This window comes from Mytilus trossulus, chromosome 12 (assembly GCF_036588685.1).
Source record: "Mytilus trossulus isolate FHL-02 chromosome 12, PNRI_Mtr1.1.1.hap1, whole genome shotgun sequence".
Classification (NCBI taxonomy): Eukaryota; Metazoa; Mollusca; class Bivalvia; order Mytilida; family Mytilidae; genus Mytilus; species Mytilus trossulus.
In genome coordinates this window covers 7,077,270-7,221,448 of record NC_086384.1, presented here as the reverse complement: position 1 = coordinate 7,221,448, position 144,179 = coordinate 7,077,270, and the positions used below count along the sequence as shown (strand labels likewise).

At 32.4% G+C, this 144,179-nt stretch overlaps 5 protein-coding genes across 5 annotated transcripts in view; 2 read left to right on the top strand and 3 right to left on the bottom strand.

Moving 5' to 3' along the window:
* Positions 1–49,447: 49,447 nt before the first annotated feature.
* On the bottom strand, positions 49,448–52,954 carry LOC134692660 (pantetheinase-like). Its single transcript, XM_063553125.1, has 2 exons — positions 52,562–52,954; positions 49,448–52,114 (listed from the first exon to the last, which is right to left on the bottom strand). The coding sequence occupies exons 1-2, from the start codon at positions 52,772–52,774 to the stop codon at positions 50,738–50,740; spliced, it is 1,590 nt and encodes a 529-aa protein (XP_063409195.1). The 5' UTR covers positions 52,775–52,954; the 3' UTR covers positions 49,448–50,737.
* Positions 52,955–57,951: 4,997 nt separating this feature from the next.
* Positions 57,952–95,231, bottom strand: LOC134693760 (uncharacterized). The gene is made up of 22 exons (XM_063554668.1): positions 95,091–95,231; positions 92,149–92,220; positions 90,896–91,005; positions 87,319–87,414; positions 85,388–85,486; positions 83,689–83,988; positions 82,518–82,638; positions 81,518–81,713; positions 79,489–80,354; positions 78,426–78,540; positions 72,321–72,515; positions 71,481–71,517; positions 70,158–70,448; positions 69,312–69,353; positions 67,939–68,087; positions 66,939–67,137; positions 66,000–66,116; positions 65,074–65,228; positions 63,581–63,691; positions 61,314–61,434; positions 60,354–60,447; positions 57,952–59,731 (listed from the first exon to the last, which is right to left on the bottom strand). Exons 1-22 carry the CDS (start codon positions 95,165–95,167, stop codon positions 59,593–59,595), a joined length of 3,702 nt encoding a protein of 1,233 aa, XP_063410738.1. The 5' UTR covers positions 95,168–95,231; the 3' UTR covers positions 57,952–59,592.
* Positions 95,232–104,553: 9,322 nt separating this feature from the next.
* On the bottom strand, positions 104,554–107,638 carry LOC134692653 (uncharacterized). Its single transcript, XM_063553112.1, has 2 exons — positions 107,450–107,638; positions 104,554–106,143 (listed from the first exon to the last, which is right to left on the bottom strand). The coding sequence occupies exons 1-2, from the start codon at positions 107,461–107,463 to the stop codon at positions 104,778–104,780; spliced, it is 1,380 nt and encodes a 459-aa protein (XP_063409182.1). The 5' UTR covers positions 107,464–107,638; the 3' UTR covers positions 104,554–104,777.
* Positions 107,639–113,933: 6,295 nt separating this feature from the next.
* LOC134692953 (protein SCO1 homolog, mitochondrial-like) lies at positions 113,934–134,115 on the top strand. Its single transcript, XM_063553606.1, has 7 exons — positions 113,934–114,102; positions 122,333–122,599; positions 122,806–122,896; positions 124,852–125,049; positions 125,727–125,819; positions 129,202–129,317; positions 133,940–134,115. Exons 1-7 carry the CDS (start codon positions 114,040–114,042, stop codon positions 134,066–134,068), a joined length of 957 nt encoding a protein of 318 aa, XP_063409676.1. The 5' UTR covers positions 113,934–114,039; the 3' UTR covers positions 134,069–134,115.
* A 5,519-nt stretch (positions 134,116–139,634) lies between these two features.
* LOC134692003 (uncharacterized) overlaps positions 139,635–144,179 on the top strand; it is an 8,830-nt gene continuing 4,285 nt past the window's right edge. Inside the window, exons 1-4 of the mRNA XM_063552341.1 lie at positions 139,635–139,836; positions 141,280–141,507; positions 142,338–142,445; positions 142,705–144,179. The exon at positions 142,705–144,179 is cut by the window's right edge and continues 951 nt beyond it. Coding sequence (XP_063408411.1) covers positions 139,770–139,836; positions 141,280–141,507; positions 142,338–142,445; positions 142,705–144,179 — 1,878 coding nt within the window. The 5' untranslated portion in view covers positions 139,635–139,769. The remainder of the gene's footprint in view (positions 139,837–141,279; positions 141,508–142,337; positions 142,446–142,704) is intronic.

The following is a 144,179-nucleotide window of genomic DNA, read 5'->3' as shown; positions in this document are numbered from 1 at the left end:
AATAGCCATACTACTGTGTATCATCGCCATTGGACATTGGGTCCAAAGAGACTTAGAAAATAAACAAATTTAGATGTTCTTTAAACCATTTCTATATATTTACGATGAGTTTAGTACTTATCAGGGAAATGATTTAATATATGCTGATTTTTAGTTTTCTCTGGCAACAAGTGCCAAACAGTACACAAATATGTGTGATCGTCTTTGTTTTGTTTTTTAATTGCTTTCGGGGCATCGTTTTGTTTTTATAAAGTTATGTTTGCTTCCCGATTCGTTTTATCACTTAATGATCAAGAGCACACACTGTCACGTAGGAACATTGCGCTATAATTCTTATTACTTTTAATGCTTTTATTCAGCATTGTTCAGCTTTCGGTCAACAATTGGTAAACATTTTTACAGGGGTTCTGATCAAAATGGTGTTCAATATCAAATGTTTTGTATTTTTTTTACATTTCTCTTTTTTATATAAGCGGTCTTATGATTTTTTTCAATGTGTTCATTTCTTATCGAATTGTTATATCTTTATAATATTATGCTTGTATTTGTTGATGTTGTGACAAACTCATTTTGTTTATATGATATATGTCTAATTTTCATCATGTCCTTTTTTTAAATTTGTATCCTTGACAGATAGATTCAGCTTTGAGAAAGTGTATCATAAACTTTGTAAACTGATCTTGGAAATAAAAAAAAATCATGTAATATACTAGCCGTACAGTCTGAGTGAGGACGGTTTCCACTTCACTCCATTATAAACACTCAAGTTTCATTATATTTTTGTAGAATTAACTGCCATGAAATAAACCTTCTTGTTGAAGAAGCCTTTAAAGTAAATAAGTCTCTGTCTGAAGATGGAAAATATACTTAGTACACTTTTGTCAAGCACTTTTTTTAAAAGAATTTGATATAGATGTTGATTTTGATAACTTTTAAAACTTATTAAAAATTTAATTAAAAAATTTCAAAACATATTATTAAAAAAAAGTATTATACCATCACTCGTAAAACTTCTTTCTCATATTGATTCAAACTGTCAACACTCTTATATCATTACATTTAAACGATTTCACATTGTGCAATGACATAAACAGGAAACTTACATTAATCATTTTTTTGTTTGGTAGATTGAATGAATCATCTATGAATATATTAATAATATTTTAAAAACAACACTTTATTATGCAAATAATGTTTGAGCACTTTACTGTTCGTGTTGTTTATTCTTTAGTTTTCTATGTTGTGTCATGTGTACTATTGTTTTTCTGTTAGTCTTTTTCATTTTTAGACATGGCGTTGTCAGTTTCTTTTAGATTTACGAGTTTGACTGTCCCTTTGGTATCTTTCGACCCTCTTCTTTAACTACTAAGGTCTTTCATTTTTTGCTTGTGTGGTCGATTTAAAGTAATATTTAACAGTTTAACATTTCTATAAAGAATTGACTTTGACAGTATTTGTCGTTTGTTAATGTAATTTATTCGTGTTTCTCGTTTTCTTAAAATATAAATTAGTCCGTTGGTTTTCCCGTTTAAATGGTTTAACACTAATAATTTTGGGGCCCTTTATAGCTTGTTGCTCGGTGTGAGCCAAGGATTCGTGTTGAAGGCCGTCCCTTGGCCTTTAATGGTTTAATTTTATGAATTGTTATTTGGATGGAGAGTTGTCTCACTGTCACTCATACCACATCTTCCTATATATATTTGAAAACATTTTGTTTCAGGTCAAATCTTTAATTTTTTTTTATTAAATGTCGTTAACTTCAATTTGTAAACTATATTTTTCAACCTACAGTTTTTTAAGTGAATTTAAGTGAAGTCAGTTTACTTGAAATCAAGTCCAAACTACTTAAACACCTTATGTTAATATGAATTCACACCGCCCTGACCTCTTATTTCGTTGAATGGCCTCCATAATCGTTTTAAAGAGCAACGAAATAAACAGTACTGGAAGTTTTTACCTGGTGTATAACTCATTGTTGTCTAAATCAAAAACCAACATTTGAAAAATATTTGTTCAACCTACCAGTGTGTCAACAATCAAATTATAACAGGTTCTATTCTATTGTTATAACTTACAGAGAAAATACAATTTTAATACACTTAACGTTTGTAGAAATTGCTAGCATCTACACACTAATTATGTTATAGCACCTAATTAAATTTTTACATATTTTTTTTCTATACATTTTTACACCTTAAATTTCAAATGTTTGAGTAGATTCAAATAACCATATAACAAACTTTGATGTGTTTGAGCTTTTGTTTTTGCCATTTGATTAAGGAATTTTTCTATTTGAATTTTCCTCGGAGTTCATTTTTTTTGTGATTTATTTTTTTCTCTACTTCTTCATCCGAAATATGTACAGTTGATTGACAGTAACAATATAAAATTAAATCCGAATTATAAGTTACAGATGCAAGCTGCACAGTCTATATGGATATATATGAATTGGTTTTAAATAAGTACTGTGTTTCCATCGAATGTCAAATCTGAAATTGTTATCGTTTTAAAGAAAATATTCTATTTGAGGAAGCCAGAAAGAATAGACGCACAATTGGAATAATATTCTTTAGACTATTGATGACTGTCCTATTAATCTGAATATATTCAGAGCCTCAATGTAACTGTGCATATAGTTTTTGAACATTTTACCACTGCGACCAACATTTTATGCTCGTACAGTCTATGTTAAGTTAATATATCACCGTTTTTCAATTTCTTTAAAGAACTAACTTAGTACACCATGCATGAAAGGTCAATCCTATTATTATTCTGTTTATACAGATTTGAAGATATTTTCAATGTTTTAAAAATAATATTTACCTACGGTTTATTTAAACGCATTTTCATAAGACTGTTTACATGCAAATGTTGTAAAACTACGTTAACACCCATTGCTAATAAGGATTCATGCCGCCATTCAATCTTATGTCGTTGGATTTGCTACATAAATGATTTAACAGTGCAACAACACCACCCCTTCTGGAAGTTTACCTAAATTGAGACACGTTTGATTAGATTGAATGAACTATCTCAACTCAGTGAGACAAACGAGACTGGATTTAGATTTAATATGCATCATAGCAACGCGTTTCTTAATTCGAAATATGTACAGTTGATTGACTGCAAAGTTATAAGATTTAATCCTAAATTACAAGTTACAGATGCAATCTGCACAGTATATACGAATATGTATGAAATAATTTACATAAGTACTGTGTTTTGATTGAATTTCAAATCTGAAATTGACATCATTATAAAGAAAATATTCTATTTAAGGAAGCCAGCAAGAATTGACGCACCTATGGAATAATATTCTTAAGACTATTGACGTCCTTCCTATTAATTTGAATATATTTAATGTCTTAACTGAAACATCAAACGCTAAAAATGTCGCCTTTGAAATTTTACAAAAATATAATATATTCCTCATATATCCTGCCGAAGATCATGCAATTATCTTACTTAAATTTTATATTACAAAAGTTTACAGACATATAATATTTCTTTCCTATGTATAATCTGTTTATGCAACATTCGGAAAATAAACATTTCAGTGTATGTAAAGTGCATCTAAATTTGAAGAAAATTCTATTTCTGAATACTAAATGTAGGCTATTTATTAATTTGACAATATTGCAAAGACACATTAAACGATCAATCCTAAAGGAGTCAACAGTACGCGAATATGTAGCCGTAATAGTGAATGGCGTGAATTGCAAAGTTTGAATATATTATAGTTTAAAGTCGTCCTTCTGTGGTAAGAAGAAGATAAAGATAGAATGCAGACCATCTAAGTGACTTTGGTAATATCGGATGTTCTCATGTTTACTGGGGTTACTGAGTTACAATTTTCACTGTAATGCTGTTTCATGAGTGACATCAGCAATGTACATTGAAGATTTTGGCAGGATGCTATTGTTTTACTTAAGATTTTGTATGAAGTCAGTAAGAAAAACAAACCGATACGCACACTAACTGCCTATTGGAATACCGATTGTTTGTTAAATTATTTATCTACCAATAGTAACAAATATATAGTTGCTTTAGACCAAAAAGTGTCCGATGTATAAGCCGGTGTTACTTTTTACGAAAATTTTTTCCATGACCAATGTCATTATTTTGACGAAACACACTGGTAAATGAGCACAAATCTTTAAAAAAAAAGTTACAAATGCCATAGAAAAGCCAAACTTCAACTTCAACTTTGTACTTTATTTGGCCTTTATAACTTTTTGTGATTTGAGCGTCACTGATATATATATACGTTATAGACGAAACGCGTGTCTGGCGTAAATACTAAGATTCATCCTGGTATCTATAATGAGTTAATTTGATAGTAACGCAAAATTGATTGTTATTGATTTGAGTAGACCTGTAGTACATTGTATATTGAAAACCTGTTTGACAACGCTGATTGGCCATAATTTATAATGATACACATTGAAATTAATTATTTGACTAACATAACATAGTTTAAGATCAATTTTATTAATATCAAACAAATACTTTATAGTATAGTATGAAATATATAGTATAAAATAATGTAATATGAGTGGCCTGTTTTAATTTTTAGTACATGACCTAATTTGAATAATTTGCAAAATACTTTCTGACAATTTAGTCTAGATTTTTCCCATATCATTTTTTGGGCCCTTTCTGGCTGCTGTTTAGTGTGAGCCAATTCTCCGTATTGAAGACCTATTTGACCTATAATGCTTTACTTTAACAAATTATGACTTGGATGAGACAGTTGTCATTGGCACCTACACCATATCTTCTTATATCTGTATATCATTCACGTAGTGGTTTCAGAGAAGGTGATCAAATGATATTGTCAATAGAGTTTCAATTGGAAATATGTCCAATTGAACGACGCCAGTGTTCTCCTTTTTTCACTCAGGTAAGGTGGGTGTTTTGTCACGCAATACTCTTCACCCGAAAAACATCACATGCGGATTGTTTGTAGAAAATCTTGTAATCTTTATTTATAAAAACCGAACCAATAGAAGAGCCAAATGACCAAGCCGAACCTAAGAATAGACATATTCATCTAAAGCCAACTGTGCCTGAAGGAGTTAAAACCTTAGTTTCTTTATAGTTTCAAAATTTATAAATGGACGAAGAGATTGTAATGAATCATGACAGTACCGATCTTTGACCGTTTCATATTACCAATGTGATATCAACTGATCGGGCGGAGCTAACGTTTTTATTTGCATAAGGACAGTCTATTTGAAGATGTGTTTGATAAGGATGATTGCCGTTATGCCTATTACTGATTTCTAATCACCTATCACTGCTATCAGTGTCATCAAAGGAATTTACAAACGAATGACTGGACACTTTCTTGATGAGTTTATCCTAAAACACCTATCTATAGATGGACTGGGTTATTGTGAGCGAATCGGTTAAACTCCGCCCAGTCAAGTGAAATAAATGAAGTAATAAATGCCTAGGAGCAACGGGAAGTGAGAAGTGGATAAGTTTGACTTAAATTGGAAAACAAGCACATGTATAGTTTAATATCTTCCATATACTATGCAAAATGATTGACAGATTGCCAGCATCTCTCTTTGAATACACATGTAACGTCTTAACTTGGTTGCTCACTTAATAATCTCGAAAAGTCAAACCTTTAGTTCATCTCCCAAACCCCTATTTATGATATCACTGCACTATACAAGCATTATGGAAAGTCTTGGAACCCATAGTTATAAATACATTTATTAGCGGCAATCACTATATTTCTCTTAATTTATTTGTTATTGAATAATCTAAGAATTATGCACTTGAAGTTGTCAATTGACATCGCATTATCAAATTAAACCGGATGTTGTTTATACCTTCTTTTTAGCCACAACCCGGAAGTAACGTCAGCATTTAAAGGGTTTGAACCATAATCCGATTCTAAAATGCGTCTTAAGACAAAATACTTTAAGCGTCATTGATTTGCGGTAAACTTTTTAATATTTTAAAATTGTATAAAAATTGAAATAATTGATAATGGAACTGATTTTTATCACAAGATTGTAAAATGCGTCAACGAAAATGACGAGGAATAATGTTACGTGAAAGTACAACTCGGTTCATTGAGTGTGTTTTACAGAAGATTTAACAAGGAAATGCATGATTTTATATTGAAATTGATTAGGTTATATCCGAGATGATAATGGATCGTTTTATTGTATGTGGTTTCTAAATTTAAACTGTTCTAGTAACGAATCTTTGAAGTTATGTTCCCAAATGATTATGTTCATAACTAGTTTTGAAAACAGGTTCAGCGTTTTAATAGGGACATACAATGTGCATGAATAGGCATAATTATATTTAACCATGAAAAATCCTGGAAAAATATTTCTATTTTTCAATTTTTATACATGATCTGCTCACCCTTCCTGAGCACTTGAGATCATCCCCAGTTTTTTGTTGGTATCATGTTGTTAAGTCTTTTGTTTTCTATCTTGTGTCAAATGTACTATTATTTGTCTGTTTGTCTTTTTTTCACTTTTAGCCCTGGTGTTCAGTTTATTTTTGATCTATGAGTTTGACTGTCCCTATGGTATTTTTCGACCCTCTTTTAAAGCATCATTACATTTTGTGTTTAACGTGCCGCGTTCTTAAATCCGGAAAAATCCAAGACCAGAGAAAAGCTTTTACAAAACTGTTTCAATACATGTATTATTTTTTTCGGTAATATCAACTGAGAAATTTTGTGTGTTTGGTATCATTTCGGAGTATAAACAAATCTGCATTACATTTCAAAATCAAGATAAAAACTTCAACGTTATGTGTGCCATGGACACACATTACATTTGCAATGTACTTATAATTTTGAATTATTTAGCACCTGCAAACAGATAGTTCAAAGTGAAGAAAAAATCCTAGACAAAAAATCTGCCATTAATACTGGCACTAAAACCAAAACAAATTAAACAGTCGTTACTGTAACCAACATTAAAAACTCACAAAATATTACATATCTCATGTGAATAAAATCAGTATTTTATGCTTTTGAAACGATATAAGAAGTCAAGTGGGATCAGTATATTTCTTTACTCTGGACGACTTAATTTATATAGACACCTGCCGTTTGTTCAAGGCTGTACATCAATCTCTTATTGTCTTTTGGTTATCGTCACAATATTTGAATGTCTGTCCAACATACAAATACCCTCCATACCATCGCTAGTTGTCATGCTAATTTTTTTTCAACAAAGCAAACATGAAAAACATGAAAAAAATTCTGAATATTTTTTTAATTCATGTTGACCTGCCATCGGTTGCAAAATTCTGTATAGCACGCAAATATGGCTCTTGGTAAATCATCAGTCTAAGGGCTCGTACCTCTGCATTATGTACAGTAGTGAAAATATTTTTCGAACAAATATTTGACCTGCCATCTTTTGTAAAACAAATACCTCCTTTAAATGTTTATAGCACGCAAATAGTGCTCTTTAGAAAATCAGTAAGTAAAGGCATTGTATACATCTTCATATACAAGTCATTTTGTCAATCTCTTGAAGACATTTCTAACTCAATCAAAAAATAGAGTGTGTAGTTTGTGCACGAGTCGTGTTAAAAATGAAAACTTTATTTTAGGTTAAATTTTTATACATGTTATAGTCGTCTTTGCATAAATGACTTTTATTGCAATTTGTTTTTAAATGTTAATATCTTTACATGCAGATAGATATTATGATTAATGCCGTTGTCATGGAAGTTTTTGTGATCTGAAGAATTTCATAAGTTTAGTCTTTTGTGGTTGCTCAACAGTGTATTATTTTTTCGGTTTTTTCCTCTAAGAGTCGATGGGTTTTCCTCGGTAATAGTTTGTAACCTGGATTTGTTTATCGCCATCGATTTATGACTTTTGAACAGTGGTATTCTACAGTTACGTTTATTAAGATAGTTAATATTGTATTTAAATTATAATCCTGGTACCTTTGATAACTACTTATTCTAAAAGACTGAATTCATGGAGCAAGAGGCTAAGCTCATGTAATCCCTGTCTTCATTCTGAAAAAAAATCACAAAAAAAGTCATTGCATATTGGGAAATCTTCTGAATATTTATAAATTTAAACAAAAATCAAAAACATAATTATGATTGTTTGAAATCCTAAGTGTAGTTAATTCGTTTTTTTCGACAGATTTTCTGGTTTTGATAAGCAAGTGTCATTTCAATTTACTCTGCTTTTCCCTGTTTGTTTGAATTCAATTATAACATCAATGCCATACCGTTGTCTTGTTTTAGCAACACAATGTGACAGTCGTTTGCGTGTACTTTTCTCTTCACAGTTTGTCTGAATATTAAATTATGACGTCAATTTGTAATCGTGACAAAATTCTAATGAAATTGGAACTTTGAATGAAGAGTCCGAATGATGAATATATCGCAAATCAAAGCAAATACTACGTCAAATTTAGTCTTTGTATGCTCTTCAAACAATAGGAGAAACAGATTTTTACCACTGCGTATTGTGTCATACCGCTGTAATTTCTCAATTTGTTGCAAGTTTAGGCTCTTTATTGACAGTTATTAGCTGTCTCGAGTGCTATAATATTGTAACTAACTTCATAGTGGGTCTCATTGGGGTCTAAGCGTGACGCGGGATTGTCGATGTTTGGTAAGCGTGACACGGGAAAGGCAATTTATTGTGTCGTGAAAACGGGAAATGAGGTCTTGTGGGACCCGGGAAATGAAAAAAAAGAGAATTGCTAACGTACATAGTGTAAGCCGGATAAGGAAATCTGACAAAACAGAAAGCGGGATCCGGGATCGGAACCCCCAATCAGACCCCCTTCATATAACGGTACAATGAAATGTATTTTACTTAACTTTAGAACATGTAAACATGGTAGCCGATTTGTTAAATCATCGTTTACATCGAGATAGTATTACGTGTTATTGGATATATATACTTCTATTATCATGCTTAGCCATAAGATAAGATATATTTACAGAAAAAATATCTCCTATATATGATTGAAATCTCTATATATCTAGTTACATTATAAACCAAAATATGGTTGAGCAAATTATATAGACACAATCTAGCTAACGCCTGGGTTGCTTTGTCTAATACGCATTATAAACAGTTGGTCATTAAAAGCAATTTAGAGAAGGGCTCAGCTACAAATAAAGTCAACAATAGCATACCGCTGTTCGAAACTCATAAATTGATTTAGATAAAACCAAATCCGGGTCACGAACTAAAACTGATGGAAACACGACAATAATGTTGTGCCTCTCACAAGTCCGCAGACTATAAATCAGTGGTTGTCGTTTCTTTCCGTATATCATAATTTGTTTTGCTAATTGTTTTGTACATAATGTTACGTCAGTCTTCTCTTTTGAATAGTTATAAATTTATCATTTCCCACCATCTAAATTTAATTGTCATTTTGGTCTCATTGTTAAACGTCATACGTTGACCTATAGTTGTTAATGTATGTGTCATTTGGTCTCTTGTGGAGAGTGGTCTCATTGGTAATCATATCACATCTTCTTATTTATATAATATGTAAAATTAAAAAAAAATCGTCTTACTTCTAGTTAATTTTGAAGATTGTATACTTACAAAATCAAATTCCTATGAGGATATGGTTTGGGTTTCCAGAATGGAGAAAAATGAGCCAAGTGTACAGAAAAATGGACAAAAGAAAAGAAAAAAAAGATAAACATATGCAATTTCCGGCGCATAGCTCACATCCGTTCTGTACTTACTTCGTATCACTACACTAAATATGACAACCTCCGGTGTATAGCTCACATCCGTTCCGTACTTACTTCGTATCACTACACTAATATGTCATTGTATTGTAGTGTACTAAGTATACGGAAAGGAAACGAGCGCTGTACGGAGATTGAACCATATGCTGACAGAATATTGGGTTGTTAAGATATTAAGAATAGAGGGAAAATGAATACAGAACCGATAAAATAGCCTTCTCAATTAAAGAATACAGAAATGAGAACACCCCATCCAGATCCTCTGATATGTACAAGTTTTAATTTCCAGAGTCTGAAATATAGAATAATAAAACACAACGGTAAAAATCACATTAACGGTATAAATATACACGTCAACGTTACTTTCTACGTATTTGATGGAATGCATATTACATTATCAATATATGGTATAACAGACTAAAGCTTTCCTTACATCAAACAGATATAATTATAGATAAAAACTAGGTTTATTTTTATTATTGTTATCCTTTAGAGAAATATCAGTATAAAACATAGGTTATAAAAATGATATCATTTAGTTTTGCCTCTATAAATCATATCCGGTTGATATTAAGTGAGCAATTTTGAAACAGTCGTAAAATTGGTGCGACTGTATGTAATTAAACGTGGTATCAAGTTTACGATCATAGTCAATTTACAACCAATATAACCGTTTGTCCATAATAAAAGAAATAGTTGTTTACTTATATGTTCAGGAATATGGGAAGCGTCATTGCAATCAAAAATCAGTCTCGCCGATATTCATGAAAACTGAGGCATTTATGAACATTTGCACTTTGCGTATAAAACACGTATTGTGCCATAAATATTTTATATGGTAGATAGTATAAAGCACAACATTTTTTTAAATCATCGTATATACAACTGGGGTACATTCACGTTGTACGAAGGATTACATAAATTTTTCAGCATGTACTATTTTATTTTGTTAAACATCTTTAGGGATTTTGACTGTTTTCTGCTGTTCAAGATGGCTGAACCCCATTTATTTCCTTAATCCTGGACACTATAGTACAAGGAGTATAGCAATTAGATAATTTCCACAACTCTTAAACAGTGTAAAAAAAGAGGAACGAAAGATACCAGAAAGACAGTCAAACTCATAAATCGAAAATAAACTTAAAACACATGGCGAAAAACGAAAAAGACAAACAGACAAACAATAGAACACATGACACAATATAGAAAACTTAAGAATAAGCAACACGAATATAGTTAACTGTCTCGGTGGTCTCTTGTTAGCGTGTGAACAAGAGTACATAGTACAGAAGAATGTTTTAAGATACCATGATAATTGACACCTCACTGCAAATCAGGTGGCGTTTTGGATACAACAAATAACTAGTCGACTATGTGACAGAATAGTGTAAGCAAGCAAGGAGAGATGTCTTCTTTTGAACTAGTATCTTGTGAACTGGAATGTTAACAGTCCAGCTCAGGGTGTCGGTCTAGTTCAAAGCACGGTTTATTTTCACATCAACTTAACATATTCATGTTGTATGCAAGTAGATTTTTTAACTAGAAGTTGGAGTGAATTTTTTTTATCCTAATCCTAGTGCATTCAAACATTTGCTTCGTTTGCATTTTTCTTAAAAAAAATCATATTCCGACAATAGTAGTTAACTTAACCTTTAGTTTTATTATAAAATCAAGATTTAGTCTACAGCAACGTTATAATTCATTTCGTTCCGTTTAACAAAAATACTATGATCAATATATCATCACTGCAATGACAAGCGATACCTCATAATTAACATGTGATGTTAAAGATTATTTTGATCCATTATGCACATAACTGCCGTTTACCTTTAAATTGAAACGCAAACCTTGTACTTTAACATTTTGAAAACGCGAACGCTTCAGCGTATATGCCGATAGTAATTCTAGACTTCCAATGATTTGAAATACGACACCAACTAATTCAAACATAATCATTGGTTACAAGGTCCTGTTGATTGTTCTGTGTGGAAACGGTAGCGATAAAAAGACTTAAGGTTGTAATTAACATTCAAAGTTTTTGTCACTAACGAATGCTGAAACTGATTGCTGTCGTTGACAGCTTCCGAATGGATTGAAGATTATGTCACAGTATGGATTTCATTACGTCATGCAGAGATAACGTGTGTGCACTAATTTAGGTGTTATAAATTTTAAGGCATTTGAATGTTGCCGAAGGTTAGAAAAAGGTTTAAAAGTCTATGATCTGACTGCTTAAGGTGGTACCCAACACTTTCACTAACAATTAATTTTGCTCGTTTAATTTTCATAAAATTTTGTCAAAGTATTTACTTTGACCCTTTAACAAAACTATAAAAATTTCAAAAATTTTGAACCAACCGTTTTGTCAGAAAAATTACACAGGTTATATAGCAGTTTGACAAACACAAATTTTGATCATTGAGAAGCTTTATATTGCTTTTACAACACAACGTCATTAAAATGTTTAGCTAACTTTACAGGGTTATCTCCCTGTAGTGTTAGGTACCACCTTAAGTGCCTAAACAAAGCGAAGAGATGTACTTCATGCATACCTGTTAATTATAAGAAGAAAAACAACGGATCAACAGAAACACTGAAGTGCAACAAAAAACAAACGACAATGCAACAAAATGGTTTAAATAATAAGAGTTCAGTTCCTACTTTAACTTCAGAAAAAAAAACCAAGAAGATACCAAGGGGGACCGACATTAAAGACTCACAAGGCATGTTAAAATACAAAAACGACGAAAAGACAAACAGGTTCTTAAAAATAAGATAGAGCAACAGGAAATCTACAAAAAAAACCAGAGCGGAACTGATTAAATTCGGAAGGGCAGGAAGATCCGAGTGTACATTCGGTAATATTACCCTTTCGGAGCAACTAATATCAGCCCCAGTTTTTCGTGGGGTTCGTGTTGTTTATTCTTTAGTTTTCTGTTTTGTGTTTTGCGTACTTTTATTTGTATGATTTTCTTTTCTTTTTAAGCCATGGCGTTGTCAGTTTATTTTCGATCTATGAGGTTGGCTGTTTCTCCGGTATCTTTCGCCCCTCTTTTTGAAGTGTCATTATCAAGGAAAAGGAACAAGATTATGAATACATGAGGAACAATTCGAATATATTTTTTTCAGGTCTTAAAATATTTGATTTATTGAAAATTGTTCCGAATTCGGCTGTTTTACTGGCCACTTGTTTGAGTGATTAACAACCGCTTGATCATATATATTGTCATGAATGACAGCAAATAATACCTCGTTCGAATTTTTAGCTAAGCATATTGTGAGCGCAGCTAACTAATAACTCTAAAACCCATTCATCTACGAAACTTTTTCTTCTTCTTTTTTCATCTTGATAACATCGTTACTTCAATGCCATGATGTATCGCTTTTTAAAAAACAGACGGGTCAGTTTATGGGAAGTCAAACGAACAATCATTGCTTATGACATAAAATCAACACCAGAAGACCTGACAATTGATTGAGTTTACATTTTGTAACAACATTGTGTAAGTTTCCGAGTGCTCAATATTTCAAGATTGCTTGATAAATATCTAATGTTTTCAGAAGAATTGATGAGATTTGCATGTTCTAATAAAAGTGAAACCTTTTAAAATCTTCTTTGTATAGTCAACTCAAAAACCATTCTAGTAAAATTAAACTAAAGCGGACATAATCTATTCCTTGTCCAGCACCAAACTGATTAAAAAAGTTTAATTGATAAATCTGTAAATTTGTTTATGATCAAACCAAACAACAGAGACCCATATCCTTTTAGGATCTTGACACCGTTGATCAAAGACATAAACTATGGTTGGCCTGGTGTAATTTTTTATATAACTTCAGGATATTCGTCAACAATTTAAACTTTAGCTGCAAGCCATTATGATACAATCATCCAGAAGTACAAAAGTTTTCAAAAGTGTCAATACAGGGGAAGATCCAGGAATTTGTCATGGTGTGGTCACCTTTTGAAATTTAAAATTAGAATTCATTTTTTATTGATATCATGAAAATAGTTTTAACTATATAATACACAAGTTACTCGTGAACGGAAATCTATCAGTGCTTGAAAATACACAGAATTGAAACTTCTATCCGAAACATGTTTTGCATCATCCCTATGGCTCCTTAATGATTGCCACAAAGTAAAACACATACACATTTAGATTTAAAAAAAAAACAGTCATGTTTGTCTTTAAACGTTCATTCATTGCTTTATCAATAATTTTTTGAATATCAGTGGTCCTTTGCTCAATGTTTTCAAGAAAAGTTGAGCTTATGCTTTAGCTTCAGTATGACTTATTTTAAATGATTTTTTATCGAGGCCGAAATTATCGTTAAGTCTTGTACTTGCATATGCCACATATGAAAGTGGTTTGCATGATAATGTTCCCAAATCCCCATATGTTCAAGGTGCACCATTTTATTGTACATGGTGCACCATTTATGCAAACCCAAGGGGTTGTCACCGGCAAACATAACCTTTCCCTGTTAAGTTATTTCCCTCAAGACATTTGTTTTTATTACAATGTATTTTCAGATTTTTTTCTCTCGTTTTATATCATGTATATCTTACTGTCTTTACTACCTTTAGATTCGTTTCTTAAGTTGTGAGCCATACACGGATTATAATTTTGACAGAGCCCATTCAGAAATTTGCAAATTATGTATTGGTCAATAGCATGCTTGTATTATTTCTTCGAAAAATCCACGAAAAGTAAAACCATGTGAGCAATCGATGAGTACAATGCTGGAAGGCAAAACAAAACAAAAAGGAGAAACAAACAAAGACATTTAAGGTGGTACCCAACACCTTCACTAAAATTAATTTGGCTCGTTTGATTTCTTAAAATTTTGACAAAGTATTTACTTTGACCCTATGACAAAAACATAATAAAAAAAAAAAAAATTTGAACCAACTGTTTTATCAGAAAAATTACAATAGTTGTATCGCAGTTTGATAAATACTTATTTTGATCATTTAAAATCTTAATAGTCTCTTAACAACACAACGTAATTAAAACGTTTTGCTGATTTTACAGAGTTATCTCCCTGTTGTGTTAGGTACCCTCTTAAAAAACAGACATTAAGAACAGCAATAATCATACCCTTTTTTCTGCCGAATTGCTAATTACCAACAAGAATAGGGGGTTTCATTGATGAACTTTCTATAACTCTATATATTATTACGTGTTAGTTCCAATTTACAGAGTAAATCTTTTTAATTTCTCAAGGTAAACAATAATTGTTTTTGTATATTGGTATATTAATTGAAATCAATTATAATTGTATTTTAGATGAAATTAACACACTTGTCGTGTTTTGTTTTGTTTTATCTTTGGTGGAAATGGGATAATATCGTAAATAGAAATTACATTACAAGTTTTAATCGAGGATTAAGTATCGGTACCATTTACGTCATAAAATGTCAGGAATGATCCATTATGTCTTTCAATGTTTACTTCTCAGTTTTTATCTGTTGTAAACATATTTACTCTTTACGAGTCTTATCACGAACTCATCAGTCGGAAAGGTGGAAATTACAGAAATATTAAACATTATAAACGATAAAGACATTCGATAAAAAACGATTGTTATATGTCCACCAAAACTTATCTTCGAAAACAATATTTATAACAAACATGAACTCTTGTTTTTTCTGTATTGGTTTTTACAATACATTCTTTTTTGTTTTGTTTTATTACACATTTCGCACTTATTAAGTCTGAGTGACTTTAACATTTGTAACAAAAGTATGTTTTATCTCGCATGCGCAGTTAGTGAAACAAATATGTCGTCACGCTCTATGCATGCAATCAATGTAACAATGCATAAAGTAAAAAAAAATAACGGACAGCTTGATTTTTCTTGTTATTTTAAAAAATGTTACAACATAAATGTAAATATAATATAAATGAGTCAAATGCTTATTTTTTTGTAATTGTACAGCAGTTTAAAGTAATATTATATATGTACGCACATGTTAAGTATAATGGTCTTTTGCGTTTCATACAACAATATGAGCTTACCCATTAAAATAAAAAGCATTCAAATCTTTAATATATATTTTAAATCTAAGAAAACAACAAGAGGATAGAAAATTGGTTGTATATTTTCATTAGTAAAAAGATATAATTAGATTTGAACGAACTATAATTTAAATTGCGAATTGGAAGAAAAATGTAAAAGATATGCGGCTTTGTATAAGATTACAGGTTGACGCTTGAAAAATTGAAGTCATTTATCATTAGTCATTACAAAGGAATAATTTGTGTTGATTAAATGACGAATCCGTAGCTACGGTTTGTCTATGCCTAATAGCGATCAATGATGGACGTTGTATTTCAACACTGTTTCAAGAAAACAGGAAACCAGTCAGACAAGCTATTCTTTTATTTCTTATATGGTAAAAGGAAGGCCACCAGGCAGAAAATGATACTTCTTTTGTATAATTAGTATACGTGTCGTGTTTCTAAACAAAAAATAATTGGATTTTTAGATCCGAAAAAAAGAAGTACAACACAATGATTAAGATTATAGCTGATTTATTTTTTTCCTGTTTTGGTATATGTAAAGTTATGTGTAGGTTATACTGTTTACTAAATAGAAAAAAATAGGACCATCACATTTATGTCAACAGGTAGAATTTCAAAATAATTGTTTGTTTAGGAAATGAAGTGCTAGAACCAAAATCAATTTGGCAAGAATTTAAGTTGTTTGTTTTTTTTATTTTCGATCTAATTCGAAAGTAAATAGTTGACAGAAGTTGAAACATTAGTCGACTTTAACGTTAATATATAAGCAATAACAATTCCTGATCTACACGAATAAACCGAATTTCCGGTGAGATTTCCATATTTTAAACAATACTGCATAATACTGTGCTATAAATATGACAAATTTGATATTCTAGACTGTCTAATTTAAATAAATCTTGTACTAATTGATGACATTTTAAGAAGATCAATGCAACCAGAAAAGGAACAAGTATAAGAATATAAATCAGTGCAATTTTCTAACACATCGATTTCACAACCGAGCAGAAATAAAATGCAGTATAATTCATATATAATTCAAGATTTAAGAGTATAAATTAGCAAGATTTCTATATATGCCAGATAAGTACTTTAACCTAACACTTAGTAAAAAGCAGCAAAAAAAACCCAACCCCAAGGAAAATTTAAAACGCAAAGTCCTTTATCAAACGGCAAAATCAAAAGTTCAAACACATTAAATGATGCCAGTCGTGCTGTGGGCCGTTTAATTACAAAAGTGGTATTTGCAGGAGGAATGACTCATAAGGTGTACACCAAATTGTATACAGCTATGGTGGAACCGATATTACTATACGGTATTTGTACGTACCTAATACATATATTACCTCTATTTGGAAAAGCTCAGACACATATTTACATGTGAAACAAGAGGCACCATACATAGTCATAATTATAGGTACTACAAAACAATGTTAACATTTAATAATACAAAAATCAATATTTTAACTTATTTCTTAATAAACAGTGATAAGTTCTTAAAAGCTTCATGTGGACCCTTTGGCTAAAATGGCCGTGTTTTCACCTTAAAATTTACTCTGGGTCCAGACACACCTGGCGTCTGGAAAGGTTTTCATGCATAGCATGCCCTAGATAAATAAATTTCAAATATGTTTCATGTTTGGGTAAAGAAATATTCAATTCGAATAGAATTTTCCCACAGCAAGTTATATACGCAGTCTTGTGCGATAGAGAATACAGATTAAAGAAAGAAGACAATTGTATATGTTATTGTTTGTTGTTGTTGCAACTAGAGTATTACAAAACATCAGAATTTATGACTAAATTACAATTTGATTATAATATCAGAAAGGTTTAACATTTAAAGAACACATTTTTTAATTGAGTGAGAAGACATCGTAGAAACTTGAAACAAATTACGGTGTACTTGATTAACAACCACAGACATTTTAAGATGGGTTGTAACACTATTAACAGTTAAGAAACAGAGACAAACATTTCCAGATACTAATAGTCAGTAAATTAAAGGTTGTAAATAGAACAGAATTGATCTCAAGAAGAAAATTGACAAGATTGATTAGTCTATATTCCCCCATTCCTTCAAATTTTACATTTTTCCATTTCACGATAATAAACGTCAATTTGAATAATGTTCTTACCCTTACCACAAAAGAGAAAATATACAGACAGAAGACAAAAATGGCGTTTAAGTGAACTTTTTATCATTAGTCAAGTTTAATTTGCATGATCAAAAACTATCTGATAAAGGAGATATGCATTTCAGATAAATCAAGTTCCAACAATGAAATTATGGTATCTAAGATATAGACGAAAGGAATACAAATCATGGCAGATCTAATTTTATTTCATCCATCAAGAGCACCTATTTAATTGTATTTTTTCACGGGTGAGAAGCCATCAACAATTTATAGTTGGCGTACGCAGAGGTTGACGAGTGTTGAAATGAATACTAAGAAATATCGTTTCGACATGTACATGTAAACAAGTTAATGTATCATCTATTATGTGGAGTGCCAGTTTTATGCAAAAGACATAACATGCATAACGTATTTCTTTTGGTTTGTTTTGATTTTATTTTATCGAAATATGTTCATGTTTTAAAAACTGTAATGTAATGTATCATTTGTACATAAATTATGGAGTTTCAACTTTACACAAGAAGTGTTTTTAGTTCTGTCCTGTTTTTACTTTAAATCTATCAAAACATTTATTTCCATGTAAACTCTGTATGGATTTAAATATATCATCTATATATAAAGTGTCAATTTAATAAAAAGAAAAAAAAACACAATTTTTGTCAAAATATTTTCATGGAAACAATTTGATGTATCATTTACACATGTGGAGTATCAACTTTATAAAAAAAAAACTTGTTTTTAGCTCCGTTAATAGATTTAAGAAGATGTGGTATGAATGGTGTTTTTTTTACTTTATCAGAAAATCTTCATGTAATTAATTAATAAAGACAACAGTAGTATACCGCTGTTCAAAACTCGACAACCGATGGGGGAAAAACACATCAAAATGCTTTCCTTTTAAATATTAGGCAGGACTGGTTTAGACATTTGATGTCTTATTATTGAATTAGGTACTTACAGAGAATGTTAATGTGTGTATGGTGTTAAGAACTATTTGATTCAAAGTATGCCTGGTAAATACAGGAGTGATATGTCTAAATTTCGGTGTGGCATTCCACCTATTAGTTTAGAAACAAGATGATACGAGAATACATGTTTAGAGAAAAAAGGTTGTGTTTTATTTATAATAATATTGAAAATGAAAAACATGTTTTATTGCAATTTCAATTATGTGCAGATTTACGTGATAACTTTTGCAATTATGCTAGGCACTTTGACGATATGTTTATGAATATGCTTGATTATGTTGATGATAAAGAAAAAAGCCTTATATTGATGTTTAATAATGATGATATGCACTGCCAAAATCTGCCATAATATATTATTTAAAAGAAAAGGTGTTTTATATGTTTAATGACTGTATATATATTACTTTAATGTACATGAGTTTGACAATCCCACTGGTATCTTTTGTCCTTCTTTGATAACCACTGGGTCGATATCTCTGCTAGTGGACATTTGTCCCCGAGGACTTATTCCACCCAGTATCAAAATTGCATGAATTTACAAAGATCTAACAGGATACTAGCTCAGACGTCGACCAGTATAAAACGGTGTCGTCTGATACGGCAGGTGCCCCTTTATCACCAGATATGAAAATATCCCTAACATGACTCATTCAGATCATAATACTAGTGACAATAGTAGTATTACACTTACACAGCCATGATCAGTTCTCCTTAAAGACTTTTTGATTTTGATAACTGAACAACACTGTCTCTTCTCGAAATGTGGAACAAATGGCTGCAAAGCTTGTAAAGAAGTAGGTTCAGTAAGGGCCCATTTTGGCCCAAAAATATAGCAGTTTTACAAAATTGTTAAAATGTATACTTTTAGTTACTCCTTGGAAAGTAAAATAATGCTGCTACATAAATATAGGCTGTTTTTGACAATACAATGCACTTATATCGGGTACTAGCATCATTAAGTCGTGCTACATTACTGAAAACTTCCCAATTTTAGCATTTTAGTCAAATTTGAGACGATTTCCGTCTTAAATGAAAGTGCCCGCAGTCGTGTTCATTCTTAATATTGAAATGTAAGTTGTATTTTATGATAAAACATTGCATATATATAGATTGTGGATGAACACGGAACACTTTCATGTTTGACAAATAAAACATCTGAAAAGTGACATTTATGGGCATATTTGATAGATTTTTCATATTTAAGTTAGAAACTGAGTAAAACAGTTCAAATCTTTCACATTAACTTATTGAATCACCTGAAACAGACATTTAAGTGTTTAAAAAATGTCTAAAATCTTTCGTCAGATGAACTTGAAATTTGTGGCCAAAATCCGCCCTTACCGGACCTACTCCTTTTAATTACAGATGCTCAATTCACTATCAATTTAACTAAAGAGTCTTGATCTGAATTTTAAATCTATAAACATGTCGTCTACGGATACGAGTGTAACCTTTGCGGATTGTTTTACGTCTGTGAAACGAACGGAGGGATAAACAAACGTATGTGCGACAATAGATCAGATATCAACCTCAACGCAAACGACATTTTATACCAGCATTTTAATCAGCCTGATCATTCCATCGTTTCTATGACAGATCGTATTATCGTAAAAAAAAAACCCACAAGCCTAACAATTCTCAATTTGCAACGCCTCTCCGGAGACAAAAAGTTGTCTACTGAATTAGACAATAGGGAACTGCGACACCATGTGGTTGAAATGACTAAATTGATGGTATAGGTATACTATTTAGTCCTTCCAATAGCTCGGTGAATGTGATGAATATTTTCAACTCTACTCCTCGACGTAGACGCAGTCATGGTCATCGTCAAGATACATCACCTTCTTTGCATGATGTCTCTATCTATGACTTGCTGCCATTTATACAAAATCCGTAAGGTATTTATCACATTCGCACGAGACTCAAAGTTTAGTCATTACCCCTTCCAAAACTTCATTCTCTGTTTTATTTATGTTAGGAAACCACTGTTACAAACCCTCATTCAAACCAGTACAAACTTACAGCTATCCTTTTGGATATTGCAAGTGACAGACTTTTCAAATCAGTTGGAAAAGATGAAAAAGATGAAAGATCTTTTCTTCAACTTTCCTTTGCCAACAAAGGTCTCGACGGCGTCAACTTAGGTAATATTCTTCATTAACAATTAGTTCAGTCGATAGTTCCTCCTTATTCTTAAGATAAGTCTGTACCAATAATTTCTTATACCTATACCAAACTAATTGCAACTAAAATTTTCAATTAAACACGTTTAACAGGATCTCAACATTGACGACATCCAGTCTTAACCTCCTGATTGCACCTGTACTAGTTCCCTATTCACATATAATCCTGCTGTCCACGTTATTACTGGAGACTTCAACATTGTCAATAACACTTCCCTACGAAATATCGTAAGCCAAAATCTATCAATTTGAAATACAACTTCAAAATACTGATGGATTCAGTCGATGAGTATGCAAGGCAGTGGGCTAAACGCGAGAAAGAAATCGTAGATATTCTTTCCGAATGGTTTATGGCTGTACATGTGAGGTCGTTGATACAAATCTGAATTTAGAAACTAAATTGGTCTATTAATACCCACGCTACGTCAATTGTTAAAGACCCAAATGTTGCAAACACTTATCCTACCTCAATGACAAATATGTTCCTGTCCCCACAGAAAAAGCCCCAAAGAACATCGTTTTTGTGTGAAAATATATTCAATAAACTGTTTGCAAAATGAATTAGGTATTGACAATTTACTTGGAAAGTCAACATATATCCTCATGACACTTGCAAAAGAAGAAAACCTGGATAATCATAGGTCTGTTCTATGTTTCTTTGGAATTGCAACCAAAGATAAAGAACTTGATCTTCCATCATTGTTTTAGATACCTAAACAACATACGTGTCTTTACAAACAAAGGTATATAGCTGGGTCTTTCAAATGCTCCACGAGATCTCTTTCTTAATTATCAACATCTTTTTTATCTGCAATCTAAGCCGGGCTCCAAAGTTATTGTGAATCTGCCTATTCTAGAGGTGGCGTGAATCAGATATGTATACTAAAAAAACATCATTAAAAAGAATGACAGACGTAGAAACAAGTATCTCTTCTTGAGAATGGATAAATCCTACTTTGTAAAGAATCACTTTGATTCAAATAAAAATTTCTCTGAAACTGACATTATTAAGATGCTTGAATTCTTGATTAACAACATACTTCAACAAACTGTCGGAATTCCAATGGGAACGAATTTTACACCTCTTCTTGTCGACTTGTTCTTTATTATTATGGCGCATACAGGAACTTTTGAGGGAAAATGATAAGAAGTTAGCAATATCCTTTAACTTTATGCTCCTCTATAAAGATGATGGTATCTCAGTGAATAATACAAAATTTGGTGACTATGTTGAACGAATCTTTCCCATCAAACTAGAGATAACGGATACTACAGATACAGTTAAGTCTGCCTCATATCTTGACTTATATCTCGAAATTGACAATGAGGGTCGGATGAAAGCAATAGAGATGATTTCAGCTTCCCAATTGTGAACTTTCCATTTCTATGTAGAAACATTCTAGCAGCGCCTGCATACGGATTATATAGCTCCCAATTGATACGTTATTCCCAGGCTTGTATTAACTATCATGATTTCTTGATAGAAGATTGCTGGTCAAAAGGAACCCATTTAACCAAGAGTTCCAAATGGTTACGTTGAAATCATTCCTTTGTTAATTTTACGGACGCCATTACAAGTTGGTTGATCGTTATGGGATAACCGTTTATGGTATCGGATATGTTCCTTATGTCGTAGCTACAATACCTTTCCTTTTTTACGAATGTGACCAACCGAATTAGACTATTTACCAAATTTGTAATAAAATAAGCAACACGACGGGTGCCACATGTGGAGCAGGATATGCTTACCATTCCGATACACCTGAGATCACCCCCAGTTTTGGGTGGGATCGTGTTGCTTAGTCTTTATGTTTCTTTATTGTGTCTTCTGTACTATTATATGTCTGTTTGTCTTTTTATTTTTAGCCATGGCGTTGTCAATTTATTTTAAATCTATGGGTTTGACTATCCCTTGGTATCTTTCGCCCCTTTTTTAACAAGTCTCTCTCTCTTTTTTTAGAGCGGATTATGTATACACTGAACTTTATATACTAGTAAGTATATGTTTTATATGTATGTACATAAGGTGAGACTTTATTCAAGGAGTTGTCTTGTCTTGACTTGTCTTTTATAATTCGTCTAAATAACAGCCCAACAATGTTAGATCTGTAAAATTGTTGGAGCAAATTTGTGTACTTCCCTGGCTGGGATTCAGCCTTGTATCATCATCACTGGTGATCCGATTGATTAAATATGTGGTAGAGTTGTCACTGATTCAGACGTACCTATGAAGTCATCTTAAATAATTTCGACAATAAGAAAATTCTGTAATATCACCCCTGGTAGAACAAAGAAGCTGGAATGTAATGCAAAGGACTTTTGGGGGTTTCTTGTAAAACTATCCCATGCTAATCAGTATCGCTGGGATAATACTGTCATTTTGTTTAACTCCTTCTAATATTTTGAAGAAGGAAATAAATCATCATAACCTTAAATGAGTTAAATAATCAGAAAAATCAAAAATAGGGTAAATTTTGTTTTGAAGGTTTGGGTTTATTACTCCATAATTGAAAGTAACCAGGAAAAACTATGCCAACAGATCATTATATTATTAAGTATATAAGACCGTCCCCTTTAGTTTGGGTCGTATGATATATGCACATGCTCCCTAAATTGTTTTGTGTGTAAGGAGTTACAGCATTTGTTTAGATTTTTTTATAAAAACCTATCTTCTCACAATTTATTTCAAAATCCTATCTCATATAGAATTTTTCACAGAATTTTGTCTCAAAACGTCTATACTTAGGAAATACATTAACAACTCATGCCTACATTACAAATCCATATTTAGAGGCAGAGGAATGGCGTTATTTGTCTATGTATAGCTTTAGTTTGATGAATTTTGTTTTATCTCAGTACATCAATGCTTTGTGTTGTGTATTGTTTAGTTAGCTGTTTGTTCGACTCTATTATTGATCCAAAAGGGTATAAACCCTTTCAAATGATTTTAACAAGTAGTCCTCTACTTATACTCCGCTTTAACAAAAAAAAGTGGGGGTAAACTGTTTTAAATCTGTCTGTCCGTCCGTCCATCCGTCCGTCCGTCCCATGAATATATTTTGTCGCAATTTTCTCAATAACTGCAGTACAAGGACTTCTGTTGTATCGGGATTTATATAAGACAGCAAAGCCATGTGGTGCGTTTTCAGATTTTAAATCACTCAACAACTTCTTGTTTACCGAACATCATTTTACACATGACATAAAAGTTGAAAATGCTCGTCGCATTTTTCTGATTTGAACTACTTTACACGGATTTCTGAAATTTGGTTTCATGGTTTATACCAGTGAGCCATATCGTCTTATGCATTTTCAGATTCATCACTCAACAACTTCCTGTTTACCGTCATTTATTTTGGCGGGGGTATCATCATTGAGCATTTCTTTAGCTCACAGCTACACTTGTTTTTTTTTTCTGTTCTTACGACCGTTGAATTTGTATAGCGAAACATTAATTGTATCGACAAGACCCTTGTCCCCCGACCTTTTTTTTTTTTTATATTCCTAACGTCTTATTTACCCTATTGACATATAATGGTCCGAGACCACCATTGTCGTTGTTGAGCATGTACAATATAGTCCCTAGTGTTGACAGTGGGTTACTTGCCATTAATTTTTATACCCCTTCCAAATTTATTTCTGCATGTTTAATGCCTCAAATTGCAAGTAGGGGGATGAAATTTAACTGTAAAAAAATTTGGGTCCACAATTTTAAAGGAAAGTAGTGATTTGGTCCAGCTAAAAAGGTTGGAAATGAGCACTTCGGAAGCTGTCAGAAGATTTCAAGACGCCCTAAACATAAAATTGTACATATTTTGAGTTAGAGCCGATAAGTTTTCTATAATGTTGATATAGTTTGTCCCAAAAGTAGTACAACACACTGTAAAAGTTTCTTTGAGAAAGCTCAGGTGGGATTTTTTTTAATTTTCATTTATGTTCTGAAAGAATTGCACTACGAAGATGCTTTATTTCCATAAAATGGGCTCACAAGGAGCATAATATAATATCATTGTAATATAATATTCTTTTACAAATATAATAAACAACACAAGTTACAAACACAAATAAGAAACAACAGTTATCACATATTAGTATATATATAAAACCTTTGTCTCAGGCACACCTCTGGAAAGTAACAAAAAAGAATACTGCGAGTAGTCTAAATATATCTAGCTGAACTGCAAGAGGCACCTAGGGACGGTGCTATATGGCATGGAGGGTGCATATTAAAATGTGTTTCGGGACATTAATGATATGGTAAGATATTGTAAGAAGTTGCACATAAATGGTATGTCATCCTCGTGCCTGGTGCAGAGGAGTCAGTACTATTTAAAGTGACACAACTGCAAGAGGCACCAAGGGACAATGCTAATTGACATGCCAAAGTGCACAAATTACAAAAAAGATAAAATATTACCAGTTTAATAAAAAAAATAATAATATCGCAAACAAGAAGGTAATAGAACTTGTACGATGTGTCCTGTACCCCACCATGCCAACCTTGTGCCTAGTGCAGAAAGCCTGATTAAATATTTATCTTTAAAGTTATATTTTATCTTCATCAATTAACTCACAGACAGATATCAAAATATCAAGATTCTCTACATTAAGAAGCCATATCAGTTTTTGACTAGGAATCAAATGCTTAAAGTTTGGGCATAGTAAGTCAATAGTGGAATTCAAATAATTTCTCTTATCTTGTGATGATGTACATGAGAATAAAAAATGTTTTTCATCATCAACTTCATTTGAGGTGCACCTGAGACATATTCTGTCTTGTCGGAGAGTACCCTGATAGCGACCTTGTTCAATTCTTAGTCTGTGAGAAGAAATACGCAATCGAGTGAAATTTCTCCTCTGCTCAGGTGATTGTAATATAGTAAGGTATCTTTCAAGACCAAAATGAGTCTTAAAAGTGCTATAGCTACAAAGCTTCCCATCAGCACAATTGTGCATTTGGTTTCTCCATTGTATTTCATAGTGCTCATACAAAAACTTTTTAATTAAAATTTTGAATCTAAAGTTGCTTGCAAAGGTTAGACTGTCAACCCCATTAATTTTTTTTTGCAAATAGTTTAAAGATCCATACCAAGAGGGAATTTTTGATTCAAATAATAGCTTTGACTCTAAATATGCATCTTTTAGTAAGGGAAAGGATGAACCCAAATTTTCAAGCCGGTGCCAGTATCTGATCATAGATTTGGTGATATCAAAATGTAAAGGAAATCTCCCAAGTTCTGAAAGAGTGGCAAGGTTTGTTGCTCTTTTCCCCACACCTAGTAATAATTTACAAAATTTCATATGTAATCTATCTGAAAAAAGTTTAGGATAAGCTTGATCAACTGTATAAGTCTGAGAATTTAATTTTTTTTTGAAAGGATTAAAAAAGCCCCAAATTTCCGAACTATACAAAAGAATGGGTTTAATTGTATGATCAAATACATGGAGGCTGTTTTTAATATTGGGATTCAGTGATAAAAAGTCCTTTCGTAGCTTGTAGAATGCTTTCAATGCCTTATTGTACAATTCCTTCTGAGCAAAGGAAAAAGATCCTGATGCACTAAATGTTATACCTAAATATTTACAATGTTGAACACAATCTATCAACATGTCATTAAAATAAAAATTATGTTTTATATGCCTGCCTGCTTTGTTAAATACCATCACCTTAGTTTTTTTTGGATTAATTTTCATACACCAATCTTTACAATAATTATTTAATTGATCAAGTTTACACTGAAGCCCCTTTTCCGAGGAAGAAAAAATGACAATATCGTCAGCATATAATAAACAATGAACTGGCTTTGAGTTAACCAAGACTGGATCAGGTGACTTTTCTAGATAATCAGGGAGATCATTTATAAATATTTTAAACAAATTAGGACTCAAATTATCTCCCTGTTTCACTCCCACCTTAGTTGGAAAAAGGTCTGTAACTCTATTCTTTAATCGAATACAGGATTTACTCTGGGCATACATACTCTTAATTATATTATAAAAATTTGTACCCAGCCCAATGTTTAATAACTTGAGTTTTATACCGGATGAATGACCGTGTCAAAGGCCTTTTGGAAATCAACAAAACAGGCAAACACTCTACCTTCTTTAGTATGACAGTACTTATCGATAATGGTCTTAAGTATGAACATATGGTCAGATGGTCGCGCTTTCCTTGTGAAGCCAATTTGGCTATCTTTAATGATCTGATATTTATCTAAAAATTTGCAAAGACGGGTGTCAAGAATTTTATTAAAAAGCTTCCCCAAAGCATCAGTAATAGTTATTCCTCTATAATTATTAGGATCAGATGCATCATTCCCTTTATGAATTGGGAATATGTAGCCAATAGTCCAGGGTTCTGGGTATTTTCCATAAGAGAGGCAATTATTAAAAATTTTTAGTAAACAAGGTAACAAAGAGGTTTGACCATATTTTAGCATACTGTTAGAGATGTTATCCAACCCTGCTGCTTTATTAATTTTTAAAGATGACAAAGCAGTAGATATTTCGGTTTCAGAGATCCTACTATCAAGTTCATTAAAGCACTTTCTTTTTTCAAGAATATTTAGCTTTTCCTCCAAAAATTGCAGTCGTTCTTTAAACTCATCTTTTGGTTCTGTCAAATTTTTAAAATGATTCAACCAATCAAATGGTGCGACTAATGCACTTTTATCATCCTTTTCCTTACCCTGAAGTTCATCAATCAATTGCCAGTACTGCTTAGGGTTTTCCTCGTGCAGTGTTTCTATCTGCTTCAACAAAGACTGCTTGTACTCTCTGTATTTGTGTTTTCGTGCCTTAGTATATAAGCGCTGTAGTTTATAAAAGTGACCTTTAACAGCAGGATCTCTGGGAAATCGAGAATAAATTTTCCCATAACTGCGAATTTACTGTGTTCTCGGACCTTATAATGAACATTTTGAGGTGATTTCGTGATGTATTAGTGTTTCTCTTCAATTCCAATCAATTAATAAGATTAATTATATGATGGGTAATCAGATCTTAAATCTTCTATAATAATCTTGAAAATCCAAGGAAATATAATTTAATAATGCATTGTTTTTGGCATTTCGTCTTTAGTATTCTAAGAAGACTAACTGTGTTGATTTTACACATCAGATCAGAAATAAATTCTAGTTGTCGTTCTTTTACATTAAAGATAAATAAAATTTAATCAGATGCACACATAAACATGATAAACTTGTAATGTGGTACGCATATATTTTTGTTATATCTGTAATGTTTAGAAATAAGAATATTTTGTATGACTGCCAATGAAGCAACCCTTCACCAAACACCAACTGACTCAGAGGGTTAGCAACTTCAGTTTGGTGTACATTATAAACAGCAGCTACTAAATTGTAGGATCTTAACTTTGGACAAGCTGAAGTCTGTACATTGCTCTATAATGGGTTTTTTTAAAATTGTTATTTGGAGGGAGAGTTGTCTCATTGTCACTCACACCACATCTTCCTATATCTATTGTATAATCAGTTTATTATGGTCGGAGTTAATGCAATGTCGATTTCCAAAATATCAAAAACAACGATTTTTAATTGCAAAATTAAACACTTAGGTGCTAGTGTTGATTTGTAGGACAAAAAAAATATATAGCAGAGTGCAAATTTAAAATTAATGAAACAAATTGATAGCAGAGTACATAAATTAATGGAACACATTTGCATTCGCTGCAAAATCGAAAAAAATGTTTTAATTAAGGTCGAACCTTTTTTTTGAATATATTTAAGCCTATTTACGTATATTTATTCAAATGTCCTCTCCTTCGGCATTAAAATCCGTTCACTTTTCTGTGTATGTATATTATACTATACCAAATTTCAATTATGATATTATTTTTTTTCTTTTCTAGATCTATTTAGATTATTGAGTTTGCTTTTTACTTTTAGTTTAGGTTGTAGTAAAACAACAAACATGTAAAACAGTTTTAGTTCCAAGAATAGAAATACTGAAGAATCATAATATTTTTGAACTGAGACCGACCGACCGCATTTCAACATATTTTGCTGCCAATAAAAGAGTTGTACATCCATCTGCTATGTCTTTATTAAGACCGTCAAGAACAAAAGTTATAATTTAAATAAATATATTTTCTCACACATTTTGAACAATAATTCATTACCTCACTGTTATCTCTAACTGCCAATATTTGAACCTTCTTGCTATCAATTGCTCTAGGTGAACTTCAGAGAAAATCTATTATTAGAAAGTAACATACATGTATAAATAAAAAAAATACTCCGTGTAGTAGGTGGGTGATCAAAACTATTCAAAAGTTTATACTCTGAACATTCATTTTCGATATATATAATGTGTACTTGTATGAAGCTTATATATGGTCCATCGATCCATTACTTCCCAGGAATGGACAGTTACATGTATTTGAACTTTCTCCAAAACCAAAAGTATTCAGTTTACTTATACAAATATCCTTATATGAAAAGAGTTGTGCATATGTGGTGTATGTTCCTCTTCTGAATGATGAGTCGACGTTACCATTCATTTTTGTACATGTAAATATTGCTAATGAAATATACAATGTAGGAACTGCTGACCCTTCAAGATCACTTGGTCGTCTTAGCGGTTTACAGTGGGTTTGTGTTGCACATTTGTGATTTTCATATTAAGTGCTTTATAGACTGTTAATTAAAACTCTTGCGTCTATTAAAATCAACTGTACATGTAATACCTTTTCCATATTCACTCAAATTACATGTACTAATTTCCAATAATCTACGCATTGTCTCTGCAAACATATTAAATGCTAGACAAAATACATCAGACTTAATTAATATCGAAAGGTCCGAAATATCGTGAGCCTAAATCCATCAATTGGAAACACAACTTTAAAATTTTGATGGATTCAGTCGAGGATTATGCCAGGCAATGGGCTAAGCGCGAGAAGGAAGACGTAGACACTCTATCCGAATGGATTAAGGCAGTGAGGTCGTTAATACAAATCAGAATTAAGAAACTGAATGGGTCCATCAATGCCCATGCTACGTCAATCTTCAAAGATCCAAATGTTGCTAAACACCTATCTGACCTCCATGATGAATATGTTGTTGTCTCCGCAGACAAAGCCCCAAATAACATCGTTTTTATCTGTAAAAGTCATTACATTAATTGCTTGATAAACGAATTAGGTATAGACAATTCACTTGGAAACCCAACATATACCCTCACGACACTTACCAAAGAGGAAATCCTGGATAATCATAGGTCTGTTCTTTGTTCCTTTGGTATTTCAACCAAAGATGAAGAACTGGATCTTCCATCACTGTATTGGATACCTAAACTACATAAGTGTCCTTACAAACAACGGTATATTGCTGGGTCTTCCAAGTGCTCCACAAAACCCCTTTCTAAATTATTAACATCCATTTTATCAGCAATCAAAGACGGGCTTCAAATTTATTGTGAAACTGCCTATTCTAGAGGTGGCGTGAATCAGATGTGGATACTTAAAAATTCCAAAGATCTTTTAGAGTACATACAATCTAACTCTCTTTCATCTTGTAACAGTATTAAAACATTTGACTTTTCTACTCTTTACACAAGTATTCCACATTCCAAACTAAAAGACAAATTAAAAGAGTTGGTATTACTTTGCTTCATAAAAAAGAATGGCCAACGTAGATACAAGTATCTTGTCTTAGGGAGGGATAAATCATACTGTGTAAAGAACCATTCTGATTCAAACAAAAAATTCTCTGAAACCGATATTATCAAGATGCTTGATTTCTTGATTGACAACATATTTGTTACGTTCGGAGGACGTGTTTTTCAACAGACTGTCGGCATCCCAATGGGAACAAACTGTGCCCCTCTACTTGCTGACTTGTTTCTTTATTATTATGAGGCTGACTTCATGCAGGAACTTCTTAGGAAGAAAGATAAGAAGTTAGCAATATCCTTTAACTCTACTTTCCGCTATATAGATGACGTTCTTTCACTAAACAATTCAAAATTTGGTGACTATGTGGATCGCATCTATCCCATCGAATTGGAGATAAAGGATACTACAGATACAGTTAAGTCGGCTTCATATCTTGACTTACATCTAGAAATTGACAATGAGGGTCGGTTGAAGACAAAACTTTACGACAAAAGAGATGATTTCAGCTTTCCAATTGTGAACTTTCCATTTCTAAGTAGCAACATTCCAGCAGCACCTGCATACGGGGTATATATCTCCCAATTGATACGATATTCCCGTGCTTGCATTTCCTATCATGATTTTCTTGATAGAGGGTTACTGCTCACAAGGAAGCTATTAAACCAAGAGTTCCAAATGGTGAAGTTGAAATCATCCCTTCGTAAATTTTACGGACGCCATCACGAGTTGGTTGACCGTTATGGAATAACCGTTTCACAAATGATATCGGATATGTTCCTTACGTCGTAGCTACAATCCCCTTCCCTTTCATGAATTTGACCTACCGAATTAGACTATTTACCGGATTTGTAATTACATAAGCAACACGACGGGTGCCGCATGTGGAGCAGGATCTGCTTACCCTTCCGGAGCACCTGAGATCACCCCTAGTTTTTGGTGGGGTTCGTGTTGTTTATTCTTTAGTTTTCTATGTTGTGTCATTTGTACTATTGTTTTTCTGTTTGTCTTTTTCATTTTTAGCCATGGCGTTGTCAGTTTGTTTTAGATTTACGAGTTTGACTGTCCCTTTGGTGTCTTTCGTCCCTCTTTTAATAAAGGTAAATGGAAAGTCATCAGAAATCTGACGCAATTTTAAATAGTGTTGCTTTTGTTTTATCGATATCGCAAAAGACATAATTATTTGCTATGTTTTGTGACAGACAATCAATAAATGGGGAAGCAATTTGGTTCATATACTTGTTCATTTATTACTTATATGATACACTACCATGCAGTGCTCATGCACACAGGGACATAACCAGAATTTCATGCTCCACTTTGTAAAAGTATGTGTGAATAGATTACGGTTGCTTGTATCCAATCATTAAATTTGTAATAAAGACCACCACGTACAGTCACAGCTAGTAATGTGTAATTCCTCGCATCACAATACTTTCTGAGTCTCAAAATATTTCTTGGTAAAGTATTGTGGAATATTTAAGTCCTTTTTTCGTTTGACCATAATTTTCGTCTGACACTTTTAGGTGCATTATTTCTGATTGTCCCCTTGTTTTTTGTAGACAGAGAGAGAGAGAGAGAGAGAGAGAGAGAGAGAGAGAGAGAGAGAGAGAGAGAGAGAGAGAGAGAGAGAGAGAGAGAAAGAGAGAGAGAGAGAGAGAGAGAGAGAGAGAGAGAGAGGGCAAATCGCGACGAATGTGTTTTTATTGCTTTATGATTTGCACAAATTCATAAAAAAAAATCTCCAGTTAAAACCAGTTTTATAGTTCTCTTGGAAAGTTTCCGTCACAAGATCCCAAACTTAAATATACGTCTATTGGATTGCTTTTGTTTTACATTGAGGTAAGCTCAAGTGTTACATCTGATTGGAGACATCGTATGATAACATCAATGACTTAAGATAAGAGATTAACATGTACTGTAAGACAGATTTCTCGGGGCTGATTTACTGTTACATGTCACTACCAAATTTTAAGATCCAGTTCTTCCGGTCGATCTGAGCATGTACAATTTTCAGCCGCTGGACGTAAAGCAACCAACAAGCATTAGCCTTTCAAAAAGGGCTATTCGACTCTTAGCTGATGAAAATGGAAAGTGCTCTCGCTTTGTATATTAATTCATTTACTAGAATAGCCACGTGCATCAATCAACAAATTTTACCACACACGTGAGAGCCTGTCCCCACTTTTGAAAATTTCTGGATTTGCCACTCACTTTCCGATCATGACAATAAACATTAACAAGTAAAACTAAATAATAATCCTGACAATATGTATTACATGAAATGTTTCCCATTAGAAATGAAAATATAAATATTCAAAACCAAATATAAAGCACTATACAAGGCTAATACTAATATGAAGCTCTCATTTTCAGGTCTCGGGGGCAGATTCAGCCATTTTAAAAAGGAGGGCTTCCAACCCGGACCCCCCCCCCCCCTCCTGAATCCGCCACTGGAACTTCAAAAAAATAATTGTCAAGATTACAAACCACAACGTGATATATTAAAACATATATGAAGACAGGTGACAACATGTTGAAGAAAATTTCTTGAACTTGTACAGTCAAAACTAATTGCATTTTCTAAGACAAAAGTCAGATAAGATATCAATCACTTTTATACATGAAGATATAAGATGTAACATTCTCAAATTTGAAAGACCTTCTGTAGAAGTCCATTTTGTCAAGTTGTAAATCCTCAAAAGTACATGTATTTTATAATGCTTTTTTTTTTATCAAGTTGATTATAGACACAGTATGCCTTTTATTATAATATCATTCCTAATTTCAATTCTCAATTATTATTAAGTCTCCTTCCATTATAACTCTGGTCCACCAATAATACAACTAAAATCACAAATGAGTAGAAACAAGCGCTATGCATTTATATTGCTTGGAGTGCAATATTTCAAACAAAAAATAACCTATACAGCTAAAATACGGTAAGCTTTTTAGAAAAGCTATTACTTGTTGTTTACTCCAGAAGATTCGACTATTTATAGATAAAGGTTACCTGTGTAAAATCTAATTGCTAATATAGAGAGGACAAATCCGATACTCTACGGGATTGAGGGACATTTACTTGGTTTGGATTGTCCTAACCAATCAATAAACTTTGATTATTCACGTCTTGTAATATCTTCCAATCAGGTAGCAAGAAAAATTCACGCCCTATCTGTCCATCGTTCAATTCTTAATCTCGACTCCTAGGAGTCGAGAATAATGAATCCATCAAGAAATAAATCCAATTCGATCAGTTTAAGCAGGAACTAATAAATGTAAAAAACAAAACAAAAAACAATTAGATTCATATCTGCTAAGTAAAATAAGTGTGACGACCATCTTGGTTCTATTCTGATTTGTATAATGATAAGATAAGATAAGAAATTATTCGAATCAAGAACCCATAAAGGGAAGAAAGATATCAAATGGACAGTCAAACTCATAGATAGAAATAAACTGATAACGCCATGGCTAAAAAGGAAAAGACAAAAAATAGTATACAAGACACAACACAGAAAAGTAAAGAGCAAACAACACGAACTCCACCAAAAACTAGGGTTGATCTCAGGTGCTCTGGAAGGGTATAATCAGATCCTGCTCCACCTGTGGCACCCGTCGTGTTACTCGTGCTTTTACAAATCCTGCAAAGATTCTAATTCGGTTGGTAACATTCGTAAAAAGGGAACGGGATTGCAGTTACGACATAAGGAACACATCCGATATTATCTGTGAAAGGGATATTCCATAATGGTCAAATAACTAGTGATGCGTCCGTAAATGTTCTAAGGGATTATTTTAACTGCACATTTTTGCAACTCTTGTTTTTTTAGCTTCCTTGTGAGCAGCAACAATATATACAAGGATAGCCCTTGAATATTGTATCAATTGGGAGATATGTACTCCGTATGGAGGATCTGCATAATTAATAAAAAATATATATTTCCACTAGCCCTGTATCTTTTTGAAGAACGTTAGCAAATGAAGGCTAAGAATGAATCCAATTATATAATACTTGTTGCTGTGAAAGATTGCTTACTAAGTAGCTTTATCATTATAGTGGTGTAATTTGACATGCGCATTACTACTCAAGAGGATATGTTTGCATAAAAGCAAAAACTTTGACAAATCTTTCAACAGATTTTGGGCACTCTTAAAACATCTATGATTTGTTTTTATGATAACCTGGAATCCTGATGCAATATTTTGAGGAAAAACATCCAGGCTGTACTTCTGCCAAAGAAGACACAGAAAGCTGTCAATTAAAGTCAACACAACAGAAACTTCACGTACAACGGCCCTTTTCAGGGCTACCAACATTTTTCAAAAAGAATCTTACTTTGTTGTACAATTTAGTTGAATGCAGAAATATTTTGATGAAATATGTTTGGTTGCACGAACTTCACTATATTGTATTAGACCCGGTTGGCCACTTACAATTTTGAAAATATTGTGTCAAGATCACAGACTAGGTCATGTTCGAAAATACACCAAAGGTTGTTAAACCCATAGAGTACAAAATCATTTAATCTATGATCTTGAGAATAGGTGTAAAATTAATTCAAGGTGACTAACTAGTTCCTACCTCTTTATTAAGGCTGTTGTGAATCACTAGTACATTTTGTATAAAGCTAAAAGGTTTAATTTTTGTTGTGAACAACTAGTATACAGCTAAAACTCCAATTATTGCTGCGAACAACTAGTATACAACTAAAGGTCCACTTTCTGATACATGTATGAACTGCTAGTATAAAGCTAACAAGTCCCCTTTCTAAACTGAAATACTATAGTATACATCTAAACAGACTACTTTCTGCAATTCTATGGTCTTTTTTCTAATAAATGTAACAGTTATCTGTATATACGTTTGTGCATATATTCTTTTTTTGCCGGTTTTTAGTTTATATATTTTTTTATCTACATAATGTATTATACTATAATTAATTGTTCTGGACTTCGCTTATGAATATGACTTTTAATTCAAGACGAACAGATTTTTTTTTATGAGACATGTGACAAAGAATCACCTGAGATCCCCTCCAAGTTTTGTTGTGAGTGTGTGTGTATAGCTTCGTGTGTAGTATTCTATGGTGTATTTGTATGTATTTTGGTCTATTTTCATTGTTTTGCCATGTCATTGTACATGTATACGAGCTATTAGTTTGAATATCCTTTTGGCATATTTTGTTTTTCTGTTGTTGATTATTTTGGTCTTTTTCTTTTATATACCCAAAACCAACAATTTACATTTGCAAATGGTCTTCCGCTCCTTCCAAGATACGTCTTTTTCTTGTCGACTCTTTGGGTCGAGTTGATGTCTCTTTGACACATTCCCCATTTCCGTCCTCAATTTTAATTTGCTTATTCATAAGAAAGAGGAAAAAATAGATACCCTTATTTTTCTTATCATCATCTGTTTTCATTGAAAGTTTCTTAAACCTTCATATTATTCTATCATTAGTAACTTTACATTCAGTTTACTATTTTCTAACTCAAATATATTTTAATAAGATTGTGTATCTGTATGATCTATACGCCAAAGAGACTGCAACCGACAACACCAATATGACTGAAATCTAAAGAGAAAAATTACAATCATTAACCAATTAAAAGTCCGATCGATGTATGTATCATAGGTATAATATGTAAAGTTTATATAATTATATGGAGTTTATAAATTTGCGCAAATAAAATCAAAGGTCTGCCAACAAAAACTTATTTCCCTTCACTATTGTTACAGTCTAGAAAATCATGTCACAGTTTCTAACTTTGAACTTGCGACTTGGTAAATAAAACAGGTGTACGAATTACCATGATACTTTAAAACTTTAGGAACTTAATATAACCACACATATTATATGGTCTTTCAACTTTATTTCTTCAAATATTTATAATATTGTTACTACATCACTCACTTATCATTACGATAAACCAATAAATTCATTAAGATATTTATATGTGAAAGTTAAAGAATTCAGTCGAGATAATATATAATCACTCTCTGCAATATCTTGAAATCGTTCAATCACTATCGACTTTGAGTGTTTAGAGATTAGCAGCACGTGGATTCCCCGGATGTTAAACTAACACCTTCGATATATAACCAATCCGTTTAATATCACAATCTTGAATTAATACAACCAGTAAACATTTTAAATGGACTTTATAATTCGACCATATGGCTACCTGTCAAAAATGAAATTATCTGTCAGTGTTTTAAAAGGTTCTTTGCTTTCCAATAAATTCTTCTCATAACTTAGTTCTTTAATGTCTTGCGTGAATTAATAATATGTCAAACTTTGAGGTTATGAGTTACAGGTGGCAAGTGCGTTCAACTCCAATTTATTCTTAATTGACTAGGATTGTCAGTTTTTGCCGAAGGTTGGATGTGCTCTCTATGCACTACTGCTTCCTATCCAATAAACAGTGAAAGCCTTGAATTAGTCAGTTGTGCTGAAAGTGACATTATACCTCAATAACCAATCAATACTGCATTTGATCATGAGGATGTATTGTTTTTCTTAGAAAAAATAGATTTACATTGATTAAGGGACTGGTTAATATCAGTTAAAAAAATCCAATTACAGATTTATATAAAAAGACAGTTAAGTTAGTTATGTAATGTAGCTGTTTGCAGTAGAGCCACGGTATATCAACTGGATTAAAATATTAGGGTTTGTGTTCATTATATAACTTATGATCGAAGATATAAAGTTTACATATTAATCAAGACATGTAGAAAAACAAGGCTTTCTGAAAGTAGCTTATATCGATTACGACAATGCAATTTAAAAAAATCTGTTTATCACGTCTATCATATGCCTAGGAAGTTTTTGTGTTATAATATAGATGTACAAGCGAAATAAATCTTGATTTAAGCACAACTAATCAATTGTCAGGTACATTATGCTAATAACATGTTAGTGCCACAAGCAAAAAGCAGCACAAATTATTCCAAAAGTTTATCTACATTGAATTACTCGAACATTAGGCGTCACGTGACAGAAAACATATGATCTTGCATCGATATTGTCAGGTCTACAATGTTTTAGTATAGTTTTCATAGTGTTAAAGATTGAACATAATTGTTCTTATTTAAAAAAAAGTTAGCCAAAATGGTGGAAAGAATAACAGTTTAGAAGTTGTATTTTATTTTCACCAGACAATTGGAAGTTTTTAACGACCTTGACTGGCTATACAGCCCTATCACTGCGAAAAATAAGGATTATTATTATAAATTGTACCTTGCATATATTTCAAAACAATTCTATTGGGTAACACATTATCACGTGACATTGACTAATTCAGTTTATTTTCATTTAATTGCATGAAAGGACGAATAACCATTAAAATTACACAAGCGGTGAATAACCCTATTATTCACCGGCGAATAACCTTTTGAGTTTCTATATTTGTACTTGAATTATCTACCATGAAAATGACGTAACAGACGTAAATAAACAAAATGGCAGACTGATGTGTTCATGTTAAACTGAAGGTCAATCGAGAGACAAGGAAAGAAGGCTTTGGAACCTAAATCTAGTGTAGCCGATGATATCTCTAATGAACGGTCCTTTTCAAGGCCATCACTATCTTACAAAAATATTCTACCTTTGTTGTACGTTCGAGCAATTCTAGAACACAAATTATTTTCAAACGTCAGCTTGTGATTGTTACTTAACTAAAGTGTTCAAAAAGGTTCCTCCTTTGTTATTTCGGTATACTAATAGTCAACCCTTTAAGTAATTTAACTTCGTGCTCCACCCTCAGTAAAATAACCTTCTTGTGTTGACAATTTTGGATATTCACCTTTTCAACGGGCAATAATTGTATAATATTTATCATCACAAGGGTCAATACAATATTGTTTTTAATTTTAAATGATAAATTTAATTTGAAAGAGATTTTATATCTTAATTGGAAAGTCCTGAAGTACTAGACATTGTATCCAGGGACCCTGAAAGTTTTCACTACTGTAACATTTCTTAGATAGAACTGATGCACAGACTCGCATTTCCCCGTTTCTAAGCCTCATCCTTATATCGTTGATATGTCGAGTCAATGCACTATTATTGTCTTTATATTTTCTCGTAAGATTTGATTTTGAAATAAGTCGCAGTATGACATTTTGAGACTATAATAAAGATTAATAAAGTTATAAGATGCTTTGAATTATCAATGTTTATTTCAAAGGACCATTAACATGTAGGTGTTGCATCTATTATATAGGCGCTCAATTTCTCTGAATCGCACAAAAGTAATGCGCGAGGCTGTAGTATCCAAACATACACTTATAAGATTTAAATTTAGGACATATTGTCTACAGTATCACAATATTACCATTTATTTATTTAGACAAATGTGTTAATCTTGATACAGAAGTAATTATAAAGGTAATTGGTCAGATAGGTAATTTTGAAAGCAACATGACAGGTGCCACATATTGAGCAGATCTGATTACCCTTCCGAGGCAGTACTAGTTACATTGTAGTTTTTGTTGTTCAGTCTAGTTGTCTGTGTTGTATTTTGTGTACTTTTGTTTGTCTGTTGGTCTTTGTTTTTGTTAGCCTTGGTCTTGTCAGTTCGTATTAAACTTATGACATTAAATGACGCTCTGGTATCTTTTATCTATCTTTTAGATGACAAATGTTCAACAGATAATGCCACATTGAAGTGCAACGTATATTTATGGGCTATGATTTTCTCCCCGCGTGTGGATATCTAGACTGGTCACCCTCACTCCGGTAAGAAATTCAGAGCTTAACAGATTCTGCAAAAGTGTCAATAGAACTGTTATATCTACTGATCATGAAAGTTTATCTGACAGCTCCTGACAGATCTCAAGAACTATAAAAACTGATCAAAACTGTATTATACGTATGATCAACAGTTTCACTCTGAATGATAATATCTTCATTCATGGTATCTAAAGATACAACCAAGTACACTGTTACTGCTTACAATATTTAGTTTGCCGTTTTGAAATCATTTAGCGTTCTGTTTAACCCTGCAGTAACAACAATACTGGTTGATTGTTATTGGGAGTTTATCTAGATAAGAAACAATTTACCACTCTCCCGACGAAACGGGGACATTTATTTATCAACCTAATATATGAGTACAGATCTATGAATTCATTAAAATACAGATACCGGTATGTCATATAATACACCAGACAAAGTTTACGACTATATATAACAATCAACGGCGGCCCTCCAGTCAATACGCTGGGAATGACATTTTAATTTCAAAGTAAAAGAGCAATGAAGCCATGACTATCCTAAACGTACAATTGAAAATTGTTACCTGCAGATGTAGAATAACTCTTACTGAATCGATAAAAAACCCAAACTCGAATTCATGGAGTTATTCACAATTGAACTGCTGCAAAGTAAATTTCCATTTTCTATCTAAAACTTCTTTATCAAGGTTATGAGTCATTCGTCCACCAAATCAAAAGAACGTGTTAACTTTTAACAAAATATGGTAAAATATACTAAATTATTTTTAAACATATGCATCAATCATTTGTCACTGGACATTTAACAATCAGAAATTTATCGAGCATTAAATAGTACAGTTGAGATGAAACAACAGTTGGAAATAAAACAATATAAAGATACGTCGCTAAATAACTGAATGTAAAGGAATAGAAATGGCACTTGGATTACAAGTGGCGGCAAAAAGTGTCTTTTCACAAATTAAGTCAAGAAAATAAACATGACACCCAACATATAAAATTCATCGTTAACGCTGAATAATGACCAAATGCGATAATTGAAGTTGAAGTGACCATTTCGACAAAATGTTTATACGGACGTCATCACAAGTTGGTTGACAGTTATGAACATCTGTTACACATATAACTGCGAATCATGTTCCAATTGTCGTAACAACTACTTGACCAGAATATTTTTTAACATCAAAGTTGGAATCAGAATATTTTTTTAAATAATAAAACATAACCCACTCTGGAAGAGAATGGTTGTTCCCTAACATAATCAACACGATGGTGTCGCATTTTGAGAAGGATTTCCTTACACATTAGGAGAACCTAAAATCACCCGGGGTTTACTTGAGTCTTTCGTAATTTTGCGTTTCTTGACATGGCATTTTCAATGCATTTTCGACTTGTTTGAGCTTGCCTATCCCTTTCCTTTCTTCGTCCTCTCTTTTATCGTGTGTTCAAATACGTACGTTGTATGGGCGTCTGTAAAAAATGTAACTATGTAAAAACAGCATCCTATTTACACTTTTGTCCCGTTCAACACATGTAGAAACAAGGAATGTCATTCCGTATAATGGTGTCGATCTATCAATTTGTAATAAAAATTGCATGTAAATATTCAAAAAATAATAATAGATTGATATCGTCATCAATTCTAATACACTATCATAAATATATACAGGATTGTTTGGATACATGGAATTTCCCGTTTTAATACGCTTTGGATAAAATTAGTGTATTAAAAATCAAAATAGTTTATGAAACTATATGAGGAATCAAGTAAGTTTTCTATATTTTGTTTATGTATCAGTTAGAAATCATCATGCATTACTATAAATGCTGAAAAGCGAACGCTGAATTCTAAATTAGTTTTATGGGAAAAAGCATTACACATTTCGAACACACAATGTCATGTAAATGAAGTACACAATAATGTTATAAATGTCAAGTTAAAAAAGGAGAATTGATGGACAAAACAACCTTAGTACTTCGTCAATGTTTATCTTTATTCATTAAAGCGTTTCGGGGAAGTTGTTGATATCAAATCTCTTAACCCAGGTCTACTCTCTTTAGACATACAATATGTCACGGGTTCAACCAGTGGATTATGATTTTTAAGTACACATCTAGAGTACATAAGATCGCTTCCATTCTTTAATTGCTGTCAAATTGCTTAATCTTTGGTTTTATCTGTTGTATTTTGTGGGCTAATATGGGTTTTTTTCGTCGTCTTTCGTTTTGCTTTGTTATTACCAGATTCTCGCAGGCCTCTGTGTTTTGAAGGGTACCTTGATAATTGTGTCTCAATTTTAACGATGAATCAATCATAGCATTTATATTGTAATGTAATTGTGATAAGGGCTGCTAATATGCGGGCACGGACAAGCAAACTAAATTTCTTCTCTCTCATAGTGCGACCCACAGTAAGTACATCCATTTTTTTTTTAAATATGATACTAATTAAAAATACAACTATATACTGCAGAAACTATATATGAAGCATTTAATTTTAAAAAATCATGAAAGCTTGATATAATAAAACCACATACTTTGAAAATTATACAAATATATGATTACTGACCGATTATTATACGTCAATAACAACTCAATAATTGAAGAAAAACCACAAGAATTTAAAGACTTTTTAGCTTTTTATAGGAAGTCTTAGATATGTCAGTACTTGACGATATAACTGAAACGAAATTATGTCCATTGTTTACGTAATACTTAAGGTTAATCCTACAGTTAATGTGTAGTTAATCGCTATTGAGGACACTTCAGATCATAACAGAAATCTATTACAATGATAAGGAACTGACAGGCCAGTTTACATTTGAGATTTAGCATATGGTGACATCTATACAACCTACGAAATGATAAGACAATAGATCGTCCAATTTGTGTACTGAAATCAGTTTAGTTAGATGTTCATTTTAAGTTGGTGATATAAAACATTTTGATTGACTTTATTCCATGAAATAGTACTGTGCGTGTAAATTGCATATATATGGAGGAAGTCGGATTTTACTCTTCATACGAACTTCAATTTATATATAAAATGAATATGATTATAATTCCAGACTTATCCGTTCAAACAGAGGAGTACTATTTAGAAATAAGTTGTCACTAAACAGGGCAGGAATGGAACTCCAAAATTGCCAACCGCATCATCATCATCATCACCACCATCATCATCATCGACAAATATGACCATCTACGTGTGGTTTATAGTGTTCATCAATATGACATCTATATGGTTAGTACTGTTCATTGCAAACTGTATTCCAATTTCAGTGAACCTTGATGACGATTTAAGAGGAATAGACGATTTTACCGAACAAAAAGGACTGAAGAAACAAACGTATGTGGATCTACTTTCACAAAGAATATGGCAAATGGCATCAATGAATAATAAAAAGAGACAAACGCCCATCGTTTTTATGGATAAAGGTCCTCATTTCAGTTCGGGTTCTGTAATGAACACAAGTGAGTCAGAACAAAATTATAAAGTAAACATGATGAAGAGAATTTCAAAGTATAAACAAGCAGTTGGAAAAATAAAAAAATCGGTTCGTTCTAAAAAAGAACATGATATTCTAATGGATGATATAACCTATGGAATATTCGGAAGCTGTTACAATATTTCTTTATTTTCCGATGAACCATTTGTTATGATTGATAAATGCCCACTTTGGGCACCTAACGTTAATGATGTTAATCTTTGCCATTCTTCTAGATCTATCAACGAGTTTGACAAGTGCGCTATCGACTTAGAGTTAGTGCCAGTAACCGATAACCGTGGATACATATATAAAAATATCTACTGCGCTCGTTGTCATGGCATTCGAAACATTACCACTTGGGAAGTTGAACTTGTTTATAACTCGTATTCACCGTTACGGTTTTTCGATTTCAAACAATCAATGATTCTTCTCGGGAAATTCAAAGATGTTGGACAATGTGTACCCTTCGTTTATCCACTTAAGCCTAAAGGAAAGTTACTCTGTACACGGTATGAAGCAATGAATTTGCTAGAAATACACGAACAGCGCAGTCGTTATCATCGGTTTATAGAACGTAGTGATGAAACATCTTCCGGTGAATATCCTCTGTCATTTCAAATTTTGATGAATTTTGGCATAAATGGAAAAGGTCACGTGTTTTTTAGTACGAGCGGAATCGAACCGGTGATCGAACATCATTGCGGAGAAAACGAAATATACGATCCAAACAGTCAAGAATGTCGTAGAGTTGTGTGTCAAGGCGGATATGTTTTAATTGATAAAAAATGTATTCCAAAAACTCAAAAGTATGATTCGTTCTCACAACAACATATCGAAGATGCAACTCAAAGTGACTATCCGATTCAGTTGATATACCGATTCAATGTAAGCAGCCGTGATGTACAGGTATTGAAGGATCCAATTGCGTGTGACGATATATCAAAAGCATTTGCAGGCATGTTAAACATTAGCATAGACCGAGTATTGAATTTTGAAATCAGTCTACTAAACGGAACATCTCCTGATAGAAAGGTGGAAATTCGTCGAATTGGTTTATCTAGAGACGCAAGTGATGCTTTCAATAATAGAAACCATTCAAATTCTGACTGTAACACACATATATCTGATTATCATCTACCAGTGAATTTAGAATCTGTTACGGCAGAAATCTCGTTTTCTCTCGTTCCTTCATATGATAAGGGAAGCAACCATTCATCAAATGATACACTTAAAAACAAAATATTAAACTTGAAAGGTGCCTTTTACTTTAAAATAAATGGAACTGAATTTAAAACAGATAACCCGAGTGCAAAAACGACCGTACAACTTGATTTATGGTGCACAAAGGGACAAAAAGATCAAAAATTCGACGATGAATTCGAAATTAGTATTCGATTGGATAAAAAGTCGGGTAGAAATGTTACTGGCATATATGTGAATAGCACTGGTAATTATTACCCCCCAGACATGTATGATTTGTGGTTATGGGTGACAGGCAAGATTGGAAATATATCGGATGTTTCGTCATACATGTATGTATTCTTATGTGACATGCCAAAAATAGCAAATAAGGATTGCGCGCGATTTCAAATAGCAAGTTCAAATTACACTCGTTTGAGAAATTCGTCTGTCCTCCTAGATAACAATTTAGTTTTTGACATGCATGAATACGAATATGTTAATAACAGGGAAAATTGCACGGATATACAAGTTTGTGTTCCGAATTCGTATTTTATCGAACCACCGTTGAGCGAAATCAGTTTTGGTTGCGGTGATAGTTATAAGGACGTTCTAAAAGCAGAGGGTTATCTAAGTTTTGTGCTTGGAATTATTTCTATTGTTGTTCTTGCGGCAGTGATTGTCACTTATAGCATATTTGCTAAGCTGCGAAACTTACCTGGCTTGAATATGATGTGTCTGACATTATCGTTATGCTTCGGTGAATTGATTTTTATAATGTCGGGTTCAATTGACGAGAGAAGTGAATTCATTTGTCCAATAGTTGGAGTGTTCCTTCATTTTATATTCCTAGCTTCCTTTTTCTGGATGAACGTTATGTCGTACGATGTGTTTAAAACATTTGCGAACAAGTGTATTCTTACAAGGGTTCGCCGAACCAAGAAGCATTTCCCAATGTATTCTCTATATGCATGGGGATCACCAGCACTGATTGTTGGGATATGCAGTATCATTGATTTTACAAAATGGATTCCAAACTTTAAAATTGGCTATGGTGGATCATCTGGTGACTCGTACGAATACTATACATATGATACCTTTTCCAACCAAACAGACAATCCGACAATAACTAAACTTTATCAACAGAAGTTTGGATGCTGGATTCAGGAGCCTGTCGCTGCACTTGTTGCTTTTGGATTGCCGATGATAGTTATACTACTTGCAAATGCAATAATGTTCATTCGAACTATAATTTGTATACGGTCTGTCACAAAAATGGTTTCTCTTAGAACTAGACGTTCTTCAGTTAGCAACGCCATCGGACAACATGACGTTATATTGTATGTGCGCATGTCTACCGTAATGGGGTTTACCTGGATTTTTGGACTTGCATCTTCAATAGTAAGTTCGTTTTCAGAGAAACCAACAAACGCAGTTTGCATTGCGCTTCATGTAGTGGGAGTATTTTTTATAATTTTTAACTGTTCGCAAGGTCTTTTTATCTTCTTTGTGTTTGTTTTCAACAGGAGAGTCGGTGCATTATACAAAGACCTTTTTGGTAAATGTCGAGGTAATTTAAGTAGACAGTCATCAGCTTCATCGTCTTTGCATAGTGTTGGAACGATTCAAACACTAGATGAAAATACAAACTTTTGAAAGAAGAGCATGTATCAAATTGAAATACTTTATTCACATGCTTGTAGTCTACCCAAACCGAATTTGGTATTGTTTTTTTAGCAATGACACAAATACACAAATAATTTGTGATGCAAAAACTGTAAAGGTATAAGACTTGATGTAGAGGGAAAACACTATATGTTTATTGGTGTTTGTTGTTTCTAATTCAATCTAATTGCGAAAAACAATTGACTGTGACTTGGAAATTACTTAAAGAACTCTATTAAATCTATTGGTGTGCAAGCGTTGCAATTGAATGGAAAAATAAGTATGGATACACTTTGTCTACCATAGCTTTTTTTTATTTTAAGTTTTAAATTTTATGATTGTTGTTATGTAAATTACTTTACAGCAGAATGCATTGAGTGTGTAGGTAAAGGTAGAATCTTTGGTTAGCCTGCTTGTTAGCTGAACCGTGACGGCGTTATTATGTTAGGTATATTACCCCCTTTTGGTGGAGTAGTTTAGTCCTACAACCAGATAGCTGGGTTCTATGTCGAACTAGTCTGCTCGTAAAAGAGGATAGTTTACCTTACCTAGTAATGGCATTGCGGTTCAGCTAGCAAGCAAGCTAACCAAAGATACCACATTTACCAACACACTCGATGCATACTGCTTTAAACATTTGTTATTTGAATGTTTAATTAGTTTGGCTCTTTAGTTGTTTATTTCTACTGCGATAGCCGGAGATCAAAATGTAATTGAATGAAGGGATATACACGGAAATAAGGTTTTGACGAGGAATCATCTGGAGAAAATAAAACAGTTTGCACAGAAAGAATATAAGCACTATCCAACGACAAACAAATACCAAAAAGATCATTTGAAGGGCACTATACAGTATTCATTAACAGATCTAAACATTTGGCAAACTGATTTTAAGGAAAAACTTTTGTCTTAAAAAAATGACAGTTATGAATAACGATAATCTAAATAATATACTAAAATACAAATATTAAATCAAATAAACTTGTGCACATTTTTGATATTAAAAGAGTTAGCAGATAATTAAAAAAAAAATTGTTTTATGCTAATTGTTTTCACCAAAATATATTGAAGAATATAAATTCACTGAGGCATCATCAAATGTGTAGGTGTTAATTAAATAAATATATATTAAAGCAGAAAAAATTTATAAAAAAAAACATAGAAATAAAACATAATTGATTTGGAGAAATGGAAAAATGAAATAATATTCGTTCCAATTATTCGTTCCAGTATATCTATCACGTCGTTTCAAATTGTATTACGAGAGATTTATGAATTTATTGAATTATATTTGTATATATTTCCATAATTTAATTTTAGATGTAACGCATCCTATGATTGGCTGACATTGTTTTGTCTATCAGCTCATAAACATTATTTTGTCATGTGACCGTGACGTCATTATCATTTTTTCATTATTTACTCCGACTTAAAATGGAATTTAGAATCAAATTATAAGGAATGACTTTACTTTTTTTTTCTGTCTATTTTAAGTTACATAACAAACGTGGTGCACACTTGTACGTGGGTTATTCAGTGTACTCCACTTTGTTTAATGTTATTTTTTTCATAGACAGAAAAAATATAACATTAATGATTCCTTAATTATTCATTGTTGGCTCTCACTGTAAAGTGTGTATTGATGCCTGTAGTTGGATAAAGGAAATTTAAAAACAAGTATGTAAGATATTTGGTTTTCCATCATTTGTGATTTTTAATGTGACAGTTGTGAATTATTAGATAAGATGTCTCGCGTACACTTTCATTTTTTATATTGTCTATATGATAAAACCAAATAATTTGCAATGAATTTTCAAATCAAAGTACATATCAAAAATATCTTGGTGATTTTTTTCAAATACATCAATTGTAAAACGGTGCAAACGAGGCAGAAATTGCCCGTATAGACCACTCTATTATTCTTTTTTGGCACGTACACCACGTCAAAATATACCATTAATTTTTATTAAATTACTTTTCACCATGTGTAATTGTATTTTTTTTGTTGCTTTTTAACTATTTGATTGAAAGAGGTTTTATTTTCGTAATAATCAGATATTGTTTTGATCTCAAGTTCATGTGGCTCAATATTAAATATGTTAGTAGTACAAACTTTCAATTTTTGATCGTGAAAAAACTTGGCAATTATAATAAAAATATTGATCTGTAATGAAAATTTTAGTAATAAGGTCCTAACGGTAATTTTAAAAGCTATATATTTTAGATGTGTATTTGAATGCTAAAACAAATATATAAGAATATGAAATATGTTAACTAAATTTTAAATTTAATGGTTCATTTGTCATTATTTTTCAGAATGATATTGTGTTGTAATTCAGAGTTATTTGAATTATTATTGAAATAGTGCTTTTTTAATCAGTATTGTATATTAGTATCACTTTTTAAGCTATTTTGTTGTTGTTTACTTTTGTTACCTACATATAAAATAAAAGTTCTTATAAAGGGGTTTTATTTTTTTTTAAATATTCTTATGTAACGGCGTCATAGGTTTTATCAAGAGAAGGTATGAGCAGATTAAAATCTTTGATATAACCTATTGAAGCGGCACATTATTGTTTATGCTATTTTAAACTATCCATATTTGTTATCATTTTAACCATCATATTTGCCCTTGAACAGTTGAAATCCATTTTAGTCACGTGTTGTTCATGACAGACTTTATTTTTCTTTGTTGTGGTTTGTTTTTAACTTTTTTCGTCTTTTGAAGTGTTTCCTTCTTTATCATAACTTTGCAATATGTTTTTGACTAATGAGTTTGTATACATGTATCCCTTCATTACTTCTCGCCTCCCTTTAACTATTATAGTCAAAAGCATTGCAGGCACGATGAAATCAAGGATGCAAATAAAACCAACAATAGACAAAAGCCGAGACAACAACATTGAAAAAGAAACTACAGCTAAAATACATGTACTACACAGAAATATATGATTTAGCAACATGAGCACCACAACAAAATTAGACTGAACTAAGGTTCCCGTGTTCCTGTCTCAGACGTGACACCTGTTGCGTTCCTTTGAGTACAATCCAGTAAGCAGTAATTTATGATAAGGTTTATACTACAGTAAATGGGTCTTACCTTTCTGCTGCGATATCAATGTCATAAGAAAAGCACCTATCCATTTAATTTAGAATTTGTATTTGTATTTTTCATGAACAAAATCAAGTCTTAATTTTAGATAATGGGAAAAGGCACCTTAAAAACAAGATTGTATAAATGGGAATATGACATGTGAATCTCACGAGAGATTCATTTGAAAATCATAAAGCACAATTTGCCTACGAAATCAGCTATTTCCCAATTCGTTGTACCCAAAATCTCCTTTTGTAACTATGTATTAATATTAAATGGACATTCCTTTATTATATAAATTAGGCCGGTGGTTTTCTCGATTGAATTGTTTTGCATTTCGGGGTCTTTTATGGCTAACTATGCGGAGTGGGATTTGCTCATTGTTGAAGGCCGTATGGTGACCTATAGTAGTTGTTAATTTCTGTGTCATTTTGGTCTCTTGTGGAGAGTTTTCTCATTGGCAATCATACCACATCTTCTTTTTTACATATCCAATAAACTGAAAAAGGAAAAGTTAAACAACAACAAAAAATCAATAAAAGCAGTAACAAAGAAAAGAAAAGAAATATGAAATAAGCATTTATTAATACAGTGTACGTATTCGTAATATATAAATTCAGTTATACGTCTCGTAATTGCTATTTGTCAACACATTTAAATTTATTTATATTCTATATCTTTGTAAAATAATATACATGTATTCGTGGAAAAATAACCAACTTATAAACTCGGTCAAACACTGCCTGGACATGTATTTATCATTTGTTTATAATACAACACATTGTTATGAAATCTTTCTTATCAGTAGCAAGATCATTGTACAAATCAAAATAATGAGCATTTGAATTAGGTTGACGATTTCTTATCTTTCTAGCTGGCGAAATAGAACAACATAGGGTCTACAGGATAAGAACGATTAAAGATTCGATAGTCGTTCTTATCCTGTAGACCCTTTGATGTTCATTTCGGGCATTTTATAGCTGATTATGCGGTATGGGCTTTGTTCATTGTTGAAGGCCGTATGGTGACCTATAGTTGTAAATTCCTGTGTCATTTGTCTCTTGTGAAGAGTTGTTTCATTGGCAATTATACCACATCTTCCATTTTATATTAACAACAAAACTCATATTATTCAATTTTGTATTCTCATAGGATTTTGTTTAATGCTTAGTCCGTTTCTGTGTGTGTTACATTTTAATGTTGTGTCGTTCTTCTCCTCATATATTAAATGCGTTTCCCTCTGTTTTAGTTTGTAACCCGAATTTGATTTTTGTCCATGGATTTATGAGTTTTGAACAGCGGTTTACTACTGGTGCCTTTATTTGTAACACTCACATTGTACCTGGAATCCAAGAGATTAGATTGATCATTGTTTAAGACAATAATATATATGTTCTACGTATGGGCCGAGTGTGATGTGGTCGCATAAAACCAAAAGGGCAACCCTTTCACTTTTCCGCATGTGCTTTAGTTCCGGATCGAAGAAATATAGGAATGACAGAATCTACAAATTGCGACCTAGATGGTGTCTCATTGGCACTCATACCTAAACTGGTCCACTAACAGGACATACATACTGAGCCATTTTGAATAAACGGAGCTACATGTATTATTATAAAAAAAATTGTTAGTTTTGCTCATTGTTGAAGACCACACGCTGAGTGACCTATAATTATTGTTAACTACTATTTTTGGTCATTTAAGGAGTTTTGTCTCATTGTCAATCATACCACATCTCATTTGTTTTCAAATTTAAACCCAGCTTCATAAATTTTAAGGTGTGTTTGTTGGTATTTTTTCTTTTGAGCTGTGGTTTATTGTTTGCATTTGACAAAATTCTACTGGACCTTATTAAACTAAATTAAAAAAATGTAATTTTCATTTGCCGAACACTGTAACAGTTGTTCTACATGATATTAAACTATAAACAAATATGATTACAAAGATAGAAGGTTTGCAATTAAATGCAGTATTTGATTCATCATCTCTCACAGGCTCTATATTATCTTCATCTAGACTATAATCTCTAGCAAACATCCCAACACTAATAACAGGAAGTTCAAAGCCTTGGTCTGATTGTAATGTTCCATTGCCGTACCTCCAGAAGTTTCCAGATGAAAGTTTCAATGTACCATGATCTGTAAGTAGGATTTCCGGAAAAATATGCGGCGTTCCGAATGTTCCGGTCATTTTCAGATTTTTAAAACTTGTACTGGCTGTTTTTACTGGTTCGCCACAACTGTTCTTAGATGAAGATTTGCATTTCAGCAATGTACAAACTTGGATATAATACACACCTTCATATGTATGCAAACCATCAAAGGCGCCAAATGCGTAATTTTCAGATTCACCATTAGACAGCTCGTACTTAAGATGACAACAAAGTTTTCCGTTACAAACGCTTATATTCCCTATCGCCTTCGTCAATGGCACAAAGGTGAATAAATCATGAAAAACATAAGAATTAAACTGACTTGATTGGTTCTGTGATTCAAGTTCATTTGTTGGTGTTGTATATATATCTTGCGTGATAAAATTGCTATTTTGTATAACTGATAAATTGGCTATTAAAAGTTTTCCGCCATGTTTTTCGCTGTAGTGAAATGCCCCATATCCTTCCGGGGAGTATATTCCACTTCCGTGAAATCTGAATGAAGGACGATTTATATTTGCCGCCAAAAAGTTGACTTTTGATCCAGCAGCAAATGCAGAATGGAATTGAATAGCAGCTAATAAAGGGAGAGCATCCATCCAAGCTGTTGGAAATACGACGTTACCAACACCTTGTATTTTCAAAGAATCTAAAGCTGGAGTCTTGAATAAAATATCAAAGCATGTAAACATAGCAAATTTTCCAAAAGATGTATCGAAGGTGACAATGTCCGAAACAGGTGGTGTATCAAACTGCTTTTCATAAAACAAATTGATTTTGTGATACTTTGCAATAAGCTCCCCTTTTGGATTATAAACGACGTCTGTGTTAAATTGATAGTGTCCATCCTTGGGACATTTTGTATCGTTTGTAGGATTACAGGATTGGCGGTCCCCCATGTTTACAACAAGATATAAAGAATTCTCCTTTGCAACACAGCTAAGTTTTCTTTGAATTTCCGTATTTGCATATTTGTCTGGAAAGTTACAAGCATTCCATTTTTCATTTGGATCGGGAATATATTCCAAATATGATTCTAATCCAGCTCTGGAAAATCCCATACCGAACAATCCGTCTTCTGGAAATACTAAAATATTGACATTCTGGAAAATAAAAGGCTTTGATTTTTATAAAATAAAACTGATAATTGATGGTGCTTCATGTCTGGTGCAACTATCACAAGCATACGATATATTCAGAACGATTACATTATTTTATTGATATTTCTGCTCAAGGCAATTGTCTCATATTGAGGACGTATTGTTTATAAATTTTATATAGCCTGCTATTTACTAGATAAACACAGGCAAACTGTTCTTTTCAGAGGACCAACGAATTTCGACAGAATTTTGGAAAAAGTATAAATAAAAAGAATATAATAGACTTGTTAGGAGGAAATTTTGTCTTCTTTTAGTCTAAACCTTTTATTCTTGTAAAGATAGATAAAAAAATATATATTATACAAATAAAAAAAATAAATAGTTCGTTTACTTTTGAAATTAAGAGCGAAGAATAAGGAGAAGAGGGAATATAGAGTAAAAACCAAATACCTGTTTTCCAGCAATCTCTGCCTGTACTTTGTAAATTTCAAAATTTTTCATCATATTTTCCAACGCTGTAGACCTATCAACCCAAGCTTTTCTCTCGGTTGGTATAATAACAGCATGTTCATAAACGGCGGCACGGAACGTTGAACTGTCTGAATCAACCACAATATAAAATATTGAACAGATCACAACGTTATAAATGATACAGCTTAACATAGTGGAATAGAATTTTGGAATTACGCATTAAGTTAGCATATCATGTGGACTTTGAGACTTGATATCCACTTCGTCCCATATTCTGACACATTAGTCCAGAGTTGGACTTATCTGTTGATTTTGTACACATAAAACACGTATAAATTATTTCTAATAAAAACAGTTGCGGCGCAATTTCTGGCAAGGTCACGTGTGCATAGGATCACATATATGATACAGTCTGTCAAGTTATATAATAAATATATGTTGTGGTTTTTTTCTGTGAGAAGTTGCTGTAAACATATCAACTTTAAATTTTGAATTTGAATGTTTTATTACTTTATTGAATTTAAATTAAATGTAGCACAAGAGCATTCTTAATATATATTTTTTGAATAATTAAAAGTATTTCTCAATCTCAATGTTGACCGGTTGCATTGGTAAAAAGTAATACAAAGTAGATCATGTAGGTTAAGAGATCACGTAGTATGATTATTTGTTAAACATACTATTAGTAATCATTACGGTACACATTAGTGTGTTTTTTTGTGCGTCTGCTATGGACGAGGGTCTAAATTGGGGGTTTCGAGGGGTTCTTCAGTATTGTATTGATTTTTTATAATCAATTTTGGTGTCTCTTCTGACTACTTTTCTATATTTTTTTTATTTCGATTAATTTTTCTGTCTCTGTTTGTCCTTTATTATCTACTCAGGCTATAGTCCAAATAATTATGACGTCTGGCAAGGCTATTTTAATTTTTTTCTGTGAAGGCGTCCCAGAAAAAAATTAAAATAGCCGACCCAGACGTCATAATTATTTGGACTACTCAGGCTATAAACCCCATACAGACCAGCACTAATCATTTCCTCTGTCATTTTCTTAAGTTTGATTTTCAATGAATATCCTTGATACGCTAGTTAAACACAATAGAAATATATTTATGTATAATTAACCCAAAAAAGATTTAGATATTATTAGTATTGCAAGAACTTGATGAAATTTCGATGGTTTCAATTTTTTTCTTCTTTCAATTTTCCGTATTTTCTCTCTTTTTTTCTTACTTTTAATTAATGAATCAGAAAATAAACAAACTAAAAACCCTAGAAATTGGTTCCTGGTTGAGAAAAAGATGTAAAATTCTGTTAAAAAATAATATTTTCAAAGACATGCATTCAATATAAAAATAATAAAAGTTTGTCTACAGATTGATCAGCGTATACCAATGTACGGTTGTTATTATGAAATGCTGTTATACTTTTGTGTAGGTGCCACGGTAGTATTTCCTAGCCAATAGGATAATGACAGCCTTTTTAGTATTTTCACCACTTTCTAACACTACCCAAAATTCTACCTGCACAAAAAAGTTAACTGAATTACTTTCATTTAAGATTCGGATTTTTTTTTTAAAATGTATCATGACCGTTTAATTTTCTTGCTATCTTTAAACAACTAAGCTCACAAGTGCTTTTATGTCTTCTATCATGCAGTGAATACAAAATTAAAAAAAAAATCTCAAAATATTTATTAATTTATACAATGGAGGATAGATGGTTGAATGGCTGCTACACGTCAAGTTGAAAATAAGTCCTATGAATACTTAAATTAAAAAAAATGAAGCATATGTTTTTTTTATAACTAAATGCCATTGGATAGTTTTCATTTTACACCTTATGTACATATATTTTTTTCTGAAGAACATTCTTTAATTTGTCCACATTGAGAAGAAGTTTACTTTTATAATTGCTTGCTTCCATGAAGCAATTCGCCGACATAATTTTCATATGCAAGTGACCTTCAAGTGACCCTTCCCGTAAAAATCCGGTGATCGCAATACTCATTTATCTGTCATTGAATTAAACTATTATCTGATTGTACATGATATACACGTGCCCAATAGCCATGCTTCTTTGTTGATTGTTTACCATACGGTGACAATCGGGAAACTATGGCTTCAAAACACGATAATTCAGCGGCCATATTTTCACATCATAACAGACACAGAGAGAGAGAGAGAGGAAAAAATGACGATACTACGATCTGTTTACGTAAATAAAGATAAAATCGTGCACAAAAGACTAAGTTTATGATATATACATGCATTGGTTCAAGACTTTGATAAACATTCTTTTTCATCAGTCACTCGTTTCAAATGACTTTAAATGCATTATATTCAGGACGGACACATTATGAGTGCGATTTGAATTTGAACCCTGCTCTGTACTAGACCAACACATTCAACTAAATTTTTAACTTGCTAGTTCACATGGTAAAAGTCCACAGGAAGATTTTCATCTTACCAGGACATATTATACAGAGTCAAACAGTCTTTGTTTTGCTTCGTAATGCCGCTTGCTTATCGGAGTAGCAGCACACATATAAATATTTAGGTCTTTGAATTGAACAGGTTCGATTTCTAATCCGTCCTCCAGTTCTGCATTTGAGGCAAACACCATTAAGGCGGTTAAAAATTGAAGACATGTAAATAGCGCGGAGTTCAAGATGATTGTATGCTCTCAGCCCTCTCCTAACATGAGACAGTGGTATAACAGTTCAACATAAGAAAAAAGTCAGTTAGGAACTGCTTGACTCATCAGCTTGGCACGGGGCATAACAAATCAAGCATTAAGATAAGACACAACTTACCGATCTAACATTAACTGTAGCTAGTCCAAAGCCATACAACAACTAATACATTTATCAGGTCCTTCCAAACTAAAGTGTCAATTATGCAGTGCACATTCAGTGGATTTCGGATCTGAATTTGTATTACTCATAGCAAATTAAAGTTATGCTTATTATAAATAGTTTCATTATCAAAACGATATTCAAAAACATGAGTTTACATCGCCCTGAATTTTCCGAAAGTTTGGAATGAATCAAACGAAGACTTCCTTCCTTCAATACTAATTTCTCGAAATTGAGAAAAAGTTCGATAAATGACCAAAAAAAAACTTCTGACCTATAAAACCAATAGTTATAGTATAGGATTATATAGGAATATATAATATGTCATATACTTAGCTTTAAAAATTGTACTTTGAAGGTTATCACATGACTTCTGAATCTTTAAACTGCTTATCCTAATATTATATGTGTCGGGTCGTCCAAGGAAAGATACCAACGTGTATCATCGGTACAGCGGACATAGCTTTATAGGTATTTCGAAGCATGAAAAGCTATTTACCGTACATTCATTTAACTATGCACAGTATAGAAGGATTCATGTTGTCAGCTATAATACACCGTACACAATGCTTCTTTTAGGAATAATCATATCGAAAAATAACATATGAATAAAAGATTTCAAAGCCTATTATTTAAGCAGCTATATTTATTGGTTTCTAGTATTACGCACACGCAGTTGCCTTCTGTCATAAAAAGAGTTACAATGAATTATGAATCATATTGGATGAGACGCGAGTGCTAACTTCTTTGACAAGTATGTGCACTGTTTTTTGTAAGCGTTCTTGTTTTGCGAAAATATTGAAACTTTTCTATTCATCAACCTACGACTAAATCTTTCTTAAAACAACACGTATGTTAAGATTAAGGTACACATTGATATTATGTAAACAAAACAAAGATGTACTCATCGTGTCCGTAGAAAAATCGATCACTGCCGCTTGGTTGGTACCTATGTCCGTTGTACTGATGATACACGGTGGATACCAACGACATGCATCAAGTACGTATTCACCGCGTGTCTCAGTTATCATGTTTAAAATTTCTCTCTGTCTTTTTTTTAGCTTTCCAGATAATAAGTTAAAGGAAAAAAGTAGTAAAGCTTGTTATGGCAATAAATCCAACAAAAAAGTATATAAAAACGTTTAATCCCGCTGCAAATGTTTGCACCTGTCCTAAGTCAGGAATCTGATGTACAGTAGTTGTCGTTTGTTTATGTAATATATACGTGTTTCTCGTTTCTCGTTTTGTTTATATAGATTAGACCGTTGGTTTTCCCGTTTGAATGGTTTAACACTAGTAATTTTGGGGCCCTTTATAGCTTGTTGTTCGGTGTGAGCCAAGGCTCCGTGTTGAAGGCCGTACTTTAACCTATAATGGTTTAATTTTTAAATTGTTATTTGGATGGAGAGTTGTCTCATTGGCACTCACACCACATCTTCCTATATCTATTATGTCTTAATGGTATATGTAATGAATGTAATGAGCTTTTAAATCCTTTTCTCGGCATATAGTTGTCATATTTACAATCATACCTTATCTTCTCATTTGTATATGATGAAGATGGCAAATAAATGTTGTGTTATGAGTTGAAAGGTCTATGAGACATCTAAAATTGAGAATGGGGAATGTGTCAAAGAGGCAAAAAAATGTTGTGTTATGAGTTGAAAGGTCTATGAGACATCTAAAATTGAGAATGGGGAATGTGTCAAAGAAGCAAATAAATGTTGTGTTATGAGTTGAAAGGTCTATGAGACATCTAAAATTGAGAATGGGGAATGTGTCAAAGAGGCAAATAAATGTTGTGTTATGAGTTGAAAGGTCTATGAGACATCTAAAATTGAGAATGGGGAATGTGTCAAAGAGGCAAATAAATGTTGTGTTATGAGTTGAAAGGTCCATGAGACATCTAAAATTGAGAATGGGGAATGTGTCAAAGAGACAATAACCCGACCATAGTATCTACATGTATCTGATACAGAGAACAAATGACTTGTTGTTTGAGTTACTTTAGATTACAGCATGGCCTTAAATGAGCAAAACCCTTATGGTATAGTCAGATATAAAAGGCCCTGACATAGTTTTGTCACACAGACAACTAATTTGGATTCTAACCTAGGCTGCATTATATGACCATGACCAAGGTTTGTTGATTTCCACCTTCATAAAATCAAAAGGTTGTCTAACAACCATTGTTTTCAGAGATTGAAATTTTATTGATTGCAAATGATGTACAAGTTATTTTTAATTATACATTGTTCAATATACATGTATGATAACAGTTTTAGGTAACTTATTGTAATATGTCAATATCCATTGAGGTGTTGACCGATAATTCAACTAATTTAAAAACGCTCACAATAAATGTTTGATATTGAGAAACGTGGTTTTAATAAAAAGAGGAAAATTTTACTTGACTAATAAACTGCATTAGTTTATCATGATTTATAAAATATATATAACTATTTTTATTTATTTATTTCAATTTAAGCATTTGGAGGTAAACTTTAGTTCCCCCGTCTTTCTTTTTTTTTTTACTGTTGGCATCATCAATTTAATTTGTGATCTTCTGTCAATTCTTTGATTTTAAATAATGAAGCGCTGTACAATATTTTATATAACAGAAAAATAAAACTAGAGGCTCTCAAGAGTCTGTGTCTCTCACCTGTATCTACCGTATTTTTGTAAAATAAGGATAAAATCATAATAAATAGTAATAATAATTGCGGTCACGTTTGGTTAAATTTAGCCTAGTAGTTGAATTAAAAGCAGGTTATCCTAATTTAGTTTTACACTAATTACTTAAGACCCTTTATCATTATCTATATTAGTTTTTAAGTTGTATCCACTTGGAGTTGAGTTTTCTTTTACAATTTCCCTTAGACTCCTAAAGTAAACCCCTATGTCTTATCTTTATTTTTAATGATACATGTGATAATTAAGATAATAAAAACAAAACTGCAAAATTTCTTTTATCGAATTCAGAGGTAACAACACAACAACAGGTTGTCTGATTCGTCTGAAAGTTTAAGTAAGGGCAGATAGATCTAAAGGTGTCATACCACCAATTAAAAGTCCCTATCTGTTCAACCAAATTTTACAATTTTCACAGCTTTCTAAATATTTTACCTTAAGTTTAACTTCATAGAAACCAGGTATATCCTGAATCCTACATGTATCAGCTATCTACATGCCAATTTTCAACAGGTGTTTAAAATCATATAAAAAAAGAAAAGGTGTTCCGAATAGAGGTACCACTAAAAATAACCCCTGGTTTTCTGGAAATCTTAAATTAGTATACTATGGAGTGCATTTATCCTCAATTTTGAATGCAAACTCATAAACAAGTAAATTTTAGCTCAAAATGGTCTTAATATATTTCTCTTTCATCAAAAGTTTCATTTCTGCCAATTTGTTGGTTAGTTTAAGTAAAAAATGACATCAAATGCACTATTTTTTGTCCGAGTAGGCCTACTGTCACATACGTTCTAAATTTGAGGAAGTAATTGGTGGTATGACACCTAAACCTGATGAACAATCATGTTTCTGAACTTTAGATTTGCTCTAATTTCATTAGTTTCAGAGATACAAGTTAAAAACTGCATGTTACCTCTATGTTCTATTTTTGTCCATGGCAGCCATGTTGGTTGGCAGGCTAAGTTATAGGACATATTTTAAAAATAGATACCCAAGTGGTGGTTATGGTCAGGTTTGGTTAAATTTGGCCTAGTAGTTTAAGAGTTGGAGATTTTTGTACAAGTTAATGGACGGTGGACGACGGACGACGAAAGCCAAGTGATGAGAAAAGCTCATTTGACCTAGTTGGCCAGGTGAGCTAAAAAGAATTAAAATAGCAATAAAAGTATACGCAAACAATACAATTTTCCAAGCTATATCAAAGCTTTCTTGAAATATTTCTTTCAATATTATAATAGTTAGCTGTTCTCAGCTTCAAACGATTTTTTGATAAATCATTTGAACATGATGGATGCAGTGCTACACTACTGCTATCAAATATACGATTTATTTCTATCATAATGAAAAAAGAACCTTAAAGTATATATTAAAACAATTGCAATTGTTCAAGCTGTGTCAAATCTTTTGAAATTTACATAGAAATGGCAGTTTTTTAGCACATCAAATTTCAGATTGACAATTATAGATCGTTTGTTCTGTAGTAATAATCATCCCCAGGAGCCTCGGTAAACATGGTATTCATTTGTTCCTTCAGTTGTTCAAAACCTGATCGTTTCCGAGGATCATAGTGCCAACATTTCAGCATTACTTCATAGAATCTATAAAAAAAATAAATCTCATGAGTACTAATATTTAAATTTGCGTTAACTGTGGGTGAAATAAGGCTTATTCTGTTATACTTCTTATATCATTTGTTTATCTACAAAGACTTGAACTGGATTGGTCATTTAGCATTTTATCCCTTGGTTTAAACTATGAAAGACAAAAATGTTGCCGAAAATATTTTCGCAAACTTCCTTGCAATGTGATGGATTCATGCGCGAATCAGATGCATCGGATCAAGGGGTTCAAGCAAATTGAGATATAAAAAAACCAAATACAAAGTAACTGTTATTTCTATAATAATGATTAATAAAAAGAAATAATGCATTAGAGCTTGGAAAATGTATGTATTTACAACAAAATAAAATTTTGCGAAATTTCATGAATGAGCTACATTGTACATGTAGTAAATGGATTTAAGAATTATTTTTTAATTTTTACAGCAAGTATATTTTTTCTACACGTTATTACTCTTTAAACGTGGTAACTGACTCACACACTTTACATAATGTCCTTCTTCTTTCAGTTTGTGAGCAGTTTACACATCAATGACTTATTGAACAAATTATTCTCAACTGTTTTAAAAAGTTATGATTAGATACGAATATTTATACATACGCATCATCACAAAGTTCTGGTTTCGCCATCTTATAGCCTTTTTTTATTCTACCAGGGACTTCTCTGCTTTGCAATCTGGGGTACGGTGTTTCACCTGATTATTGATAAAAAAATAATTATTCTTATTATATTTCAATGTTTTATTTGTTTCCAATTTTAGGCATTCACATACTTCTGTTCTTATCTTTTATCACATTTTGTTTTCGAGTGACGGGAAAATTATTCTGACTTTCAGTCAAATCGTTTAATTTTACATTCTTCTTAGATTCATTGATATGTCACAAACTTAATGTTTAAAGTTTATATGGCAATAAATATTTGAATTTGAATTTGAATTTGATAAATCGTTCTCGTCCTGAATATGCGTACACTATATACATGTATGCTTCTTTCTCTATATTTATATCATATGTTACCAGTGGTAGTTTAAAGGCAGTGGCTATTCGTCCGGCTAGCCGGACAAATAGTCAAAAATGTCTATTCATCCGACAAGCCGGACTAAAAGCATTTTTACGGGTTCCACATTTTAGTCCGATAGGTCAACTTTACAGAGAAGACGTTTTTGGTATATAATAATTGTGAAATCGTTCTTGTCCTTAACATGTATTCAATGTTCGCAATACGATTGAAATTTAAAACAACAACTTTAAATTATCATCTAAAGATACATTTATCCAAATACTATACCAACAAATGACGTGGTATACCAATTTTCGAAAAGTATATATCACGCCCGGAACCACTAAATAATAGATTGAAAATGATACTTTTCAAAACTCGACACTCTGTATCATTTTTGGTTTTATTGTTTTTTTCCGTTATTTTTTTTAATTGAGTCACCCGAGGCAAGCCGATTGTACTGGTAACTTATTTTGACTGCTTAAATAGTTATTGATTGTTTACATGTATGTTTTTGAATACCTTGACAAAGTAGGACTTATCATTATTTTATTATTCTACCTAGTGAGAATATTTCCCACATGACAATCCCGAAAGACCAAACGTCGCTCAGCTCATTGGCATTTTGTGTTGACTTCATACATTCTGGAGCCACCCACTTGATAGGAATTCGTTCATTCCCCTAAAAAAATAGTATCAAAGTAACAAATTGGCACACTAGCTGCTACGATGCAACACTGAGAAATAAACGTACATACAAAAAGTAAAAACATGAATATTACAAGTTGCACACTATTATACCAGGTATACTGAATTGTGCCATGGACTCATATTTAACATACACAGTAAATGAAATTAAATACTTTTCTATGACGTCTTTGGTAGTCAATATGTCTAGATAGGGCGCATTTCATTTGCGCCAATTTTTAAAAAAATCAAACCTTTCATTTGCGCCACAAGGTTATATATCATTTGCGCCAAAAAACACCTTCATTTGCGCCATTTTACAGGTATGACAGGTAATATAACGGAAAAGTGAAAGATTATTTACGATTTATTTTGTTTTTTGTTTGTACATAACTCCCCCTGGATAAATGTGTGAGTTCATACTCATTTCTAATACAAAACTGAGAGTCACTAATAATATAAGGTTATAAGTATATATATAGTGTTCACATGACCAGTCCAGTGTGAGGTGTCAAGATGGACATAGTCAAATCTGAGACAAACAGAGGAAATAATACTGTGATATTTGATGACCCATATAGGTTATCAAATGTTTTAAAAAATGGAGACACATCCTTCAGGTGTACCAAAAAAACATGTAAAGCCAGGATTACGACTGATACGGACAGCAACACAATTTTTAGCATTATTTGTATGATTTTATCGAGGTTTGAGTATAACTTGTATGATTGTGTCGAGGTTTTAGCATAATTTGTATGATTTTATGATAACTGATTTCTGAGGAATATGTTTAAAACTTTCTTTATTATTAAAAGACTTTTTGAAAAATTTAATGTTTTATACTATTATTACCTTATCTACATGTATTTACCTGCAATATTGGTGCAAATGAAAGATTTAGTTTTTGGCGCAAATGAAATATGGTTTGTGACGCAAATGAAAGATTTTTTTTGGCGCAAATGAAATGCCAATTGGCGCAAAAACAAAGCACCAATAAGTCAGCCCAACTAATCAGCAGTACTCTTAGATTTTGAGACCACCGGTTAATTGCGTTCAAGTTGGATTTGCTTTTGATGTACGGTTTTGATTGTGTGATGGAGTTTTGAAATACTCGACATGTCTTATTAACTTTTATACCAATTGTCAGCTCAAAATTTTCTATCTTAACGAAATAATTAAGTTGCATGAATTTCATGAAGTGCAAGGTCTGTCAGTCTGTAAATGGTACTTTTTTTGTAATTCACCAGAACGGCAAACGAAAACAGATGTACACTAAGGCGTGTTCATGCCACAACAACTTGACCTTCAGCAGGAAAGCTCAAGGCCAATACATTTGCAAGTCAATCAATGAAAAAAAAAACATTATAAGGTGTGTGCATACGCAGCGCTTTCCTGGATTTACCTTCATCAGGTGAGCTCACACCCATACATGAAAAGTGAAGAATGTATAAATACGCGTAAACGTTAAGAGTTATATAAATAGAACGAACATTCAAATAATACTAAGTCTAGTAGGTATAAGTTCCCGGATAAACTTCTTTTGATATAAATGGGGAGATTTTAAAAAGAATAATATACAATTAATTTCTTTTGATGAGGTAAATAAGTAGTTTTATTTACTTTTAAAAAAAAATGATATTCACTGAGGTCATCGGCCGAAGTGAATATGTGTTTTTCAAAAGTCAATTAAACCACATATTTACCGAAACAAAAGACAGTAATTGTTTTATTCCATATTCAAATGTATGGAGTGGCAATTATTTACCAAAACAAATGGTACATCACACGTTTTACCAAAATTATGCACGTAAAAGCACGCGACGTTTTGCGCGGTTGAATATACTTTTTCGCAGGTGAATATACTTATTTTTTCAAAATCCCATTTATACAGAAAAAAACTACTAGAATTTTATCAATATGGAATAATGTGAATTATATTACCCCTGAATCACTGCCGTCTAAGATGAAAATACACAGGGAGATTAACAGCGAACCAGCAGTGTGATATTGACTCACTGTTAATAAACCAAAATAACACTTAAACATATGTAACGTATTAAAACAGAATTGAAGTTAGACGTCAATGTGACAGCAACCATTCGAAACACCATTGAGCGATATATTTTCATGTGAACACTTACAGGGTTGTCCTCTCCTTCGTCATAACTTGGATCTGGGCCAAATCCTGTGATCTTTGGTTCTAGTATGCTATTCAGTAATATGTTTCTTGCAGCCAAACGTCTGTGAACAACCTAAGAGAAGAAAAAAGATAGAGAAAATTCAAGAGAGAGCACTAAGGTTTATCTACGAAGACCATTCAGCAAGTTATGAAGATCTACTCTGCAAATCAAAATTACCATCTTTAAAAGTAAGAAGAATGCGATCTTTGGCAATTGAAGTTTTCAAAATTATAAATAAAGATTGTCCTGTGTATCTCATTGATTTGATTCACTTAAAGGAAAAAACTTACTCTTTCAGATACCAGAATACAGCAGATCTACCACATGTAAGAACAACTGCATATGGCCTACAATCCTTCAGGTATGCGGGTGCTAGGCTTTGGAATGAGCTGCCAGATGAGCTTCGTAAGCAATCATCTTTAAATCAATTCAAGAACTTGATAAATTCTTGGTCTGGCAGCTCATGCCAATGCTTTGCCTGCAAAACCAGTTAATCTCTGCTTATTAATTTTTGTTTTGTTGCTTTAATTTCAGCATGGCAAATTTATTCTAATATCTTTACTATAGTGCTTCTGCTGCTTTTGTGCTAATTTTAGAAACTTAATGTGCTTTTATGCTTTTTATGTGCAAACCATTTCATTTGTTCTTTTGTGTTTTTATCTCATAATTGCATGTACCAGTATGTGTTAAACTTGTAAGATGCTTAAAGAACTTTTGTGCTGCATGTTTATATACTGATTGAACTCTTGCTTTATATGTTTAATGTTGTGTGCATGACTCGATATGTATGTTTTGTTTTATTTGTTGTTATGTCGGTTTTAAAAGCTCTTCAGAGCTTATGTTTGTAATTGCTTGCTTATACCGACTCTAAATAAAGCTTTATGTCTATGTCTTATGTCTAAGAATTATACCATTTTAAATGTAAAGATTATTGACTAAAAAGTGAATCATTTCATAATAAAGATCGAAGACAAGCAGCAACCTCAAACTGTATTTGTATATAGCTGTTTTCCGACTTTTAACTTATAATAGATTTGTAATGAACAGGGTTTGTTTTACATTTAAACTATTTTTTTTATTTTTTTTTATGTCTAAGAGAAATCAAATATCATGAATTATGTTCGATTAGACGGTTGTTCAAGATCCTTTCTGTGCAGTTTCATGTATCATTTTAACAAAAGGGTACGTGTTCATGTGTCCACGAAATCCTTCATAATAATTGTATTCCTGGACCATTCATTTATCATATATCTAGATTAATTATGTTATAGGAAGACATTATGAGAGGATAATATTATTATGTTGATTTTTTTCGATTACATCTTACACTTGTCTAATAACAAAAAAGAAGATGTGGCATGATTGCCAATGAGACAACTGTCTACAAAATACCAAAATAACACAGACATTAACAACCATATATAGGTCACCGTACGGCCTTTATTCACACTTACTTGCTTTGATGCTAAAAAGTCCATTCCTTGGCATATTCCAAATACCATTCTAAACAGTTTTTCTTCAATGTCATTGGAAATGTTTGACCTAATTGCTTCTAGAAATTGCTTTAGAACCCCCTTCGAACAATACTCAAGAATCATCATTGGTCCGCCTAGTGTGAAAAAAACCCTAGGCATTTGATACTCGTTGAAATATAAACAATTAAAAATATTTCTGTACTTACAAACACAGACTACATTCAATCTGAAGACAGTTCTAGTTCTTTGCATTATTGAAAAGAAACTGTATCTATGAATATTGTAATGGTTTTTCACTAATGTTTAAAAATTGAAGGGTCAAGTAGTACTGACAAGTAAAACTAGATTAATACGTTCAATCTCAATGTATCTTTGTAAAGTAATGACTGTTGTATTCAGTGATTGCCTTTGAATTGTGTATACCTTAGTGTTGTTGTCCGATGGGGTATATAGTTAACTGACAAATCTCTAATAGTGTCCCTAGATTTAGGCAAATTTGCATGGATTACATCGAATAGAGCTGGATATATGAAATGTATACTTGTCTTTACAGGACAGCTGTTCCTAACTTTAAATATCTTTTGATAAAAGTCACGTTGGTTCGCTACGCCTACTCGCCAAAAAGGTTCACATTGTGGCTCGTGGCTAAAATTTTACGATATCAATGTGTAGAAAACCCGATAATCTATACATTCTAACGCACTATCAGTGAACATCAAAATAACACATTTATTTTGTTATTACAGCAATTTTGTTTCTGATTGTATTATCCGTTTTTCTGTCCGTACACATGAGGTTAATTGATAAAATGCATTATAGTTTCTTTTATATAAGCTTAACATAGTATTTTTTTGGAGTTATTAGTAAGATAACTATTTCATCAAGTATGTCGATTATACACTTACGAACTTCATCCTCAACACTGCCAATGAAGTCCAATACATTTTTTTGACGACCAACTTTCTTAGTATAGAAATTTATTTTCGCTTTCATTTTCATAATGGCATCTTCGCTCTGGTCATCTGAATTAAAAGAGAAAAAGAACTCCGATCAACCTGTTTCGTTCAAATGACTGAAGTAGTTTATATACATTGAGCAGGTCGAGCCCTATACCAATATTTTAGATTATTAATCGCCTCCAAACATCGATAATGTATTAACAAACACATCTCAAAAACATTGCTCCTCGGTATTTATCGTCAACTTTCCATAGCAATTATTATGACACCCCACCCCACAAAAAAAATAATAATTGCTGATTGATAATTGTAAGCCTATCAATTTCATCGTTTTAATGGTAAAAACACAATCCTAAAAAATAATTCAAAGGCGATTGTTCGAACCGATTGTTTTGACAATACATACGTATGGCAAATAACACGACAACTGTTTTCAAAGAGAATTGGATGAAATATGTCAGTGTGGACATGTCTTAGTATGATACAATAAAAGAAGTATCTGTAGAATATTTTTATGATCAAACAATTGCAACATGCTATAATCATTTAATTAAACATATAACAGTGCTGGCCGATTTATGATACATATACCCCTAATATAAAGTATAGACAAAATGCATCATTTCAAGTAAAAAATATCATATTGATGACCACTGGACAGAAAATAACTTACGAATTTTATAATCCACATTGTCAAGTAAACTGTAACAAATTTAATATTGAAAAGATATTTATTTTTATGTTGTGCACTATTGAGTGTCTGAGTGTTTTTGTCTTTTTTAGCCATGGCAGTTTTCAGTTTATTTTCGACTTATGAAATCAAGTTTGACGAGTTTGAATGTTCCAGCAGTATCTCCCGCCCCTTTTTTATTCAAAATATCATACCTTTGAGTGTTTTAGCAACAACTTCATGACATTCGCTTTTATTGTAATACTTTGCCAGGAAAATCACAGCAAATCTTCCGCGAGCCAATTCAGATTCAAGTGATATATCTTTGCGCGATATTTTCATATTGTTTTCCTTCATCTCCATGCCACCGTAAAAGTAGATATCGTCGTCCTCCTTCGAAGCGATGGCCCGATTCTGGAAGAATATATATATTTAAATGTAAAGCAAGAGTATACATGTACTAGTGTGGTTACCAAATGCTTAGTATAACAGAAAAAGACAAAAACCACCAATGAACACAGGTTTTCGGGAGGAGAAAGCAGTTTTGACTCAACTAGTAACATCCCCGTTATGCATGGACTAAACAGATTGGAATTTTAAAGATTCTCATTGCGCTCGTGCTTGATATTTTCTTTTTATTTAGAACATGTGTATAGTAAATACACCGAAAAAGGAACATAGTTACAATTAAAAGTGGTCATTGTACATGTAAACAGCTAGCTATTCGCTTATAAAAAAAACTCGCGGTTCAGTGTTACTCATCATCAGATTTTTACTTGCACTAATTAAGAATCACGTCGGGTGCTTCTGTTGTAACAGGAACGGTTTACATTTTTGTAGCATCATATTTTTTCGCCGTATTTTGGTGGAAATCGTAAATAGTGATTGTGTTGTGTGTTGTAAAGTAGTAGTTTTATTTTTCTGTTTGTCATTTTCTTTTTGGTCATTTTTTGGATTGTCTTTCTTTGAATTAGTGCTTTCTTTCGTTGCATCGTTCATCTTTTAACAAAACAAGCCACATGGAATCAATGTACGGTAGTTTGCCATAGTATGGTGAAACTAGGTATTTACTATAAATTATATTTTACTGTGATGATATTATTAAAATGAATTAGTCTGTTAATAGATGTAAATGCATTTTAAAATGAAGGGTAAAAATTAACAATTTTTCAGTTGAGAATATTTTTATACAAACTATGAATAGAACGCGCTTACATTGAAAGAATTCGTTGTTGGTCGCACTCGAATTGTATTTCTAACTGTACGTATTCCGGCTGTAACACGTTGTTTGGCTGGTTGCAATCGTCCAGTCCTTCCAAGTAATACCAAGACAATAATAACAACTATTAGAAGTATAATAAAACCTGTGGAAGTAGAAATTTGCTATGTTTAAGTTAAGAATCAGTGTTATAAAATCAGTTAATCATTAAAACTAATTATCTATGACTAAAGATACGAGAAAATGCATTGATTCTAAATTAACTGAAACCCCTCTGAATTTATAAAAGTATGATCATTCATCGCAGTACAGTAGTAAATTACTCATATAGTGGGAAATGTTATAACAAAGATATACATGAATTGTGGTATAGGAGTTTGTACCACTTTAAACAATGCGCTCTATAAAAGAAACCCAGGCAAAAGTCACGGTTCATATAAATTAAACTAGTTAGAACAACGACAAACATCTGAATATTCATCCTTCGAGTGAGTATATTTAACGGCAATACACCCTAAAAGAAACAAGTATGTCAACGCCAATTTCAAACGGAACATTTAACCTCTTGCATACATACAGATGACATACCATTTTAAACATCTTTTAAAAGAGTCGACATATTTTGCACAAAAATACTTATACGCATAGCTGTAACTTTCAAAGTACATGAAGGTTTACTAGTTGAAATATTTTTATATGAAAAAATACATTAAGTATTGAAATGTATACCAAAGTAGCTAATGCTAGTATGATGATGATTCGATTTTTTATTGTGTGTTAAATTTTCCAGTTCATAACTGAATTTTATGATTGTAAGTAACGGTAACCAGTAAAGATAAATTCCTTCAACAATTTCGACTTTTCTTTTCATGCTGTTTTTCGTGTCTTTTGCTTTTTGTGATTTTCATATTTTTACACATTACGACGTTTTGGGTTCAGTAAATAAAGGCAACAGTTACGTACTGTAGTATGCCGTTGTTCAATAAAAATTAATCGATTAGGATAAAACGAACCCTGGTAACAATCTGGATCACAACTACTATAGGAACAACAGAAACATTGAAGTGCAACACCGCCCAGCCCACAAAAAACAAATAAAAAAAACCAATCATCAAACAAAACATTGATGGTGATTTTATTTTTACCTGCACAAAACACTTTAAAAATACGGACATTAAGTCATTAAATAAATTATATTTATAATCATAATTATGTGCAATTACAAAGATGCTTATGCCACCGCAATGTATTAACGTTAGAAGAAAAAAAAACATTTTGAAATTATGGAAATTCATATAGATGTATTTGATCATATATGAAACGATTCTATGAAAAGAAAGTTTCTTCAAAGTGGATTATACAAACAAACCTGCTGATATTCCTGCTATTCCAGATGTTGGGAAACCTGTTACTGAAAATTATAAAGTCGGTAATAAATAACTTAAATTATGCTAGTATTGTATATATAACGTCAATATTGTGTTTCAGTAGATTTTGAATTATTTTATATTTTTTCTTTTCACATTCGATGGTTTTTTTTAATCATATTTTGTCTATGTAGGCATCCACGCTTCATACAAAATGTGCTCCAATCAAAACGTCTACACCGCAACAAATATGTGAAAGTATGAATGAATATTTGGAAACATATTTTCAGAATAAATTGTTGAAAAGTACTGTATGAATCGGAAGAAAATAATGGACAAAAATGGATAAGCATAACGAGATTTAGAAGTTAACACAAATCTACCCATAAAAGACAAAATACTAGAAAATGTCATTTGTTTGATCAAATTCATATCACAGTTCTGAATGGAAAATATGGTTAAATTATACCAGTTAGAGTAAAAGGAATCATCATTCCTATCTTTCTTACTTTTAGAAGAACATTTCTAGTGTAAACATCAGTAAAATCAAATGTGTATATTAACCATTATATTCTTGATAATGAAAATTACATGTTTTGACTTTGATTTTTTTTTTCATTTTCCTTCTTGTCTCAATAGCACAAGTGGTATAATTTAAGCCGTTTCCTTTTGGAAATTGCATTGTCTATATTAACAGAATTGCAACCTGTAGTACCTTTGAATATACATATGGTTGTATGATAACAAAAAAACACAAATTTGAAAAATAACTCGAGATCTCGTTTTACTTTCGTGTCATTCAAGAGTTTTTTTTATTTAATACATATCAAAAGATATATCAAAATTACCTTTCTCTTGTGTTGAAAATGCAAACTTAGCAGGACTTGCACTGGTTACAACAGTTGTGTCGTTTCCATACTTTGTGTACATCAGAAACCAATACGAGGTCACAGATGATAATCCTGAGAGATGAAAGGTTGTAGCATCTTTGTCCACTGGATACTCTTTTGTTGTGTTGTCAGGTCTGTATAACACGATGACTATTCCAGCTCGTTCATAACACGTTTTTGCTTGAATCCACTTAATGCTGACACTTGAGGAAGATGTTGATACCACGGTAATATTAGATGGGCTATAGTCTATAATACATAATTAATTTATTACCATGCACAATTTGGAAATAACTTATATAACTTGCTTTCTTTGTTCTAAATAAGAATGTGTCCCCCGTACACGAATGCCCCACTCTCACTATCATTTTCTATGTTCAGTGAACCGTGCAATTGGAGTAAACTTAACTTACCATTGAAATTAGAAATATCAAAGGGAGCATGTTTACTGAGTTGCAAGTTGGGCGTCAACTTCATCAAAAACTACCTTGATCAAAAACTTTTACCTAAAGTGGGTCAGATGAACGAACGGACGCACAGACCAAAAACATTAAGCCCCTTTACCATCGTAGGTGGGACATAGATTCTTGTATGTAGATTTAAAAATCAACTTGCCCTCAATAAGCTCACGATTACTCTTAGGAAACTTTCTTGCAAATTCAATATGAATTGAAAATTCTCCAATCAGAAAGATATAATTTGCCAGCACTGTTTGCTTGGAGTCTAATACTTGACTGCATGGGATCGAAATTATGCGATTTCTTAACCAATTCACGAAGTTTCGTTTGCGTGTTTTGTGTTTGTTTACCTTCAGATGTTAGACATTCTGCCCAACAAATTATGTTTTAAGTTAATGAAGAAAAAAGCTTTTATGTTTGAGATGTCTCAATTCTCAGTTCTTTGAACAGTCACATTTCAGCAATCCATAAATAAAGGCAACAGTAGTATACCGCTGTTCAAAACTCATAAATCCATGGACAAAAAACAAAATCGGGATAACAAACTAAAAGCGAGGGAACCGCATTAGATATAAGAGAACAACGACACTACACTAAAATGTAACACACACAGAAACGGACCAAGCATCAGACAAAATCCCACGAGAATAATAAATATAACATCAAAACCAAATATCACTTTTACGTCGTGAAGACATTGTACTATGTGTTAATCGAAATAAAAGAATCATAACAATAAGCAGTTGCCTCTCATCTACATTCCGTTCCGTTACACATGCATGATCCAATCAAAATAATTATAATTTTAATATAATCAACTTACATTCTTGTATACCTTGCAAGTGTTTAACCGTTCCGATCTAAAACAAAAACAAATGAATAAAAAGTCAATAAAACTAGTCTCTAAATTTGATTTTGTAGAACATGCAGTCATGCAGTTATAAAAACAATAAGAAAATGCATTAGAGAAAACGACCGGTGTCGTTAAATTTCATCACCATCAAAAGAAGTTGAATATAACATCGGAACCTCATAAGTCATCGACGAAAAAGGGCAAGTTTTAATATTTCGGATTTGTTGTACATGTCGTTATAAAACCAATAGGAAAACACTTTCTAGGAAACCACTGATGTGGTCAAGTTTTATCAGCATCAAAAGAAGTGGAATATGGCATCGGGACGTCATAAGTCAGCAAAAACAGTTTGTAGGAAACGGCAGCTGTCGACAAGTTTTATCAGTATCAGAAGTGGAACATACGTATAGGGACGTAAGTATAGTCAGCGACGACAAAAACAATATACAAAAAACGTTACCGTGTCATACTTCCATTGATTTTGAAAGTTTTTTAATGGTAAAGGATCTCCTATGGACACATAATAAATGTCGACAAGTTTTTGTTTGTTGGTAACTAGTTATATGCATGAGTACTAGACCGCCCCCTTTTTTGGTTTTTCTATAACATAATATAACAACGTCAAATGCAATAAATTGATGATTTCTGATACATGAAAATATAACAGCTGTTATCATTAAAAAAAAGTCCCTGTATGCTATGTAAAAGTTACAATATATATATATTTATATATACAATGTGCGTTGAAATGCAATGTCTATAGCACCTGAAAACCAACTTGAAAGCTTCAATTTGTATCACTATACTCACGGTTGTGTAGTTTGTAGACGATAACATGGCTGAGTTGTACACTGTTACTTCCAACAAAAGAACAAAGTTGGCTACTTGGTGAATTGGAACCTTTAACCAGCAGTTGTTTATATCCAAAACCGTGTCTATCAGGAAGCAGTCACCCATTTTAACGCAGTAGCAATCACTTGGAATGAGATCGCATGTTTCTTTAGACTGAAGAATGAATATTGATTAAAGGATTAGGCCCGGTAAGGGCCGATTTTGGCCTCAATTTTCATGTTCATCTGACGAAATATTATAGACACTTTTTAAACACTTACGTGTCTATTTCAATTGATTTAATTAGTTTTGGTGAAAGATTTTAACTGATTAAGTAATTAAAAACGCTCCGATTCAAGCTTAAATATGCAAATTCTATCAAATTTGCCAAAAATCGACACTTTACAGATGGTTTTTGTCAAAAAATGAAAGTGGCCGCATCCCTGTTCATCCTCAACCTTTAAATATATTATGTATTATCATCAAATACAACTTGCACTTCAATATTATGAATGAACACGAATGCGGCCACTTTCATTTTAGACAGAAACCGTGTAAAATTTAACTAAAATGCTTATTTTGTGAAGAATTCAGTACGTTAGCATGACTTTATGATGCTAGTACCCGATATCATGTGCATTGTATTGTCAAAAACAGCCCATATTTTTGTAGCAGAATCATTCTACTTTCCAATAAATAGCTTCATGATTACATTATCACAATTTTGTAAAACTGCTGTATTTTGGGGCCAAAAAGGGGTCTTACTGAACCTACTCCAAATTTATTATCCACTTCTTGATAATAAAGAGAAAAGAATGTTTGCGTTGTCGTGTTAAACATGAAGTCCTTCTCGTAATTTCAGAAAACGAGAAATTGGTGTCCATCCGACCTGTAGGGGGAAAACACTAATAATAATTCTTCACAGCTCCTTAGTGATAACCTGCAGACAAAATAGAAAGTTCTGTTCCATATTACTTTGAAAAGAGGGACGAAAGATACCAGAGAGACAGTTAAACGCATAGATTGAATATAAACTCACAACGCAATGGCTAAATATAATATAAGCGCTGACAGCACTGTAGGCAGTTAACCAAAAACCAAGGCAAACATAGTTATGAAAACTGGGGCAATGTTGCTTCAACTTGTTTTTAAAGATTTAAAAAACAAACATTAAACATTCATATATAATTGTACATGTATGTTCATTTAATGAATTAATCATTAAGGCAAATAATTCATAATATTTTATCAAGGTTTTCAAAAGCAATGCACATGACCACAAATGGTCATTAGTCTTTCATGAGTTAGCAGTGGTACACATTTGCAATGATTGCAGGTCTTCTAGTTGATCGTAATTGTTCGTATTAGTTGACTGTTAGTAGTTCAAGTTGACTTTAGTGCGAGCTTGTAAAAATATGAACGGACTTGCTTCCCTGGAAAGAAAACTGAGTTTGTGTTGTACAGTACAAAAGTTGTGATACACAAATCAGACAAAAATTTACTACTACAACGATCAATGATGAGGTCTGACTGACCTGTCCATAGTAAATTTAAATTACTCCCATCTTCACCCCAAGTCCATTTTGGAATAAAATGACAGGTGTTAGGGTCCAGCAAAGTGATATGCTTATGTGTCGCCTATGATATTGACCTTGTATGTCATTCAATCTTTTTTTAAATGACAAACATGAATGAATATGGTTTAGGCGTTGGTATCTCAATCTTTTACAAGTCCTCAAAACACACACAAGAGGGTGTGGGGTGACCCTAGGGACTACCCCTATTTTAAATTTGATTTTTTATAATGTCCCATACATGAATATATTTGTTTTATTGGTGGGGATCTCGACCGTTATCAAGCTTTCAAACAGGAGGGGGTGGGGACCCCAGTGACTTCCGCTATATTTCATTTGATATGTTATATTGCCCAATACATGAATATATATGGTTGAGGGGTGGGGATCTCATCTGTTTCTAATTTATCAAACATGAGTGGGTAGGGTGACCCTAAGGACTCTATATTTCATTTGATTTGTTCTCATACATGAATATACATATGGTTTTATTTAAAGATGGGGATCTCGACTGTTTCCAATTTCTCTATCAGGAGGGATGGGGTGACTGCAAGGACTCCCTATATTTCATTTAATTTAGAGTTGGGGATCCCAACTGGGACAATATCCCTAATGCGCCTTGAAATGAGGAACTCAAAAGTCACGTGTAAATGAAAAATCTCTGTGTAGTGATATTTGACACATTTATATCATAAACAATTGACTGACCTGAACCATTTTTGTTAATTTAGAAAGTAGAGGAACACAAAATAAACGTGTAAAAACTATGGAACTATTAAATGAGTTCATTTATTGTGTTAAAAATGGGATTTTTTACCATGAGGAGCCACATCGCAAAAGGATACTCGGGGTTTGCTAATTTACGAGAAAATGAATCACACTTCATATCCCGAAAATTTAACCACATAGTATGTAAAAATGTCTCAGTTTCGAAACAAGCCATTTTACTTATACAAGTTTACGATATGGGCTGAGCAACAGAAGAAAACGTTACCATTACCGCCTATGGAGAAACAATTACGCATATTGCCCCAACTGTTTCCAAGTTCTTAAACATGAGGGGTAGGGTGACCACAGGGACTTCCCCTATATTTCATTTGATTTGTTAAACAGTCTTATACATGAGTATATATGGTTAAGAGGTGAAGATTTCGAATTTTTCCAAGTTCTAAACAAGGAGGGTGTACAGTGACCATAGGGACCCCATTATAATTCATTTGATTTGTAATATTGTCCCATACATAAATATATATTGTTTAAGATTGTGGATCTCGACCGTTATAAATTCTCAAACAAAAAGGGGTAGAGTGGCCCCACGAACTCCACCTATATTTCTTATGATTATATTGTTCCATACATGAATATATATGGTTTAGGGATGGGGATCATGACTGTTACCAAGTTCTCAAACAGGAGGGGTGGGGTGACCCCCAGGGAATCCCCTATATTTCATTTGATTAGTTATATTGTCCCATACATGAATAAATATGGTTAAGGGTTGAGGATCTCGAATGTTTCCAAGTTCTTAAACAGGAGGGTTTACAGTCACCCTAGGGACCCCTTATTATTCCTTTAATTTGTAATTTTGTCCCATACATGAATATACATATATGGTTTAAGATCATGTGATCGGGGATCTCAACCGTTTTCAAATTCTCAAACCGGAAGGGGAAAAGTGACCTCACGAACTCAACCTATATTTCATATGATATGTTATATTGTCCCCTACCTGAAGATATATGGTTTAAGGGTGGGGATCTCGACCATTACCAAGTTCTCAAACAGAAGGGGGTAGAGTTGACCAATGGACTCCACCTATATATCAACTGATTTGCTTACATTCAGGTATCATATAATATAGTTGCACTATTTGTGCCTTTCCCAAGTCAGGAGCCTGCAATTCAGTGGTTGTCGTTTGTTTTTGTGTTACACATTTTTTTTGGTTATTTTTTTTTATATAGATAGATAGGGCCGTTAATTTTCTCGTTAGAATTGTTTTACATTGTCTTATCGGGGCCTTTTATAGCTGACTATGCGGTATGGGCTTTGCTCATTGTTGAAGGATGTGCGATGACCTATTGTTGTAAATGTCTGTGTCATTTTGGTCTCTTGTTGATAGTTGTCTCAGTTGCAATCATACCACATCTTTTTTTTTTTTTAATATAAGAAACTTCCAGCTATTTTAACTGACCTATCAAAATTATGAAGAAAAAATACCCCTTGAAATTGCAGTAATATGTTTAACTTGAAAAGCATCTAAGATGCATTACCAACATTTATCACTGATAAAGAAAATTTATACTGTTACCAGGAACACAATATATTGTTAAATAAACTGTTCCCAGCTGTCACGTTGTATTGGATTTTGACATAAGTACAAAATATTTTCTGCTTTTTCTTTCTTTTACATATATCGTTTGGTTTTCAAAGTGTTAATATTTATTTCCCATGCAAAGATGTATTTTGTCACCTGTCTGGATTTTTTTAGTTGATATCCAAAACCCGGGATTACCCTTTTCCGACTGCAAAAGTAGAAGGTCGTAGACCTCGGACCACCGCTAGTTTGAACCCTTGCGTCCAAATTGAAAAGATACGAAAATTTGGTCTTCTAATTCAAAATTCCAACTTCTTGTCTTTAGAGATTTTCGGCGATTTAATATATCATACAATTGTTCTTTGACATCTTAGCTAAAAGCTCAGGGGAGATTAAACTACATAAGGATTTTTAATGTGCTCTACTTCCTATGTGCAACTTCAAAACTTTTGGCAAAATCGACGATCATTTAAGGTTTTTCTGGTCACATTTTTTGTAATCCAGAATGATAAGTATGAAAAAACTGTCCAATAAGTTATAAATAATATAGCAGTCAGCGAGATGATAACAATGGCACGTATTTCAGCATTTATTGGGTAGAACACAAATCCAGGGTGCTCGCATAAGGCAGCTTAACTGCCTAAAAATACGAACAGACAAATAATAATGCAGAAGACAAAACATAGAAAACTAAAAACTAAGCAACACGAATCCCACCAAAAAACTGGGATCTCAGGTGTTCAGGAAGAGTTAGCAGATCCTGCTCCACATAGATCCTGCTTGACAAGTATGCACATCAAACATGTTAAATTATCGAAAAATAGAAGTAGGTGTTTGGTAGATCCGATTAGTAATGACACGTTAAAAAAAGTACTGTTTACTACAAACAGGAAGATGTGCATGACGAGTGGAAAAAAATAATGCTACATCATGGTGGATTGAACCTGGATTTATAGCTAGCTTAACCGCTCACTTGTATGACAGTCCTTCAAATTCCATTACATTGTCAATGATGCATGGACAAAACAAACATACTCAAAGAGTAAAAATATCAAAAATAGGGGTACAGCAGTCAATATTGTGTTATCATCTCAATCACTATAAAAACAACAAATGTAACAAAGAACCACAAAAAGGCATTCATTAAATTTAACATACTCATTTTTCTTACCTGATACGACTTTATTTATGTATGTTAAGTCTACCCGTAAAGGACTGAGGGTTTCAGTACTGGTGTAAAATTGCACGTTTGAAATTCGCACAGGTAGATATAAAATAATTTTGTCGTTCAAAGTATGACGGCATACATAAATGCAGAGTCACGTAAAGTAGATATAACCAACAAAAGACAGACTTAACAGTAAATAATAATAATAAATAAGATAGTTGTGTGGTTCAAAGTATGACGGGATGCATCAGTACAGTTTCGCGTAAAATGTATATCATAAAAAACAGACTTAACAGAAAAATTAGTATTATTGAATAAAATAGTTTTGTTATTCAAAGTATGTCAAGATCCATAAGTAAAAGTAATATTAAAAAATGAAATAATTTTGTCGTTCAAAGTATGATGTTTTACATACGCACAGAGTCACGTCCAATGAATATCTCAAAAAACTAACTTAACAGTAAAAGTAATATTAATAAAGACAAATAAAAGAATAAAACCATCTCCGTATAGCGCTCGCTCCTTTCTGTATACTCAGTACACTACAATACATATTTAGTGTAGTGATTTGCAGTTAGTATAGAACAAATGTGAGCTCTGCGCCGGAGATTGTATCAAAACTCCCAAATTCTTTTGATACTGGAGCATTTTAATTAAACAGCTTTGACAAAACACGAAATAATGAACACAGGAGCTTGCAAACCTAAAACGAGTTGCTATGGAAGAATATGTTTCTTTAATGATAATCAAACACATTTTTTTATTTTTGTTAAACGAAAATCCTCCATAGTACCTTCCACATTACAGAGATCAACCTCTTGAAATCGTCCAATCACCCTCTCATATCATTGGCAATGGTTCGTTGGTAAGACAAATATTATATAATGGGTTCGGAAAGGGTTGTCCCCCCAAATTTTTTTAATAAAAACACTTTTCCAAAAATAACATGTTACAATTAATACAATTATCTAACCGATATCTTGTCAAAATGTCAATCTAACATGTCTAAGTAGAATAAAAGAAAGTACCTGTTTTTCAATAAAGAAATCTTTTTTTGCCTTCTCGATCCGAGTTCCATTTACAATAAATCTGAATGATACTTTTCTAACCCCACTGTGGTTATCTCTTGCTGAAACCCGCACTCTGTAAAGATGAATCATTAAACAAACATGTGATAATGATTTTTGTTTATGTACGGCTTATTATTTCCTAAGAACTGTTCATTAACAACTATGTTCAGGAATATAATTTACAAATGTCTCATTATGCCCGACGTCGGTGTTTACATTCAAAATTCCCTAATTTGACAAACATTTTAGTTGAATTTGCTTTATTGACCTAATTGCCTGCCGAAAACAATGATATTAAAAGTTTACTTTTATACAGATAAAATAATGATGGAACGGATTTTGACATCACGGTGCTCAAAAATTCACATTAAGTAATAATCGTAGGAAGACCTGTCATACAACTGGGACAAATTAATCTGACTTCCAACCGACAAGTATATGCTGCAGCTAATAACTATTTCAATGCCTGGATTCCGTCAGCCGATGTTCAAACCCACAACCTCGTGTACCAAACATGCTACCACAAAACCACAGATGTTGTTCACCGATCGAAATATATTTGTAGAAATATTATACCCAGAGCTAACCGAAAGAAATATGACAAATTGTTTAAAATTATTGATCCTTTTTTAACAACTCATTTAAGCGTTAAATACAAAAGATATAGTTATCAAAGGTACCAGGCTTATAATTTAACACTCTAAACGCGCGTTTCGTCTACATATGACTTATTAGTGGGGCATAGATCAAAATCGTTATAAAGCCGAACAAGTACAAAGTTGTAGAGCATTGATGACCCAAATTTCAAATAGTTGTGCCAAATACGGCAAAGGTAATATATGCCTCGGATAAGAAAATCCTAAGTATTTCGAAAAATTCATACTTTTGTAAAGAGGAAATTATTAAAAATGACCACAATATTTATATTCATGTCAAAATAACAGGTGATATTTGATAATAAGAATACAGTAATGAATTCACATTTTTGTAATGTTAAAATATAATGAATAAAGTGTCATACCTGCTAGAGAATGGGTATGCTCCATCTCCAATGTTAAATTCTAAATTTTTAACTACAGGAACCGAAGGTTCACTTCTGTCGAAATGCACCGCAGTAGAATCAACTTTACTATTGCCCATTATATCATGTGCACGAATCCAAATTTGATACGAATCTCCATCGCGAATGTCAATAGGCATGAATCTTTTATTGTCACTTAAAGGTACAACATCTTCCCAACCAGTGTTTGGAACTACAGACGTAAGAACACCAAGGATACCAATAGTTTCAAAACGAATGATGGATTTCATATTTGGTATTGCAGCTTTTTTTCTTTTACCTGTTTGATCATCAAATCCAGGAAGTATTTTTTTGTAGTCATGCCGCCTTCCTACACTTCCATCATCCAGACGTGGATCGTAGTCAAGTATTTTTTCAAGGAAAAATCCCTTCTCGTGAACTTTATTCACGAAATGGCCAGACCATGTCACATCAATTCTCGATAACTGACTGGTTTGCCATGTAAAATTTGACAGTTCGGACGCAGTGGTAACATTAATCGCATGGTCAGAGCTAGTTGATATGTTAGACGTTTTATCATATATTGCTACTTGTCGTGCATATATAGAATTGTTCGCTTTGTCATTTACTTCTAATATCGCGGAGTACACACCAGGTTCATTGGGTTCATAGGTCGGAAAGGAAATTGTGTTGCTGGCATTCACTTCTTGTATAAACAAAGGCACTGGATTAAATGTCGTATTGATGAGAGGTTCCCTCAATCCTTTATGGTCGTAACTATACTCCATTTTCCAAAATTCCAATACATATCTCGATATTCCTGATAAGGTGTCTTTCCATCCAGACGCTTGGACATTCAGTGCACCCTTAAAATAAAAAAAAATATTATGTCAATAAACCAATGAAGCATACATTAACCCAATGATACAAGTTGAGTTTAGCATTTTCAACTGTCATTTATAGTTTGTTATAATGGTGTACTGTTACCTCAACGTCCAATGCTATGTGACTGTCGAGTGCTTGCTAATCTCATACATTATGCTGACCGTAACTTTATAAATTAAGTTGGTCATGCCTTTTTCAACATTTATTTGTTCTCATGTTGTGCTGTAATTCGCTGTTCAGTTCAAGGGAATGATTGGTCGCTCTCTGGAAGGTTTTATCATCCTGCCTTATATTTTGCAGGTGCCTATCCCAAGTCAGGAGACTAAAATTTCGTTGTTGTCGTTGGTTGCCGAATGCTCTTTTTGGGGTTTTGGTCTTTTTTTTGTACAAATCACATTTTGTCACATTGCTACTTTTTATAGCTAACTTTATGGTTTGGGTTTTGTATATTGATTGAAATTCTGAAAATCACAGAGCCAGGCATATTTACATTTCATTTTCTGCTAAAAAATACGCTTCTATCAAAGGTTAGAATATTGTGCGTGCATGCACACTAAAACCTTTGAAATCTTGTTTTTTTCTTTATTGGATTTTAATTTTTGTTTTTAAACATTTTTCAACCAACTGCATGAATATCAGATTGAAAATAAGAAACGTCTGATATATAGTATATAAGTTCGAATGTATACTGCAATTTGAACTTCAAACAATTTGATGATTTATAAACAAAAGACTTCCCATACATCAAAATCAAAGTATTATTGTCAGGACAATATCATTCACTACTTAACATACTGTATACTGTAACTTCAGAAATTGTTGCGAGGTTTTTATTATTGCGAATAATGCGACTGAGTTGTAAACGCAATAATTAAAACTCGCATTTTGTAATATTTTAACTGAATTAAGCATGACTTTTCTCAAAATCGTAAATATTAAAATCGCATTCAAGTGTAAAATAACAAAATCGCAATAATAAATGCACGCAATAATTTCTGAATTTACAGTACTTAAAAATGAATTCATATTTAAGTATTGTAAAAACTACTTACAATAATATATATGAAACATCCGTGTTAAAAGAAATTGATCTTCTTTCAGAATGTATAAATTTTTGATAGACAAATATAGTACAACGGTTTACCTTTGTAACATCTTCACGTAAAGTGAATGCATCTTCCTGCGAAGTACAGCTAGAATCTTCATAACAATGAATTGGAACGTCGTAATCAAAATGTAGTTCCATCGAGTTTTCTGTCTTTACGACAGTATACTCATCTACCGCACCATTTGTTAATTGTCTGTATCCACCAGTACTTATAGAAAAATGTATTTTGTACCTAAACGATAAAATTTGTAATAAACACATTTGTTTGATCAACCCCAGTTTTTGGTGGGGTTGGTGTTGCTTATTCTTTAGTTTTTTATGTTGTGTCATATGTACATTTGTTTGTCTTTTTGTCTTTTCAATTTTTAGCCAAGGCTTTGTCAGTTTATTTTCGATTTGTTAGTGTGACTATCCCTCTGGTATCTTTCGGTCCTCTTTGATAAGGTCTTAAACTCAGGAATACAACTCCTGCACACGAAGGCAAGAAATACTAATGAATTAATCGAAACACGATGACAGCGTTATCTTCAAAATAATTTCGATAGTAATTATTTTAACGTTTAAGGCCGCTAAGTTATAAAATTGTGACGAGACACAGAAACAAAATCAAACATACAGAATTAATTGTGAATCATTTAGGGAAGAACTTCTCAACCGATAGCTACAAATGCAGCTGTCGAAAGATTTATAAACCAAATTATATTCTGTATATTCAAATAATTTAACATATACATTTATGACCACTAAGTTTCACCAAGAAGGTAAACCGTAAACTAATACGCTCAGCCATACAAAGAGTACATCAAAGTGAATGGATATTACAGTACTGAAAAAAATTGGTTCATTGAAGTAACGACTGCAATGTAAATTACTAATTATTAATATTTTGTTCATTATTTTTATTGTTGTGTAAACAGATGAACATCAAGCACAATCATTGGTCATTCTAGAAAACAAATTGAGGATTCTGAATTCTATAAGATGCCTATTTGCTTTGTAACAAACACACAACTTTGATTATTTATAGTTCGTTCACCTGTCCCCGGAGTCAAACTGTATAATATATCTGGTATTCAAATCACATGATAAATCGGTTTTTGGTGTTCTACTAGAAAGATTCGGGCACGTAAGATTTGTACGTTGTGCCTCACCAAGACCTGCATAAAATACAAAAAATAGATACATGTATCTGCCAATTAATATTACACAATTAAATACTTAATTAAGTTATCAAGAATCAAAATTTTAACCAAAAAATTCTTGATTTACGATACCATTGTGACCTTGACCATTAATTACTTACTACAGAATCCAAAGGAGTATGTTATTTTTCAATGGAAATGTGTGTATGTTTCTTTCGGTAAAGTTAAAAATTCCACATTAATTAATTAATATATGTTTTAGAAAATAAGGTTTTAATTCCCTCGGAAAAAGTTTACAGCAGATGAATTTAGCTATTTGTTTCAGTTATTTTGGGTAATATAAGTCCTAACGTTTCTACATATTCATACATCCCAGGCATTCAAATGTTCGATTCTGGGCGAACATTATGAAAGTAAATACAATGCTCAAAATATCACGTGTGTTACCTAGTTGTTTGGACATAGGGTAAAAATAAGATCAGCATGAAGCAAAAACTTAACAAATTGGGTTAATTTTACCTATTTATTTCTGGTTTGACCAGAACCTTTTGACTGTTAACCTGACAAAATAGGGCCTCTTTCCATTCTATTGGGGGTATGATTGAATAAATGTTGGCCACATTGTTATAAATACTTAATCCGTAACCAAAAACTATGCAAACATTATATGTAAAAAAAAAGGAAGATGTTGTATGGTTGCCAATGAGACAACTCTCCACAAAGGACCAAATGACACAGAACTCATCAACTCTAGGTCACCGAAAAGCCTTCAACAAAGCTCATACAGCATAGGTACAAAATCTTAGTCTTTCAAACGCTGCTGTAACATTAAATTATCTTGATGCTTGTATAGCATGATGTGAGGACTTCACAAACTCCGGCGCAGAGATCATATCCGTTACGTTCAATACTTTGTAATACCACACTCATATTAGGTGCAGTATTGCAGAGCATGTATCGAACGGGTATGAACTCTGCGGCAGAGATTGCGGACTTCAGCGAAAGCATACCAACAGCTGGCCATAGTTTTTATTTATGCTTAATATGAAGATTTACATATCTTACCTCCATTATTCAGTTTCAAGTGGATAACAGTTGCAGTGGCAGAAACGATTCCAAATTTTACTGCGCTGATGTAACTTGGTCGACTTGGGTTACGGGAAAAGACATATGTATCGTCTATTGAGGCTTTCAAATGAAATTCCAGCTTATTAAATTTCCCTTGGTTTGTCCAGGTTATGTCAGGCGTTTTCATGTTAGTGGCATCACTCTTATAACTGTATTCATCTGTATTTAACGTTTCGCTATGATATGCAAATGTGCTATTGATCTTCTCTATAGTTGGCAAGAAATCATCGCTTTGCACTATAAGAATAATATTGATAACACGACAAAATATAAAACAAATCACCAGTTCATACTGTACCATCATAAATATTGTACAATAAAAAGTATGCTAAAACAAACAATATATATCGGTAAGTAACACCTCATTACATAAACTACAGACTGCTTTGCAACATATGTCATGGCTGATGGATGTATACTAGTAGAATACTGCAGATCGGAGTCTAAAGACGTTTCAAATACTAAAAAATTGTCGGTTTATAAAAAAAGTTAAGATTGTTTGTAAAAACAAATTCTTCCATTGCTCATAGCCAGAAATTAGTAGTGGTTTTGCTAATTGATATTCATAATATGTAAATGAGAATTGTACCACGTGATAGTAGTTTGAACTGGACTGGCTTGATAGGCTTGATATCATTAAAATCTTTAAAACACGGATATTATAAGTTGCCCGTCACAGAGTCCTTATTTACAATCACTTTGATATTTCTGTAAAGTTGTCAGGCGGTCAAAATCAAAACAATGAACGCGAATTTAGTGAATTTTTCGTGCTTTCGTGAGTTTATTCTTCTTGAAAAAGTGACATTTTAATTTTACGTGGGAACCTAGAGTTCAACGACTACATATACAAGGTTTGGACTTGCTTATTCTTTGGAAATTCAAGTTTCAAATTTTACCCCTGCAACCTGTTTTTGTAATGACCTTGTAAGCCAATTTTAAACACGAAGTTTGCAAATTTGACGTTTCAGCCGTTTTAGTCTGTATTTTACACTGAAATATTAAAGCCTCTCGCTTCGATTTTTAAAATAGCTCAGGACCCTGTATTTTTGCAACAACAGTCATAATGTTTCGTTTAAATGGTGTATATTGTTGTGAATATTCATTTTCTGCCCCGGCAACCTGTCTATCAGTTAAATTGAAATTAAAACAGACATTTTTTCAAAATTCCCTATCATTTTAATGCCATTTCCGTGACTCGTATCCGATTTCTTTAGTATAATATTCAAATAAGCAAAGTGGCGTTGATTTCTGGATATGCATACATTGAGATCATTTTTACAATTGGAAGCATTATATTTGGCAATACATTTATACCGAGCGTAAGCGTTTCGATGCGCACCTATATATAGATAATACACGTTCGAATGAAAACCATTTTGATTTGATGTACACAAAAAGTTACATGTTATTTCCTTGCAAGCAACAGCATTTCGAAAGTCGTTTGGATCTCCGGCATTGTTTAAAATACAACTGACGTTGCAATTTCTATTGTGACGTCAATAACCTACAGTTCTATTCAAAATATATTATGGCTTTGTATCTAAAGCGAAAGAAAAATGTCAATTAAAATTGGAAATACAATGTAAGGGCATAGCTTTACAGAACAAATTAATTCAGAGTATATTTTCATATTTACAAGTTAAGCAACTCCCTCCACCAAATCCATACGAGCAGTCACATGTATTACCAGAACAACGCCCAGGATAACAAGGTTTCCGATACGAACATGCTGACACTGTAAAATAAATAATGGCTTTTAAAGCTACAAATATACAAATTAATGTAACCATATATATATAGATGTTTAACCTACGCTATTTGCAATATTCCCTCATTTTTTCCCCGTGTAATTATGTTGTCCATCTGTAAATAGTTTTATGTTTTGCTTGGATATAACGATGGCAGAAAGTCACGGTTTTTTAAAATCAATTGACGTAATGGTATACTTTATTTTTCGTACAAATGATACTATGCATTTTGAAGACTAGTGATGCAAACGTAGTATTGGCGCAAATAAGTTGTAGCGCAAAATGACTCATTTTGGTGCAAACGAATTTCTCTCAATTATTTTATATTATAATCTTGGTCATATAACGACCTTGGTACATCCTTTGCGACAAAATATTAGTTTTCAACTTTTCTGTATGTCGTTGGTATATTCAGAGGTTTTATGTAACGCAGAGGAAGACATATCCCATGTCAGGAGCCTCTTGTCTTTGTTAGTCTTGTGTGATTTTTAATTTTGGTACATTTATATATTTCGGAGTTAAGTATGACGTTCATTATCACTAAACTGGAACACATTTTTGCTTTGAGACCAGTATTTTGCAATGAAGTAGAAAATACCCAGTGGTGAACCAATCAAATTCCGCACTCTAGCAAAGCACAGCTTCTACGACACCAACGTGGCTAAGAAAATACCTTTCAAACTACCTAAGGCAGAAATATCCTTAACTGAGTTTTACAGTACGTTTACAGTCGATTGCAGTGAGTGTTTGGGTTAATGTAATATCTTTGGTTGGCTTGATAGCTAGCTGAACCGTGAACTCACTATAAAGTATATAGTCCTGCAGACAAATAGATTGGTTATCTGTCGGACTAGTCTTATCTTAAAGAAGGATAGTATACCTTGCCTAATAATGACTTCACGGTCTAGAAAGCAAGCAAGCTAACCATAGATATTACCTTTACCTGCACACTCAAGGCTATCGGCTGTAAAATTTCTTCAGATTAGAGATAGCGCCATAAGTATGTTTTCATCCCTTGCTTTCACATTTAGTTTGAGTGAGTCCGGGTAAAGATAAATTTCGAAAAACTCGTCTAACCAATGACATTTACATAAAAAAAAATGTACATGCTTCTGAATATGATCGAGGATTCATGAATTGCAGTAGATACAAGCTTACCGACGCACTTGGTCTCGCATCAGTCGGAGTTTATATGCGATCCGAAATGTCAGACCTCTTCTTTGAATATGAAATTACCTAATGAGACATCCACGAATTTGTATTTATCATAATCAACACGGCTGGTGTCACTAGTGGAACATGATCCCAGATTGTGGTTTGCCCTTAGTTTTCTATGTAGTTTATGTGACTGCTTTAAATTTTACGTCATTTTTTCGTTTTTCTTCGTTGTCAGTTTATCTCGACGTTTGATGTACTTTTAGTATCTTCTGCTGCCTGTTTCATCCTCTGTTTTCCAGGTTCAGCTGCAGCTAATGATTTTGTCGAGGATATTTGAGATACAATTGCGAATAGGAACGATGAATGTGCCAAAGAGACAGCAACGAGACAAAAGAGCTCAAAATAGCCCAAGGTCACAAATAGGTCATCAACGCAGCAATGAAAATCAAGCACCCGGTGGCGGGCTTCAAATGGCCGCTGATCAATAAGGTACTATACTATTTAAGCGAAATAAACCACACCAAACTCCGAAACATATAAATGAACATAACTTATAAAAACGCAGAAGTCTAAAAAAAAGGCTTAAGACAACAATTCATTTAATTCACAACAGCACTACAATTAGAGCTTGCTTTTATAGAAACTAGATTAATATAATTACCTCCGGCACAAATATCCCCTGTGTATGCCGACGGACAACTGCATTTATTTGGCTGAACACAAGTTCCACCATTCCTGCACCCAGGTGAACATATAGCTGAAAAAGCATTATTATTTTTTTTTTAAATATTATCCATTTGGAAGAAAATGTATAACGCATATAACATGTCATTGAATTATTTTTCGATATACAGTTTACATAATCTTACCTGGTTTTATCATTTACAAATACTACGATGGACTTTAATCAAAAATTCAAAGTCACTAGAACTATTATATAAATTGGAATTCAAATTGTTATCATTATTTTTATGTTTCAAGTTCTATAGTATTAAAAACCAGACTCAAGTTAAAAAACTTCCATTTAACAATAATTATTTATAATTTCGTTCACATTTAATTATTCATAGATGTACCTAAAACTTTTCAGATTATACAGAAATTGAATACGCAGGTACACAATACTTAACAGTAACTAACACTGCATGTTGAGGGTTTTTGTGTCCAGAATGGCATGATCATGTTTAATATTATCTACAAAGATAACAGTGGAGAAAATGGAATAAATTTGGTTGAAATAGTTCTGTTATTTGATGAAAACTTAGAAATTTGAAAGTTAACGTCATTAATGAAGCAGCATCTTTTATTTCAATGAAACTTTATTTGAAACTGGTCAAACATCATTTTACAAGGAAACTTGCAAAATTTAATGACTACAAATGAAAATTTTGAGTTAAAAACTAAGATTATCATCATAAAATCGCCCAAAACAGGAAACTTGAATAATGACCGATATATGTTATTCTGTTTCAAACATCACAAACATGACTCTATAAGGAAATTTAAAGTGTCATAGCTAAAAATAAGTATGTTATTGTAAAACCAAAGATCATTGATCTCAAAATCTTCAAACACAGGAAACTGAACTTAAGATATTTTGTCGATATGACATTTTGTATTCAAAATTGATAATTTTATAATTAAAAGTTGAAATGTTTAAAACAAACGCATGATCTATGATATCTAGGTAAAACGGGTTTTTATTTTTATATAAATCATAGAAAAAGTACTAGATTTCTGTTAGATTGAGCAATTTTCTTTTGACCCTTACAATTATTTTTAACTATACAAATTGTCAGAATGATATCTTGACAGCAGTGAATTAGTAACGACGAATAAATTTAGAAAATTCTGACTCGGGTCAACGGCATACACGAAAAAATAAATAGAATGTTGATCATTGCTTTATCTATGTAGATATATTAAACAATATGAAAATATGATATGGAACGTATGATTTTCAATATGTCAACAATTACCAATTTTAAGATCAAACAAAAGTTTTGTAAATCCTCTTACACTAAACAATTTATCTTTAATAGTCAAATTTTCATATTACCGGATTTTGACTCCGGAATTTATAATTTTTTTTTTTTAATACCTTCTCTGTGGCAAAACCACCTGGTAATCCGTTACTTACGAGCGACTCAAATAAGTAAAATCTAACATATAAAAGGGGCAGTTTAGGGGGGGGGGGGGTAATTGCTGTCTGAATGGTTAGTCATATGTTATAAAAAGCATTAAACAGTCAACTTCCCTCCAAAATTGAACCGATTAAAATCTTGAATTAATTTATTTACGTTGCTCTTGCTTGACCGAGTTCCAGGAATTCCAACCACATAGATAGTATATCGAAAAAACTATAAATTCCACCATCAAAAGTCGGTAATATAAAATGGTCCATTTACCAACAACCAAAGGTAAAAAAAAAAGTAAATCATCATAAACCAAATGACAATGAAGTAGATCACCAAACAAAAATCAAAGGGCAATAGTGAAAATACCCAAAGACCAATGATAAAGAGACAGTGGTGTAAACACTATAGATCGAAATCAATGCCTATAGTGTAAAATTGCCAAGACTACAGAACAATGTTGTAAATCACCATAGATCAAAGAACAAAGGTGTAGATCACCAAAGACTAAAAGAAAATGATGTGAATCAACAAAGACCAAGGGAAAATGATGTAAATCATCATAGACTAAAGGAAAAGGATGTAAATCACCAAAACCCAAAGTTAATAATGTAAACCTTCAAATGCCAAAAGAAGATGATGTAAACCACAAAAGAACGCTTGACAATGATGTAGATCACCATGCAAAGACCAGAGGAGAGTGGTTTCTTCCATCAAAAATCAAAGGACAGTGATGTTTACCACCAACGACCAAAGAAAAAAAACGAGTATCACTAAGAACCAAAGGGAGTGATGAGTATCACCAAGAATCAAGGACAATGAATGTAAACCACCAAGGATCAAATAACAATGATGTAAACCACCAAAGACCACAGGCCAATAGTGTAAACCACCATAAACCACATGAAAATGATCTAAATCACCAAGAACAAAGGACCATTGTGTAAATCATAAAGACCAAAAGACCATTGTGTAAATCACCAAAGACCAAAGGACAATTGTGTAAATCACCAAAGACCAAAGAACCATTGTGTAAATCACCATGACCAAAGGACTATTGTGTAAATCACCAAAGACCAAAGGACAATTGTGTAATCACCAAAGACCAAAGGACGATGATGAAAACAACTATACGTCACTTTGATATATCGTTTAATTCACAGAATGAATCATAAAATTTAAAAGCATTTCAATGTCGTAGAGCTCAACCATTTAAATTCAGGGGGAGGGGTATGGTTTTGTTTTCTATGACAGAAATGTTAAGTCGCGCAAAGTACGTACTATTTTAATAATACGCTTTCAGTCAAGTTATTTTTTTCCCAAAATTTAGCACTATTAAGTATGGGGGAAATCTAAATTCAGAAACTGCTATGCCAGATTTATTTTTTTATCAAATTGAAAATCAGAAAATGTTTTGAGGAAAAACCTTAATCCCCTCAGAAGTTAAATTGTTGTTCCCTTATAATAAATACCGTTTCTGTATAAGTTATTCAACAATATGAGGAGAAATGAAATGTCTTCATTTCATGTAAACATGTAGTACAACATTTACGTGATTTGCAGAGGAGACTAACCTTTGCGGAAACGTTAAGAGAAAACTTACTTGAGGAAAGAGTAAAATGGTTTTTACAGATAAGTTATTTAATTAAATTTCTTGGAAAAATTTCTTACAGAAAGGAAATCAAATCTAAAGATGGAAAATGGTTTATTTCTGAATGTTTTAAAACAAAAAATTTCCCGAAAAAAATCATATTTCCCCTTATTTTTATCACCTCCTCCCTTTTCTTTCCTTCCTCAATAAAATAATAATTAGTCGTGACTTAACAATTGTTTAACAACCCTGTATACAAATAAACCGCATTTAATTCTTTTAATTACAATTTTGTACTTTTAACTTTGAAATTTCGTTAGTTTTTTTTAGATTGTTCCTTAACAGTGTCACCAACCGAATTTCGTTAGTTTTTCTTTTCATTGTTTAACATGTAACATTGTCATTGATTTTCTTTGCATATTATTGGGCAATTTATTATAACTGATGGAATGTCTCCGAAAATTAGAATAACGAAATCGTATCAAATACAAATACAAATGTTATGTACTTACGTATATTACAGTTTTCATTGCCAGTATGCGTCCATCCAATGCTACAAGACTCTTTATATCCATAGGCAATGTAATAGTCCCATCTAGAAGCCCAGCAGCTTGACCAATACCTAAAAATTATAAATACAAGTTTACCAAATAAAATACCATTTTCTACAAATTCCAAAGTCAAAGTTAGAATTCCTGTAAATGCTAAGTTTCTTGACAGTATCGGGAAGTTTTTTTTATGACTCTATATGTATGGGGTTACAATGTACACTAAGAAAATATCTAGTTATATGGAACCCCAATGGTCACCGAGAGATAAAACCATGGTCACCTAGTTCATCTTCCGACCGGTAGTAAAGCCCCTTGTCAATATGGCCTGTTGCAAGGCATAATGTCTCGTATATTCCAATGCACCCCTATTTTGTAATGGCAGTCTAATTTCCCCTACCTTTATTCCTGGCAGTCCTTATTACACGACCTATATTGTATGTATTATTAATTTGTTCTCGTACTGAACATCCATGAACTATTTGCCACTAAATGTTAAGCAACAAAAAAATGTGAATCGAGCAACAACGTTATTATTATTTGGGCTTTCAAATAATCCTCAAGTAGGTCTTTTAAAAACATTTCATTACATTATTTCAATATAGTTGCATTACTTTTCATTTTATATCAAAAATACGGAAAAATGAAAATTATTAACATTACCTAAATGCTATATTACATTCACTCATGACATGTGTTAAAAACGTGTTTTTTTTTCATTTATGGAACAAACTATATCTGTTATATTATTCCTCAAATTTTCAAATTGATTGGAATGTCATTCCTATCTATAACAGTCACTAGAAGTAACATTTTTTTCTGACGAGGACTTACATTCTTAGTAAATTATTATGCGCTGTTTTCATAAACTTTACATGCTAGCGGAATGTTTTCTGTAATAAACATAGGAATCAACCTTTAATCTAAGAATGTTATTGGTGCTTACATGAGGATTATGTTAGGAAGCAACTTATGGCCGGAACTTATTTTATCGTCACGAGCGATATCGATGGAGATTCAGTCTATATTGATTTTATCCACAATTTGGCGCTTTTTTTATTTTGAAAAGAAGAGCTGTACTGTTTGACTATCAGTAATTCAGCAACAATAATTCTAGAAATTGTATTTATTCATTGTTTTGTTTTTGTATAAAAATCATAAATGTAGAAATTATTGAGATCATTAATAATTTAAAACTATAAGGTTCTCAGTCTTACCATCCTGGCCATACTCCTATGTAGCAATTATAACTTCTTAACCAGTAACTGTATCTCCTGGTGGTGGTATGTCTTAAATGTAAAAAAAAAAGATAGTCTAAACAATAGCAACCTGAATGTATACACTGTAAGTTTATTTCATTTATAACGATTAAAATCGCAGACTTTGCATGTAAACCCCTAGTTTATATGCACGTGAAGGTCTAAAGAACTTTTAGCTCTGAACAACTACAGCTATCACGTGACAAGATATTATAGTTTATCCTTGTTCCTATACTGACTTTTTCTTTAAATTAATGTATTTTTTATAATTTAAAAAAAAATGTTGAGTTACGGAAGAGTACAAATGTTACAAGGATTTTTCCTTAAAATATTAGACAGAACAAACGACTACACAACCCCCAAATAATACATGTACAAACAACATCGTACATCACATGGTCAAGATGTCTAGGTACGACCTGCCACGTGTTCATGCTCCTATCCAAGTCAAGAACTTCTTCAGTGGTTGTCTAACATATATGTCAAATCTGTTGGTTTTTGTTTGTTGTTATTTGAATACAAATATATTAGTAGCTAAATCCAGATCTTAAATGGTTTCTATGAAATCTTCATTCGATGTGATTTATATGCTGCCATATTGTAAGGAAATCTGTCTTTTATGATAATTATACAGTTTGTAGACATCTATGTCTGTTGGTGTTTTGTGTGTAGTTTCATTATGCTTTCCCCAAAGTCTTCTTTTTCTTCATATTATATAAATATTACGTTGACATACTTTGAGAAACTGTTATTAATTTAGTATTGTGACTTGCTTCAATATTAACCAATCATCAATACCACATGAACAATTAAATCTTTAAGTACCAAAAGTGCATTTCATAATTTCAAGAAATACAAAATATTCCAGTCTGCAAAACCTCGGCAGATCTAGCAGGAAAATGCCTACGACACACCTCGACAGTAGTAACGGAATCAGCAAAGGGTTGCAACATTTTTAAATCACAAAAGTTAGCTAACGTGAAAAAAGGGGTAAAAATAGGTTTAAAATGTTGAAAAGTTATCTCTTGAAAGTAGAAATTTTACTTCCAAAAATCCAAAATTCAGAGTTAACATAAGTGTTTTAAGTTCTATTTTTATCAATTGTTAATGTTATCAATAAATAAATAAATAGCCGGGGCCTTTTACAGTTCAATTTACAGTGTAGATTTGTCTTGCTGCTTCTAACGATTGCCTATGATTGCTTACATCCGCTATATTTGAACTTCGATGTATAGTTTCTCATTGGTAATCATACCACATATCTTTTTTGTCGGGCCTTTGACTTTTGTCGAAAAAGCTACACATAGCGATCCTACATTCGTGGTCGTCGAAGTTGTCAGAAATATATTCTCTCTGTGATTAAAGTTTTTTAAATTTTAATAACTTTCTTTATACTATCCTGGATTTCTACCAAACTTAGGCCGTGTTCACATTGACATAAACTCGGTGATGTGTTAGTGTAACTCACACGTAAACTAAACACAAATACGTTCCTATTGATAAAACTGAGTGTTTACATGTAGTTTAAATCATGTTTTTTATACATGCAGTCGATAGTCGAAATAGGCCTTGTGTAGGTTAAGTGTCACAAAACGAGGCATTTAAAACATTAGTTTTACCATGTATATTTAAAGAAGAAACCATTTTTAATAACATTGATATTTATTATAATTATTTATAAAATTCTTAATAGAAATATTTGTCTAAACTTGATATATTCATAAGTTATAAAAAAAAATTACGTAGCTTTATAAACCTCTTATCAAGAAACAAAGCATTATTATTGCTGAACACATAATTCATTTGAAAAGGTCTTCCCGAATCGAGTGGACGTACACAGAAATATTTGTCACTGGTCTTTACCCAAACAACGATTCACTCATAAATGCATTACTAAAAAAATTGTGAGATAAATGTTTTGTTTGTGCAGAATAAATAAGATAATGTCTCTGAATTGAAGCGATAAATTAGCAAAACTTCATATTATTTGTTTCTAAAATTAAAATGCGGACAATGACGACCTATTATAGATTGAACGTTAAAAACGAAATTCCCCAATCGGCAACAAAAAACGATCAGACCTATATAATTTTGAAGTAAATTATAGTTTGCACTTTTATCAAGGAAAATAATTACCTCTAATATTATGGCTACGAGCATATTTCATTCAAAAATTGTATCGTCCGGGTTCATTCATGGAAAGAAAATACCCCCAAATAGGTATATAAGATGGTATCCGGAAGAAAATTTAAAAAAAAAGGGTTTTTTTTTTCATTTTTTCCGTATTTTACTTAAATGGACTTAGTGTTTTTGGCAGTAAACATTACATTCACTCTGAAGTTAAAGTCTTTAAAATTTTAATAACTTTTTTAAACTGTCCTTGATTTGTACCAACTTGGACAATGTTGGACAGAAGTTGTTTATAATCAAAAGCTAATATCTAGAAGTCAATTTTGTTAAAAATTTGTACCTTTTTTACCGTATTTTACTTATAAATGGACTTAGTTTTTCTTCCAATTAACATTACATACAGTCTGCAGTTAAAGTTTTTAATACATTTATAAGATTCTTAAACTATCGTGGATTTTTACCAAACTTGGACAGAAGTTTCTTACAATCAAAATATAGTATCGAGAGATATATTTTTACCATTTGTTTTCCTCATTTTTTGGGGGGATGCAATTAACAACAAAAGCTGGCGACACTGGATTCCGCAGAACCCTCACATTTTTTTTATGTTATGATTCAATCAGTCGACAGTTTTAAAAGGACTCACAAAAGTGCTTACAGACCCATCAAGTTTTAGTGTTTGTTTTGACTTGTTATCGAATAGTTTGATGATAAATTATTAAAAAAATAAATATATATATTAAAAAGGTGATAAAAATCTATCATCTTACCCCCTCCACCTCGAATAAACTGGATCCAGACAAAGAACAGCAAGAACACTCAAAATATAACTGTATTTCAAGTTCATATTGATGACAATTCATGAGAATGGTGTCTACAAGGAAATAATTTACACTTAAAATCACATCCAATTAACTAAGACATCACGTGACTTCGATGAAGTAGCAATCCACCATCTTTCGGAAATTCGTCTCTTAGAAATTGCTCAGGCATTTCAATAAACTTTGATTTGCCTGTTAATTTAAAATATCATCTTAGAGTACTCCTACTGAATTCTACGATTCTTAATAAAACTGGTCTTTGCGTTTTTTTCATTAGCAAACTGTGCATTTTAAAACTATATTTGATTTTTTTTATGTTTAACGAGTAAACAATTTAACCATTTAGAGTAAAAAAAAATTACTTTCAAAAATCAGCAATGCAATGTTTGAATAAGCCTTCACAGATCTTCTTTTATTAAAATTTTAATAGTATCATTTATCCGGAGCACCTGATATCACCCCTAGTTTTTGCTGGGGTTCGTGTTGTCTCTTTAGTTTTCTATGTTGTGTCATGTGTACTTTTGTTTGTCTGTTTGTCTTTTTCATTTTTAGCCATGGCGTTGTCAATTTATTTTCGATTTATGATTTTGACTGTCCCTTTCGTACGTCTGCTCGAAAATCCTGTCTGTGATTGGACAAAATGCTGTCATAGTGGGTGATTTTGTTGTGTTTGAAAAAACGTCTCAAAAATTATACCGTGATGAAAAGCAAGTGAAAAACTATAAATATTTCAATTAGATCTTACAAAGATTTATATTTTTATTAAAATAATTGTTTCTCCAATAGCTCTTTGCATCCATGAAAGCTGTTTATTCGGGACAATTATATAAATATATAATTTTTAATGTAAACTTTGTTGTACGAACGTACATGACTTTTAGAACGCACCTACGCATGTGAGATTTCCGAGGGGTTTTTGGTGAATGTAAACAGAAAATTACTACTTATACTACCAATAGTTTCTAGCTTTGTTAACCATGAATCAAGTTCAATGTAAACAGTGGAAAATGTATATTTGTTTCTTTTTATTTGCACTAGATTTTTTGACAAATAAAAATTCTAGGTGTCATTACAATATTCTTATATATTTTTGCCTTTCTAATATAACCAGACTTTATAGTAAAGAATTTCTTGTAGTTACATTCAGATGGAGATTTTTTAAAGAGGTCCTGCATCATTAAGTCATGGTGCTTCTGAAGGTTATCGAAATGATAGTTTCAAACATATACTCAAATTTAAATACGTCGGATATCTTTTTTTAAAGATAGTTCTTGTAAATATATGGTATCCACTTAGTTTATATACCGTTATCATTATAATATAGATATACAAGTTTATATAATACAACACAAATTTTATAACCATTGATATAGTCCAGGGTATTCGACTGTGATGGCTGGCTTTATAAATATTTTGATACGAGCGTCACTGATGAGTCTTATGTAGACGAAACGCGCGTCTGGCGTACTAAATTATAATCCTAGTACCTTTGATAACTATTTACACCACTGGGTCGATGCCACTGCTGGTGGACGTTCCGTCCCCGAGGTTATCACCAGCCCAGTAGTTAACATTTCGGTGTTGACATGAATATCAATAATGTGGTCATTTTTATAAATTTACTATTTATAAAACTTTGTAATTTTCGAAAAACTAAGGATTTTCTTATCCCAGGCAAATAGTTATCAAAAGTACCAGGATTATAATTTTATACGCCAGACGCGCGTTTCGTCTACATAAGACTCATCAGTGACGCTCAGATCAAAATAGTTAAAAAACCAAATAAATTCAAATTAAGTTGAAGAGCATTTAGGATCCAAAATTCCAAAAAGATTACCTTAGCCGTTTTTGGCTCAACTTTTAGGCATTTTGGATCCTCATTGCTCTTAAACTTTGTACTTGTTTGGCTTTATAAATATTTTGATATGAGCGTCACTGATGAGTCTTATGTAGACGAAACGCGCGCCTGGCGTACTAAATTATAAGCCTGGTACCTTTCATAACTATTTTAACATACACATGGACACCCGGATTAGTTTTTTCTATATCGATTTATGAATTCCGAACAGCGGTATACATCTGTTGCCTTTATTACTCTGTTTATGTCTCCTATGTCACAAAACTATTAAAAACGTCTGAGAAAAAAAAATTGCGTATATTTACCTGGAAAATAAGTAGATGATCACTTAACTCTATGATACCATTCAGACAGACAACAAAGCAAATTATCAGGTGTGCATCTAAACAATGTTGAAAATCTAATAAAAGAAAGTTTTCTGTTACTAAAAGTAAAATCAAAATAGTTAAATGCTTGTAAGAAATCCTACTGTCCTACCAACTCTTATATCGGTGGTTGTATATTGTTGATGATTTCCCACAGCAACATAAATGATATGATTTTTTAAGATTTTAATAAAAAAGAAGATCTTTAAAGACTTTTTCAAACATTGCATTGTTGATTATTGAAAGTAATACTTTCTCCTTTAAATGGTTAATTGTTTTACTCTTTTAACGTAAAAATGTTCCTGTTTCAACTCGAAATTTAAACTTTTCTGATTGCTAAATTTCTATTTCAATCTTGTTTATACACAATGAAAATATCATTACTTTGCGATACTATTTTTTCTTTTTTCAATTTTTAAAATACAAAACAAACGAAGTGACCTTTCACACTGCTTCATTAAAGAAAAGGAGAATGACAAATAAGTAAACAAAGATTTTGTATCCTGCAAGATAAAACGGAAATGTATATTACTGTCCCATATCGCAATAAATAACTTTCGGCTGAATGCTCTACCATACTGCCGAAATCTGCCGAGTGTGTCGAACTGCTAGACCTGCCGAGGTTTTTCAGATTGAAATATATCATATTTCTTTAAATAATGAAAATATGAAATGCACATTAAATTTTGGAACTTAAACATTTAATTGTTCAAGTGGTATTTATGACTTGTTAATATCTAGAATAAATTTTGCTCTCAACGGACCAATAAAAAGGGCGAGGTTAATAAGTATTTGTATCACAGAAAACATTTATCTAACATGTTATTATAAGTTCATGAAAACAGCGCAAAATAAACATCCTTTGGTCTTTGGTGATTTACACCTAATGTTCTTTGGTCTTTGATGAAAACACCATTGTCCTGTGGTTCTTGGTGATTTACACCCTTGTTTTTGGTCTTTGGCAATTTAAAACATTGTTGTTTTATCTTTGGTGATTTACATCATTGTCCTTTGATCTTTGGTGATTTACATCATTGTCCTTTGATCTTTGGTGATTTACATCATTGTCCTTTGATCTTTGGTGATTTACATCATTGTCTTTTAGTCTTTGATAATTTACACCATTGTCCTTATGTCTTTGGTGATTTACACCATTGTCCTTATGTCTTTGGTGATTTACATCATTGTTTTTTTTTTGTTTTTGGTGACAATACTCATTCGGTCTTTAAAGGTTTACACCATTGTCTTTTTAATCTTTTGTTGTTTACAAACTGAGCAATAGTCTTTGGGTCTTTTCATTATTGTCCTCTGATTTTTGTTTTGTGATCTATATCATTGTCATTTGGTTAATGATGATTTACATCATTGATATTTGGTTGTTGGTGAATTACAACATAGTTGTTTGGTCTTAGGTGATTTACACAATTGCCATTTTGTCTTTGGTGAATATAAAGTGTTGACATATTGACAATCATACCACATCCTTTTATTTATATATTGTCTCATATATATACATATATATAACAATGATCAAAATTCTACTTATTTTTGCGTGTAATCCGTTGACCAGAGTCTGATTTTTCTAAATTAGGTCGTCAGAAGTTATATACGGCTATTCTAAATATCATTCTAACAATGCGTGCAGGTCAAAATAATGGTCGTCAAAAAACAAAACGTTGGTAGTCTAAAAGAAATCAAGAGCAAAGGTCACAAAGAACATCCTTGGAGATCTAATTGCAATTTCAATACTCCTTTTGCAGTAGAATGATTGCAAACTTGCATATTGTTTATATATTTTCCTATTCCTTCATCAAATCATGATCAAATGTCACACAAAAAAAATCATTGTACTTATTTTCAATGATTCATATAAAAAAAGAAAACCCGTTTAATTCATAAGATATGTCTACTTAAAATTATTAAGTTATTGATTTTTGGTTCAAAATGTAATATTGACAAAAACTCTGAAACTATTATTTTTTTTTGTTGCTGATACACTTTCCTTTTTCCTGTGTTGAAAATTTTGAGATCAATATCTTTGTTTTCGCAAAAACGGGATAATTTCTAGCAATGACATTTGTCAATTTCCTGTGTGTCATGTTTCAAATACTAGACTAAAAAATAAGTGTAACATCGATCGGTCATTTTTCCAATTAGCTCTGGTCATTAAATTTTGTAAGTTTCCTTATATATTATGTTTATCAAGTTAAAAAAGGGATTGAAATAAACGATGCTGTTTCGTAATGACATTTATAAATATTAAAATATCTCAGTTTTCATTGATTAAAAACACACAACCACAATTTAAACTAAAATTCTTTAATTTCCTCCACTGTTATCTTCGTAGGCATTATCAAACATATCACATCCTGGATACAAAAACCATCACTGAGTTTCTGTTACAATTTTTATTGATTTTTAAGCATTTTGTACTTTGGTTCATCTTTTATGTACTGACCAGGTCGGGGACACAGGGTTGAGTTCAATATCGTAGCAGCTACGTAGCCGTACGTAGCTGCTATCGATATCTTTGTAACAACTAGTATATAGCTACACGTGCAATAGTCAAAATCTAGGTAGCACTCTCACACACACTCTCTGTCACTCTCACACACAGTTTCTCTCTCCTTCACCCACAGTCTCTCCCTCTCACACACAGTTTCTCTCTCCTTCACCCACAGTCTCTCCCTCTCACACACTGCCTCCCGTACACACTATCTCTCCCGCACACACAATCCCTCTCCCTCTACCACACACACACACAGTCTTTCACGCTCACTTACAGTTTTTCTCTCTCCTCTCACTCTCACCACACATTATCTCTCTCACTCTCACCACACAGTATCTCTCTCACTCTCACCACACAATATCTCTCTCACTCTCACCACACAGTAACTCTCTAACTCTAGAGAGAGAGAAAAAAAGAAAGAAAGAGAAAGTGTGAAAAAATTAAGAATTGATAAAGAGTTTTAAAGAATAAAGAGAATGACTGGTAGAGATCCGTTCCAAAATAATTTCTTCAAAGCCAGAAGAAATTACACCTTGTAGATGAGCACGGCTAAAGCAGTAACGGGTTCTCCTCCGTCGGCGCTGTAAATTAATACAGTCCATTGGCGAGAAAACCACTGGATACCAGAATTTTGGAAGGATTGGCGCCCTAACCTTCAGTTCCCTTTATTAGGTATGGACGCACCCCTTCCCACTGAAATAAAACTATAATGCAATTTTCGGTGTTTTTTTTTATTTCTGATACTTGCAATTTAACTTTTGAGAAGGAATTCGTTGATATTTCAATTGTATTTGTATATAAATAGTTCATCACTTTATTGAATTTATAAGTTTAATAAAGTCAAAAATGTTTTGTTTTTCAATATTTCAAAATAATTCAAATGAACATGATAATTTTTGGTAACTCCAGGTTTTAAATATTTGTACTACAAATAAAATATACCACGTGTTTTCCAGTCTATTCAAGTGAGATAATTAAATAATTAACACAAAACAAAAACAACACTCACTTTTACCTATCTACAATGTATATAAAAATAAGGAGATGTGGTTTAAGTACCTATGAAAAAACTAATCGCCATGTGCAAATGAAGTGGATGTAAACAGTTAACTATATATATATATATCATGTCAAAGGGATTTTATTAGAACTACTAGATTTAAAACAGTTACACTACCGTGATATCGCGGGTCCGTGACTGAATTAAAGTACATGTATATAACTATGCGTAAGTCTTATTTTAGTATTGGTATTGGTATTGCAATCTGATAAATTAAGTCATGCCGATTTTAAGATACACACAGTTTTCTCTGCTTTCAAATCTCTCTGTTTGAACCCGTCGACCTGGAACTTATCAATCATTGGTAAAAAAAAAAGTCCTGGAATGGAGTATTTTTAATCAACATCATTTAAGTCCAGATTATTGGTATTCATATTGTTATTAATCATAGAAAGTGATTAAAATACTACTATAGAATACACTTCGACAATGACTGAATTTAGTAGTGTCAACCCTGTGATTATGACCTGTGTATATAGCAAAATCATTGTGCAACTGCCTCATTTCAATCACTAACTCCAATTATAAACTTTTATACTGGATCACTGAACCAGATGGGATGTGTTATGGAACTTTGTGTGGACATTTTGCAAGACCAAGAGCACATGAAATGCACTCCTTTTCATATGCAAAATCAGAAGTGCAAAAACCTTCTTATGGATCAAGCCTGTTTACCTACATTTGAAGGATCATGACTGTAGAGACTATTCTAGGGTATTCAAAGATTTGTATAGCAAGACTTCCTCTGTTTTTCATCTTATTTTGCTATCTGTGTATTTGTTTGTGTTTTGTTGACAGTTGTGTATTTTTTTTTTGTAATCATCAAAACTTTATCAACTGTATTTTTAAATTTTAATTATATTTGTACAAGATCTGTCGTAAAGTCACACCCAATCCAATCTCTCAGACGACTGAACAAATAGTATAAATAGAAAACATAAACACATATTGGATTTCAGAGTCATATTTGAATAATTACATTAGATGTATGTTTCATTATAATACGTTATTCTGATTGGCTTACTGCACATCACATTTTATTCCGTAAGCAGTTGCATTAGACAATAAAATGTATCATTCATGATGACACGAGGTCTCACAATAAAGTGCACTGGTGAAGTTAATAAAATTTGATAAAAATCGTGCTTTCATGATCCTAGCTAAAAAATGTAATTATAAGTATTGAATGCTTCTTTTTGTAACTTTATAGGGTTCCGCGCTTCATACAAAATGTACTTCGGTCAACGCTTTTACACCCCAGTAAATTTACAAAAAGAAGCATTCAATGCTTAAATGACATACATGTAAGGACGATTCAAGGCATATATTTTACTACTAAAGATTATATTATAAAGACTATAAATTTACTTACAAAAAAACTAGAGGCTCCAAGAAGCCTTTGTCGCTCACCTGTTATTTTTATTTACAATTGATGAATGACATTTTGCAACCGTTGTACTTTTACAAGATTACAAACATTTACGAAAAATTGTTAAAAAGTGACTTTAAAGGGCAATAATTCCTTATGGGGTCGATTAACCATTTTGGTCAGGATGACCTATTGTTAGATCTTACTTTGCTGAAAATTGTTGCTGTTTATAGTTTATCTCTATCTATAATGATATTCAAGATTATAACTGAAAACTGCAAAATTCCTTAGAATGAGCAATTTAGGGATAGCAACCCAACAACACATTGTTTTTTGTAAATGTAATAGCTTTTTTTACAAAGGAGATAGTTCGTTACCATCTAACTTTAGACCAGTTGTGTAGGGAAAATAATGGAGCAAGTTGCTTATAAACATGTCTTCAATCACCTACATAGAAATACGCGTTAATATATGAATACCAGTCTTGTTTTCTGACAAAATATTCGACAGTTCACAATTAATTACTGTACTATAAACATGCAAACAGACCTAGGGGTGGGAAAAATTTTGTTGATTACATACATTACTGTATATTAAATTCATTAGAAAATGTTTTTTGTGACTTTTCTAGAGCATTTGATAAAGTTTGGCATAAAGGATTGCTACATAAAATGAAGTCATACGATGTGTACGGGAATTTATTGAACTGGTTTGAAAGTTACCTGAACTACAGACAGCAGCGAGTTGTTATTAAACAATCTTTCTCTGAAATTTGCAGTATTTCATCTCGTGTCCCAAGCGGTTCTGTTTTAGGACAGCTGTTACTAGTATTCATTATCTATATTAATGATATTGCTGAATAGCTATCAAAGGTACCAGGATTATAATTTAGTACGCCAGACGAACGTGTCGTCTACATAAGAATCATCAGTGACGCTCATATCAAAATATTAATAAAGCCAAACAAGTACAAAGTTGAAGAGCATTGAGGATCCAAAATTCCAAAAAGTTGTGCCAAATACGGCTAAGGTAATCTATGCCTGGGATAAAAAAAAAATCCTTAGTTTTTCGAAAATTCAAAAGTTTTGTAACAGGACATTTATTAAAATGTCTTTCTGACCACATTATTGATATTCATGTCAACACCGAAGAGTTGACTACTGGGCTGGTGATATCCTCGGGGACGAAACGTCCACCAGCAGTGACATCGACACAGTGGTGTAAATAGTGAACACTTGGTTTCTTTATGTAGATTATTTGCAGATGATACATATCTGGGCTACTCTAGTCGTGACACAATTTATACAATCAGTGATTAGTCACGACCTGAGTGAGCTGAGCGATTGGTCTAAGAAATGGATGATGTTCTTTAACTCAGAAAAAAAACCAGAAATAATGGCTGATTTCCTTTAACCCAGAAAAAAACAGAAATAATGTTGTTTTCAGACATTGAAACTCCAGAAATGAATTTCACTTTAAATGGTAAGAGGATTGTAGTTACAGACTTCCACAAACACTTGGGTGTTAGTAAAGATGCTTAAATGGAACACCCATGTAGAAAATATCATAAAAAATGTATCTAAACATTTGAATGTACTTAGAAAATTAGGGTACAGGACAAGTAGGAGTAACTTAAAAAAGCTTTACTGGAATTTTATTAGACCGCTACTCGAATATGCATAATATATGAAGTTTTGGATAATATGGGTGTGGGTTATTTTAAAAAATTAGAACAGCTGCAGCTTGAGGTAGCCAGAATTGTAACAGCTCTTCCTACGTTTACAAGTAATAGAATTATTTATGATGAGGTTTGGAAACTCCAGCTGAACGAAGAGAAAGAAGGAAGTTACAATTATTCTATAATATTCAACATAATAATGCACCAGTCCATCTTTCCAATTTTTAAATTCCACTATCAATCCAAAGTACAGCTGTTAATCCATTACGTAATGGGAATGATATAGTATATACCCTTTTTGTAGACTTTCATTGACCCAAGAATCCGTCATACCAAGTACCAAAACATTATGACTTTGGCAAACGTAAACTCAACATTATTTTTGACACAACTTAGGTGTTCAGCTTCCTATTTGAATTATGATCTTAACAGAGTCAACATTATTTCAGATCCGTCTTGTTGATATTTAAAAAATATTCATGACAAACATTCCATGTAAATTATATAGGTCTTGCAAAATATGGTGAAAATACCAAGAAATAATAAACAATCTTTATGATATAATAACGTACCAGGAATTATTTCCCGTTTATTGTAAACATTGAATGTAGATAGTGTAATGATTGATAGTTTAAAACATTTACTTTTAAAAACTTTCTTGCTGTCGTAGCAACAACAACAATTAATTCAGATGTTTACAAAAAGTCATGTAAAATTTGTTTGAATCACATTATGGTATATATATATATATTTACACGACAGTTTTGAAATAATCAATTTAGCATTATATATATATATTATGTCTTGCTTTCTATTATATAAATCTGATGGTCTTCGTTTTGCCATCGTTCTAAAGTGTACAAAAGGTATCCATAAAGCGTGCGTTCAACATCCGGGCATTTTATATAATCGTCATGTACACACCATTTGTGTTTGCATTCTGAAAGTGATTGATACTTTTGTTTAACGAACCTTACACACGGAATCATACCTAATAGTATTTTCCGCCTATTTTTTTCTTCGTATAATAAAAGAGGATCATTAACAGACTTTAGAACTAAAACTAAACATGCCATTATTTCAGTCTTTGTGGGAAAAGTTACATTCAAATCACAATTTTCGAGAGCACACTGCAGCGATGTTACATCTATTGAACTATCGGAGAAATAAAACGTGTTTGCTATGTAATCACAAACAGCATTTAGTTTAGTATCCAAATCAAAATGTAGACTATTGTCTGTACTTATACTACTATTCTCACTCTCACATTCAATATCACTAATACTCATCTGTGAATCATCGTCATCTGATACTTGAATTCTGGAAGGATATTTAGTCTTTATTACTGAATGCACGGCTGACAAGCGACGTTTTGTAGCATAATCAAATTTGTTATAAACATTGAGACGTTTACGTACTACCATCCATGCAATTATGCCTGCCAAGCAGTCTTCTTTAGACACAAGCATGCACATACTCCTCTCTCGATCTAACACTCGTTTACATTTGAATCGTCGATTTCCCTCGTGCTTAATGGCGGAAACAGTCAATTCGTTCCAAAATTTAATTTTTGTCAACACCTCGTCTTCAATTATTATTTCAACAAGATATTTTACTATCTTCCCATTATAGTTCTCATGACAAGATAAGCAGTATAGTTTATTTTTGTCTTGATACAAAGGAGCATTTTTAGTATAGATATCAAGTTTATGAAAAGTTTCGTATTGCGCAGTAGTAATTAAAAGTCTTGCAACAGAATATAAATCCATGTCAATTACTTCAATGAAATAAATATTCCAGTTTGAGACCTCGTTCATCATATATTTGGCGTCAACCATAAACTTGACACCTCCGTGCAAGGACTTATCGTAAAAAGTATTTTTGTTGAAATCTTCATTTTCGGAATTTGCACCGTCGCAGTAAAAACACACAGCATTAATATCTTGTGATTCAAGAACTGAAAACTCTTTATATGTTTTTGCTTCTAATTTTTCATTTCTAAAGCACTCGAGTGATGTATCGAGATGCATAACGGTTGCTAAGTTACCGCACTCCATATACTGTTGTTCTCCTGGTATATCTGTTAAATTGCTCAACTTTCCACTATGTGGTCTCCAGATTCTATGGAAACCAGTTCTTAATAACTCTTTTGTCGATGTCATTCTAAAATATATAATTTTGAAAGATTAAACTGTCTGTTGAAAAGTTAAATAAAATGGGAATAAACTAATTCCCCATTTCCATTTCCATTCTCAATTTTATCAGTTATGGCCCGGATTCTAGTGCCAGGGTGTTTGTTTACAAGTTTACAACAGCATTCCAACTATGATTGTTGTATATGGTCATGGTTGTCCTAATATCCCACCCCATGTCCCATGTCGGTAGCCCTTAAGTGCAGGGGTTGGGATAGTGGCAAAGTGCTCAGGCAGTGACATCAAGTAGGTTGTTATCATGAGGACCAAAAACCAACCAGCAGTGTTATCGTCCAATTTAAAACATATGAGACGCAGTTTTAGTCGAAGATGTTGAAGAAGGTTCTCCTTAATCCTTAATCCGCTTTTGGTTTCGATTTCTCTTTCCAATGGCGTATACGACTCACGGGGAAAAGGGGGGGGGGGGGGGTAACTTCGATATTTTTTTGGTAGGGTGTGCCATTTTTGCCTAAAAAAACGTACCCATTTAAATATAACATTCACTGCAATTCAGTATATATAGTTATATAAATATTTAAGAAAGAATGACCCATACTTATATACAATATTTAAAATATGACCCATGCTTATATAAGCACTAACGCATCATCACTCATAATTCATAAATATACCAGCTACCCTTAATTTTTTATATATGAATAGACATTCTCAATAGCATATTTATATATGATATGAAGTTCATTCCTCAAATCAATATACAGTTATCAAACGTAAATGCATTGTAATATAGGATGTCATTAAAAATGAGGGTAATTTTTATATAAATCTCGCAAAATTATAACCCATATTTTTGGCACATCCCTGTATACCCAATAATAGGAAGTTGACCCCCCGTGATACGACTGAGTATACGTTATTACTAAAAGTTAAATTGTTTGTCCGCATATGCATGATCATAATTTGATGCGCTTACGTCATACCAATAGTTTAGGATTTACTATACAAAACTATATGGCGCTATTTTCTATAACGTAAGTCTCACTCTATTTTCGTTTCTTTTCTTACAAACTGTGTGGTGCTTTTGTTTTAATCAAATATACATGTACCAGTGAAAAGCAATAATAGAATATGAGTATAGTTCAATTTGCGATCTTTCATACAGCGAACTGTAGCTTCCACTTGTATATTAAATTTCTATATACATGTATTATATGTCGAATTAATATTTAATACATGTATGCATAATCTCATTAAACATAAACCTTCTTTACTTTAACTCATATGTTTATTTAAAGTAATATAAAATTTAATCGTACCTGATAAACTGCATGTGCGTTCCCTTAATTTACACCTATACTAGTTTGAATACACATTAGATGTGCTTTCAACCGTTTATGCTGAATATGTACCCGTATCAAATCGACTTTCAAATATATATCTGAACTGTTTTCTTTACCAAAGCACTGAAATGTGGAATTTTCTTTGTCATAATATTAAGATATATTTAAAGGGCAAAACTATTAAATTTTATGATCTTTAAATTATGTAACGTTTCTTTATACATACATGTACATGATGCAATTTACATACAATCAATCACTATTTAAAAAAAACGAGAAATATCTAAAATTATTACGTTGAAAATTCACATAACTTGTGACTATGAATCAGTTGTATTTTAAACGTACAGATAACGATTGTAAGATTACTCAAGACATATAAATTCCTATTTCATCATAAGAGTTTAAGGATTGAACATGTGAATCTATTTATACTTTTATGGCTTCGGAAAACTTTAATTTAATGTAAATTTCGGTTTTATATATATATATATTAAAATGGAAGGATTATTGTCAATATGTAACATGTGTAATATGGAAGTCTACAAAAGTTTATATTTTTTTATTAAGAAAATTGCTTGTTTATTTTAAAATATTTACAAATGTATTTCTATGTGTTTAGATAGTACTACATGATCATTTCGTCATTCCATTGTTTATGTATTATACTTTGACCTCATGATACACATTTATGTATCTGAGCTTTATCAATAAATCTTGAATCTTGAATATAAAATGATGAGATGTAGTATGATTGACATTGAGACAAATATCCCCCAGAGTCTAACGAAACCGGATTTAAGCAATGATATGTCACGTACTGTTCTACTTTCAATCATAACCTATACTTCCTTGAATTATAGTATGTATTTTATTGGGAACATGCAACGCTTAATCACATATTCAAACTATATTATAGATTAATACTCTAAAAAAAAAGACTCAGGTTTATATAAGGACGATTTCACATTCAACCTTTAATTCTTGATGATTTACAAACGAGATGAATAAACCTATGTGCATATTCATTTTGTTTTAGAGTGCAGTCTATACAGAATAGCTCATCACGATTAGAATTCTCACAAAATTTATTTCAAGATTTCAAATCTGAAAAAAGAACCAGCTGGATACAGATTATAGTTTATACCTAAATAAAAATATTTCCAGATCAGACAGGAAAAAAGACACAAAAGTTAAGATAAATAAATAGAGTTATTCCTCTTTGTTCTGGCTCTCTCCTATCATGTACATTTTTTTTTTTATGTAATCATGTTTCCATATTTGTTCTAAATTACATCTTATTATCAAAAAATCAGTTTTTATATTATATTGCATGTGTTGTTTGTTTAGATAGTGTTTGAGTTTTGTGATCTGTATCTGTATCTGTATTTCCCACTTGTGTAAATTAGGATGGGTACGTCACAGATTCCTTTCGGCTATTATGTTACGGGTTGGTCTGCGCACAATTAGTCGCGCTTGCTGAGGAGTGCTGATTTAAACTCCTCGGTAGTAGTGGCGCACACTACTGAGTCTTCCAGATGGTTCCAGTTTATTGCAGTGCGCACAAAAATAGAGTTCTTGTATTGTTCTGTCTTACTAGTTGGAACTATGACCGCACGTTTGTTGTTACGGACTTGGTGGTCTATAATGTTTTTTGTTACAAAGTTATTATATGTTGTTGCTTTGATTTGTCTCTTTGGTCTATGAAATTGGATTAAATCGTCGGGAGGAAGCGCTGGTATCTTCCCCTCAACCACTTTGAAAAAGAAGATCAGTCGTTGTTGTTGGCGTCTTGATTGTAATGACGGGAGCTGAAGTTCTTTTAGCATTTTTGTCATACATCCTTCCTCTCTTGATTTGTAGTCTTTGGTTATGAATCTAGCACCTCTCTTTTGTATGGATTCTAGTTTGTCAATGTCTTTTTGGGTATATGGGTCCCAAATAATTGATCCATACTCCATTATTGATCGTATGAGAGCTATATATGCTGTTTTACGGCATTCCATAGGACAGTGTTGTAGGTTCCTTCTAAGGAAGCCTAGGGTAGAACTGGCTTTGTTACACGTATTTGTTATTTGTTCTTTCCATTTAAGATCTTTTTGTATTTGGATTCCTAGGTATGGGTTGGATGACACTTGTTCAAGCGTGTGGTTGTTAAGGTTGTAAAAACGCTGACTTTTACTTTTCAGGCTAAGCATATAACATTTTTTGGCGTTGAAGCGCATACCCCAGTCGTCGGCCCATTTTTCTAGTGATTTGAGATCCTCTTGTAGTTTGTTATGGTCAATTTGGTTTTTGATTTCCCGGTAGAGCAAACAGTCGTCTGCAAATAGTCGTACTGATGAGTTTACTGCATCTGGGAGATCATTTATATGACACAGGAAGAGGATGGGTCCTAGTACCGTTCCTTGGGGGACTCCGATTTCAACTGAAGCATTTCTTGAGTTTTCTCCATCAAGTTGTACTCGCATTTTTCTTTCGGTTAGGAATGAAGTTAGCCATTTGTGGATATTTCCTCTAATTCCATATTGGTCTATTTTGTGCAAGAGTCTATCATGAGGTACTGTGTCGAACGCTTTTGAAAAATCCAGAATCGCAATATCTACTTGGTTTCCTTTATCGTAGGATTGTAGCATATCATGGATTGTAATGGCAAGTTGGGTCTCACAGGAATATCCAGATCTAAAGCCGTGGTTTAGTGATGTTAATACATTATGCTTTTCCAGATGTTTGAGTATATGACGGCATATGATGTGCTCAAGAAGTTTACATGGTACTGATGTCAATGAGACTGGCCTGTAGTTTTCGGCCGCGTGTCGGTCTCCTTTCTTAAATATACTAGAGATGTTTGCATTTCTCCAATCCTCTGATAGTGTACCACTGTCTAGTGAGAGCTGGAATATGAGTGTTATTATTGGTGCCAGATGTTCGGCGCATTGTTTTAGTACTCTGTTTGGTATGTTGTCAGGACCAGATGCTTTGGATGGGTTTACTCTCTGTAGCAGCTTTTTAACTCCTTCTGATCTGATGGTAATTTGATGTATGGAGTCTTTTACCCTGATGTTTGTTTTGGGTAGTGTTTTAGTTGTTCCTTTTGTGAAGACAGACGCAAATTGCTCCAGTAGAATTTGCGCCTTCTCCTTACTGTCGTTTATGAGCTGTCCATGTTTCTTTAGTGGTGCAACCCCTATATTGTCCTGTTTGCTTGACTTAACATACTTCCAGAAGGGTTTTGTGTTGTTCTTATTCATTCCTTCAATTATAGCGTTGTTAATATAATTGTTTTCTGCTTTCCTAATTTCTCTTTTGCATGTTTTTTGGAAATGGCGGTAGTTTGTCCATGATTTTGTTCTTTTGGCCTGGTTATACAAGTTTTGTTTTTTCTTCAGCATCTTTTTGATCTTTTGTGTTATCCATGGTAGTCTAGATCTGTTGTTGAACTTGACTATTTTTGATGGTATGTTTTTATCAAGGCTGGCAAATAGGTGTTTCTTGAATAGCAGCCATGCTTCGTTGACATTTTGGTTGTTTTGGATACTGTTACTTATCTGTGATAATAATGAATCTAGATCTTTATTCACTTCATCCCAGTTGGCTCTTGCCCAGGTGTAGACTTTCCGAGGATTAGATTTGTAATAGAAATGTTTGATGTCTGTATCAGTTATGATGATTGCATGGTCAGAAATACCTGGTATGTTTGTTGATGTTTTCATAAGTGACGGGTTTGTTGTGAATACAAGGTCCAGTAGGTTGTTTTCCCTTGTTGGTTCTTCGTGGAATTTTGTAAGGCCAAATTGAGTTGTGATGTTGACGAGCTGTTTTTTGAACTTCTGGATCTTGAGCATCTTTCCTAATGGTGAGGTTGTCCCACATTATGTCTGGGCAGTTGAAATCGCCTGCAAGTATGATGTTACTGCTTTTGTTCTCCTCTGTGATTTTTTCCAGAGATTTTTCTAGTTCTTCTAGTTGGGCTTTGTTTCTATGTGGCATGTAGAATTAGCCGATGATTAGGTCTTGGGCTGTTTTTAGTTTGAGCTTTACCCATTCAATTTCACATTTTGTTATGTATTGTGATTGTTCAGTACTAATCATGCTGTTGTGGACTAGTATGAATACTCCTCCTTCTAAGGTACCCCTGTCATTCCTGAATGATGTGTAATTATCAGGGAATACTTCAGCTGATTTTATAGCATCTTTAGTTGTATTCTTTCCGGGTTTTACCCCTTTTAGCCAAGATTCTGTGCCAATAATAATATCTGGCATTGTGTATTGTAATGTTGTTTTGAATTCTGAGGTTTTATCTTTGATGCTTCTACAGTTTCCCGTCATGATTCTGAGGTTTCTTTTATTGATGATGTTAAAGGGTGGTGGTGTTGTGTCCTTTACGCTGTTTCTTGTACTGTTTGCAACTGACCGATTTTTGGTAATTGATTTGTCTTTTGGACTACTTGTTACAAGTGGACTAAATGATGAAGAAAAGGTGTCCATAAAGCTGAGATCTGTTGTTAGAGGTTCGTAATAGCTTATGTTTTCAATCTTGTATGCATGGTAAGTGAATGAGGATACATTTAGGCTGTCACATTTGCAGCACATCCATTGCACGTTTGATCTTTGTAGAAGTTCGTAATCTGTCGTGCACAGTTCGATGCATGAGCGGTGGTGCCATATGCTGCAATAAATCGCAACATACTCCCTCTGTTGACCATGTAACGGGTCTTTCACATAAACCACATGGGCAGACGTTTGCTGTTTTTGGACCTGGATTTGATTCAATGTCACCTGATAGTAGTATGATGAGCAGTGCTGTTGTTAAATTTTGCCTTGCATGTGTTGGTAATGATATTGGCCTTCTTCCGCTATGATGTAATTTCGGGTTTAGCAAGTTGACTAGATTTTGTTTTGTTGACCCTGTATGTGCATTTATGATATGCAGAGCTAATGAGCTGGCTAGGAAAAGTAACAGTGTATACTTCATGTTGTAACTAATATAGCAAGGGAGATCCTTACTGATTGTTGTTGTTATGAGGTTTTATCAGTATGTACAATGTAGCAAGGAAAATCCTTACTGATTGTTTCTGTTGTGTTGGTCCAATGTAGCAAGGGAGATCCTTACTGATCGGTTAAGTTGCATGTAAAATGTAGCAAGGGAAATCCTTACTGATTTTGTCTTGAAGTGGTGATCCAATGTAGCAAGGGATATCCTTACTGATTGGATTGTTTAAAGTTTATGTTTAATAGATATAGCAAGGGTAATCCTTACTGATCTTGTTTCCAACAGTTGATTAATGCATGTTTTGTTATTTTCATTAGCCAGATTTTAGCTAGAAGTGGTCCTGGGTGTATCCCGTCAGCGTATAGCCAGAAGCTGAATGTTTTTCTTGTAGTTGATGTCCCAGTTCTTTTATTTTTGATTGTTTTTGAGTTATGGATGATGTCGGTTGTGAATAACGGCGAGTATGTTAATTCATCCTTGTTGAGGATTCTGATCTTCTCATTCAACTTGTATATTTGTGCCTCAAGTTTTTTGTCTTGATCCTTGAATATTTCAGGTGTTTTATGGTCTTTGTTTTTGTTGTATTCTGATATTGAGTAGACCGGTATTTCAAGGAAGGTGACTCTACAGTTAGGATATTGTTTGACAAGTTCCTTTATTTTACCAAGGTATTCAGCGGCTTTATCTATTGCGCTGTCTGTTTCTGATGTAAGAGCTATATACTTTTTGTTTTTTGATGTAAGGTCGCAGGTACCATACCAAATGTACAACCACATTTGACCGTGTTTCTTCGTTTTGCGTTTGATATTGTTTTTTAACCGGCTGTAACCTTTCTCTGTAGTTTCACCTGATTTTGTCCACCATTTTATGTTTGATTCTAGGGGGTTGGTGATTTTCCTCTCTAGCCACTTTCCTTTACTGTCGGAAAGTACGGCGGGGTATGCGTTCGTTCACCGGTTGGCGGTACGAGATGACGCTCTAATTGCTTCAAAAGTTTGTTTTTGGTAAATATATAGCAATGCGTTTATATGACTAAAGTTGGTGGTATGTGAGGGTATCGATGAATGTTGACTTCCACGTTGTTTGTATGGTGTGGTTTATAGTGATTTTTCAAAGTGGTATATTGGGAAAGATACACAGCTTGACCCGTCGTATCTCCTACATATCTCTTTTTATCCCTTCCAAATTGATGATTTTCATATAATATATGTCGGATGGCTTTTAAATAATCGGATTTAACGCGATTTTAAATAAATATTTTCTCTCCAGAATTTTTCACTACTTCCTTTTCGCGCATGCGCAGACCTTCCGTGATTTGTGCTGATTTATATGCTCTTTATGTGCCCTCAAGTTAGAATGGGATTTAAAACATATATATATATATTTGAATTTGAACGTGGGCTTGTATCGAGAAGGACAGATTTATTTTATGTTATCCCACAGGATGTACTCGGAAATGTTTATTTTTATTCGGAAGGTTTCAAGGCTTATCCGTGTTTGTCCCTTACCCCTGTTACAAAACGTGTTATTCAACATTAAATTTTTGATACGATTGCCTCACTAAATAAAGAAAATGTCAACTTGGCATGGAATGAAAATATTGATGAGAAATGATTTTAAAGCAAGATGCAGTATTGTAAGTATCTTAATGAATAGTATTTCGTCATCCTCTCCTCGATCTTGCTTTGTAACCTTGGCTTGGGTCTGTGGGATCCTATCTTTCACTTTTAACATGGTTGAGATATTGTTGTCAGAATCACACTGAAAGTAAAAACAAAGTTTTTTTTTTTATAGCTAAAACTTACCATGATGCAAAAAAAACTTGTCAGAATCTCACATTATTTATAAATCATTTGTAAATAATCTTATAATGATATATATTTATAGCTATACACGTACTAACACTCGGTAGAATTGGGCGCGAATGTATAGGATGTCAGGTGCGTAAGTGAAACATGGATGTGCGAATGCGATTGGGCGCAAACAGACCCGGATTCATTATTATTTGGACTAGGAGATCTTTGCATTTCTGTCTTAAAGGCATGCATACATTGACAACATGTTGTTTTGAAGGACATAACAATGAAAGTTGTCTATTTCTCTTTAAATCTACATGCAGTACAAATATTGACCTCTATTGGTGTTTTTCAGTGTCTTAACCTGTTAACATGCATATGACCTGGCACAATTTGAAAATTTAATGAAAAAGGTATATGACTATAGGATGCTATTTTTTTACGGTATTTCTTATTTATACTGCAATCAGCTATTTTACTATATACAGATAAAGCTATTTGTATAAACGTTAGCTTTATATGTCAATGACCCCAACTAACATATAAGCCCCGCCTCCTTATTGTATTTCATCAACAATATCACGTCACGTCACGACTATGACAAAGTAAAGTAATGTCACGGGTTTGGGTAGCGTGTACGTGACACATTTAACTCTACTAATAAAAAAGGATGTGGTTCATGGGATTGGGAAAATTACGTTAATCAAATCGAGAAATAATGTAATACATGTATACAATATATGATTTATTTGACTTCTAATGCTATTTTTATGACAGGATTTCAAACGTTACAATAAAGTTAATTTGTTCTTTAGTTGTCTTTTTCTTTACTTTGACTTCATGAGCTAATCGTTTTAAACGGGTTAGTCTGCCTTGTACCAAATATTCGAGCCTTGTACCAAATATTCGAGCCTTATATCAAATCAATATATCGAGATTAACCCCGTATATGAATAAATATATGTATGCAAATGTTCTCTTTTCGGAATTATGTCCGAATAGAACTAACTTCAGTCACTTTAATGTTGAAGTATAAATTTATATTTTCGTCCTGAATAGCTTGTTTCTTCTTGAAATTTGTAATAAATTGTGAGAATCACCTCAGTAAAGTAATTTTAAAGCTTAAATAAGCTATAAAATATATATGTTTTTATATTAAAGTCATTAAATAAAATAAATTTTCTCTGTACCTTTTCTTTTTGTGAATTCTGTAATTTTTCCCGTATGTCCTATCCTCTTTGATTGTCGAATCCCAGAACCCCGAATAAGCCAAACGCTCTTGTTTTTATATGACGATGCTATGTATCTATAGCAATTGCTAAAATATAGCTGTTCCTATGGTGTCCCCATAGTTACAGCTAAGAGTGGCGCGAAATTCGCCGTCTCTTAGGTAACAATAAGAATCTCGTATTTTCATCCCAACACCGTGTTACTTCTTTTTACTACCACTATAATACAGCTTTCGTTAAATAAACCTCAAATAAACATTATTTCATTGAAAACTATTACCAAATATAGAATCGGGATGAATTTACCCATATGGAGCCTCTGAAAGTTTCTTTCTATTTTCATCCAAGTACGCACATGCGCTAAGTTAACTTTCGAATACACATCCTCTATGGAATGTAGTACATCGGGAGTTTGTAAACATTGAATTTGAAATAAAAATGAAATGTTGGCATGCTAAAAGTAAGACCAGAAGAAGTCCGACCGACGTATAACCTCTGAAACAGCTGTCATGTGCTTAATCGAAAGAAATCCTCTAAAACCAGACGTCCCACTTCGTACACAAAATGTATGTTGACTCCTCCACATGTGCTTACATTTACCAATCTCATATACCAAATATTTATGTAAATGAAACTATACCATTAACTGTAACATATGTTACGTTGGTATAAGTAATGTGCAAAGTTAGTAACTTACACAACCTCTTGTAATAAAAGGGGGAGGGGGTCAGTTTGTAGATCATTACAATATCCTCTGTTTTAAGTGAGGTCCTCCGAACTTCAAATTTAAATAAAGACATAAAACATTAAAACTGTTGACTTCATTTATATATATATATATATGATGCGGAAAATGTCGCTGTCATAAAACAACTTGTCACAATTGAAGTCAAATCACTGACTACTGTTTGAGCATCTATCTATCTATCTATGGGTGATTTCTTCTGTCTCTATAATCTCGGTATTCTCTGCTGTCTCTATGATTGTCCCTATTATCCATATTATCCCTATTTTCTCTTAATTTCTCTGATGTCTTTATCTGCAGTTTTTTCCCATTATTGTCCCTTAACCACTGGTTCAGCCCTTTTAGTTCATTAGCCATCTGAAAAACATAAGAAGTTTACATTAAGTAAAATTCCCTGTTTCTAATACCCTAAAAAACTTTTAAAATATATACAAAGGTGCAATATTAGACCTTGGTATGTTAAATACCTTATATTGCTACCTACAACCGGGAACCAGATACAAACTTTTGAAACTAGGACTGATCTCTAAATTTGGGTCTGATCTCTGAGAAATTGGGTCTGAGCTCTGAAATTGGGTCTGATCTCTGAATGACAAAAGTTCCTCATTTTCATTCACCCCTATCATTTGGGTACTCTTGACGCTCAGGCAAATGGGAATTAACATCCAAGTCCTTTGCAATATTCAAATTACGATTACCGTTAACTAAATTCGCAAAATATTCACTGTAAGAATATCTCTTCTTACTTTTTAACACTCATATAAAACATTATTATCACTAAACATCTCAACACATGGTTTTGTTTGGGCAAGTGGGAATTAACATCCAGGTCCCTCACAGTAACCAAAAATAAAATAACTTGAGCTTCTATAAAACTCCGTCTATAACTCATATAAAACATCTTCAACGCATGGTTTTGTTTGGGCAAGTGGGAATTAACATCCAGGTCCCTCACAGCAACCATAAAACATAATCACAAATCAAAATCCTATAATCCTCCGTCTATATCTCATAAACGCATCTTCAACGCATGGTTTTGTTTGGGCAAGTGGGAATTAACATCCAGGTCCCTCACAGTAACCGAAAATAAAATAACTTGAGCTTCTATAAAACTCCGTCTATAACTCATATAAAACATCTTCAACGCATGGTTTTGTTTGGGCAAGTGGGAATTAACATCCAGGTCCCTCACAGCAACCAAAAATTCACTACTTGAGCTTCTATAAAACTCCGTCTATAACTCATATAAAACATCTTCAACGCATGGTTTTGTTTGGGCAAGTGGGAATTAACATCCAGGTCCCTCACAGCAACCAAAAACAAAAATAATTAATAGCCCCTCTGAACTATTTTCACTCATCAATTACCGGTAACTAAAATTCACTTTAGTCATTCAGAAATCAGCATTCAATTTATCTTGAATAATTTTCCTATTATTTATACTCAAAACTATTAACGGTAGCATATCTTTACGGTCACCATTTAAAAGGGACCAGTTATTTTACTGTCTTCTTGAAAATCCATGTCTATCATTTTTAACATCAGTAAAAACAACATATATCGAACCTTTATTTCTTCAACTTCTAATAAAACAAACATATAACTTTTGCAAAAGTATAAACTTTTACAATTTAATGAATAGAACAATAATCATTACATAATAACATGCACAACTATTTCAAACACATCAAATCCAAATATAAACTGTTTAACGGTATAATTCAGGAATATTTAAACACATAAACTTCTGTTTTTAATACTAGTACATGTATTTAAAACTTTTAGTCAATCTCTTCATTGCTTGAAGAACTAAGACCATTTTGTTTCTGATTGTGTGCTCCCTTTAGCCTATATGCTGTATATTCTTCTTCCTCTTCTTCAATCTCTTTTTCACTATCACCACACTCATAAAGTGAACTTGCTCTCCTTATAATTTCCTGAATTCTCCTCTCATTTGGCTCTTTAAATTTATGGGATCTTCTCTCACACAAGCATTCAACTACTAAATATACAGCTTCGTCTATGTCGTCTGGTTTCTTTACATAATTCACAAAAAATCTAACTTCTTCATCTAATATACCCCTCATGAACCTCTCGAGCAAATCTTCTTTTCTTTGTTGTCTGTCTCTGTTGGGATAAGCTTTGTGGTGCAATCTTTTCAATTCAGCAGCATACTCCTCAGCCTTTTCTCTTGGTTTCTGGTTTCTGCTAGAAAATCTAACTTTAAATGATTTTGTATTTTCAATGACTCTATATCTGTAGCTTAGTTCTCTTACTAGATCAGTGTATCTATCTAACACTCCTACTGGTAGTTGGGTGAATACTAAGTCTCCCGCTTCTCCTTGAATTCTAGGCAGTAGTTCATCAAGCTTCTCTTCTTCTGTCCAGCTCCTCCTTCTTGCTATTGCCTCAAATCTGTTTATCCAAACTTTCCAGTCGTCCTTACCATTAAATGCAGGTAACTTCGGATTTGAACTATTTACTGTCCTGTTACTTCTTGTGTGTGGCTGTCTATCTGTCACCAAAGATGGCTGTTGTGATAAAGGTCTGTACTCAGTAGGTCTTGGTATGTCGTAGTCTTGAAAGCCTGTAATTCCATAATGTCTTACTTCTTGCCTTGGTGCAGCATACACGTTCTCTTGTCTGTGTTGGTTTGCTGTCCTGAATTCTGGACTTCTTTGTCTGTTTGTTTCCCTGTTGGAAACACGATCTCCTTGGCCTGAGCAATCTTGAAAATCTTGAAATCTTGTGTTCTGGTAATGCATGTTTTCTATATTTCTTTCTGGTCTCCTAACACTGCCCTTCTCGGGTCCATTGTGTTGTCTTTGTCTTTGTCTTTGTCTGTCGTTTCCCTTTTCGTCCGTGTGACTGTGTGCATTCATCAATGGTCTAGATTGGATATCTTCATTACATCTACTTACAAATCTCTTATGTAATAATTGTTGACCCTCTGCTTCTAAAGGTGTTCTTGTCTTTAGCCTCTCAGTACTGTGTTGGTCCATACATCCAGAATCTTCTGAAATTGTTTGGAGACTTCCTGTCGCTCTTGAACTGTTGCTTAATTCCTCTAGTGCTGCCATGACAGTTCCGTTTATAGGTGTTGATATTTCACGTCTTAAAATAGGGTTGTCCGAACTTTCTGTGAAGATTTTTGAGTTGCCGGTTTTCTCTTTATCGGCATTTTCTTCGTGACCCTCATTCCTTCTTTCCAGGATATTTGCTGTAGGTTGATTCATTTCTTCATCATCATAATCCTCGTCTTGTGATTCATACACCTCCATTTCTGAAATGTAATCTTTATCTTTGTCTTCTTGTGACCTTGCTTGCTTTCGTCTTCCCATATTTTCTAAATTCATGCACATTTAGCAAAATAATTTCTTAATATCCTTTCTCCAAAAAAGAGTCGTATTTTCAAATTAACTTGAGAAAAAAACCTACACGTAAACTAACAATTTTACTTCCAAAATTTTTGAATGTAAAACGTTAAAAATTTCAAAATCGCTTGAAAATTAATTAAAGTACAGTTCACTAAATTTTATTCACCAGGCTGTATAGTTCGATCTCACGAAATAACTCGCAAGTTTAATAAACGAAGCTATATCGCACCGCCGGCCACCACTTTATATGTCACGGGTTTGGGTAGCGTGTACGTGACACATTTAACTCTACTAATAAAAAAGGATGTGGTTCATGGGATTGGGAAAATTACGTTAATCAAATCGAGAAATAATGTAATACATGTATACAATATATGATTTATTTGACTTCTAATGCTATTTTTATGACAGGATTTCAAACGTTACAATAAAGTTAATTTGTTCTTTAGTTGTCTTTTTCTTTACTTTGACTTCATGAGCTAATCGTTTTAAACGGGTTAGTCTGCCTTGTACCAAATATTCGAGCCTTGTACCAAATATTCGAGCCTTGTACCAAATATTCGAGCCTTATATCAAATCAATATATCGAGATTAACCCCGTATATGAATAAATATATGTATGCAAATGTTCTCTTTTCGGAATTATGTCCGAATAGAACTAACTTCAGTCACTTTAATGTTGAAGTATAAATTTATATTTTCGTCCTGAATAGCTTGTTTCTTCTTGAAATTTGTAATAAATTGTGAGAATCACCTCAGTAAAGTAATTTTAAAGCTTAAATAAGCTATAAAATATATATGTTTTTATATTAAAGTCATTAAATAAAATAAATTTTCTCTGTACCTTTTCTTTTTGTGAATTCTGTAATTTTTCCCGTATGTCCTATCCTCTTTGATTGTCGAATCCCAGAACCCCGAATAAGCCAAACGCTCTTGTTTTTATATGACGATGCTATGTATCTATAGCAATTGCTAAAATATAGCTGTTCCTATGGTGTCCCCATAGTTACAGCTAAGAGTGGCGCGAAATTCGCCGTCTCTTAGGTAACAATAAGAATCTCGTATTTTCATCCCAACACCGTGTTACTTCTTTTTACTACCACTATAATACAGCTTTCGTTAAATAAACCTCAAATAAACATTATTTCATTGAAAACTATTACCAAATATAGAATCGGGATGAATTTACCCATATGGAGCCTCTGAAAGTTTCTTTCTATTTTCATCCAAGTACGCACATGCGCTAAGTTAACTTTCGAATACACATCCTCTATGGAATGTAGTACATCGGGAGTTTGTAAACATTGAATTTGAAATAAAAATGAAATGTTGGCATGCTAAAAGTAAGACCAGAAGAAGTCCGACCGACGTATAACCTCTGAAACAGCTGTCATGTGCTTAATCGAAAGAAATCCTCTAAAACCAGACGTCCCACTTCGTACACAAAATGTATGTTGACTCCTCCACATGTGCTTACATTTACCAATCTCATATACCAAATATTTATGTAAATGAAACTATACCATTAACTGTAACATATGTTACGTTGGTATAAGTAATGTGCAAAGTTAGTAACTTACACAACCTCTTGTAATAAAAGGGGGAGGGGGTCAGTTTGTAGATCATTACAGTAATAATGGTCAAACTTTTATGAATTTACACTTTTATGTCTTCAAATTGGTTATTTATCATGTTTATATACCATGATTATCAAATGTTATTAATTAAGTTCATTTTTCCTTTCTTATTCTTTAATATGTCAATTTCTCATCGCCTGGACTACGTTCATAGGGAAATACCCCAAAATGGTACCCCAATAGGGAAATTCCAAACACTTTTTTTTAACAATTTTTGTTATATATATTTTTCATTTTTAAATATTTTTTTTTCGATTTCAGTATAAAGACAATAAACGTATAGTGTCTTGAAATATGAAATTTATTTGTATTCGGCACGAAACGGGAAAATTCTCGGTAGAACCTCGCAATTTCCCGTTTCTAAGCCTCATACAAATAAATTTCATATTTCAAGACACTATACGCGTATATTGTCTAAATATCTAGATAAGAATGTAAGATATTGAAATTGTTTAATTTATTTCTTTACAATCTCCTAATACCAGTGAATACCGGAAAACAAAAGCTCAAGAATTAATGTCATTGGACAACTGCATAAAATATAAACCCAGGAACTCCTCCACATGTCATGCATGTACATGTACTTCAAACACAATACTGGTATAAAATAAAATTTTACTCCAGAATAGGGCTCTTCACGGTTATTTCAGCCATATTGGATAGGGGGCAGATTTTTTGGAAGAAGGTGGAAATAGTATGAAAGTGTGGGAAATTCTATGTGTGTTTCCAAGCAACAACTCTATTTTAATGATGTTTTGCCGTATTTTTCACACCATTTTTACCTCTATTATGAAAATCGGCCCCCTATCCAATATGGCCAAACTAACCGTGAAGAGCCCTTTTGTCATCCAGTAAAGTACATTGTTTGTACCTGTGGCTGTGCATGTTGTACCAGACTTGTTGTAAACCGGATGTTTTAGCCATTAAAATGAACAATGTACCATACATCCAGATGTATTATTACTAATCAGCTAAACTCTACATGTTTGCATGTACATACAACTCTTAAAACACTTAACGTGACTGTCAATGTACAATGTATTAGCATCCCATGTATAAATAAATGATTTGTTCTTTTTCAGTGGACAAGGAGCTTTATAGATCACTCCTGCACCAGTAAAAGCATATCAGGACATTCTGTGCAAAACTCATTTATACCATTTCATCAGGTTCGATCTCTTTCAAACTGTCAAAAATTAATGCTTCAGAGAACAAGTTCTTACAATTCTGTGATTAAAAGGTGGAATTCAGATAAAACAAATGGAAGTTCTGAGGAAGACAAAAAAACTCCGAAGCAATCGGAGGAACGGAAAAAACCTCCAAAGAAATCAAAAAGAGAAGTAGGATCGGTAAGATAATAAATTATTGCATGAAGCTCAATAGTCATGATCATTCATGTTTCAATTGACCAATAATTTTAGTTTCTAGCTTCAAGTAAATGTACATGGTACAATATCTAGAGTTAAACATAAGTAAATCTGTATGATTGAATAAAACTATTTATTTGAATGTTGTATATACATAATGTACTAAATGTATTGTTTTATGGTTTTAGCCAGTCACATGGAAAACTCTTGGTCTTACTGCTGCAGTTGGTACTGTAATGTTACTGTATTTTAATCATGTTAAGAAGAAGCGTGAACTAGGTAAGCATAGTGTAAAATTGAGAATGGAAATGGGGAATGTATCAAAGAGACAACAAACCGACCATAGAAAAAACAACAGCAGAAGATCACCAACAAGTCTTCAATGTAATGAGAAACTCCTGTACCCCTGGAGGCATCCTTCAGCTGGCTAGTTCAGTCATTGTTTGTCAGTGATAATGAACACCATACTAATTTCCAAATTGTACACCAGAAACTAAAATTAAAATAATACAAGACTAACAAAGACCAGAGTGTATATTATCCAATTTGTTATTGTCCTATTTAGTATTAATGTTTTATATTGTATTTTGATCCCTGTGAGCCAATTTAATGAAAATAAAACATTCTATATATAGCTGGTCATGCAACCTCATACAGAATGATAATTACATTTGATGTAGATTTCATTATAAAACTTTATTCTTATTGGCTTACTGCACATCACATGTTATTCCTTAAGCAATTGCATCACTCAATAAAACTTATCATTCACTATAAGATGTGGTCCAACACTAAAGTGTACAGGTAAATTGAATAAAAAAAATATAAAATTCATGTTTTCATGATCATGGCTAAAAAATGTAATTATAAGTATTGAATGCTTCTTTTTGTAACTTTTGCACTTCATACAAAATGTACTTCGGTCAACGCTTTTACACCCCAATGAAGTTACAAAAAGAAGCATTTAATTCTTAAATAACATAAAACAATTAATAAAACAGATAGGGGAATATCCCATGTCACTTGATATTATACATGTACATGTTATTTATATAAGTGATTTTGAAATTATTTTGTTTAAGTAAACTTTTTCAAGAATTATTGAAAATATGACATGTATGAGTTATCTACCTTTATTCATGTCTGAAATTGTTTAAATGAGTAGTGCATTTTAGCAGGTTAGGGATAAATTACATCTTTTCTTTTCTGATCATTGTTGAAATACATTAATATCATGTTTGAATGAGTTTAATTAGTGTTAGATAAAATTGAGAATGAAATTGGAAAATGTGTCGAAGAGACAACAACCAGACCAAAGAACAGAAACCAGCCGAATAAGGCCACCAAAGGGTCTTCAATACAGCCAGAAAACCTGCACCCAGACACCTGCTTCGGTGTGCCCCTAAACAAAAATACACATGTACTAATTCAGTGATAATGGACTTCATACTACAATCGGAAATATATAAAAGCTATAATAGTTTATTTTAAATAATATTTCAATTTTGCATAAATATCTGTAAAACATTATGCACATGATAAAGTATTGAGTACAAATATTATATGTAAACAGTATTACACACATCCATTACCCATGTCATGATGACTTAGCATGGTTTTTGTGCTAAAGCTTCATCACTAAGAAATCTTTAAAAGTTTGATTAAATAACAATGTATAAAAGAGTATTAGTAATAATTTTTAATATTTGACTGGAAAACAGACCATATCAACCTCCAACAACTATTATTGACACACACACAAAAAAAACACAAAAAAAACCACCACATTTTCTCGATTTTTTATTCTATTTAAACTAGTTAGTAAATGCACACAATGTGATGAACTATACTTGTATAATTTAATTTTGGAAGTAACACGTCTTCTGATTGGCTGACGTTATTTTGTTATCAGCCCATAGACATAATTTAGTCATGTGACCAAGACGTCATCAACGTTTTTTCATGGTTTTCTACGATTTAATATGGAATTTAGAATTAAATTATAAGAAATTATTGTAATATTTTTTTCTGTCTATTGGAAATAACATAAAAATTGTGGTGCACACCGTTAAATATACTGCTATGCGTGTTATTCAGTGTGCACCAAATTTTTTATGTTATTTCTTCGTAGACAGAAAAAATATTACAGTCATTCCTTTAATGCTCATACAAACTTCCCCATTTACCTTTCTATGAACTACTGTTCAACCATTTCATTCCTCTTTTGATTATAGAATTAGCAAGAGAGAGAAATGCATCAGTAGGCAAAGCTGCAATAGGAGGGGAATGGTCTTTAGTTGACTACAATGGTGAGCCAAAGACAGACAAAGATTATCAAGGAAAATGGCTGGCTATTTATTTTGGTTTCACACATTGTCCAGATATCTGCCCAGATGAAATAGAAAAAATGTGTGAAGTTGTAGATATTTTAGGTGAGTACAAAACATTGAAAATGAAGAGACATGAATCAATCTTAAATGGAAAGATTCAATATATAGTTAAAATTTTAGTCAAAAGATATATACATGTATCTTAGTCACGTTAGTTATTTAATAAAAATCTGAAAGCCAAGTTTGTCAAATATTTGAGAAAAGAGACAATTTTTAATATTTCTGCCATTTCAAATAAATGTTTTGGTTCTTTCATATTCTTCTAGTTAATTTGTTTATTCTCAGTTCATCACCCATGATCAATATGTGTCAACAATGTGTTTATTCCATGTATGTACATGATAAATAGAAGCTGGGCTATAATAGTGTGTGGAAATTTTTTGATTGGAGTTGTTTCCCATTTTGATGATAAAAAAAAATGAGGAAAATTCAAATTAACAGGATACGGTCATGACAGTACTGTCTTTTATCACAAAAAAACAAACATATTAACTGTTATGGTTCTATATTTAATAGATTCGAGCTTACAAGGATATGAAAACACTCTGGACATTCTACTTTCAGTTTCTATTCTGGTGATTATTAAATCAGTGATTTCAGTCTTTGGTCAATATTTTAAACATGTAAAAAGTGTATCTTAATGATCATTGTTATAAAACATAGACATAAGATGTGTAATCTGATCAGATTGCAATATTTTTTTGATAAATAATTTACAGGCAAAACAGCTGGTGTCCCAGAACTGGTACCATTATTTGTAACAGTAGATCCTGACAGAGATAGTAAAGAAGCCGTTAAAAAATATTGTAAAGGTAAATAAATATATGTGATACATGTACTAGTACTGTAAATTCAGAAATTATTGCATGCATTTATTATTGCGATTTTGTCATTTTAGACTAAAATGCAATTTTAATTTTTATAGAAAATACTACTTGATTCACATAAAAAAAACTTCAAAAATCCGAGGTTTTGATTATTGTGATTATAACCCCGTCGCATTTGTCGCAATAATAAACATGATAAAAACATTGCAATAATTTCTAAATTGACAGTATTTACCTCTTTAAATCTTTGTTTGAAGTAAATGTCTGTTTAAAATATTTGTTTGTTTACACAAATATGTAAATCATAGGTGGCCATCACATTTGTTTTATAAATGCCTCTCATTCAAATGCCCTTGATAGGTGAATAGCAAAATATGATTTAAAATGGAAAAAGAACAGACCCCAGCATTTCAATATAAATGAGAAGTCTTCACATGTATTTCAGTAATTAGAAATATGCTATGCTATATGTCTGTCATATATTTATTTTGACTAAATTGTTTGGTCTAAATCATTTAACTTACGTTGTTAAATTATCTCTTTTGAACTATGTCCCATTATTCATGTCAGTTAAACCTGTGCATTAAAAAACTTCACAATGTTTACAAATTTTTTGCCAATTTGAAAATACATTTGTTATTATTCAGATATATATCTTGTTACTTACTTAATACTCCCTTCTGTGGTGATATCTGGTTTTGCTCATTATATTTATTTTTAAATCCACCCTTAATTGTATGAAAATATCAGTGTACATGTATGAGTATCATGTTATTCAAGCATTGTTATTAGTACAAAAACTACCTCTATTGAATTTGAATAAAAAATTGTTGTAACTTCCTGATAGATGTCAGTGTTCAAAAAAGTTTTGTGAATAGAAAATGTTTTAGGTTTTCTATGTTTCTTATTGACACGTTTCTTTTTATAAAATTTATTTCAATGGATAAAGATTTTTTGAGTATATGTATATGATTTTATTTATCAGGATTTTTGTGACAAGTACATTGAGTGTGGTTTTTGGGGAATCAAAATCCTATGTTACTGACTTGATATCTAAATCTTCCGACCAAGGCTGATCACTACCTTTTTATATACACACAATATAGTGCATTGATGATAACATTCTATACATTCTATCCATGAACATTTACAGAAATTTATCAATTTAATAATATACTCAGATATTCAAGTCACAAAACGATGTTACACCTGTCAAGAAAATTACATAACTTTTGCAAGTTGCAGGAATCTTAATACCTGTTCTGAAAATATAAATGATGTCATTGTTATGTTGTTTAAGTTATCTTTAAAAATTGGAGTTATCTCCCATTGTCAATAATTCTAGTTGAATCAACTACAACTAATCCTTTATTGGCAATGCAATAAAATTGAAAATGGGTGTCCTTCAGCTGGCCCCTAAACAAATATATATACTAGTTCAGTGATAATGCACCCCATACTAAACTCCAAATTATACACAAGAAACTAAAATTAAGAATAATACAAGACTAACAAAGGCCAGAGGCTCCTGACTCAGGACAGACACAAAGATGCGGCGGGGTTAAACATGTTTATGAGATCTCAACCCTCCGTCCCCCTATACCTCTAGCCAATGTAGAAAAGAAAACGCATAACAATACGCACATTAAAATTCAGTTCAAGAGAAATCTGAGTCTGATGTCAGAAGATGTAACCAAAAAATAATATATTTGATTTAATTCTCACTGATAGATTAACCCAATCATTACCCTTCAGTGCTTCAGTGCTAACAAGCACTTTGATTTATATATGTCAGAAGAGAAGATTCACAAAAGTGGCTATTATAATTTTTTTCATTCTGGTGAAAATAGTACACATTTTACATTTAAATAGATATAACTAGTAATACAAAACAAATTCTTTTTAAACACATCTCATTGTAAATGCAAAGTATTGACCCCTAAATAATGCATTTTTTATGCTGTAACATCATTTTAGTCCACTTTTTTGTCAAACCTGGGACAATTAATGGTCGATAGAAGACATTGTAATCTGTCTGTTGTGGTTTAAACATTTAGGTGCAGTCTGGGTTTTTTTTTTAACATCGACAACTTTGTCTATCCTTATTGGAATGCTATGAAACAAATTGACACAAGCTTCTTAAAAACTAGTTTCTAATAAAAAAAAGTTTTATTTTTGTTGATTTTTCTGTTTTTACTGACAAATGGCCTTAGTGATATACTACATATGGGTTGTTCTTTTTGAATTTTGGATACTGTACATTCAGTAATTATTGCGTGCATTAATTATTGCGATTTTTAAAAAATGGACAAGAATGTGATTTCAAAACAATGTACATTTGGATATATATTTTATTTATCAAAATGCTAGTTCTTTAGATTTTGGGCAATCATTTGCTGAGAACAGATTTTCACTAGTGAGGGGATATATTTGTCTCACACTGATCAAGAAATGTGAAAATAGTGCAAAAATTAGAGAAATTGAGTATTAATCTTTAATGATTATATTGAGAAGTAAAAATGTCATTGACATGATAAAGTGTTGAATTGTAAAGGAGTAGGTCCGGTAAGAGCCCTTTTTGGCCCCAAAATATAGCAGTTTAACCAAAATTGTTAAAATGTAAACTTTTAGTATTTTATTGTATAGTAGAATGGTTCTGCTACATAAATATTGGCTGTTTTTGACAATACAATGCACATATATTGAGTACTAGCACCGTTAAGTCATGCTAAATTACTGAAATCTTCACAATTCCAGCATTTTAGTTAAATTTTAGACGGTTTCCGTGTAAAACGAAAGTGGCCGCATTCGTGTTCATCCAAAATATTGAAATGGAAGTTGTATTTGATGATAAGACATAACATATATAAAGATTTAGGATGAACACGGATACGGCCACTTTCATTTTTGACAAAAACTATCTGAAAAGTGACATTTTTTCGCATATTTGGTAGATTTTTCTTATTTTAGCTTAAATCGGATCGTTTTTAATGACTAAAAGAGTTAAAATCTTTTACAAACAATAACAGAATCAAATGAAATAGACACTTAAGTGTTTAAAAAGTTGTCAAAATCTTTCGTCAGATGAAACTGAAATTTGAGGCCAAAATCGGTCCTTACCTACTCCTTTCACTATTTACATGAAACTTTCAATAATACACTAAGTATAGACATATATATCTCAAAACTCAGTGTATATACATGTATGAACATTTTAGAATGTGGCAGTGTTTTTTACCCTTGACTGAACAATAATAATAATACTATAATAAAGTACAGCTTATAGGACATTAAGGATATATGTTCTTGTAAACTAGGCTATATGAGTATACAATTTTGCAAGTCAGTTTTATTGTTTTATTTTCAGAATTTTCACCGAAACTGTTAGGACTAACTGGTACCCATGAACAAATACAACAAATGACCAGAACATTTAGAGTATACTACAGCAAGGGACCAGTTGATGAAGATGGAGATTATATTGTAAGTGCCAATAGTATGGGTACCAGTATTATAGTGGCATAATGGGGATGACATTACTGCAGAAAATATTTTTTTTTGTAATTAAAGAATTTTTTTTCTTCTCACAATTGACATACGGTACCAATCATACTCGCAGCCAGGGGGTTCGGAGGGTTTGTTTGAACCCTCTTTGAAAACAAAAAAGGACTGTTAAAGTCAACGTTCTGTTCGAATTGTGACTGTTAAGGTCAAGTTTTTGAGGCCAAATAACCCCCTTTGGAAATTTCTGGCTACGTGCCTGGCAATAGTCTATTTAATATCAGTATGTCTACTGTAATATCATTTAAAGTTCTAGCATGTCTTCTTAGAGGGTCACATTCCATGCACAGATATAAAACACAACATAAGCACCAGATGTCGGGAAATATAACCTCTGTAATAAATAGATTATTATAGGATCTCATATTTACTTTTAATAGTTGGCAGTCTTAAAGTGGTATCTAACACTACAGGGAGATAACTCTGTAAAATCAGCAGAACGTTTTTAATGATGTGGTGTTCTTGAGGGAATATTAAGCAGTAGGCTTCTCAATGATCAAAATAAGTCTTTGTCAAACTGCTATATAATCAGTGTAATTTTTCCAATTAAACATTGTTAAATGGTTGGTTCAATTTTTTTGATTTTTTAGCTCACCTGGCCCGAAGGGCCAAGTGAGCTTTTCTCATCACTTGGCGTCCGGCGTCCGGCGTCGTCCGTCGTCGTCGTCGTCGTCCGTCGTCGTCCTGCGTCCGGCGTTAACTTTTACAAAAATCTTCTCCTCTGAAACTACTAGGCCAAACTTAACCAAACTTGGCCACAATCATCATTGGGGTATCTAGTTTAAAAATTGTGTCCGGTGACCCCGCCAACTAACCAAGATGGCCGCCATGGCTATAAATAGAACATAGGGGTAAAATGCAGTTTTTGGCTTATAACTCAAAAACCAAAGCATTTAGGGCAAATCTGACATGGGGTAATATTGTTAATCAGGTTAAGATCTATCTGCTCTGAAATTTTCAGATGAATCTGACATTCCGTTGTTAGGTTGCGGCCCCTAAATTGGTAATTTTAAGGAATTTTTTTTGTTTTTGGTTATTATCTTGAATATTATTTTAGATAGAGATAAACTGTAAAAAGCAATAATGTTCAGCATAGTAAGATCTACAAATAAGTCAACATGACCAAAATGATCAGTTGACCACTTTAGGAGTTATTGCCCTTTATAGTCAATTTTTAACCATTTTTCGTAAATCTTAGTAATCTTTTAGAAAAATCTTCTCCTCTGAAACTGCTGGACCAAATTATTTGAAACTTGGCCACAATCATCATTGGGGTATCTAGTTTAAAAATTGTGTCCGGTGACCCAGCCACCTAACCAAGATGACCGCCATGGCTATAAATAGAACATAGGGGTAAAATGCAGTTTTTGGGTTATAACTCAAAAACCAAAGCATTTAGAGCAAATCTGACATGGATAAAATTGTTAATCAGGTGAAGATCTATCTGCCCTGAAATTTTCAGATGAATTGGACAACCTGTTTTTGGGTTGCGGCCCCTGAATTGTTAATTTTAAGGAAATTTTGCTGTTTTTATACGACCGCAAATTTTGAAAAAATTTTCGTCGTATATTGCTATCACGTTGGCGTCGTCGTCGTCGTCGTCGTCGTCGTCGTCGTCGTCGTCGTCGTCGTCGTCGTCGTCGTCGTCGTCCGAATACTTTTAGTTTTCGCACTCTAACTTTAGTAAAAGTGAATAGAAATCTATGAAATTTTAATACAAGGTTTATGACCATAAAAGGAAGGCTGTTATTGATTTTGGGAGTTTTGGTCCCATCATTTTAGGAATTAGGGGCCAAAAAGGGCCAAAATAAGCATTTTCTTGGTTTTCGCACTATAACTTTAGTTTAAGTTAATAGAAATCTATGAAATTTTGACACAAGGTTTATGACCACAAAAGAAAGGTTGGGATTGATTTTGGGAGTTTTGGTTTCAACAGATTAGGAATAAGGGGCCAAAAAAGGGCCCAAATAAGCATTATTCTTGGTTTTCGCACAATAACTTTAGTTAAAGTAAATAGAAATCAATGAAATTTAAACACAATGTTTATGACCACAAAAGGAAGGTTGGTATTGATTTTGGGAGTTTCGGTCCCAACAGTTTAGGAATTAGGGGCCAAAAAGGGACCCAAATAAGCATTTTTCTTGGTTTTCGCACCATAGCGTTAGTATAAGTAAATAGAAATCTATGAAATTTAAACACAAGGTTTATGACTATAAAAGGAAGGTTGGTATTGATTTTGGGAGTTTTGGTCCCAACAGTTAAGGAAAAAGGGGCCCAAAGGGTCCAAAATTAAACTTTGTTTGATTTCATCAAAATTGAATAATTGGGGTTCTTTAATATGCCGAATCTAACTGTGTATGTAGATTCTTAATTTTTGGTCCTGTTTTCAAATTGGTCTACATTAAGGTCCAATGGGTCCAAAATTAAACTTAGTTTGATTTTAACAAAAATTGAAACCTTGGGGTTCTTTGATATGCTGAATCTAAAAATGTACTTAGATTTTTTATTATTGGCCAAGTTTTCAAGTTGGCCCAAATCGAGGTCCAAAATTAAACATTGTTTGATTTCATCAAAAATTGAATAATTGGGGTTCTTTGATATGCCAAATCTAACTGTGTATGTAGATTCTTAATTTTTGGTCCAGTTTTAAAATTGGTCTAAATTAAAGTACAAAGGGTCCAAAATTAAACTAAGTTTGATTTTAACAAAAATTAAATTCTTGGGCCTCTTTGATATGCTGAATCTAAACATGTACTTAGATTTTTGGTCAAAATCAGGATCTAAAATTATTATATTAAGTATTGTGCAATAGCAAGTCTTTTCAATTGCACAGTATTGTGCAATGGCAAGAAATATCTAATTTCACAATATTGTGAAATAGCTAATTTTTTTTTAATAAAGAGTTATCTTTCTTTGTCCAGTATAGTAAGCAAGAAATATCTGCAAGAATTTTTTTTTAATTGGAGTTATCTTTCTTTGTCCAGAATCAACTTAAATCTTTGTTATATACAATTTACAATGTATATTCACTTTTTACTACCAACTGATAAATTTAAATAATCTTTACCATTCAGTGAGGTTTTTTTTACATCTTAATATTTTATGATGTATTTGAATGAGTAGTAATTGTTGCAAACTCCATTAGAATATTTTAATTGAAATTAGTTTTGGAATAAGGGAAATGGGGATGTGATTAAAAAATTGGGTTCAATTTTTCTCATTTAAAATTTCATAAATAAAAAGAAAATTTCTTCAAACATTTTTTTGAGAGGATTAATATTCAACAGCATAGTGAATTGCTCTAAGAGAAAACAAAAAAGTTCATTTGAATACATTCATTCTGTGTCAGAAACCTATGCTGTGTCAACTATTTAATCACAATCCAAATTTAGAGCGGAATCCAGCTTGAATGTTGTGTCCATACTTGCCCCAACCGTTCAGGGTTCAACCTCTGCGGTCGTATAAAGCTACGCCCTGCGGAGCATCTGGTTGGTTATTATATGGAATATTATTATAGATATAGGTAAACTGTAAACAGCAATAATGTTCAGCAAGGTCAGAGTTACAAATAAGTCAACATGACCAAAATGGTCAGTTGACCTCTTTAGGAGTTATTGCCCTTTAAAGTCAATTTTTAACCATTTTTCGTAAATTTTATATATCTTTTACTAAAATCTTCTTCTCTGAAACTGCTGTGCCAAATTGATCCAAACTTGGCCACAATCATCTTTGGGGTTTCTTGTTTAAAAAATGTGTCCGGTGACCTGGCCATCAAACCAAGATGGCCGCCACGGCTAAAAATAGAACATAGGGGTAAAATGCAGTTTTTGGCTTATAACTCAAAAACCAAATAATTTAGAGAAAATCTGACAAAAAATAAAATTGTTAATCAGGTCAAGATCTATCTGCCCTGAAATTTTCAGATGAATTGGACAACCAGTTTTTGGGTTGCGGCCCCTGAATTTGTAATTTTAAGGACATTTTGCTGTTTTTGGTTATTATATTGAATATTATTATAGATATAGGTAAACTATAAACAGCAATAATTTTCAGCAAAGTAAGATCTACAAATAAGTCAACATGAACGAAATGGTCAATTGACCCCTGTAGGAGTTATTGACCTTTGTAGTCAATTTTCAATCTGCTTCCTTTGTTTAATATTCACATAGACCAAGGTGAGCGACACAGGCTCTTTAGAGCCTCTAGTTTTATATTTTTGTCAAAGGGTCAAAGTAAATACTTTGTCAAAATTTTAAGAAAATTAAATGAGCCAAATTGATTTGAATTAAGGTGTTAGGTACCACCTTCATAGTCAGCTTTTTCTCCCATTCATCCACTTTTGATTTGGGAATTTCAACAGGCCTGTATTTTTAGCAGGTTTACAACCTTATTGGTAGTTACTCTAAACATTTCAGAAGTAGTGTTAAAAAATATGTAAAACAAATTTGTCATTTAAATGGTTATCAAAATAAGTGTATTAACATATTTAAATGGTCTTGAATGTAGTTAATTATTTTTTAATTCCTCATTTGTTTATTTTTCAGGTTGATCATACTATTGTGATGTACTTAATAAGTCCCAAAGGAGAATTTGTTGATTATTATGGAAAAGATAAAACTCCACTTCAAGTTTCAAAAAGCATAGCACAACACATGAGGCTTCATAGAAAATAACTTTTTTTCACTGTTTTTTATTTATATTAAAATGTTTATGAATACCATTATTAGTTATTGAGAACAACATACTACTTATAAGTTTGTAAAAGAGAGCTGGACTAAAGATTCTAACACACAAGTAGAAAATTAACTGTCAACGCCATGTAAAAAAAAGAAAACGACAAACAAGAGTAAACAAAACACATCATAGGAAAGTCAAGTCTGGTCAACATGAACTCTGTCAAAATCTGGGGATGATTGTGTTGATAATGTTAGTACAAACTAATTGATGAGTTTAATTTGGTACCTCACATTCAAAGAAATGAGGATGGGAATATGGTTATTGCAATTTGAATAAAACAGGCGTCATCTATGAAACCAATATTCCAAAGCAGTCAACTTCGTAGTTGCATTGCAAGTGGATAGGCATAAATATTTACCACTTACAACTTTTCCGAAAAGCCTCATATTCATAAAATATAATGTTGAAAATCAAATTTTGAATTTTTGTTGAGCATCTTTTGTTTTTAAGCGGATTTCCAAGTAAATATCTGTCATTGATTTGAGGATGTATGGAAGGTGGGTGGACAGGCGGCTGCCAAACAGTGGCCTTTCATTTCTATGAAAACCCTTTGACGAAATTATGTAGATATTGTTTCCCTGAGTCTTAATGAAGGTCAAGTTCAATTTTCACAATTTTAGCTTTTCTCTTTGTGGAGTTATTGCCCTTTTTAATATTGTAAGTGATACTTTTTTGTGAATGAGTTATTTCCCTGTGAATTGTTTATAATTTATTCAAAGTGCGATTACACTATGCCTTTATAGATAATATTCACCTGTTATCAGCTTACTAAGCATATGGTTAATGTCTTATCTCACAATTATAATTGGAGCGACAGATTTATTTGAAAATTTTCTGTTTTTTAAGTTATGATGATTGAAAGTGATATAGGAGCCGTATGAATATAGTTAGAAATCTACTCTTCATTAGAAGACATTTTGAAGATAATAACATAAGTTTTATGAATTTCTGAAAGACATTGTATTAATGATAAATAACATTTCTGATTTTTTTTTCTTCGGTAAAGAATATTGTGGTAGGTTTGTTTGTTACTTTGTAAAAACTAATTTTCTAAATGCTATGTTTTTGATGAAGTGAACATAATTTGAATATATATATATTGGGTTCTTTGAAATGATGAATCCCAACCTGTATTTATTTGTAAATCTTCATGTATTGTTTTAATATCTGGATAGAAGCACATATATAGCAGCTGAAGGAAAAAGATTGATTTGAAAAAAAATCTGAATTTTTCTGACTAATCAACATCATTTAGACATAGTAAGGTCTCTTCAGTACAATATCGAATCAGTTTTGTTTATAATTTAAAAGCTGAATAGTTTACAAGAAATTTATAGATTAATAAACAGGCGTGAAATGTTCCTTAAAAGTAAAAAAAAGAAATGTGGTATGATTACTAATGAGGCAACTCTCTCTGTAAACGGCACAGAAATGAACAACTATAGGTAACTGTATGGTCTTCAAAAATGAGAAAAGTCTATACCACATAGTCTGCTATTTATACAATACTTTTGTTCAAATGAAAATATTAAAAAAAAATAGTATATATATAACTATTTAACAGTTTTGCCTAGCTGTACATACATTAAAAAATAATAGATTTATATGTGGTTCAATTCCTCTCGGGAAGTATTATATGAAATGATAATAGCCTATACACTTTAGCTTGATTTTCGTTTTCAAATACATTCACATGCTGATCAACTGATGTACGTCAAACGTGCGACTCCACGCTAGAGTTCATGTTTACTTAATGATGTGCCTGTCAGGGTGAGGATTCGGTCGTAGTACTTTTAAATAATAATAATAATAATTTTATTTGCAAAAATACACCCATATGGGTCAAGCAAACACAAATACAACATTTAATACAGACAGTGAAGAATTACAAATATAAACATAAAAAAAAACATAGTTATAAATGGTAATTAATGTAGCCTTTGATGGACATGGACCTCATTTTCGCAATTCTAATGATTGCTTTATAAAGTCACCAATTTCACCAATAATCGTTCAATCCGTTATGGTTGGATTTAATATAGGTAAACAAAATCGTATAATAAAAAAGCAATGATTGATGTTGTTTATTTTGATATACTGGTATGCCTTCTTGTGCTTCTTTGTTATATATTTGTTTGTTTTTATGATTAAGATAATAACACACAATGTTGACCGCTGTACCCATATTTTTGACATATTCACCTATTATGTCTGTTTGTTTTGTTCACACATCGTTGTCAATATAATGGAATTTGATGCGACTGTCATAAAAGTGAGAGATTTAGCTAGCTTAAAAATCAGGTTCAATCCACTATTTTCTACATAAGAAAATGCCTGTACCAAGTCAGGAATATGACAGTTGTTATCCATTCGTTTGATGTGTTTGAACTTTTGTTTTTGCCATTTGACTAGGGACTTTCCGTTTTGAATTTTCCTCGAAGTTCATTATTTTCGTGATTTTAGTTTTTTTGTAAGGTTTGTTGTTGTTTCAGATGTGCCTTCCCGTCGTTCCATATCGGGATTGTTTTTCTGCTTTTAATATCAAATCTTCTTTTGAATATGTGGCGTAGAAACCAATCAATTATTTGGCATTGCTTGCACAATTGCATATAGATCTAAGGACTTGTATTTGATATTGGTTCTCTTTTATTTGAATTAAGTATGTCATTCCGGTACCCATTAACATGTGGAACAAATTATATATGATTTTGACACTCATGATATTGACAGAATTCAATCTATTATGGTAACAGTTGTTTTTCTATACTGTGTTTTAAATTACTAGGTTCATAGATTACCTTCTGTGATGTGCCTCACTTTTCTTTGTGCAGTAAACCAGGAGGAAGTATTTCATCTACTAATTCAACCCATAAATTATACATGTATGTATTATACAGGTAAACAGATGATTTACATTAAATAAAATCTAGTTCATGATCATGATGATATATAACGAAATGGATCTTCAACATCGATATTAAATATTTTTTTATTATATAATTGCATTTTCTTGTCTAATGTAAACATCGAGTCACACGATCATCAATAGTCTTCAGTGGTCATGTCATCTTGATTGTGAATCAGTTGTCTAATCCTTTAATGATTTTGATCGATATACTTATACCTATAACCTTTTCATGGTATTAAGCTTACCCCTACCAAAGTTAAGTAATTAAGGTAAATATTTCACTTTATTATAAACTAATCAGAGTTTGAGTTACAAACATACATACGTAAATGTATGTAGTGGCACTTGTCTTTAATTATTGAATAATAAATTTTTATCTTTAGATTATATTATTGACGGAATAAACACAGAGTTGTTTATATTGAAGAGATTGAGCAAGAGAAGTCTTTCTCTCCTCCCGTTTGAAATCATGTTTAAAATGTCTATTTAAGGATTTCATTTGGGATTTTTTTGGGGATATTTTTATAGATATTTCAACATTAATCGTAATCTGATTCCACCCTTATGTTAAGACCGTTATTATAGTAATTTAATTATATTCTTTCAGATTTTAATTTATTGAATGATTGCACTATGTGACACAACATTACCAGAAATCAATACGCAGGAGGCTAATAGTCAATGAAGCTATATAAAGGTTAAATCGCAATAATCAATTACTCTGTCATTGACTTATATATTAGTTTAGTGAACAAAAAATAATTGTTTATTCCCCTGCCATATGTTTTATATATAGCATATGAATTGAAATACTTACTATAATGTATTTAACGGAAAAACTGTACATTTTATGCCTTGGAAATTTAAGACAATTATTGGATCATTTGACATTGCTTGCACATTTGCATTTATATCTGGTATTTGATTCTATTCTGGTATCGTTTTACATGTGGACCTAAGCTTGTAGTTCAGTGGGAACGATTTAACTGGGTAAATTTATGTTGTTACATTTTTCGTTGTAAAATATCTTGTTATAAATAAGGCTGTTTGTTTTCCCATTTGAACTGTTTAACATATTTTATTTCAGGGCCTTTTATAGCCGACTAAACGATATGATATGATTTATCAATTTCATATAATAGTGATTTAAGGTACCAAAAATAAAATCACAAAAAAACTGAACACCGAAGAAAATTGAAAATGGTAAGTCCCTAATCAAACGGCAAAATCAACAGCTGAATCACATCAAACGAATGGATAACAACTTTCATATTCCTAACTTGATACACACATTTTCCTATGTAGAAAAGCGTGGATCAAACCGGGTTTTATAGCTAACTTAACCTCTCACTTGTTTGGCAGTCGCATACAACTCCGTTAGATAGTCACCAATAAGCATATATCGTATACACTTTATCTTAATGTTTATTTCAACACTAATCGCATTGAAAAACTCGTCTCTATCCTCTTTGTAAAACCGTTGTTAAACTTTTATCCTTTTTTCAAATAAAACATTTACTAGGTAATACATGTAATAATTGCATTGTAAACGTATAACATAACATTACGACAGGTCAACCGTTAGTAAAATAGTAGTCGATCAAGTTATTTATGGGTTACATGTAACACTTTATGATCCGTTGATTTATCCTTGACTTTAATATTAATTTAAAGTTGTAAAATATATTTGTTTATCAACTTCTTGGATAGTCAAAACATGTAAAAATCAGTATTTTATCCTTTAACGAAAACCCGTTGTTATTTAATCCGCAAATAAAGTGATTTTGTTAATAATATTAACTCTAAAATGTCAAACATTCTATTCTTAACAACACTTTCCTGTTACTACTAGACTATTTGTAATATGAAATTTCAAGTACATAGGATATCCGGAGAAAATCTTGCAACGTTGGATAATAAATGCGGGTGTTTGTGCACTTTGTGCAGACGGCTGCTGATTTAATACATAAACTAGTGACTAGTTGTTTCACATGAAATGGATTAAAGCAAATCATATCAGGAGTTCAGTATGATTTTAGTAACGAAAATGTCTTTCAAACGAGGTTAACAATAGGATTTGTCGATGTTTATAGTTATAATGATTGGAGTTTATGCAACACTGTAATTGACATAAAATTAACTTGTACTTTATATTAAAAGTATTTGCAGCTTCAAACCAATTCAGGACAGCAGCAACACAGGAACTTATTACCACCATACTAAGGTTAGTTTTATTTTATCAATTAATCAAATACTAACGAAACGTTTACTCAGTCGATCTAGCTGTGGACAACTAAAGGATATGAAATGTTTTATGAATTTTTCGAAAAACTAAGGATTTTCTTACCCCAGGAGTAGATTACCTTAGCCGTATTTGGCACAACTTTTTGGAATTTTGGATCCTCAATGCTCTTCAACTTCGTATTTATTTGGCTTTTTAACTTTTTTGATCTGAGCGTCAATGATGAGTCTTATGTAGACGAAACGCGCGTCTGGCGTATTAAATTATAATCCTGGTACTTTTGATAACTATTAGTTGTATGGTTTGATTTATGTATAAGAAGCGCGCATGTACTCTAAATTATTCTCTAACTAAACATATTTTGTTTATGAATTGTGTAAACAGTTTATTATCTTTTACAGCATAATAAAAAGAAAACGTTATAGCTTCAGAAATTTTAATTTTGGAACAACAGTTAACAAACAGGAAATAACCAAGAGACATCAGAATGGAACCAGTGGTTTTTGACAGTTACAACATTTTAACAAGGGAAATTGCATCAGGCTTATCTACAGGTACGTATTCCTTTGTTCGGTATCAAAACTAATTATAATACGTGCATATCTGATACACCGTATACTACTGGTGATGCATGAACTGTCTTCCATTCGTTTGATGTGTTTGAGTTTATGATTTTGCCATTTGATTAGGGTCTTCACTTTTTGAATTTTCTTCGTAGTCCAGTTTTTTTGTTATTTTACTTTTTTTATTTGACAGAGTATCTGATTTAAACACTCATGTGTTCATGTCTCATATATAAATGGCTTTCGTTGTTTTGGTTTGAGCGTCATCGATGTAAGTAGATCCATAACTGCGTTTCTGACTCAAAGTAATCATTTAGTATTTTCGTTGAATGTTACAGTGTCGATTACACTACTGGTGAACGGAATCACCAGCTCAGTTGACTTTTCTTCGGTACTGAAGTGATATTTGAAAATTCAGAATGTTTTAAAAGTTCAACCATTCGATATATTGTGTCGGTCACAATTGGCAAACCAGATGAATGCATGCATGTTTAGGTCTCTATACATATATGGCTTTCAAATATTCTTGTCAGAGGGTGCACTTCTGTAAATATTGACGATGCAATTTCCCATAGGAACTCCTTTTACGGCTAAATCTGTATTCTTTTACTATGAAGTTTTGTAAAAAATCTTATCCTAGAATTAAATGTGTTCCTATGCACAACAATTTTTTTCAGAGGTCAAAAGATAGGGCTGTGCGGCATATTTTCAACGTTTATATGTCCTGAACTTCTAAGAGTTTAAACTAACTCTAATTTTCTTAACTACACTTACTTCAAATGAAAGGTTACCACGTATTTCAATGTAAACAATATGCACATGATTATTTACTTATATCAAACATTGCCAAGTTATGTCTCTGTGAGATGGAACACAGAGAGCATAACTGGGAACCAGTATGTAAACACAATTAATTTTCTATGAATATTCAAGTTCTCCCAAAAGAGGCGTGTTTTGAAAAACAGCTGTATTTACAAAGTGCAACCTAAAGAGTTCCGCATTTTCATACAATATGTTGACCAAAAGAAAACGAAACATTTTTTTATTATAAAAACAGCAAATTTTACCGGTACACTGCGTCAAACTTTATTTTCCACCAACTAGAAATTCTGTAAACCAGTGTGACAGTTTCAACATATAAACTTTAATCATGTATCTGGCATTGTTAAATGTTTTGTCATGCTCATAGCTGCTTCATAGGACATGTAGGTAGCTATGACGTTGTAATAGTAAAAAGTGGTACGATATGTTTATTTTGTTGACGTTCCTGATCCAACTTTGATTTCAGTTCATACAATACAAATTTTATAATCCCCCTTTATTCTTTGTTTATAGCTTATTTTATTTTGACTAAAATCGTAATACTTTAACTTATTTGCATATCTATCTAATGCAAACTCACTACAACATTAAAATGATATCTTGTTTCTTCAGAAAATGTTAAGACAATAAAATTTATTGTGAAGGAGTTTGGAAAAGGAGTACTTGAAAAGATTATTTCGGGGACAGATCTTTTACAGCTCATGGAGGAAAGAAACTGGCTCTCTGCGGAACGAGTTGATAGGCTATCAGAACTTCTTCAAACAATTGGAAGACATGACTTAGACAATAAAGTACAGATGTACGCAGATTCTGCAATCTCAAGGAATCTCTCTAACCATAGTGAGTTAACACTTTGCAATCAATATTTGTTTTTTGATAAATTAATTATATGGTACAATGTACTTTGAAACAAAACAAAAAACATCAACGAAAACAATAAGAAAAACTCATCAATTGGAAAATTGCCCAAATTTACTGACTCCGAACAAAATTGTTGTACCGGTTTGATAAATATATGAATTCATGATAATAAACTGTTAAAAAAAAATATTCATTTTTCAGATTTTCAAAATCTCTAACAAAAGGCAATGCTTCTTAATTTTGTCTAGCAAGAGTGGTAGCTTCCGTCTTAAATATTGGATTGATCAATAGGATATAGCTTGGTATTCAGATTATTTTATTTATCCTCTGTCGCTGTCCTATGTAATGTGTACTGTTAAATAAGAAGGATGGCAATCTTTATATTATTGTATTTATTCAGAAAAATTGTTTACACACACTAAAAACAACACTAACATTTTTTGACTGTGCTAATATAAAAAACCAGGACAAGAAAGTTATATGTGATAAAATTACTTGATTCCGCTTTTTAAAGGAAAAATGTAAGTCACACAGATGAAAGTACATATTTCTATTCGAACTGTTCAAAAGATTCAAAGTCATTTTACATCAAACTTATGAAAAATAAGTAAGCATTTTCATATAATCTTAAATAAATATTTCAGTTTTTGTTAGTACACTTGTTTTCAGTATGTATCAGCATTTATATTTTAAATGCACAGATTGTGGCTGTTCTAAAAATTTGATACCTATTTGACCGAACTTTAAATTTTCTGTATAAAATGTTACTAAATCATAATAACATTTAGTAATGACTATTTTTTCTTCAGATTATTATGGAATATATGGTATGCAGATTAATGAAAACTATGTGGAGACATCCATGTACAAGAAAATCGTAGACCATCTGCAGTGTCATAATACTGTGATTATGAAAGGTAAAGACAGGTTTAATTACGTCACATTCTTTTTTGTGACTGTTCCAAGTCAAGATCCGTCAATTCAGTGGCCGTTGTTAGTTGCGTTCTCTTGTATTTCTTTTACTTTTACTGTCTTGTAAGATTTACGATTTTTGTTATTTGTAATACAATATTAACAATTGTTACGCTTTCTTTTTTCTTTAAAATATGCGAGCAGCCATGTTTGCTCATTTTCTATTTTAATCAGCATTTATCAATTGAATATTTTATTTTGTAGGCCCACCTGGCACATGGAAGTCACAACATGCTTTCAGATATGCCCAGTACTTTTCTAAAGAGAAAAGCACAGACAAATCTTTGATTTGGAGAGTAGATTGTAATACTGATTTAAACATTTTTAATTCCTTTTCCCACTTGATGAATTTTCTAAAAATTCAGTGTGTTAACTCAAAAAACAGAGTTATGGAATCAATAGAAGTTATGCTGTCGAGAGCATTAGACGCCCTTGCAAATGATAAATATAAAGAATCGAAGCATTTATTCATCCTTCTTGGATTCACTAGTACATCGCTGCCAAAGGAAACAATACAAACTTTATTACAAGGCATGAAGGCACATACTAACATCTTTGTAATAGCAACCGTTAGTGAATCTCTGTCAAGTGATTTCAATTCCAACATCATTGAAATGCGTGGGATGTTGGAGAAAGAAGCTATAGACTTTCTTCATGTCTCTACAAGTAATACTACCTCAAAAGAAAAAGCGAAAGTTCTAGCAAAAAAACTTAGTTATTTACCCACAGGCCTACTTTTTGCAAGAACATATATGCATACAACACACATAAGTATTGAATCATATTTAAAGAATTTGGAGACCATAACAAATGGTACCACTGATGATTCATCGACGAAAGCATGTGAGTTGCTTATTCAACGGGCAGAAACAGAAATGTCTGGAGAGGAAAGGAAACTGCTTCATTACTTGCCATATATGAATACAGACAATATACCTGTCCTCTTTCTAAAATATGTCTTACCTCGTTTCCTGATAGATGATTCAAAAACTGTGTTGATCAACAACTTTCTGAAGACCCTCAGGAATCATTCATTAATATCAATAAAAGGTGAGGATGATTCTAGAGTAGTTGCAGCTCATTCTTACACGCTAATGATACTAAAATCGTCCGAAACAAAAGAAAACAAAACAAAGTATTTAAACACACTTCTTGACTTTTTCGTTAGTTATTTTGACCTTGATGCTCGCTGGCTTGAAGTTATTCATAGAAATGTTCTATTTCTCGATCACGCAGAAGCATTTCTTAGTAATGTTGATATTGAATTTGAATCTCAGTCAAGAGATATAAAAGCTAAGTTATGCTATTTATACACTGCAATTGGGATAACATACCGACTTTATGGTAATACTGAACTTTCTGCTGCAGTGTATCTTTCTAAGGCGAAAAATACTCTATATAAAAATATTTTAGGATGCAATTCTTTCCAATGCAACAAGACAGAAAACTCTTACGATACAATAAAAGAATATTTAAATGGCAGCGAGGCTTTAAGAAAACACTGCAAAGACATATTTCCAAAATTGCTAAGCAACAGTAACGAACTTTCAAAAATGTTTATAAACAACTTTGTTGAAAACAAGTGCAGAAGTTCAAGAAGTATTAGTCTATTGTGTAAATATAGCGATATAAATATCGAGAACGTTAACAATAATCAACTCTCTGGTGTAGAAGTAGAT

Excerpts from the sequence above, each read along its gene's own strand:
- LOC134692660 (XM_063553125.1), bottom strand. The coding sequence starts at position 52,774 with ATGTTAAGCTGTATCATTTATAACGTTGTGATCTGTTCAATATTTTAT. Across the intron at positions 52,115-52,561 it reads CAGAGATTGCTGGAAAACAG|AATGTCAATATTTTAGTATT; the intron begins GTATTTGGTTTT and ends TTTATTTTCCAG.
- LOC134693760 (XM_063554668.1), bottom strand. The coding sequence starts at position 95,167 with ATGAACTTGAAATACAGTTATATTTTGAGTGTTCTTGCTGTTCTTTGT. Across the intron at positions 82,639-83,688 it reads CTTGAAACTGAATAATGGAG|GTCTTGGTGAGGCACAACGT; the intron begins GTAAGATATGTA and ends TATTTTATGCAG. Across the intron at positions 67,138-67,938 it reads CAACAACGAATTCTTTCAAT|AATCGGGCCATCGCTTCGAA; the intron begins GTAAGCGCGTTC and ends ATATTCTTCCAG.
- LOC134692953 (XM_063553606.1), top strand. The coding sequence starts at position 114,040 with ATGTCAACTTGGCATGGAATGAAAATATTGATGAGAAATGATTTTAAA. Across the intron at positions 114,103-122,332 it reads TTAAAGCAAGATGCAGTATT|TGGACAAGGAGCTTTATAGA; the intron begins GTAAGTATCTTA and ends GTTCTTTTTCAG. Across the intron at positions 129,318-133,939 it reads ATGAAGATGGAGATTATATT|GTTGATCATACTATTGTGAT; the intron begins GTAAGTGCCAAT and ends TTTATTTTTCAG.